Raw genomic sequence first — 121,896 nt, forward strand, 5'->3', positions numbered from 1 at the left:
TTCTTTAATATAAAACAGTTTATGGAAGGAACAAACCATGCAGCAAGCTGGTGCTGTTTATGCAGAACTGCAAACTAAACTGCTCACCGCCTAAGAGCTGACTGGTATGGCAAGCCAGGAGAGCCAATACACTCTGCAACAACCAGAAAGAAAGTCTGGAGTAAAGCTGCAAAACATAAAAAATATATGCAAGCAAAAATACACAGCACTTCACCACTTCTTAATTATTTTAGGGAAGAGTCAGCCCCCTGCCCCCACCTCCATAAGGAATTCCTGAGAAATTGGATCCCTTTTGCGCCTCATATAAACAGCGCCTGGACTATTTGTCTGCATGGCAGGCTTAATCCCTAGAGACGACTGCTGCCAGCCAAACCACTTACGTACATATGTTTTGCCTGTTGCATTCCAATCCTAAACAATTTTGCTGTGTTATATCTAAGCCCTTTGTATGCTGGAGTATCAAGAGATCATCCCACCACTCACTCTGAAAGGGGCTGGCTGAGCTTTTGTGAGCACTTGCTTTGAGCGCTCGAGAAAGGTTTATAGGTGCTCAAAAAGCACCCACCTCTGCCATCTCCCTCTTCCCGTAGCTCTTACCCTTTAAGGAAGGGGAAGATGGCAGTACAGTAAGTCCGCAATCAGCTTTACGAGTGGCAAAAAAATAAATAAAAGGGGGAGCAGAAAGGGAGCAAGGTTCTGGGGAAAATGTCTGGCAATCCCACCCACCATTGAACCCAATGTGTTTTGAGTATACGTAATTCTGCCAATCGGAAGGCCGGAGGTTCAAATCCCCGCAACGGGGTGAGCTCCTGTTGCTCGGTCCCAGCTCCTACCAAGCTAGCAGTTCGAAAGCACATCAAAGTCCAAGTAGATAAATAGGTACCACTCCAGCGGGAAGGTAAACGGCGTTTCCATGCGCTGCTCTGGTTTCACCAGAAGTGGCTGAGTCATGCTGGCCACATGACCTGGAAAAACTGTCTGCGGACAAAACGTCGGCTCCCTCAGCCAGTAAAGCGAGATGAGTGCAGCAACCTCAGAGCCGTTCACGAATGGACTTAACTGTCAGGGGTCCTTTACCTTTTTAATTGTGGCTTTACGTGTAATACCCGGAATGTAAAACCCATATAAATTGTGGGCATACTGGTGAAACTTGTTTCCTCAGCAACGATGGGATTGGGATTCTCAGTCTCATAGTCCCTAAAAGGAAACTGATACTATTTGTGTCATTTCCACCATACAGAGCATGGGCGTAGGCGGGGGGCCAGGAGGGGGCAATTGCCCCCCCTAGAAGCAAAAGGCTGAGGGGCGCAGGCGTGGCAGCCCCAGGCTCCCGCTCCCGGCGCGAAGCTCCAGAGGCGCGCGGGGAGCGTAAGCGGAGGAGGCAGCCACAGGCTCGCGCTCCCCGCGTGCCTCTGGAGCTTCGCGCCGGGAGTGGGAGCCTGGGGGCGCCTCCTTGGAAGAGCTGGGCGGCGCAGGCAACGTAGCCCCGCCCATATTCCCACTGTGGCCCCTCTCCTCCCGCCCCTTGCCCCCACCCCTTGCCCCCCCCAATTTTGATCCTGGGTATGCCCCTGATACAGAGGAAAGGCCTGGGGGGAGGGGTGTATCTGCAACATGGCAGCAAAGGGAGGAACTAGATCTCTGACCGGCGAGGATTTGCCACTCGTAAAGCAGCCTGTTTCTTTGGAGAAAAAGGGGTGAGGGTAGTGACATTGCTTGAAATATTAGTGCTTGCAAGGAAAGTGTTTACTGAGCTAGAGGTTGTACAGTTTTCCCAGGAAAGCCCAGTTCCTGAAAAAGGCTCCTGGTGACATACAGTACTTGGAAATTAAAGTGCATAATTCAAGCTTGGGCGTTTTGCTGCTCTGATAAATATGATGAAATCCCATAAGGAAATGAATTGTGTTTTCTAAGAAAACCTTGCAGTATTCATCTGAATCGTATGGATTTATTTTCCGTATCTTTGGCTGTTTCTTTGGCTGTTGTTTCTATAATTAATATTTTGTTATTCTTGTGTGCTTTTAATGTTTTGTGCATTTTTTCTTTATTGTCCCAGACTGGGACAAGGGTGGTTGTCGTGCAATCACAATCATACCCCATCTCTAGCCTGGTGTTTTATTGTAGACCAAGCAGCATGATAATTTAGGACAGCACAGAGCTGGCCCCGAAACATTGCATTTGCATCGACAAACATTGCATTAGCACCCAGTGGGAATGAAACCTGTTTGCATCTGTGCAGCCTGCCAACTTTCCATTCCTGTTTGATCCAGAGAGATCGTAAAGCTGGAAAAAGACAATACAGGTACCTTTCAAGAGCATTCAAAACAAACCACTTTTGTTGCATTGTCTCTTTTAGTGGAACTCTCCAATACCCTGCAAAACCTGGTTATTAAGGCCCTTGCAGGTGCCAAATTGTGGGGATAATGTGGAGGAGGAGGACTGTGTCCAATGGTTTGGCTCCTGACCACTATATACTGAACATGTCTCTTGTGCATGTAGAAGCTCAGCAAAGAAGATCTGTTGGAGGTGCTGGTGGGGTTAAACCTGCTCCTCCATCCATGCATTGATCATGCCCACATTTTGGTCATCTCCCCAAGAATTAGAGGCAAAATTATTATTGATTGATTGCATTGATATCCCACCTTTCCTCCAAGAAATGCAACATGGTTGTACATGGTTCTCTCTTTTCTCATTTACTCCCCACAACAACCCTGTGATGTAGGTGACTAGCCCAAGTTCGCCCAATGAGCTTTCTAGCTAAGTAGGGATTTGAACCTTGGTCTCCCTGATCCTAGTTCAATACTCTAACCACTATATCACACTGGCCCTCAACTAGATTACCTGCAACTAGATGGTTCTATATGACCATGAGCAGTGATCCCTCTTTCAAATGACCAGAACAGAAAACCTGTCATCTGCTCCCATCCTAGGCAAGTAAAGAAGGGTTTAGAATGGACTTTTTCTACAGCACACAGCCCAAATGCACAGGTACACTGAAGTAGTTGGGCAACATGACTTTTTGAGATGCTGGTGAAACATCATACAGACCAAAAGTTGTGCCCTGGGAAGGATTCCTTGAAAACGTGAAAGAGCAATCCCAACACACCATGCCCAGGTAGCATAAGCTGAGAGATGCATGTGCGACGATCTTCTGGAAAGCACCTCGGAGCATATATTAAGGGATGGAAAATGCCTTAGGCCAGCATGAGATCAAAACATAGATTGCCATGTTTGCAAGCATCCCTGCAAATTTAAGCATATTTGTATAAATGGTGGCAGTAAAAGCTCTGCTGGATGAAGTACAATGGCCTCCGGTCTACATTTTGGAAACTCTGCATCGTGTTTAAGTTTTTTCCTCCTCCAGCGATGGCATGACAGAGACAGCTCTGGACCTTGCACCTCCCTGGTGAGCCAGAATATGAAGCGCCTGCTTCCTCTTTTTCCTGCCCTGGTCCTAGTTGCCGAAACAGCCATAACACTGCAATGTGTCAGTACATTTATCATGCCTGTTTTAGATGTTCACAATAGAGTTTTCCTCAGGATGGTGGCATGGGGTGAAAGGGGCGTACTCCCCAGCCCCCACAGACCTGCTCCTGCTGCTGATCATCTCATGCAGTTGCCATTTTGACAATTTAAGAGAGTCAGTGTGATGTAACAGTGAGACTGTTGGGCTATGGCCTAGAAAACCAGGGCTTGAATCCCCACTCAGTCGTGAAGCTCACTGAGGATGACCTTGGGCCAGTCACTGTCTCTCAGCCAAACCTGCTTCACAGGGTTGTTGTGAAGATAAAATGGGGAGAGGGAGAAGCATGTATGCCACCTTGGGCTTGTTGGAGGAAAGGGGGGAATATGAATGTGAGAAAGACATACAAGATCAAGAAGATTACTTTCTCAGCTGGGTTAGGCACAGCTTGTTGGCCTGGAAACATCTAGTGTAAAAAGTCTCAACTCTTGTGTTTTCCTTGGAAATGACAGAGACCTGTTTATCAGACCCCATCAGCCCTTTCTTGGTTTGGGGCCAGGTCACTATGACTGAGTAATCAGGCAGAATCAATGGGAATTGTCCAGTACGTATTTTGCTTAACATCAGTCAGCCCATGGTTTGGCAAAGTTGGCAGGGGTGTCTTGTGTAAAGTTATTGGAAGCTCCATTTCAATGCTGCATGCAATGGTTCTCTAAGGGCCATGGCAGGGTGTGTTCATGTGACTGGACAAATTCATGGAGAATAAGGCTATCACTGACTACATATTAGCGATTTTATGCCTCCACTGTTGACGGGAGTATGCTTCTGAATACCACTTTCTGGGAATCACAAGAAGGGAGAGTGCTCTAGCATTCAGGTCCTACTTGTGGGCATCCCATGGGCATCTAGCTGGCCACAGTGAGAACAGGATGCTGGACCAGATGGGCCTTGGGTCTGATCCAGCAGACTCTTCTTATAAAGAAGGAGGGAGGTACCTGTTTATTTCTGGTGTCCTTCCAGGCCAATCAGTTGTTACACTCTACAATCCTACCAGCCTAATAGGCTGATTAACTTCTTCCTAGAGCCTGATTGGTCTTCTCCTGCAAGCCAATCATTTGTTGCATTCTAGGATCCTACTTGCCTATTGTTCTAGGATCCAAGCTTAGTACATAACACACCCTATACCCCAGAAGGAAGCAAACAACAACAAAACCTCATTTGTGCTTTGTTGACCATCCTACTTTTGCCTACCAGATTCCTGCTTCCTAGGGCACCCGCAGTGCTGTCAACTTTCCCCTTTTTTGCGGGAAATTCCCTTATTCAGTGCCCTTATTTTCATATCTGGGAGTTGACAGCCCCATAGGATTCCATATCTTCAAATCCGGGAGTTGACAGCTACCCACTCTGCTTTCCACCATCCTTTCAGTCATCTACCACTAGATTCAATCCATATCTGTTTTGGGTGAAAATCTCTCACATACACACACACCAAAAGCTGGCAAATTAGGCCATTTCCTGCAAAAGATCATGCCACAGCATGTTGCCACACTGTTCTAGATCTGTGCATTTTTATTTTTAGCTGGTAGGGAATAAAAGCAAACCATAACCTCCAAAAGCAAAACAAAAACGGTTCAAAGAAAGCAGTGGGCAGAGCTTGAGGGCTTTTCTATATTTGGTAATTTACGAAGGAATTGAATAGCAAAAGAGCTCTGTTTTGCAAGCTCCGATCGCCCTCTACTGAGCATTTGCTGAACTAAATAAAGCTTCGTGGATATTGTTAGCTACACACAGAGAGAGACACGGGAGTTATCAGCGATCTTAGTTGGAGGAACCCCAAGGTTTGCAAAAGTAAAAACAACTGTCTAGGAAAAAATTACAATGGGAACTCTGCAAAAGACTTATGAGGACTCTCTGTACCACAGAATGCAGGGGGAGGGAAGGAAGCTCAGAAAAGGAAAAACTCAGTGGGAGGGGAAATGACCTTGAGTATCCGGGAAGGCGGGAATGGCTGGCTGGTTGGAATTCTCAACTCCATGCTGCAACACTTTGTTGCAGGTTCCACTTGTGGCAATCTAACAGTCCTTTCACCTTGGAGCTATAACGCTCTGTGAGGACCCAGGAGCCAGCTTGCAATCTCAATTCAGAGACTGATAAGGTTACATACATTTTAAACCCATTTGAAGCACCTGGCTCCCTCAAAAAATAAACAAAATAAAATCATAGCAACCTCAGTTTACCTCTCACAGATTTACAATTCTCAGCATCTTAACAAACTATACTTCCTATGATTCTTTGGGAGAAGCTATGTGCTTTAAATGAGGGTATGGCCTGAATAATATATGAAAGTCTCTTTTATTTACAGGGCTAAAAAGAAAAGTGTAGTTAGTACTGTACAAATCTGCAGCTGGGACTGTGCTTTAGTCCTAGAATTAATTTTATTGTGTCTACTATGACTAGGGCCTTGCTGGATACAACTCTCAATCCCCCCTCCCCCGGGTGTTTTTAGTTGTGTGGCTCCCAAGCTCTGCTGGATGGTTCTGCTTTCTTGCCTCTGCCATAACCCATGAAAAAGACTGTCATAGTCAAGCCTCCTTGAAATAGTTCCTTTTATTCTCTGTTTTCCATTATCAGCCTTTCAGTCTTACTGTGTGTACCCCTTGTCAGGTAGCGGAGAGTGAAAGAAGATATGTTGCTCCATACAGTTCGTTTTCCCTGGGATTGTCATACCAATTCCAGATGCCTTAAATAATTAGAACTCTGTGTTCTGTTTTAAAAATAAAGAAAACTTGGCAAGTGACTAATCAGTTGTATTTTGCATGCATTTACATAGTAAAGGTAAAGGGACCCCTGACCGGTAGGTCCAGTTGCGGATGACTCTGGGGTTGCGGCGCTCAACCTGCTTTATTGGACAAGGAGCCGGCGTACAGCTTCCGGGTCATGTGACCAGCATGACTAAGCCGCTTCTGGCAAACCAGAGCAGCACACGGAAACGCCATTTACCTTCCTGCCGGAGCGGTACCTATTTATCTACTTGCACTTTGACGTGCTTTCGAACTGCTATGTGGGCAGGAGCAGGGACTGAGCAACGGGAGCTCACCCCGTCGCGGGGATTCAAACCGCCAACCTTCCGATTGGCAAGCCCGATCGGCAAGCCCGTTTAGACCACAGCACCACCCACGTCCCTTTACATAGTACAGTACCTTAATAAAGGTGCGCCTTGAAGGGGACAGTTTCTCTCAAGTATAAGATAACTGAACATTTAAATAGCTGAAAGCAACCACATTGCTTACGCTAGAGATGCCCGAGGGCAATACCCAGCCTCCCCTCTTGTTCCCTTGTCCTCATTCATCCTCTCCCCACTCCTGGCAATAGTGAAGGGAGCAATTTCTGCTTTCCGCCTGGCTAGAATCACTTCCAGGATGTTAGAAAACTGTGCTGGCAGAGCCAAAAGGGAGCGTGTGAGAACTGGCACTCTGTTTTTGTTGGCTATTATGTTGAAAAAAGCTCCAAACAAACAAACAAACAAACAAACAAGCCTTGGCCCACTACAGACTGTAAAAACAAAACAAAAAATCCTTTGTGTTTTTACAGTGAATTTACATCTAATTATTCCAATTTGTTTGCAATTCCTTTACTTATTTATTTCATAAACTTGATATGCCGCTCAATTGTAAAAAAAGAAGAAGAAGTCTGCACTTGCCCACAGGTTTCAGGATAGTCTTGTTGTACATAATAAGCAGCTGGTGACACAGTTCAATGTACAGTATGTCTTTACATTAACCAGTGTCACTGGCAGCACACTGCAGCTGAAAGGGGAATGCTTTTTTGCTCAAAAGCATATGAGCAAAGAGTGCAGTAGGGGTGTGTACTGATCCCCACTGCCCCGTTATTTCCCACTACAGTATGTGGAAATCCTGACAACGGTGATCCCAAAGTCAGCTTAGGACATCATCCCAGTGCTTAGATTCATCACTGTCTTCCTGCGCTGCTTTCATTGCCTGTCTCTGAGATTTCACCTTCCTGCACTAGCTTTGAAAACTTGCCACATGCTTTGCAGTGCTGTCCATATGCTAGGCATTTTTCTTTTCTCTTTACATGTTATTTCCCGCAATACAGACATTGTCTCCTGCATGCTCCTTCACTAGTTGGCACGTCCTATTTATAGTGATGTCTGGACTGTTGGACTGTTGGACCTGTGCCTGCTAATATTCTAATACTTGCTTTAGAATATTATAATATTCTAATTTAGAATAGAATTCTGCTGACCTGCCTATGTCCAGGCAGCGATGTAGTGTTAAATTGGTCTCTCGGAACACCTGCTCATGCAAATCCTGATCTCTTGTCCCCCAAACAATTGTGAATCTGATGAGTCACCCTAAAACTACAGGTTGATGCTAGAGTCCTTAATACAGCAACATAAGCACCTGTCTTCAGCACCCTGTTCCCTCATAAAGTACTTGACAGTGTCCCACTGTTTCATTTTGTTCAGTATTCATCCAGTGCCTTAAAATACCTCCTCCAGAGTACTGCCAGTGATTAGGCCAGAAGACATGTCCTTCTTGCCCCTTGTCTCCAGTAAGGCAATAGGACAGCTTTGCTTTGTGATTTTCCTCCTCTCTCTTCAAAGCAAGAACTAGATAAGAGTTTAAACTCTTCTCTCTACTGCATCCATGCCTGGGTTAGATTAGCAGCAGTGAAATTAGGTGGCGAAACTACGCTCATCAATGTGGTTATTGTGGATGCATCAGGAAAGAAAGGCCTGGAAGAGCTTTTTTGTTGTTGTGATTGTATGCTTTTAATAGAATATCTATCTACCTATGTTTGTTTTTTAATGAGTGGGTTTTTTTGGCAGTTAAAAAAACACCCTGTAAGTCACATTGAGACCCAAAGAGCGAAAAATGAGGGTGCACACACAAATATATATAAAACCACACTATGGTTTTATATTTGCTGTAAGCCACTCAGCCAGGCTGGGGAACCGCAGCCAGATGGGTGGGGTAGAAATAATAGAATTCTTATTCTTATTCTACTGCTACTATTTCTAATAAGAATAAGAATAAGAAAAATACAGCGTGAGAGCATTTTAGTACAGTATAGAGGGGCGCTGGAGACGTTCCCCCAAGGCGGGGCGAGGAACAACTTGACCCAGGAGCAGCCGCCGCTTGAGGCGCTGTTGCTCTTTCCGCTCGCGGCCGCGCTTCCCGCCTCCCTCATAGAGCAGCAGCCCAGCAGGTGGCGCCGCAGCCCCGCGAGCCCGGCAGGGGGCGTGGCTGCGCGCTGACATCGCCGGCGAGGGTGACGCAGCCCGGGGCGGGGGCGGAGCCTGGGGAGTCGTGTTTTGCATCAGGAGCCGGCGGAGGAGGCGGCGCCGCTGGCACTCTTGACCGGAGGGTCCCCTTCGGGTCCGCTGCCCTGTAGTGTTTCTCCCCACCCCCCGCCCCACCTTCGCGGCCGCCATGTACCGGGCCCTGTACGGCTTCCGCTCGGCCGAGCCCAGCTCCCTGGCCTTCGGCGCCGGAGAGACCTTCCTGCTGCTGGAGCGGAGCAACCAGCACTGGTGGCTGGTGACCCGGGCGGGCTCCGGGGAGACGGGCTACGTGCCGGCCTCTTACCTGCAGCGCCTACAGGTCAGGCGGGGGGCGGCGGTGGCAGGGGGGCGAGGGAGGCGGCGGGGACGGTTGCCTCGAGGGGGGCGCGGCGGGACTCCGACCCCTTCCTCCTCCTGCTCCCCGTCTGCCCTGTGTGGGGGGTGGGCCCTGGGCCCGTGCCCCCCTCTTCCAGGTGTGCAAAGCACACGCACGCAGCTGGTCCTGGGCGTTTTTCCAGTCGCAGCCCATAACTTCGAGGGAAGGAGGCCAGCCCGGATTTGCCTCGCGCGTTGCTCGTGTTTACGACTGCTTCGCTCTCCCGCGCGCACCTTTCTGTCGATGCGCAGGTCCATGGGGGAGGATGGTGCACCGGGCCAGGGCTTCCCAGACTCCCAGTGCCGCCTCTGCAGCCTGTGTGCAGCTCCGGGCACTGAAGAAGCACTTCGGGACTGTGGAAGGAAGGGGCGGAAGCGCCCCCCACCTTTGCTGCCTTTAGAGAGCTGCTGGGCACCCGGTGAGAATGGTGCGAGCACCTTCCCCTGGAAAGTTAGGCGGCGCTGGCCTCTCGGGTTCGTGGGGCTCGGCGACGCAGTGCCGCTTTGAGTTGTGTCAAGTGGCGCAGGGCCTGCTCCTACGGTAGGAGATGGGCTGCTTGGCATGTCTCACATGGTGTGTTGACAGGGTAGGGGTCAAATGACAAGACTCGTGAGACTTGAAGGTGACTGGGCTAGAGAGAGTGTCTCCTTGCTAAAGGAAGCCTTACTTTGCAGTGCTTCCTAGTAGTGACTGTGTCACTTAGCACCTCTCCATTTTAGGTCTTCTTCAAAGCTCATTTGTGGATGTTTGTCCTTGGTTTGTCCCTCAGTGGCCTGGTATTGCTCTTGCGATGCACTTTAATTGACCGTGATTTCTTATAGTTGGGCCGGGCAAATGGTTAAAAATAAAAAAGAATATTTTGCAAAGAGCGCTTTGCAATCTTACATCAGTATCTGCTCTAGTGTGCCCAAAAGGGGGGGGGCATTTCGCGTTATTTCCAAATATCACTATGGGAGATGGAAACAGATGGGGATAGGTACATAGGGAGAATGAAAATATGCAGTCTTGCTCCAGTAGTAAGGAAGAGAAACTGGTGCAGCATGAAAGATGGGACAGGCATCCCCAAACTTCGGCCCTACAGATGTTTTGGACTACAATTCCCATCTTCCCCAACCACTGGGTATCATGGGAGTTGTAGGCCAAAACATGTCGAGGGCCGCAGTTTGGGGATGCCTGGGATAGTATATCACATGTGGTGCACCCTAAGATGCTTAGCCTACACCTGCGTCTCATTGCCCAAGGGATGTGATACATGCATTTGGTCCTTGCTTTCACACCAGGAACTCAAGCTCTAATGTGGGCACGTTCAAGGGTGAGTTGAATACAACCCAAGGTATTCATGGTATGCTGTATTCAGAAACAGATCATTGGTGGTGGTGGGGAGCTAACGCACACTCCTTCCAGTTACAGGTAGGTAGCCGTGTTGGTCTGAGTCGAAGCAAAATAAAAAAATTTCCTTCAGTAGCACCTTAAAGACCAACTAAGTTTTTATTTTGGTATGAGCTTTCGTGTGCATGCACACTTCTTCAGATACACCTTCCCTTTATCTCAAGTGTTTGCAAATCCAATGACCCATCTTTCACACCTGATCTCCATGTGCAGAATATATAGTTCATTGGAGCTCGAGTGTATTGACGTGGATGAAATGTGAAGGCATTTGTAATGCTGAAAAGGAAAAGGAAAAGCTATGTGGCAGTTACTCCAAAGGGAGTCCGTGTTGGATGATAGCCATTACAAAGGATTCAGAGCTCGACTAATGCATGTATTTCTTGATGTTTTTGTATACATTGTGTTGTTTTATTTGTGTGTGTGGCTTTCTGTGTCTACTGAGAATACTGTGACTCCCTGAATGCAGAGGAGAGCAGCAGTGGTTGCAAACCTCCCTCTAATGTGGATTATAATAGAGAGAGGCTAATAACAGGCCTGTCCAACTACTGATGAAGGGGCCAGACGGCTAAGCCTGAGCAAATGTTGTAACAATAGTGGCAGTAATTATAGCCAAGTCAGACATGTTAGCAATTATGGAAAGTGAAAGAACAGATTGCTTCAGCCCAAATAGGAATCAGAGTGATGAGTGATAACACCCCCCTCTCTAGTGTGAGGGTGTATTTAGTGGAGAATTCCTAGGGATAGCATAAACATTGAAATGTGAATTTGCTTTGAAATAAACACAGCTTGGCTTAAAGCATTTTGTTCTAATGCTAGAAACTTGAACTTGTGCCTGAAGCAGCTGCATAAAGAAACCATGTTTTGTGCTTAATAGTTATAATTTACTTAAGAGTCAAACTAGAGGTGATGTTTATCACATAGTTTACTCTTGCATCGTTGATTCCCTTCCCCATATTTGGGGTGGGGGTAGCCTCTTTTGGAACCCAGGTGGCGCTGTGGGTTAAACCACAGAGTCTAGGGCTTGCTGATCAGAAGGTCGGCAGTTCGAATCCCTGCAACGGGGTGAGCTCCCGTTGCTCAGTCCCAGCTCCTGCCAACTTAGCAGTTCGAAAGCACATCAAAGTGCAAGTAGATAAATAGGTACCGCTCTGGCGGGAAGGTAAACGACGTTTCCGTGCACTGCTCTGGTTCTCCAGAAGCAGCTGTGCCATGCTGGCCACATGACCCGGAAGCTGTCTGTGGACAAACGCTGGCTCCCTCGGCCAATAACGCGAGATGAGCGGCGCAACCCCAGAGTCGGACATGACTGGACCTGATGGTCAGGGGCCCCTTTACCTTTAGCCTCTTTTGGAACAGGCATGGAAGAAGGGGATCATAAGTCTAAACCCAACCACTGTCCTAACCTCCCTCACACTTGCCGTTTGCAGTGGGAGAAACACTCCCCTCTATCAAGGATGGGAGCATGCAACATACTTCATTGTAATATTTTAATGCACATACGAAGCTTCCAAATTTTTGAAAATGCAAAAATCCCCCAGTTCCCTCCCCCCCAAAATCCCACAGCACGTGTACAAGGCCCTATAATGTTCAGAACACACTTGTGTTTTAATATAGGCAATTAGTGTGCAAATTTTAAAGAAATTGTGTTTTAAAACAGGTCCATGACTCATCAGAAGCACTGGCCTTTGTGCTGTTCAGGTTTCCCTACGTTTCAGTTGCTTATTTTCGAAAAGGCCTCTTTTGCTTCAGTATCTGCCTGTCTGCCAAGAGAAAAACGGAGCCAGTGTAAGGATGGTGAAGCCTTGCCTCTTCCTATTGGTGGCCTTGCCACATCCTGCCAACACACCCCTCTATGGGCTGGATAAAGTGGATATGTAGGGTTGGAGCTGATGCAAGTCAGCCCTATCTGCTGTCCCATGCTCCTTGTTTACATTGATGTGGACCTAGAACTTGTAAGTCATTAGAACTTGTAAGTCATATTAAGTCATGCCCCTTACTTCACGGGTAGCATTTTATATTATGTTGTGGGAAGAGCTCTGAAGTAAATGGGACAACCATGACCGGTTATGGGAAGTTGTGCTCCCATAATAAAATATTTTTCGGCAACTGCCTTATAATGGATATTGGTCTGGAGCCTGTCATTAATTTAATGTCCTGTCGGAATGTACCTGAAACATTTGTTTTTTCAACCTTGCCTGATGCATGATGATAGGAGTGTGTGCAAGAAAGTGTGCGTACATGTGTAGGGAGTGAATTAAATTCAAAACAGTAGACTCCACACCGACCTCTGCAAACAGCTCGATGCCAGAATTCCAGTTTTGTATCAAAAAACTGTGAAAGGATCAGACTGCATTGGGGGTGCGGTCTTCATGGATGATGTTGTGAGGGTGGGAGAGAACAGTATTGTTTTTTGTTTTTGTTTTTTTAATAACCAGATTCAGCCAAACAGGAGTAGGGCATTTTGAAATAGCTTTAGCAGTTTTAGAAATAACTGCACAAATAAAAGTTGTATGTGGTGCCTTCCATAGGGAGATGATGAGTTCCCTGGGGAGACGTAAACTCCTCTCTGCCCTTGCGTAGCATGAAGCCAAATGCCAGCCTATCCCCTGTCTATGCATGCAATAAGAAAGGGTGCTCCAAAACTTCATTTTCACATTTGAGGATCAGTGTCTCAAAATTGTATTTAGTAAGCATTTTCTTCTTCCACCACCTTAAAATGCATTTTTGAGTCCACCTTTTGCCATATTTTTGTCTGCATACAGAAGAAAAATAACTAATGGACTAACTCATCCCTTTTGGTTTAAGAATACCCCGTATTGGTTTTTTTAAGAGGATTTGCTTTTTAAGCAATCCAGAGAAGTGAACTCCCAACTGATGAGTTACGCTTTCGGTGATTAGTTTCTCTCCAGGTGAAATTGCCAGCATCTATAGCACATACCGGTACTATGCTTTTCATAACACACTATTTTATCTTTTGTTGTGCTCATGCACCAGAAACCTAACTCTTTGGGTTGTTCAGTAACTTGCTGTTAATTTAGTTGCGACTTGATTTCCATACCAGCCTAAAGACAAATTTCTCCCATGAGTTCATTCTGGCAGGTGCTTACAGTGGAGTTTAGCTAGCCTAATCATAGCATCCTTTATTGTAGAATAATTAGCCACTGATTTCAAGGATTTGCTAAGTTATCCATCTATTGATTTCCAATCAAAACAAGGTTTATTTATTTTTAATTGCTGTAGCATAGCTAGGCCTAGTGAGCCCAAGGCTTCAATTGCTAGGAGACAGTGCTCTGGTTGTTTACAGTGACCCAAGCAGGAGGTTTCCAGTGTCTCGATCACTGTAGAATGGTAACCTCTGTCACAAATATTTTTGAGCTGCTTTCTAATTTTCAGTGTACGTCTATTGCTTCCAGTTGGGTGGTGATGCAAGTGTTGATGCATCGAAGATGCCAATAATAATATTTGGAAATAACCAAATCTTTTATAGAAAACCCGTGTACAAAAGAGTAGCTTAAGTGTTCAAGAGCTGTCTGTTCTTGAGTCTCATTTAATAAGTGCATTGATGCTAATTAGCAAGATGCTTAAAGGTAATTCATGTTGCCACGCTCGCTGCAAGAACATTGCATCCAATGATAAGTGACAGTGTGTTGAGACGAGAGGGGGGGTGTGGTGCCAGTGAGGATCACTGTTGCAAAAAGTAACCCAGCAGCAAACTTCATTAATAATGCAGTCAGGTTCCAGGTAAACTCCACATGCTGCAAGAACTACAGTCAGCGGAAGAAAACCTCCCTCAGCTGATGGAACTTCCCAGTGGGAGTTATGAACTGATATCACAGCATGGCAATTGAAATAATGTAATTTAAAGTGGGATCTCTGGCTTAAATTAAGGCATTACACCTGTTAATGCCACCTGCACGTTTCCTTTGAGTTCCTCCTTCACATCTTGGCTTCAAGGGGCAAGATGCACAACCAGCTTTGTTTTAGAAAACGTTCTGCCAGGCCATGTGTGTTTTCTCCAGCTTAGTGGTGTGTTGAGCTATTTTTTGTTCTGTGGAACCACAGAATTTATAGTGCTTCAGTGCAAAACGGGGCACTGCTAGGGTTTTACTGTTGACCTGGTTGCAAAGAGCAGCTTGAGAATTTGAGGGTGAAACCTAGAACACCGAAGGGTGGTTGATTTCAGCTGCAAGTGCATACTTGGTGAGGTTTAGTACCCTGTGAACCTAATGATCCCTGTCCCTACAGGTTACCTGGAACAGATGTCCACATCCGTCTTTTCTCTTGCCTTATCCCAGGCATCCCCAATCTTCGGCCCTCCAGATGTTTTGGACTACAATTCCCATCTTCCCCGACCATTGGTCCTCTTAGCTAGGGATCATGGGAGCTGTAGGCCAAAACATCTGGAGGGCCGCAGTTTGGGGATGCCTGCCTTATCCTCTACCATCTTTCTCTTCAGTAAGAAATGCCAAATTAATTCATGCAAGAGCCCAATTAAGTTTTACTTTGGTAAATGGTTTTTCTCATGTTCAGGATCTGTCACAACATATTTGAGACGGAAGAAGCTAGCAGTCATCCTGGGCTTCCATTTTTGCCTTCTCCTTGAAATTGTGGCTTGAGTCACCTTGAGCTCGTTTCCTGACTGTGTGCCTATTATATTCATTGTAATTTTGAACACAGATGTGGAAAGGGACATAGTGGTAAATGAAAGGTCATTTTAAACCAGCCTTGCTTCTAGGAAATGTGTTTAAATTCATGATGCAGATTTTAAGTTCTTGGGCACAGAATTTGTGTTTGAATTTGCACCCATAGCATTTTTCCTTGCATAAGGGACGACGACAGCAGCTTCCAGGAAGTTGTGTCAACACCACAAAGATCTCGTAAACTACTTCTTACTCAGCTACAATGATACTGGGAGAGTTTAATGTAAACAAGCCTTTAGTGTCTAGAGTTTTGGATACAGGATTTCAGGTCGGCTACACTGTAGGGAACAATGACTCTGAACAGGTGCTACAGCTGAGAGGTATGAGAAGCACACCTGACAGCATCATCTGGTTAATTGCTTGGAGTTACTTGAGAGTCCCCAGTAAGTGCTGCCAATAGTTTAATGCAAAGCAGATGTTGTGGTAGGAAAACCAGCCTATGAACTTCACAGTGTCTGACTAAACAGGAGGATGCCAGTTGTTGGAAGATCTCAAGAGTGATACTTAAATAGGTTGCGAACAGCAAAAAAAGTGTGGTGGCTACAATAGAAGCTTTCATATGAGGCAGAACATAATTTATTGTAGATAGAAGAGTGAAGTTTTATATGAAGTAATAAAAAAAATCAATTTAAAAGCTTCCTCAGGAGAAAGGGATTTATTCTGTGTGTCAAGGAAGTGAATAGTTGCTGAATAGGAAAGAAAGCCCAATGTAACAAATGAGGGCCTTATGGTTAGGTTAAACAGCCCATACATTATCTTAATAGTAAAACATGTAATCACTTAATGGGAATCTGGATCTCTTCCAAGTTTCAGCTTTTAGACCATAAGGGTTTGGATTGCACCATAGCTGTATAGGATCTTTTTCATCAAAGATGAAAGTGAGAACAATTTTGCCTCTATCGCTGCTGTTGAAATCATTACCAAAATAATAACAATTTATTATCTGTTACTGTAGGACTGTTGTCTTCTGTCTCTGAGAGTAAGATGAGGAAAAGACTGGCTCAGCTGTCATCGTAGCCTGTTTATTCAGTTGCGGGAAATGGTCTGTGAAATATTAATCTGTTTTGAAACCCTCATATGTGCAAGCAGGCGCATGGGTAACCAGTTGCAGCACAGCTACATGGGTAGAGCTCATCATGAGCACGAGCAGCTCATCAGGCAGGTTGGATGGATTCCAGCCATGCCGGTGCAATTCCAGCAAAAAAAAAGGGGGGGGGGTTGCATTGACATGACTAATGCATACGAACCATGTAGAGAGCTTCTCTCACATATGATTCGCTATATGTAACTGCTCCCTTGTTGTGGCTTTATTTAAGAGCATTTGTAACCAGCTTAATATCACAAGAAATCAAAGTGGCATACAAAGCTCAGAATATAGAACAGTATAAAACCACGCATCCCACATCATTGCAATAATGGATAAAACACAAGTCACAATTGTCAGGTACAAGGGTCCAGCTTCAGCAAGCAAATGCAGTGGTCAGGGAAAGCGTGGGAAAAGAAATATGCCCTTTAAAGGTCTGTAGAACACAGCAGAAGTATGGCAGAAGGAATAGCATTTCAAAATGCAAGGGCACAATTGCCCATAGGACTTGTTGCTCCAAATAAGATCTCAGATGATCAAAGTGATCTATCTATGGGCAGGCAGTCTTTCAGGTACCATGGCCTGAAGTTGTTTAGGGCTGTATATGTCAACAGCAAGGCAGTCATGGAGCAATGGATGAATCGGATCTGCCTTTTGAGCACTGTGGATTTTCATTGTGGCAGGTTAATACAGACTTTTATTTCATGTCAAACTCTGAGCATTCCACGCAGCTGATTATAGAAAGGGTCTTTAAAGGATGAGTGGTGAGGATAGAGCAATGAGAACACAGCAGATGAGTCAGGGCAGGAGGTTAAGGGTAATGGCCAACAGAAGAAGCAGTGCAGGAGTGGGGAACCTCCAGTTCACAGGCCAGACTTAACCTGCCAGGAAACCTCACCCGCCTGCCCTACACCTGAAATCATGTGTGCGGCAGGTAACTGTGGGGCTGCTTAGTTGCTCCTTGGCTGGAGCAGGGTTCCTTTGTTGGAATGTGCCCTGCTCAGCAAGGAGAGGCAGTGAATATTCTGTTGCAACTGTGTCTGGGAGCTGTGCCCTCCCAGTTGTTCTTTGGCAGCAGGGCTTGTAGTTGTCACTCTTTAAATTCAGTGCTGAATGCATCTCTTCCACACCCCATTGCTTTTGGCAGGGATCGGGTCCACCTTAAGCCAGGTGATTGGCAGGTGGACAGACCCCACCCACTTGTCAGAGGTAGCCCACAGAGGATTGGCCTCCTGGACAAAAGTGGTTTCTCCTTCTAGGCATTGAGGAAGTGCACAAGTCCAAGAAAATACAAGCAATTCTGCTTAGGTGGCTTCCTGCCTTCAGTGAGTTCTCATTGGAACAGCCTGTGTTCACGTGCTCAGGCTGGTTTGCTGCTTGAACGCTGCTTCCGGTCTTTAGCGTTGTATCCTTCCTTGTTTGAATTGTGTCCTTCCCCCAACAGTATTGACCAAGTTCAAGGGTTAACCTTGCACTAAGCTTATCCATGATTAATGCTACCAGAGTCCCCTCTGTAAGCAGAGATCGAAACCAAGGTTTGCAAACCATGGTTAAAAGGGAACCTATTTAGCCTAAAGCATGGCACTGTAAGTCTTGGACTGTAATCCTGTACCTGTGTAACTCAGAGTACATTTGACCTTTATTGGACTGACCTCTGAGTGGAAGTGGACAGGATTGCACTGCACACTGAGAATGCAACTACAAAATGCTAGCCATGGGACTGTGTGCTCCCTGCCCCAATCCATTTCTCCTTGCTCCTGTGGCTAGATTTCTACAGTTGTATTCTCAGTGTGCTAAACGTGAATTTGCAATGAAATGGTGTGGAAGGTCTACTGTTGCTTTTGATTGGACACTTCTTCCAGGCTGGGAATAGGATTTTTAATTGCCTAGGTTCACTCTCTAGTGTGATTAATACTGGGTTATTTTAATCCATGTACAATGGATTTAATACTCCCTCTCTCAGTGGACTAGAGGATTTTTGTGACAAAGGAGGTACCACTGCAATGCCAATTTTAAAAAGGAGCTGTTCTCCTAGTTTATTAGTCTAATTTCGAGTCTTCTCTTTAGAGAAAACAAAGGCATTGCCCATGGATTATAGCAAGTTTTGTAGCTTCTTCCTTGCTCTGATCTCCCTGCCTTAATCAAAGCCTCTGAGGATCAAGCTCAGTTCTGACAGCTCTATTATGCTGGCAGTTAAAACCTTTGTTGCCTTACAGTGCTAAAGAGGGCAAAAATAACTACCTTAGTGGCTGTGGCTAAAATTGCAAAGGCAGGCATTTAACCGTCTTAGATCAGGTGAAGCTGAGTAAGACCAGGTGGTGTTCCTTCCTCCTCTGAGGCTACAAGAGCTATGTGCAGAATTGGCTTGATGTCCTGCTGCACAAACTTGCTCATACTTACTCGGGAGTAAATTCCACCATGTTCTGTGGGCTTGCTCCCAGGTCCATGTGCGTAGGATTGGAACTCCAATGTAGCAAATACTTAAAGATTTTCTTTGATAAGCTTCTTTATCAGTTTCTGCAGAGTTCTCTAAATGTCAGATTTAGTGATCATCACTGAATCTCAGTGCTATATTTTGTTTCTTATTATTGAGCCATAGGAACAGCACCACGGCTAAGGCATCTTGTTTGTCCAGCATTTACAAAGTCTGAAAATCCTATTTTTTTCTAAAACTGAAGGTGGTTTGTCCTTTCAGTACGTGTATAAGATTTGTCATGGGCATCTGCTTCTTAAGGGGTGTAGGTGGGCAGTGTGTGTGTGTGTGTGTGTGTGTGTGTGAGAGAGAGAGAGAGAGAGAGAGAGAGAGAGAGAACGAGAGCAGTGCTTTGTGTTTACATGTGGGAGGAGGGAAAGGGGTCGCTGCTGTATGCGTGAGAGAAGGTGTTGGGAGTGAGGTGCTGCATGTGTATGTCATTTGGTCAGGTCTATTTCCCGTTGAAAAATGTGTATGTGTCTTCTACATACCATATTCTCTCTTTCTCTTTCTCTCTTACTCTTACTCTTACTATATACTTTGTCTTGTGACTTCAGTTGTAGCCTCTGGGTTGACTCATTCCTTGAGCCATTGAGATTCCTGCCATAGATTTACTTGATCCGCAGTCTGTGATAATAATGGGCTACATTCCAAAGTTGTTATAAACTACTCGGTCTCTGCATTGGCCTCCCCCCCCCCTTTGGGCCGATGCACAATACTGCCTTGCAAAATTGTATGCCTAATATACTTCTGGACCAAATGAAAAACAATGGGCATAGCAAAGAGGCAAGGTGGGGGAATAATTAAAATGGCCTACATTTTACAGTGCTGATGTAAAGTGATTTCAACACATAAAGGTGCAGTATATAAGTGTTATAAAGCCACAGAGATGTTAAATATTGCCACTTTAGAGGTGGCTCATGTGATTCTGTGAATTGTTTTCAAAAGCAAGAAATTGTAGCATCAAAAAACCTCTAGTTTTAAGACTTCAGACGCTTACAGATTCACACATGTACAAAAAATCACGGAAATTTCAAGTTAAAGGAAGAACCTTAAGTTGTATGTCATGCAAGCAGCAAGTACTCCATATGTACACTCATTCCTGTTCTGTGCACACCTACAACTACTTTCCTTTGTCTTTCAGCCCCCATCCTCTTTTTCTGCTTAGGGGGAACTACTGGTACTTGCTCTCTCAGCTCTAATGTCCCAATCCAGATTAGCTCTGATGACTGCTCTTATTTGGCAAAATTTGAAAAGATGGAAGATTCAATCACAGATCTGTGGTCTCTCTTACTTTGGTATTTAAGATATAATACAGGCTTTATTCAATGGTGTTTCTGCACAGCTGTTCCATGCTTGGAAATATTTAATATTGACATTTGTTGTTGTTGTTGTTTAGTCATTTAGTCGTGTCTGACTCTTCGTGACCCCATGGACCAGAGCACGCCAGGCACTCCTGTCTTGCACAACCTCCCGCAGTTTGGTCAAACTCATGTTCGTAGCTTCGAGAACACTGTCCAACCATCTCATCCTCTGTCCCCTTCTCCTTGTGCCCTCCATCTTTCCCAGCATCAGGGTCTTTTCCAGGGAGTCTTCTCTTCTCATGAGGTGGCCAAAGTATTGGAGCCTCAGCTTCAGGATCTGTCCTTCCAGTGAGCATTGACATATTATATATAGCTAAAAAAATAGCTAGGTGTAGCCTTGGTCTCCTGTTACTAGGATGATAAAAGCAGCAGCTTAAACAGGAGGAAGCTCTTCTGAAAGTGACAGCCCTTTGTCATATTATGTTTTACAAAAGAATAGCTTATTCAGAAAGACTAAACAAATGGAGAAGCAATGCAGAAAATGCATAACCTGGGTTATTGGTAAGTTTTCAATTCCTTACAGTTAAAAGTAACAATATAAAATGTAGTAGCAAATGTTGAAAAGATGTCGACGGAAAGTCTAACAGTTGGGCTGGCAGGGTTGGGAAAGGAGATACGAACAGAGGAGCTAAAATATTCTAGGCCAGAATAGCTGAGGCTCCCTTTCTCCCTGTCTTCATACAAGAATAACCTGGCATGCAATGAATCGAGAGTAAATTCTCTGCCAACAAGCAGTCTGTGAAATTCACACCCACAGCATACTGCTGAGGATATATATAGGAATAACACTGCTGCTTTAATAAAATTGTGAAGATAAGCATTTGTTTTTGTGTTCCAGAGTGCCTGCCACAAGGTTTTCAAGCAAGCCAAAGTTCCTCTAAATATCTACCACACTTGCTCTTGAACTGCAGAATTGGGATATTTGGGGGTGCTTAAGAAGACCCTTGATGCATCAGATCAAAGACTTATCTGGTCCAGCATCCTGTTGTCAAAAATTGTCAGCCAGGTGCTGCTTTGGAGTTCATATGAAGGGTATTCGGCCCCCTAGCAACTGAGAGAGATACTGTATCTGAACCTGAATGTTTTATTGACTCATCTTGGCTGATACCTGTTGATAGTTCTGTTCTCCATGAATTTTTCTGAAGCACAGGATCTGATTGTTAGGCCAGTTCTTCACCTCCTCCACTCCATGGACCAGCTTTGACACAGCCACCCATCTGTCAATTCTCTGACATCAGGCATCCTGCTTTCCTTTGCCCACACAGTTTGAAATCAGAGCATGATACTTTGCAGGCACTGGTGATCAGCTGATTTTCAGCATCTTCAAAGCCCTGCGCCTTTGCAAGCAATGTCATGATCATTGACACTTAAGAGGCGGCACAGGGCTTTGCAACCCTCTGCAGCCAGATGACCTGCTGTGCCTTTGCATGTGGCATTTATTGCAGTGGTTGTACATGGCTGTTGCCCCACATTTCTGAGCAGTAGATGCATTTCCACTTGATGGTTCCCTGCCTCTGGAGTTGTTGCCAGAGTTTCTCTGCTGTTTCAGACAGGGTGCCTCCGTTCATCCAGAAACGCTTGATGCACAAACTGCTCCCACCAATGACTGCCACTGGGAGAGACCTACTACAACTGCAGTAGTGTCTTAATTGCAGGCAAGGGTGAGCACAACATCCCTATGACTTGCAGATCCTGTCTTCTTCCTACAGATCACAGGGCTAGCCCTACAATGGTTAGAAAGGTTGCCCTGAATTACCAATTATTTCATCCTCTGCCACCTTAGGAAACTACAGATACATAGTGTATCAACTGATTGTGGAATAGGGGTACCACAAGCAATACCTTGATGTAAAATTGCAGCGCAATACCACTTGGAGTCGTATTTAACAATTTCCCTATCGTGCAATTCTGTTCATAAACCAAATAAAGTAAAAGAAATGTGTGCATGCAAACGCAGGTGAATTGGTACCTTTGCCTGCTGAGTCAGACCGAGAGCCCATCTAGTCTAGCCTCCTGTGTCCAGCAGGGACTGGCTAGATTCTTCCAAAAAAAGCCCCAAGCAGCACTTGAAAAGTAACCGCCCTCCTCTGTTTGCCCTCCAGCTTATTGGGATTCAGAGCTATACTGTCTGAGCCTGGAACTTCCCTCTATGCTTTGGCAGCCCTAAGAATTCAAGGAAAACCTAATAATCTTGGTAGTTTATTGCCGTGGTGATGTTTTAGTCTGAACTTGTTGATATATTTGGCTATTATGCTGTTAATTGTTTTTAGTTTTTTCCGGGGGCATTGAAATGGTTTTTTTGGGGGGGGGAGTTTGTATTTTTGAAATGTTGTATTTTGAAATAAGGGTGCTGTGGTGGTTGTAATGGTCTGGCTAAAAGCAATAAAAAAGTATTAACCACAACAAACCAGAATGGAGGGGGCATTATTTCATTCTGCCTGTCAGAATAGCAAAGATACTTCAGTTGGAATTTTATTTGAAATTATATTGATCAGTTGCTATAGTTAGCTTCCACTAATTACTGTAGCTGTACAGTATTTTTTATTGGAAATCCCATTTTTGCAACACTCATAATAATTAAAGATTATTAGCTAATGATTTTTGGACCTTTTAAGTGTGAATATGGATAGACTGTGCTCATTTCTGGCAGTTTGAGCAGAAATAAATTGAATCCTTGGAATTGAATAAAATTGACCACTATGCATGGATTCCGAAGTGTGAGTGACGTTGGCAATCCATTGTTGGCAATCCAGTGACTGTGCAATCCATTGTTCACACATTCTATCAGGCGACGCCTCTGCACAAATAACTCTTCACTTATTTAGACAGCATAGCACTGGAGCATGCTAGGGATGTGTAAACCTCTTTACAGAATTTGCTGTGATGTCATCTAGTGTTGCCCTGATCACACAAGTTGACCTCTCCTTTAAGCAGTTGTTGTAGAAGATTCCTTTTGAAACAGGTTTCAACCCAGTCTAGATTTGTGGGGCTGGGTTAGAAGCACTCTAGATTCACTTGAAACATTTTATCTTTAAAGGTTATGCTCAGGAAAAGGTTATTTTAAGTCTGTAGCATAGGCCACCATACATGGTGCTGATTGGCTGGCATGCTATGATGTCACCAAGAACACCCACCCTCACATTCAGAACAGCTTTGCACTTTATAACTTCTATATAATGAGGGCATAAATGTGCATGCAGATGAAACAGGCAGATCATGGGGAGCATGTGGAGAAGAGTAAAAGTCAGCTTGATGGTGTGCAAGTCTCATTGAAATTGCAAAGGAAGGATGAAGCCAAGCTTATCTATGCCTAACGGTCATGCTGTGAATTCTTTTTATATTGGGCTCTGTCTTCAACCAGAGGAGTAAAGTCCACCTTGTGAGTTTTGGAATGCTACACGTTTCCAAGACACCTTTCCAAGTGTCTGCACATTTGAAAGATGTGTTCATGCTAGCAGTCTGGTTTACTGCTATAATTACCCCTGGAAGTGGCTCTGCCCTGCAGATTTACCCTTTTCCAGTAGTAGATGGGTGTTAAATTATCACAAAAAGCACCTAGCAGGAATTTCAACCATGCTGGGGATACATGTTAGAAAACAATTAAAGGGTTTCTGGATAGATAGAAAGTTCTGCATTTGCATTTTCTGGGCACATGTACTTGAAAAGTATGTGTTGCGTTTTTTTAAGATTGGAAGCTGAAAGTCTTCTCTTTATGCAAGGCAATATGAATAGGACTTCTATTGATATTGGGGAGGGGAATAAAGACAGATTCGGTGCACATGGCAGAGGCAGTACAGACCACTCAGAAATGTGCTTTTACTGCTGAAGTTAATGTTAGGTTAGTCTACTGATGTTTGAAGAGGTAAGTGTGAATGTGTCTAATTTTCAATTTGGGCTCTCCTAGAGGTCTTCAGAGTATTTGACGGATGCATCTTAGTATCTTATTTTAGAAAAATAAAAATTCAATAATGCTTCTTTTCCTCGTGAGATTGGGAATTAATGTCTGCGAAACCATGATATGCTCAATTGGAATGGAAAGCACTAAAGAGAAACACAGTTGCCATTGGTACAAATTGAAATGATTAGCATTTGCTGACATGTTGTATAACAGCAGAGGTAATTGAGCTGTACTAGAAGAAAAATGCCTGTGAGAAATAGGGTTGCCCTAAGGAGAGGCTGAGATGTAGGATACTCTGGCTCTGAGCACAGGACATGCTGCATAGTGCCCTAGTTGCAGCTATGGCTATTATCATGCCCCTTGAGGCATCCAGCCATTTTGCTTGCTTCCAAGTAGGCATTCATTCCGTTCAGCAGATGTAAGCGGAGAAGATCTCTCTCTTAATCCTTTACAGGAGCAATATTCAGGGTACTGCTTCCCACCTTAGCTTGAGGGATCCCTGGAAAGAGCAAGGCTCTTAAATGCTCTCTGTTAATAGGATTTTGCCAGTGGTCATCAGATCCACCCATCCTGCAGTAGGTGCCTCAAACAGGAAATAGTTCTCCCCTTTAAACAGTCTACTGACAGTGCCCATCTTACATCCTCTCTTGAAGCCAGTCACTCTTCAAGCATGTAATCTGTCACCCTTTCAAGTCTTGCATAGGTGCCATATACATTTGGCAGGAATTAAAAAAAAAACACATTCACCGTTCTATTTCGCTTCCTAGCATCTCTCATTAAACAATCCCTCATAGCAGGGCCTGGAAAAAACCTTTATCTGGAAAAACAAAACAAAACATTACTGGGTTGGACAGGGCATTACTGGGTTGGACATTACTGGGTTGGACCATGGATCAGACTCTCCATATCAAGCCACATCATCAGCATGTGTTTCCTTGGCTGCATGTTTTGTCTCAAGCTACAAAGGTACGGGGATATATGTGTGTGTTGGGGTATATACTGTGTGTGTTGAAGCATAAGTGTTGATGCATGGCTTGTGCTCAAACCCATGTCCAAATCATGGATGCTATGGAACGTATTGGAAGGATGCTTCATTATTGCATATACATAGTTAACCTCTATGCACAGTTAAAATGAAGGAATGGCCATGCCCACAGGATTAACGTCAAATAAATTTATGTTAAGGTTGTTCTTCTAGGGAAGGAGGAAAGGGGCCCTGTAAAGACTTGGTGGGATAGTTGGTGGGATAGTTGGAGTTGTATCTAGCTAAATCTTTGGATGCATGGAACAACATCCACAAGAAAAACAGAATTTTGCTTCTGCCCTTTGGAGCAGATTTGGGGGTGGAAAGTTCTGTTGCACTCATGGAAGGGATTCTTGTGCACTCATGGAAGGGATTCTGTGCACAGTGATCTATTTGGATCCAACCCAGATCCTCTGAACACAACCTCCATGTGTGTAGTAGAATGATGGGAGTAACAGCAGAGGCTTGGTTAGAAATCTAGGCCCTTAAAAAGCACTGATAAGTAAGTAGAGATCATTTTTGCAAGCATCTGTATTTGGCAGTGGCTATTCTGACCTTGCTGATAAAGAGATCCTTCCTTTATAGGGTGTGTCAGTGTCTCAGACCTGGGCAAACACTTAGGCCTCTGTTTCTGTTACAGAGATCAATCTTTTCTCTTCCTCTTTTGGTAGAGTTTCAGTGTAAATAAAAATAAACAGAATTTTAATAATGTCTTGGCACAGTTCCCAGTGAACAATTTAAGCTTCATTCTGTCTCTAGCTAAGATTATGTTTTCAGCAACTGAGCTGTCAGGAAGCTAGTAAAAGGATAAATCCTGAAGGAGTTTTGAAAATTAAATACAAAATAGCCCTGATACACAACCATAGTATCAGTCTTCCAAAAAACAAACAAACTCCTTTCGTTCTCTAAACTTAAACACTGACACGAGTGGTCAACAGTAACCCAAATTACATAGCCACCAAGTTGTGAAGGATCCACAGTGTGCAAAGTATTAAATAGGTAATTATATTATTCTGTGATTCCGGAGAGGCTTAAATTGCATCCTTTCTTCATTACTATAGCAATTACAGTTGTATAATTTGCTTTGCCACCAGATGCATTTTGAATAAATCGTTGCAAATGCCAAGCAACCATTGGGAGCCCCCTTGATCCTAACAAACGCATACCAAACCCAAGAGCTTTTCTTTCTGATATATATGATTAGGTTGTATGTTTGTGAAGCGTGTTAGTGCCAGCGAAGGCATCTTCAGAACTAGCTTGCTACATTGCTGTGGAAAGTGCAGCATCTTGCACAACACCATGTTAAACATATTTTAACTCCGCTCACGAACAAATGCAGTAAAGCAACAAAATAAATCTGCCTGATAGGTGACAAACTAGATTCCTTCTTAAAATGCTGATAATCTATAAAAACGAAACACTCTTCTAATCCATTGTTGCTGCTGAAATAAAACGGAGTGCTTCATTGTAAGTCAGAGAGGAGACTTAAACACTACCAAGAAAACACATGTGTTTTCCCCTGCTAGAGATGGTTGCCATCTGTCTGTTTTTGCTTTTGTTCTAGCTGTGGGTTGAATCAAGTCTGGAGTCATTTAAGCGTTTAAGAGTTGAAGTTAGTATGATGCAGGCATCATTTTCAGTGGTAAATGCACTCGGCTCACTCCCCCCCCCCTTTTAAAAAATGCATTCCAAAGGTGACCCTGGAATGACCGAACATGCCAGGAACAGTTTGGTATCTTCAATGTGTGTGAACTGTTACGTTATCTTCGCTTATAACGGATCTGTTAGCTTTCCTTTTGATTCTCATGGTATGGTGCAATGTGTTTCCATTTCTATATGTGCTAACACATATATTTAGAAAATGATAGTTTAAACTCAACAAGAGTCTTGCTGGATCAGGCCAAAGGGGCCATTTATCCAGTCTCCTGTTCTTACAGCGGCCAGTCAAATGTAAGCAGGACTTCTCCTGCAACGGCCCACACTGCGCTTGTGATTCTCAGCAAGTGGTGTTCAGAAGCATACTGCCTCCCACAGTGGAGTTGGTACACAGCCTTTATGATTAGTAGCCGTTGATAGGCTTATCCAACATGAATCTGCCTTAAGCCCTTTAAAGGCCAGTCAGTTTTGTAGAAGGCAGCAGCACCACTGGGAATTGCTATTGCACCCAGGTAGTTTCCTTTCAGTGCTAGGAAAGGAAACCACTTAAGTTTACATAATAATAATAATTATTATTAATAATAATAATAATAATAATAATAATAATAATATTTATGGCCCACACATCTGGCTGGGTTTCCCCAGCCACTCTGGGCGACTTACGGCACATATAAAAACATAGTAAAACATCAAACATTAAAAACTTCCTGATGCAGGGCTTCCTTCAGATGTTTTCTAGACATTCTGTAGTTCTTTATCTCCTTGACATCCTAAGGGAGGGCATTCCACAGGGAGGGTGCCACTACTGAGAAGGCTCTCTGCCTGGTTCCCTGTAACTTTGCTTCTTGCAGTGAGGGCAACAAGACACATGTGGACAGAAATGCCCATGCTGTTATGCCATTGTGGTGTTTCCTTATGAGTCAAACTACTCCAGTTTCTTCTTCTGTAGCCTAGCTAATGTTCTTGCCTTTCCCCCGACTCCCATTTATGGCTTGCACAGTAATATCATGAGTACATGAGTACATAGAGGCTGAGTACTCTGATGTTTTATTGGAGGTTAATTTTAAAAGATTGAGCTTTTGCAAGCAAACACCATGTACACACCTGATGTCTATGTTACCTGGGCGCATAACCTTACATGTTCTCGTTTACTAAGTAGTTTCGTTTCTGAATTGTAAGTGATGGTGACCTTACAAGCACATAATGCATTAGTTGCATTTTTCTAAGTGATCCCCAGTTGAAATCACACATGAAGAAACATGGATTGACTCCCCTCCATGGAAAGAATTAAGTGTTCTGCCATCAGAAATGGTGGACTCTTATGATTATGTCAAAACAAAATTAAAAAATGCTTCCAGTAGCACCTTAGAGACCAACTACGTTTGTCATAGGTATGAACTTTCGTGTGCATGCACACTTCTTCAGATCTTCAGATCTTATTTGTGTACTTACTGGAGAGTTGCACAGTTATATCTCTGACATTATGCCATTCTTAAATAACATACTGTATACTCTGTGGATATATTCATTTTGACAAAACCATTTATCCTATCAGATGTATGTGAAGGCCGATCACACATGAAATAGCTGTATTCTAGACATTTTTCTAGTACTTCACACCAATTTCCTCCTGTTCTCCCCTTGTGTTAGCAGAGATCCATTTAATGAGCAGTATTCGAGAAGGTTATAGCCTTTCCTCCTGCATTATAGAAACCTAGGTGGTGTTCCTTATAAAATATAATGCTAGACATAATAAAGGATGAATGCTTTTGGAGGTAACAGCTATGTGAGTAGTAGAAATGTATTACGGTACTTACAGTAATGACATAAATATTCATTCTTTCCTTAGCCTGTTGTTCACTGCTGTATTTATTCGCCCAGATTTTAGTGTGATGTTAAAATGCTGCTAACCCTTTTCTTTGTTCTTTGGATATTTAATACATTTATTTATTGGTTGAAGCATAATTGGATCGGTTCTTTTTAAAGCAATGTACAAGAGCTTGCCCTAAAGTGAAGAGAATGCAGACTACACAACATAAAGTCTATTTAAAGGCTGAAAGGCAGAACTTTAAATTGCAGCTGAGAAATTTTGAAGGAAGCTGTTTACATCTCACCACTATGCTAATCTATTGGGAAATATGATAGACAGCCTTGCTTTTTCTACCCAAGTTAACAGGCTCCCACTTGGTATCGGCTGTGGAATTGTTGCAAACACTTTAACTGCTTGTAACTCTTAATGCATATTGTGTTTTTTGAGAGTAGACAACAAATGGCAAGTGAATAGCACATATTAGAAAATGGCGCTTGCAAAATGTGTTCTGAATTAACAGTGAGCCATAGGAACTTGCTGACACTTATCTGACTCATAAAAAAAATTACTTACTTGGAAATGTTTCTCTCTGGTGGCTTAGCTATCTGGGCAGCCCAGATATCTATATTTGAATTTCATATTGTACCTCACCTTTTTGAAGGCTTAGTTTAGGCTACAGTAAATTTAAACTGCTTGAATATGAAAACTCATTATACCATCCAAATAAAATGTACCTTAGTTGTCTGGGCAGCCCAGGACCTCCATACTCACTGCCCAGGCTTGCGCCCCATGGAAACCACTTCGGTGCTGCCAATGCAGCGGTTTGACTTCACTCCCAGAGGCGCACTCCATTGTCTCTTGAGACTGACAGGGACTCAAGGCGGCTTACAGATAAAATAAGAACAGCTAAAAACATAGCAGGAAATAAGCATGCAACAGTTATAGTAGGCCACCAGCCTGATTTTCCCCTGGCTATTTTTAGGGCAATAAATGTGCAGTTGATAACTCCATTTTGTGTAGCATTCTAGGTCTTTCTCCGATGAAATATTTCATTGCGGTGAAATTTAGGGTTTCTCTTGGGTAGTGTGTATGTTGCAGTTATGAGTATTGTGTGGAACATGTAAAAGCACCCTATTGCATGGACCCTGTGATAAGCAACACAGCTTTACTTCCCTAATTACCTAAAACACTTTGGAAACTTTTTAATTTTATCGCTTTTTCCTTGAAGGTTTAACAACTTTTGCTATACAGTAAGTGCACAGCTTATGCAGGGGTTGTAACGTTCCAGGGATCTCACCTAAAGCAAAAATTGCATATAGTCTGTACTCATTGGGTTAAATGGTGGGTGGGATTGCCAAAGCCATTTCCCCCAGAAGCCTACTTCCTTTCTGCCCCCCTAAAAAGAATGGCAACGCACATAAAGCTGAATGAACACAAGTTAAATGCGTGTAAGTTGCAGGCTTATTGTATGGCTCATCTGTACCTAACTTAAAAACAAAATATAAACAGGAACAGACACACCCACCCACAGCCCTTAACTGTAGAGATGCTTCACTCTTTTGTGAAACCTGTGTATGGAACGTGTTGTCTTTCATTTGGAGACTACCCTCACTTGTCACGAGGGTAACTGAGCATTGTCCATTTTGCTTCTGCTAGTAATAGTTATTATTTGTTAAAGAGGGCAGGTGAAATTTGGCCACAACCCATTTCATGGTTGCTATGAGACTTGTAAAAACATTTGCATTCTACCTGTTGCTTTTTGCATAGCATGCATTTCGCTGGTAAATCAGGGGGCTACTTGGGCTCTACATGTGCGAGGGCACTTGAAAAGCAATTATGTCCATAGCTCCTTTTACCTCACCATATCATAGCAAGACTAGACCTTTAATGGGAATGCCAGCCACGTCAGCCAGAAACATTCTTGGAGCAATCAGAAATCAATTGGATTCTGTAAGCCTGCACAAGTAGAACATCTTAATGGCTCCTACGCCACTGCAAAGGGGATTAGCTACTTCCAATCTAAACTACACCAGGAAGCAGTCTATCCATGCCCATGGGGTTATTAAAGCACACTAATTTCAGACCATCACCCTCCAGCCCTGTTGAAAATACTAGATCCAGAGCCTGTCCTGCAAAATGTTGGACCAGTGATGTTTTGAGACAGCATTGTGGTTGTTATAGTAGCAATGAAGCTCTGAGCTGGTCCTCCCAAGGCAGGCCCAACATGGATGTTAAAATCCACAGGGCAGCTGTGTGTCAGTTATCCCAACACTGCAGCTCAAACTAGGAGATTGATGGGCAATGGGATGGTTTTTATAACAACAGAGTTTATGTGTATTACCTATATATTGTGACAAATGTTTATACGTGTAGATTAAAATGGTGGGTGGGGGATGATGCGTGTGAGTCTACCAGTGTTTTTGTAAAAGACAACATGAGGGGATTCTAGCCTCTCCATACAAACAGAATCCTATGCATGGGAAAGTATAATATTCCACGCTGAGTGATAATGGTGAGTTTCCTCCACGTAGATGAATGCGGTGCTATATTGATACCTGAAATCTTTTACCATGTACAAGCCCCGCTCCAAAAAACCCACAAACCCCATATGAAAGTGACTTTTCTGTACATTCCTTGTGATGGAGCTTCACGTGATAATAAGCTATAGTAGGAGTTATTTTGAATGCACACGACATTAGAATTTATATGGGTGTTTTTGTTGTGAGGTGATGGTCCAAAGAGAACCCCGTTTTAGGAAAACAGCCGTGTGAATGACCTTGTTTAATATGAGCATGTCCCGTACGAGGCAAAGCCTCGTCCTTTAGATCAGAATAAAACGTGTTCAGGGAACATCTCAAGGTCTCTTTAAAGTTTGTGCTGATGCCTTTAAATTTCACAATGACAGCTTTGTAGGAAGAAGTGGAGGCTTCTCTGTCAAGCCCCTGGGTTCTCTTCCGATTGCTGTTAAAAAGATCCTTGGGATTTGTGTCTCTGGTTTACTGTTCTCTTTGTACAATTTCTCTCACATCTGTCCAGGAAGAAAAATGTAACTAGTGGCATTTTCTTTCCAAGTCCGTCCCTTGAGCATAAGAGGAGTAGCATTCCCTCATTAGCGGCTTTATTAAAGTACACATGGCTTTCCTTACGTAGCTTATACCTGGAAGCTATGTTTTGTTTTTGCATGGGTTTTAAGTCCACAGCTTCCCCACTGGCTTCATTGATCCCGTTCCTTCCCCCTTTGCAGCTGGGCAGCTGGGCTGTTGGCTGTAGAGCTGTGTGACTGCTGGCAGCTTCCCTTTTAATAACTACTTGCTGATGCTGGCTATTGATCAAGCAGCAAGCTGAGCTTCAGCTCAGGGGAGTAAGGTCAGTTTATTCTTCCTCACTTTTCCTTTCCTGACAAGTCAGTGCAGAACTCCCTTTTGAGCTGTGAAACTTCAGAATTCATGGCTGGTACTGTGCCTGTGGCAAACAGGCACTACCCACCTGGCATATGCCAGTCGGGAGGAATGTAACCCGCCTGTGCAAAGGAAGGGAGGGAATTTATCCCTTATGTACTAAATATCTACCCCGTAAACTAATTCTGCAGGTAACGGGGGTGTTTTCGGTGGAGGGAGAAGAAAAGATGAAGACGTGGTTATGTTCCCTTGGTACAGAATGGCGTTTGCTAAGATGCCAGGGTTCTTTTGGTTATCAGCACCTCCACAGCTAGAGGATAGCCAGGGCAAAGGAGCATTTATTCGTTTATTGCGTGAACTCCACACCTTTCACCAAATAGGCTTCACTGCAGCATACAATATAAAACACTAAACTAGATGGGGGAAGAGGGTGGCCTTCATTGAATGTCTAAAAAATAGCAAAGAAAGCACCAGAATAATATTTCTGGGGTAGGTGTTGCATAGTTTGGGCACCATCAGACTAAAGGCTGTGTTACTCTAGTTTAGCCGATAGGTTACTAGTGCATGGATAATTAGCCAGACTGTGGACACAGTCTATGCATCACTTTAAAGTGAGCTGGTGCATACAACAACCTGAAAGGCAAATCGCAAAAAAACTTCTCGGAAAATTGGCAAAAATATAAATTATATATTCAAAAATATACTAAAGGTGCACTGGATTTGGTAATAATCGACTAAAAAATAAAGAAGGGGGAAAGAAAAAAGTAAATGTATACATAAGGTTTTGATGCAGGAAGACAAAGGGACGTATTAGATGTGTATAATAGAGAAATATACTGGGTGTAGTACGTTTGCATATGTTTAAAAAATATATTAGTGATTGGCAGGAAGGAGAACACGAAAGAAAAAGGGAAAACACATACAAACCCTTTGTTGTTCCTATAATATTTTTAGTTTTAATGATTTCTACTGAATGCTCTCCTTAAGCTCCAGAGTTGCTATATATAATAGATATATATAATGTACAATAGGAAAAAAGGAATGATGGTGACGGGAGGGAGGGAGAGGAGACGGTAGGGAAAATAGTAGGAAAGGAAAAGGGAAGGGGGGGAACAGGGAGGATGGGAGGGGGGAGGGGGTTCTTATTTATATAGATATAGGAAATGAGTATGACTTGCAAAATTGGAAATATTTGAGTTGTACCATTACTATATGTGCTTTTGTTTTATGTAAAGTTTTAAATTGATTAATAAACTTGTTTTTAAAACTCAAAAAAAAAAAAGTGAGCTGGTGCATACTGCTCGAAAGTCCCTGCAAGCAGCTCCTCTGCTCCTTGTTATTACATGTGAACCAGGCCGTTATCAAGAGCTCTGGAAAATAGTTTTAATGGACAAGCCTATGAAAGAAAGTCAATGTGTCTTGACAGTTTCATTGAGAACTGGTACCTACTTGTATAGTATGCCAACCAGCATTCATCCTGTGGACATATTGCTAGAATGTATGAGTAGTTCTAGTTGAATATTTTACCATATAATTTCATGGCTATTCTGCTATAATTCTAACAATTTTTCTACCTCTATGACCTTTATTGCTTCTATTGCCGTACTTGTACCCTCAGTGCTTTCTATGTTTATAAGATTCAAAATTTATTTTTCTCTTCATTTTTATTACTCTTGTGAAAATCCATAAAAATGTAATGAAGAAATGAATCCTGAAACAGGGATGGCTTAAAGCCCTCAGTATGCACTGCCAGGAGTCTGCTTATACTAAGGTTACCAGATTTCTTTCAGTGAATTTGGGGACACTTTTCAACTTCAATGGATTTTGTATGGGGACTGATTTGTAAATCCGGAGACTGTCCCCGGGAAATGGGGACGTCTGGTAACCTTGGCTTATACAAAAGGTGCACAACTTGTTTTTGCCTGGGAGAAATCTATAAGGGTTGTATCCAATGCTACTCAGAGTAGACCCATTGAAATTAAAATATGTGACTAACATAGGTCCCTTTATTTCAATGGACAGGATTTGCCTAACATGTCCTGTCAGCGGAAGCCCTGCGCAAGGGCTTCTTCTTGTGCAATGGGGCTGCCCCTCCTCCTCCTGTGTACCCTTGCCCTTGAAATTGGATAAGCCCCCCAGAACAGCATCCAGGTGGAGGAGAGTGGGGATTGTTTCATCTGTGAGACGCTTGCACTGGTGGGAGGTTTGTAATAGTATGACATTGAATTCCACCCATTGGGTCTAGCATTAGGTTTGGAGACAGCCCTAATATAGGGTTTCTGTCTGTCTATGTGTCTCTGTGGTTTGTTTTTCACACCTAACCCCTAATTCAAACCTCTCTTCCATTTAGATTCAAGAAACACACTCACAGTTCAAGACTTGTTGCTTTTACTTTGCTCCATGTAGACATGAGTTTCCCACTGAGCTTTTTGTAAGTGCGAGATGCTAGTTTTTAAAAATAATGTGAAATGGAAGGGGTAAGTAATAGCATTTCTGCCCTTGAATTGCTATAGACCTTTACTCATTTCTTGGAGTCTCTGCTTAATGAACCAGTCCAAATGTGATATGTACAATCTGTTAGAAAGTTGGATTCTCAACTAAAATCTGATTTTGTAGTCCTTTAAACTTAACGTTGGCAGAACAATTCTCCCTGTCTTCATCCAGGAAAAAATCGCTCACTAAAACCAGAATTTCCACTGTTAGCAAATGTTTATTATAACACAAGGCTTTCTGAAACAGTTTCCTAAGTTTATTTTCTTTATTCCCCATGCAAGTCAGCAGCAATGTAAAATGTTTCTCTGGCCCCATTGAAGTGCTGTAAATCCACAAACTCAGTAAGCTGGCACTCGTGTGTGTCTACCACATCAAGGCACTAAGAAGCAATCAAAAGCAATTTCAGAGGTATTTGACCCAACTTACTGGAAAAGTGGTCCGTTCAGCTGTCATATGTTGGCTAACACCATGTAGTTTGTGTCCCCAACTTGTATGGCAGTGATTAGGGCAGTTTCAACGCTGTTTCACCTATATTTTTATTGCAATGGATGTATTTTTCAGATAAGAGGGGGGAAACATGGATGTATTGATCCTGACAATGTTGAGCTCCTGCCTCCTTCATTTTAGCCCTCTGCTATTAGTGTTTGAACTAATATGCTTGATAGCCAGATTTATTTGGGAAGGAGAGGAGCAGCTGCTGCTAAAGGAGAAGGAAGGTCTTATTTCTTCCCAGTAGTGCTGTTCTTCTAGGCTCCTCAAGTGGGGGGGGAAACCTTGCACATTGTGTTATCCAAGGCTATCCAAAATTGATTGTACAATTAATATGTATATTCTGGTCCAAGTCAGGGGTAGACAGGCTGTGGCCCTCCAGATCAGCCTCAATGAACTTGCCAAATGGCCAGAGATTTGGGAATTTGTAGTCCAACAACACCTGGAAGATCACAGCCTTTCTATCCCAGGGTAAGAGTAATTCAATCCAGTATAATGGCTTGCCCTATACAGTGGTGCCTCGCTAGACGAATTTAATTCGTTCCACGGGTCTTTTCTTATAACGAAAAATTCATCTAGCGAATCCCATAGGAATGCATTGAATTTTTTTTAAATTTTTTCTTGCCCATAGGATCGCATTAATTGAATTTCAATGCATTCCTATGGGAAACCGCGATTCGCTAGACGAATTTTTCATAAAACAAATTCGTCTAGCGAGGCAACCTCCGCTCAAAAAATCCTTTTGTTAAGCAGGGCATTCGTTAAATGAGGCACCACTGTAATTACTCTGAGGAAAAAACTGTCATTTGGAACCATCAGGCAACCCCTAAGGGAGCAGAATGTTCTGACCGCTTATGGTCTCTGAGTTTGTATTGTATTCTTGGGTGCACCTTCTCTATTGAAATGGTATTTTAGAAACAATGTGGCTATTTATTTAGGCAAGTTTTTTAAAAAAAATTTACACTGAATTCTTCCATGGAATCCATATTCGCAGTACATAATCACATGGACATAAGTTAGGGGGAAACACATGTAAACACAATGCATTACTGAGATCATTGCTAGCGTAAAAAGTGCAACTATAATCACAGATATCTTTTCTGTTTCTCCATGTGCACACCAACCTTTTTTCCATTCAGCTGTGGACACTTGACTATATGATTTCACAGAGGAACACAACAACTGGCCTTTTGTCTCCACATGTGCAATAAGCCTGGCCCTTGAGGACATAACACTTTAACCACGATTAAGTGTTGTGTCTGAATACTTAAAGCTATTCTTTGCTTTTTCACTACCTTTATACCCTGCCTTTCCTCTGAGTAGCTCAAGGTGGCTCTCTCTCCCCCCTCATTTTTATTTTCACAACAATCCTGTGAGGTAGCTGAGTCTGAGAGACAAAGACTGATCCAATTGTACCCAGTTGAGATTCATAGTCCAGTTTGGATTTGAACCTTGGTCTCCCAGGCCCCAATCCAACACTTCAGGCACCACACCGCCACACTCACTTTTCAGTGCTTAAGAATTGGTCACAAGCAGGTTGTAAGCAATGTTTAGCACTAACCATGGTTAAGCATTTAATTTGCACTGAGCAAAGTGTGATTCAGGCAATTTCTTCACCTCACAAACTGGTTCTGATACTGCCTCCACACTGGCATATTTGGGGTGGAAAGTACTGAAGAAAAGCGCAGCTAGCAGCAGTAGCAAGCATGATTTCTGTTGCTGCCAGAACCATACAATCTTGCGGCAACAGCAACAAAAAGGTGAGTGTGTGGTTTCACATGCTCCTCTGTTTTCCTGCATTCAGCTGAAGAGTCTCTAAAGACCTACTGGCGTGGCTCTGATTTTAACTGGGTTAAGTCTGCCAGCCATGGTTATGCAAAATATGGTTAAGCATTATGTCTGCAGGAAGCCACTGTAGCAGAAAACACCTGAACAACATCTTTGTTTCCCCTCTGTCTGCTTCCGTGGGAGGGTATTCAAACTATTGTTGACACTTGCTTGAATGTGGTACATTAACTTCTGTAAGTAATTCAAATTCCTAACCTTGAATGTAGAAAGCATCTTGCTTCTAATTTAGCATGTGACCTCTGGAATGAAACCATTTCGGGCCTGTGTTGCTGTCCCCTAAATTGGGAGAGACACGGAAGGAGTAGAATATTATTGTGCTTAATCTAACCTTGCCAAAGGAGAGGAAAAACTTGGTTTGAAAGGCACATTTTTTCAGGGGCTTGTCATATCTGTAATAGGCCCATTGCCTTAAATATGTAAATTGCACGCACAGCGCATGCCTGCAGTCCATCTTTGGTTCTGTCAGCAAACCCTATAAGATCCCATTTGTCTAGAAAAATGCTTCTCTGAAAGGTATGATTATTCTAGACTGCTGAACAAGTTTTCCTATGTGACTGGCATTTAAACAACCATGGTGTTTTGTAGAGTGACACTTAGAGAAGTACTCTGCAGGAGTGATATAAGTGTGTTGGAGGGAGGCAGAAAATGGAAAAGAGAAAAGTGGTTGGGGGATGGGGTGTAGAAAGAAATATTCTGTACTACCATTGCGTTCCCCCCCTCCCCTTCTGATCAGTACAAAAGCCTGAATCTTCTACAGTCAGAAGATTCCGAGCAATGACTGCAAAGAGATGGGTTTTTATGGAGAAAGGGGTGAAGGCAGTTCTTTTGGGAAATGCTGATTAGTAGCTTGCATGAATATTCTGTAAGTGAGTTTAATTAAGAATGCTTCTGAAAAGTGAAGATAATCTGTCCTGTTAGTTGTTGGGAAAGGAGCAATTTCTTATTATGTTGGTCTCAAATGCAGGCTCAAGCATGTTGCATGGAGCTTTCAAGCAGGAAATGTCTTATTTATATTATTTGTTGTCTTAATCCAGCAGAGAAGTAAGAAGGCCTCTGAGATTCAATGATTAAATTGCCTGTTTACTCATGTTAATAACAGAGATTGGAAATATCTGTGTCTTGATTCAGTTCTATAGCTTTGCCTCTTGCTAGTAGACTATAAAGAAGGTATCCTCTGCACAATAAATGCTTGATGATTCAGGCCTCTTCCAGAGTCAATCTAACATGTTTGAGGAACATGGACCTCTCATAGTGCCATGAAAACACACCATGGTAAGGAAAAGCCTCCACATTTATTTGGCTCACATAATAGTTATATCTGCTTTGACTCCTTTACGTGAAACCTGCTCTCTGTTTCTCACAACTTTAAACATGCATGCTTACAAAATTCATTCTTTGTACAAAGACATCTGCATTTCCCAGCAGTGGTTTCTTTGCTGGTAGTGATTGCTCAGGGATTAGGAATGCTAAAACATTGAGGTATCTGTCGGCATTATAAAAGGGTAAAAAGCCTACTAGACCCACAGAGGTGAGTCTAGCATCCTCATTGTATAGCTTCCGTCATATGGTACAGATGCAACTCTTTGCCGTGGTCTTTGACACCTAAGATACATGTTTTAAGGTCCTAACCTTTTCTTCTGATTTTAAATGGTCTTAACTGATTTTAATAATGGTATGTTTATATCATTGTAACCTGCCCTAGAACATTATGGTGAAGGTTGGGTAACAAATTCAGTTAATACTATATGAAGGTTATTGTTATCATCACCATCTTCTTTCATGAATTTGTTGAATAATGCTCCTTTTAAACTCACATCTACTGTAAGTCAGACTGGTTTTGTCTAAGGGGCGTGTCATAAAGTCCTAATAGCATGGTTTCCTTTTCAAAACAGCTGTCGATTGAGGCAGAGAAGGAGCAGAAGGGAAGGAAGGGTGTGCTTACCCCTTTCCCCACCATCTTATTTTCCTATTAACCTCCCCATCTTCTAAACTCTGTACAGTATAATAATCACCATCATCATCATGAGTACATTTTATTTATATGCCAATCTTCTGCTGTTGTACCCCAGAGTGTAGTCAGGGCCAGCCCAAGGCCCTTTTGCACCTGAGGCAAACCACAAAATGCTTCCCACCCCAACCAGGGAGGAAGGTGTGAGTGAAGGTCTACATCAGGAACAAGGGCAGGAGGAGACCAGCAGCCCCTCTCATTCACCAAGAAGCCCCTGTAGAACTGGCATGGGGAACCTGCCGAGGAGGCAGCAGATCCAACCTCCAGGGAATGCGCCACAGCTGTCACTGCCAGTGTGGCAGCAGCAGTGGGAAATGCATTCCTTGGAAGCTGGATCTGCTGCCCCTGTGGTTCCTGCTGCCTGGTGCAGTTGCCTTACCTTGCCTCATGGGTGGGTTCGCCCTGCCTATAGCGCAGGGATAACAAACCAGTACATTACAACTGTAAATTACAAATCAAACCGGTCGTTAAAATGTACAGAAACTGCACTAAGAAAAACCAGCAGTGAAGCTATAAGTTGTTGCATATTAAAAACGAGTAGCAGAGAACCCAGAGAAGCTACACATTAAAAACCAGTTGAAACAATTAGCTCCAATTTCTGAAGGAAAGGACAAGTTATGGCTGATTTTGATGGGGAGATCATTCCACCACAGAAAAGGCGCAGAGTTTCAAATGGTTGTGTAACATGGTACTAGAACTCTGGCGGGGATAAAAGTGTGCAGGGGTGGGGAAAGGGGGAGACAGTTAGGGCCGGAGGGACTTGCATTGATAAGCACAGTGAGCAATCTTTGTAAACTGCTTTGGGCGGGTGTGTGTGTGTGTGTGTGTACATCTCCTTGTTCTCTTGGGTTTCCCAGTAGCTTTTGATCACCTGGGGTGCCAGATTTTATTTAATAAATTGGGGTTGGGGAAAACTGGTTGGAATTCATGTGACAGCACAGAGCTGGTTTAGGTGATACTTGTTTCAGATCTTGGGATCCAACACTAATCATTCCACGGGGTATTGCAATCTTTATTTGATTTGATATCTGTATGAAGCTTCCCTGCTGAGAAATTATGGAATGTGGCTTCATACACTGATGAGATCCAGCTCCCCTGTGTTATCTTGGCAGCTCTGTCTGCCCTTCACCAGAATATGGTCATGTGAATGGCAGTCAAGAATAAGACAAGATGGAGTTGTTCAGGGTGGGTTGATGTAAAACAAGGTGATTTAGGCTACAGTCCTAACCTCCAGCTGGCACCAGTAGAATCATACAGTTGGAAGGGACCCAAGGGGTCATCTAGTCCAACCCCCCGCAATGCAGGAATCTTGGCTAAAGCATCCATGACAGATGGCCATCTAACCTCTTCTTAAAAACCTCCAAAGAAAGAGAGTCCACCACCTCTTGTGGGAGTCTCTTCCACTGCCAAACAGCTCTTACTGTCAGAAAGTTTTTCCGACTACAGTATTTGGTCGGAATCTCCTTTCTTGTAACTTGAAGCCACTGGTTCAAGTCCTACCCCGCAGATCAGGAGAAAACAAGCATGCTCCCTCTTCCACGTGATAGCCCTTAAGATATTTGAAGATGGCTATCATATCTCCTTTCAGTCTCCTCTTTTCCAAGCTAAACATACCCAGCTTCTTCAACTGTTTCTCATAAGGCTGGGTTTCCAAACCCTTGATCAGCTTGGTTGCCCTCCTCTGCACACGTTCCAGCTTGTCAACATCCATCTTAAATTGCGGTGCAGTAAGACTTGATGAAATGGCGCAGCCTTTTGGCCAAGGCAGAAGGTGAAGGTTGACAGGGAAATGCCCCTTTACTGTGCCAGTTCCCAGGCTGGTGCAGTGAAGAGGCCTGGATAAGTTGTCACCACCATGGGCCAGCTCCCGAACTAGCATTTCAGGATATTTGGTTGGCTGCTGCCAGCAGAGATGCTATCAACAGTACCTCTGCCCTACATTTTGGGTAGGGTTAATTGGGATGCTACTTGCTGGTGGGGCTCCCTCACTGATGAAGGCTGGGATGGACAGAGGAACACATCCCACTTGTATCAGGGGCTTGGATGGTTCTGTAAAAGCAATGATTTAACTGTGGTTAAACCACTGAGTCTAGGGCTTGCTGATCAGAAGGTTGGCGGTTCGAATCCCTGTGACGGGGTGAGCTCCCATTGCTTGGTCCCAGCTCCTGCCAACCTAGCAGTTCGAAAGCACGTCAAAATGCAAGTAGATAAATAGGAACCGCTACAGCGGGAAGGTAAACGGCGTTTCCATGTGCTGCTCTGGTTTGCCAGAAGCGGCTTTGTCATGCTGGCCACATGACCTGGAAGCTATACGCCGGCTCCCTCTGCCAATAATGCGAGATGAGCGCACAACCCCAGAGTCTGTCACGACTGGACCTAATGGTCAGGGGTCCCTTTACCTTTACCTTTAAAGAGATCTGACTAAATCAAGTTTCCACTTTGTCATTCATAGATCCCCTGAACAAGGACTGAGAGATTGGGGGGGATGAGGGGGCTCGTTTAATCTCACTGTAAACAAGTGGTACAGTGACAATAAAGTATTTCTATTTCTATGAAAAGGAGTGCCTGCTACTTGGCTGCTATACCAATGGAACATCATGGTTTACAACTTTTTAAAGGGTTAAAGCTACCTGGGAGCATGCTCTAAAGCCTCTGGTCATGCAGATCATGCTTACTTAAGAAACAAGGGGTTAGGGCTGGAATTGTGAAATAATGAATTTCTGTCTGGCTCTTCTGTACACACTAAAAAGCAATAAGCAAGGTCATTTGCCTAAAGGTAACTTTAATTCAGGACAGAGTTCAGTGTGCTGGGTTGTAGGTTTGTTTCCAGAAGCAACCTACTGCTGACTATTTGATAAAACTCTATTTCTCCACAAGATGGAAAGTAAATTTCTGTGAAGCTAGTTATAAATATTCATAATTTGCTGTAATACATTGTCTGCAATCCATTTTAATACAGAATTAAGCATGCTTAAATGCATTGAAAACAATTGGCTTAAGCATACTTTATGTTCTATTTATAATGCTTGACCTGACAACTCTTCTCCATATGCCCCCCATTAGAGAAGAGTAGGCTTAAACTCAGGGTGTTTGACGGAGGACCATGAACGGAGTTTCATGAGCAGCACAGAATTTAATACATTAGTATTAAATTCAGATTTTATGTTTAACTGGATTCTTTTTTAAGTGACCATTGATCTAATGTGGGAGGGGAGACTGACCTTTAAAAATATGGTTGTATATGATGGTGGCTTTGCATCAATGGAAGCACTATTGCTAGTGATCATTCCTCCTACTGATCACAGCCCTTTGTGCCATAACCTGTACTGTTTGAGGGGTCCCCACTTCTTAGAAGAAGCCAGCAGTGGAACGTATGCCCATGCTGCCCAGGGTGGGTTCATGGGGCACGGAAGGCAACTTCCGTGCGTCACAGTTCAGGGTTAGAGGGTCAGGGAAGCTGCTGCCCACTCTCCTTCTACTCTCCACCGCCAGGGCAGGCACCAGGCAGAAGCAACACAGCCAAGGCGCAGCTCCTTCTGACGCGGAGCCAGGCTCCGATGAAAAAGCCTGCTGTGGGGGCACCTGTTGATGCCCCCTCTCAACAATGTGTCCGGGGCCACAGCACTCCCCACGCTATGGCTCAGGGAGAAGCAGGTGTCCTGTCTTGTGCAAGGAGAAGCAATTCTGCTAGCACTAAAGGTAAAGGTAAAGGGATCCCTTAGGTCCAGTTGTGACCGACTCTGGGGTTGTGGCACTCATCTTGCATTATTGGCCGAGGGAGCCAGCGTACAGCTTCCGGGTCATGTGGCCGGCATGACAAAGCTGCTTCTGGTGAACCAGAGCAACACACGGAAACGCCATTTACCTTCCCGCCTGAGCGGTACCTATTTATCTATTTGCACTTTGGCATGCTTTCAAACTGCTAGGTTGGCAGGAGCTGGGACCGAGCAATGGGAGCTCACCCCATTGCGGGGATTCGAACCGCCGACCTACTGATCGGCAAGCCCTAGGCTCTGTGGTTTAACCCACAGCGCCACCTGCGTCCAGTTTGTCAATTTTTATCCGCCCTGGATGTGATGCTGGTGGCATAATCTGCAGCGCTTCTCTGGAGAGAGAGGTTTTTGTTTGGAGTGGGCTGTCAGTCCCCTGATGCAGTTTTTCTACTCGGAAGAACAGGTGGTGCCTAGGGCTAGGAGCTTCTTTTAACAAGGGATCAGCTGTTCTCCTGCTCCAAAATTGGGAATTTTGGCATCTTTTATCATGCATTTGTAGTCTTGAGGATCATCTACATCAGGCATCCCCAAACTTCGGCCCTCCAGATGTTTTGGACTACAATTCCCACCTTCCCCAACCACTGGTCCTGTTAGCTAGGGATCATGGGAGTTGTAGGCCAAAACATCTGGAGGGCCGCAGTTTGGGGATGCCTGATCTAGATTATGCCATTCTACTTGCAGCTTTAATTTAGTGCAAAATGTTGCATGTTGCCTCCTTGTAGAAGTGTGAATGTGAGGATGTACTCAGCCAGTATTGTGATCACTGTAGTGGTTCTGTTGGTTTTCTCAGCCCCTTCACAACCTGTTAACAACATATACCACTCACCTGGGTCACTTTGTCAAGAACCTCCAATGTAATAGAAGCGATAACAGCTGTGGGGTGGAATATGACATGTGTGCAGCAGCCCCAAGACTTTAAAACATGTCACTCCCAAGTTATACTTTAAAATGATGACATTTTTAGAAAGCATTTCTTTAGGTGCTGGTGGTTTTGAGGGCTAGCTTGGTGCCACTCATGGCGTAGTATGTGCCGGTATGACGTGCAAGAATCCTGCCTAAGGCAAATAAAGTTTCCAAACACTCCTTGACTGAGCAGAGAAGATGGTTGGCATTTAGATGGCATTCCCAGCTCTTGCCAACCTAGCAGTTCAAAAGAACATCAAAGTGCAAGTAGATAAATAGCTCCAGCGGGAAGGTAAACAGCGTTTCTGTGTGCTTCTCTGGTTTACCAGAAGCGGCTTAGTCATGCTGGCCACATGACCTGGAAGCTGTACGCCGGCTCCCTCGGCCAATAACGCGAGATGAGCGCCACAACCGCAGAGTCGGTCACGACTGGACCTAATGGTCAGGGGTCCCTTCACCTTTAACCCATCTAAGCAAATTGGGTTTTGCCCACTAAAGGCAACAGGGGTCAGCAAACATTTTCAGCAGGGGGGCATTCCATTGTCCCTCAGACCTTGTGGGGGGCCAGACTATATTTTGAAGAAGAAAAAATAATGAATGAATTCCTATGCCCCACAAATAACCCCAAAACACCAGGCAGGCCCCACAAATAACCCAGAGATGCATTTTAAATAAAAGGACACATTCTACTCATGTAAAAACACGCTGATTTCCGGACCGTCCGCAGGCTGGATGTAGAAGGCGTTTGGGCCAGATCAAGCCCCCGGGCCTTAGTTTGCCTGCCCATGGGCTAATACATAAAGGCTAATACATCAAATGTCAAGTACTCTTTCCTTAAACGTGGTAGGGCCACAAAGCTGATCCTGTGCTCTGCTTCATAAAATGTAACATTAGGCTTACAATCCTGGTATATGGAATTTTCTAAAGATTGCTCTGACTTGAGGAGTTGCCGCAACATCTGTATTTGGGTAGCTGTAGCTAGAACACTGCTGCACTAGCATGGGGAGGGGGGAGGAAAGTGGAGAAAAAGTGCTGGGCAGGAGCCTTGGAGCCAGCCAGCCACTGTCTCTAGAGCTTGATCCATGTCTACCAAATACTGGAATAATTGAGTGATGGCAAATGTAATGGTGGGCTTTGATGCCAGTTTTAGCAAGGAGTGGACTACATAGCTCTGCCCCTCCCTACTTTCACAGAATGCCCCTAAAACTGCAGACTTGCAGTGGGGGTTGGGATTGGGCTTCCCAACCCACTACCAGGCTACAGCCTGATCTAAGTTGGGTTGCAACAGCAGCATCCAGCACCGTACAGATATATGTAAAATAAAAATAGGAACGGGTCCTCAATTGCACGTTTGGGTTAAAGGTGAGTCCTGAGTTAGCAAACATTGAAGACTATGGATCTTTTGAGCCCCTGGTTGCTCTTCCCTTCAGATCAGGGCCTTTTTGTAGTGCATAAACACTTACTGATTGGTCAGACAAAGTTAAAAGAATAGCTATGTTCTTGACCAGCAAGAATTCCTTCTCCTTGACTTCACCTTCACATAATGCTTTCCCCATTTTCTACCTTTCAATTTTATAACTTTTATTTTGTTACAACTCCTTCAACTTCCCATATATATATATAACTAGTCCAAGAAAGGTCGCACTCAGTAAGTCAGATCATGCAGAGCCAATATGTGAGTGTCAATGATGACTTGTGCCTGCAGTGAAGCTAATGGAAGAATGTAGCCAGCAGTCATCAACATTCATTTGTTTTCATAAGCGTATTAAATGTCTGGGGTAGATAACATTTTGGTGAATGTGAGATTCATGATTTGCCTTAAAAAGATTTGATAAAAACAAAGCTGGTTGATGAAGGGCATTCCCATTTTCTTGGAGAACAATAGCAATAGGGATAACCTTACCACAAGGTTGCTGTCTAAAGGGGCTATAGTGCAACAGAAGTAGGATGAAAATAAACCTGAATAGGGGTATTCATGGTACAGGATTTCAGAAGTAACAGGATATGCACTTATTGGAAATGAAGCAATAGGACCACCCTACAACTTTTGCCTGTGCAAGCAATATTTAAAGTGGGATCTTGTATGACTGCCCTGATAACATCATGAGCACAAATCATCATGAACGTGCAATAAAAAAGGCTGTCAGGAGGAACCTCAAGTGGTGTGAATCATGAGATAGCTGTTCTCAGGTGTTTGGTTGCCTGACGTATTTCAAGTCAATGCCTGCGCCTAGATTTTTTCAAGATGGGTGTCGGGGGTATGTGGGAATCCAGCCCCTTCATTCTATTCTAAAGGCAAGCAAAGATAGTGGAAAGAAACACACTTCAAATTGTCACAACTTGCAGTGGAGGGTGGAAGAGTCACTGTGGCAATTTGAATGTGAAATTGATCTGAAGAGCTGCTTTGCGCCTCTGAAGTCTTGCCATTGATCTTCATGTAATGAATTGCTGGGGCTCCAGGGCCCAGGATGGGTGAGTGGAGTTGTGATGTATCCTCCGCTGCCTCCAAACAAATGTTTTTCTACTCCGCCAATAAATCTTGCACAGACAGAATCCATTTTGTATATTACTTTTTTAAAACACACGCATACACATACACACCTTGGGGTTTGTTTTTTGTTTGTTTTTAAAGAAACTTTTCTCAAATACCCATGAGAAACAAAATGAGGGAATTGATTTCTGTTATAAACGTACGTCGTGGTTGAGTACCAAAACAATGAGAGAGTTTCAAAGGATGTGCATAAAACAGAATTAAGATGGCTACGCTTGTCAGTTTCACGTTGTCATTATAAGTGTTGATGGGGAGATGAAAGTGAAGGTGTTTAACACAATGCCTGTTACATTCCATAGGTGCTGGAGCAGGATGTGGTTCTGCAGTCTATTGACAGAGCTATTGAGGCCATTCATAATGCGGCAATGAAGAATGGGGGGAAATACAACTTGGAGCAGAGGGATGTCCTCCAGTAAGTACACCAAGCAGGAATATTCAAGACAGTATAGAAATAATGTTAGGGAAGGCACATCTGAAGGCAAATGATTGTAAGGCATGCGGTTAGCATTCAGGGCCAAGCCAGGTGTTTAAAAGACACATGGAGTGGTGCCTCTATCACTTTTTTGTTCTCTAGTCTCATCAGGAATTGTGGGAGCTAACACCTGAATGCTTCACATCTCTGCATAATCACAAAACCTGCTCTCTAAAATAATAATAATAATAATAATAATAATAATAATAATAATAATAATAATGTTTGTACTCCTCCCATCTGATTGGGTTGCCCCAGCCACTCTGGGCAGCTTCCAGCATATAGAGGATATGATAAAGCATCAAACATTAAAAAGAACCTGGTGCCTCCAGAGAATGGAGAGGGAGGAGGGAGCAACGAGTCCTGGAAGCCTAGAGCTTCCTTAGCTAGCAACTCCTCGCAGCCACTTTGAGCCCTGAGAAGTGCAGAGGGCAGAGCAAGGCAGACACATTCAGAAGAATTGGACTAAGCACAACCCAATAGTGGACAAAGAAACATGGGTTTTCTGGAGAGGGTCCAGGACAAAAGTAGAAAGTGCACACGTGAACCTCGGAATTTTGCTAGCAATTCTAGATCAGCCCTGAGAAACTATCCATTTACTACAGATTTTCTCATGCTAGTCCCACATAGGAAAGGCTGCTGGATATCTGGGCTTGGCATGTGCAGATACAATCTTTCTTTTGTAATATATTCTTATTTGTTTTTCAATTGGTGGAGTATTATCTGGCACTTAGAACGGTGGCTAAAAACTACCACCCATTCCCTTTCCCAGCCCTGCCCACCCAATAAAGGAAAGGGGGGGGGACATAAGAAAGCAGTAGGCTACTAGAATAAGCAGCCCAATGTGGTAAGCAATAAGGAACACAAAAGGCTTGAATATGCAAGAAGTAGTGGAGAGGTTAGGGAGAATGGGATGTAGGAGGGATGTGCAGCAGCAGATGAACCCAGGTAATATGAGAGTCACAAAGAAAACCATGCCATATAAATGGGAAGGTGTCAGCATGCTTGTCAGTGATTAAGTGATGCTAATCCGGACATCCTGGGGGAAACATGAGGATTTCCAGTTGTAATAAGATGATCCTTTTGGCAACCAAAGCATCTCTATGAATCCAGAGCACCTGATTTTTTTCAGAAGTGCCCATAGAATTGGTATGTATTCCAGATCAAAGTATTAAAATTTAAGGAAAAAGATAAAGCCACAGTAGTTTTATCACAAATCATGTGCAGGTGCCAAGATACCAAAGAGTTGTGTAATCTTGAAATCAATGAAGCTTTATTTCCAAGGTGGTAACTAAAGCTTAAAATGCTGCATTCACACTGTTTGCAATCGAGTTTCATTGGAGGGGAAGTAAAGAGTTTCTTCCTCTAAACTGAACTTCGTGGTTTTCTAGGCTAAAAATGTCTGGTGCCTGAAAATCAAAACAGGTTTGTTTCCCCACATTGGTACTTTAGTTTCATGAGAGATACACACTTTCCTCGCACACATCTTTTTGTCATCAAATATGTCATGAAACATGAACCAAAGGGCAAGAAATAGTAAACCTTGCACACCATGAGTAGGGGATGGGAAAATTCATTGGGAGGAATTCGACTTTGCACAGTGGAAGCTTTTCAGCTTGTCAGATGGAATGATCCCCTCCCCGCTTGCATGCTGCTCTGAGAGTTCTCCCAAGCACCTCCAGACCCAGTTTCTAGGGGAGCAGGGAAGGAGGGGCGGAGTCCTGTTGTGAAAGTGGAAGACCTTGCAAAAGCACTCATTAGATGAATCCTGCCCATAGCTTTCGATAGCTCAGTGGAATTGGATTCATTCTGCCCTTGAAGTAAGTTCTTCAAGGTCAGTCCGTGTTCACAGTTCAGTAATATGACTTCAGCTTTGGAACTCTGGACCATTCCTGTGAGATCTACTTCCTCAATATGGCTGTTGTTTTATATTGACAGGAAGCTGATACATCATCGGAAGGAAACTGTTTCCCGCAAAAGTCACTCACCATCCACTCAAGGAATGACTCCATCTTCCAGTGATCATCACCTGGACCTAGCCAGGCAACCCAATGGCGTCTGCAAGACTGGATATGAGCGACACCATAGCTTGCCTAACACAGATCCCCAAGAGGAGGAAATCGGTGTTTACCAGGTGAGATCTGTGGCATTTTTAATCCTTTATCTTACAAGATATCTGCTCCATGTGCTAATCCTGTTGAATTTTTTTCTTGGGTGGGAAAGAGGGAATTTCCACCTCTTACACCATTTATAGCTGGCTGTGAGTGTTGATCCTAGAGAATAAGTAAAGAGCTTTTTTTTTATTGGAACTGCCAGCTATTTAGATGCTCAACCCCCATGCATTATTTTATTGAGCATAGGTGAAAATATGTTACATGCCACCTGCTGCTTCTTGTCAGTGTTCTATTTTGAGAATGAAGGAGGTGGTTGCAGGTGATATTAACTGAACGGCAGCCTGAGATCAGTTCTTAAGTTGTGTTCATTACAGTTGACAACCACTATAGAGTAGGTGAACTTATGATAGACCTGGCTACTGTATGTGATGCTTTCATTTGTAAAACTTTTGGGAATTCCCAGGAAGAAGCCAATAGGAGAGAGATTTGTGAGAGCAGATTAGGGCATTCAGCAGTCTCGTAACTCACTTTTAAAGAGATGCTGATTTTTCAGATAAGTAGGGAAAATGTATTTGGGACGATGTTTCTTGTTGTCTTGCCCGTTCTTCGACAGATAAGTTCTTTTAACTACAGGGACTGCTTGTTCCCCAGTTTACTGCATTGTGCAATATGCCTTAATTTTTCTGTGCTAATGATAAACTAAGGAAGGAAGCACAGGAAATATGATTTGTAAGCAGAGATTTGTTTATTTAAGGCATTTATATCCTGTTTCTCTAAAAGACTGTTGGAGCAGCTTACAAAAATTAGTACTAGGCTGGTCCATGGCACACTAGGAAAAAAAGATTGGGAGGGACGATGGAAGGAAAACTTAGTTTTGTAGACATTTAAACATATTCTGAGACTTCTCTGATGCCCGTGTATGTCTTTCAATTGGTAGGCTGAGTTCTGAAGGTGATAGTACAGTTTGCTGGAATTATTGGCTCAGTAAAGTATGGGTTCCTTTCCCTCCCAAAGGAATAGGGAGACTCTTCCTTCAGAAACAACAAGTTATTTGTCTTTGTGATTGTTAGGACATTAATATTGACGGGAACTATAAAAAAGGTCATCTGAATGGAATGGAGCATGTCACTTGCCGTAACAACTTGTTTCTCGATCTATTTATATCTACTGTACACTCAAGGCAAATAAACTCTTTAGATCTCCTTTGGAAGACGCCAGAGAATGCTTCTCTATAGACAGAAAAATGAATGATGGAAATCCACTCCCCATCTGTATTCTCCATCATGACCCTCTAGAGCCAGTGAAGCTCTAGCAAAACATGAAGTGCCTTGACTAATGGGAAGGGAGCTTCCCAAACCCAATCTGGCTATAAATCCTCCACAATCTCTTTTGAGTGTGCTCCTGATGGAATGCGCTTTGCACTGTGATAAACAGATGATGAACTTAGAATCGCTGGAGAGAAAATGCTTTTTGAACATCCAAATTGAAGAATACCAACCTGTCAGCTCTCCTGATTGTTAAGATTGACTTCTGTTTGGCACCGTCATCACCATTGTTTCCCAAGTAGAGTTGTTAGCAAAGGTAAACAGGGAATTGCTGCCATATTTAGGATGGGGCAATGGGGTTTGGAGGACACGTGTTGTGGGGCACACATCCTGCAGAGCCAATGCCCCTCCCCAGATTCTTTTAAAGATTCTTTAAAAAACAAACAAACCCAGAAACCTTGGACTTGGAGGAAGCACGTTCTGTTAGACAGCCTGCTCTCAGCCCCCCATACTAGGCATTTCCTGAATTTTGGGACATGTGCTCCTTTTTGCACAAGAATCTCTAGCTAGCAAGGGTATGCTAAACCTGAAGTGATCAGAATTTATTTAAGGGTGTGACTTGTGATATGGTGAACCAGATTGCAAGGAGAGAAGGAAGATGGAAGTAGATTCGCCATCAAACCTCCCCCCCAAAAAATTTCTTTCCAATATTCCCTTGTTATTGTTGGTGCTTCTCTTAGAAAGCATCAGCAGCGTGAAATTGACCTGATTCTTTGAAATTTCATATGCTCTAACTTCTGGTCGACGTCCAGAAAAGCAGCAAGCAGCAAACATGTTCGAAACTGGGCTATTCTTGTCATTCTACAAAGCAAGGGTAGATGCAGAGGAAACTCGAGCAGCTTCAACATGGAGAGGAGAATTGTACATCATTATGGAAATATGTCGTTTCCAAGCTTGTGTTGCCTGGTAGTGCTAAATAGGAATGGGGCATTTACATGGGAGAATTCTTCAACCACTGAGTGGTATTGACAATGTCCCTCTCCTGGCCATTTAAAAAAACTGTTCTACCCACCATCATGGGCTCTGAGACTGGAAGAAATCTGACGGTTGGGAGAAAAACATTCTTGTGCGTATTGACAGGGGAGGATTAGCAGGAGCTGTTGAGCTTTCTTGCCCGCAGGCACACTAAGCAGCAGGAATGTATTTGAGAAATATATATATACATTTGCCTGTGCAAAGAATACTTACAGCTACACCTGAGGATGAGCTTCCAGCCTTTATAACAATAATGAAGGTGTTGCTTTATAATCTTATGAAGTTTCAGACGGAAGTTTTAAAAATAACCCATGTTTATGCAAAACAACAAACTATATTTGTCTTATCTGTGTTGCATCCTGGTTTGGGTTTTTTTTTAAAGATTTCGTGAACACCACCCAGGATTTTCATTATTTTGTAAAAAAGAAGAAGATCAACAAATAGGGGTCAATTTGAGAAGTTTGATGGAAACCATTGAAGAACCAAGATCCTTTTCTTAGCTGACTTCAATGGAACATTTAAAATACAGTGGTGCCTCGCTTAACGAATGCCCTGCTTAACGAAATTTCCGCTTAACAAAAGGATTTTTCGAGCGGAGGTTGCCTCGCTAGACGAATGCGTTTTACGAAAAATTCGCCTAGCAAATCGCGGTTTCCCATAGGAATGCATTGAAATTCAATTAATGCGTTCCTATGGGCAAAAAAAGTAATAAAAAAAATTCAGCGCATTCCTATGGGATTTGCTAGACGAATTTTTCGCTATAAGAAAAGACCCGTGGAACGAATTAATTTCGTCTAGCGAGGCACCACTGTACCTGGCTTATTTAGTTATGTTTATTTGTTGGTTTCTACGTGGTGTGAAGCACTTTTATTTGCAGTTTTGCACACTGCCCTAGAATTCTTTATTGGAGCACTGCTAAGAAGTAACTTAAATAAATAATATAAAATCAACTTCTGCTGCTTCCTCATCATACCAAGGAGTTTTCAGAGCCTGTAAAGTTTACAGAATGCCAAGGATTCACAATATAAGTTGACTTGGTACATGTGCATTTACATAATCTTTTAGGGGAAAGGAAGAGGTGTTTTGCCAGTATTTTGAAATACAGCAGTGCCTCGCTAGACGAATTTAATTCGTTCCACGGGTCTTTTCTTATAACGAAAAAATTCGTCTAGCGAATCCCATAGGAATGCATTGAATTTTTTTTTTAAAAAAATTGCCCATAGGAACGCATTAATTGATTTTCAATGCATTCCTATGGGAAACCACGATTCACTAGACGAAAACGAATTCGTCTAGCGAGGCAACCTCCGCTAGAAAAAACCTTTTGTTAAGCGAAACTTTCGTTAAGCAGGGCATTCGTTAAGCGAGGCACCACTGTACATCCTTTATGTCCTTAACTCACACTTGTGTGATATTTATTGGGATGGAATACTAATAATTTCTAAATGAACAAATGAGTTGTTGTCTTTAGTTAGAATCATGTGTAAGTATTGCCATTTTTCAAATGGGTAAAAAGGACTGAGCTTGAGCTTCATCATGGTTTTAAGTATTGTGTTTATTAACTGTAACTGTTAATTCTGGGCTTGGAGTAAAGAATGACTGTGGAAGGCAAACACATAGGCCTCACTATGGTAATGTAGTGAATGGGATGGAGCTGTTTAAATAGTATCTTTCATTTTTAAAAATTTCATTTCATTTTATCTATTTATTTATTTATTTATTTATTTATTATTCTGGATTACGATTGTCAGAATGATAAAAGGCCAGAAACAAAGTATGGCGTAAGTTAACACATTTTATGGTTTTAGTTTCTAACTCCATATACCCTAACTTTAACTTTTTAATATTTAAGTGTAAAATGTTCTGCAAAACGTAACCATAGGCTATGCTTGTCTTGTTCAAAAGCTGTATTTCATTTTAGTTTCCCTTTATTTCCTGCCCACTGCTGTTTAATCAATAATGTTTATATATCATTCCCAGTATACCGTTGACATGAAGCTGCCACTTGCAAATCACTATTCTGCAAAATATGCTGCTTACACTAGAATATGCAAACGGCTGGCTATTTGGGATGCATGGAGTTCCACAAAAAAGCTGGCCTAAGCACATGAAAAGTTTTAAACATTTTTCTTCAAATGAGTATCTTTTGAACATCCTTTAAAGCAGTGCTCCCCAACCTTTTTATCGCCGCGGACCAGTCAACGTTTGATCATTTTACTGCGGCCCGCTGAGGGGGGGGGAATTGATTGTTTCGCGGCCCACTGAGGGGGGGACGTTGATTTTTTATATTTTATTTAGATTGTTTTGATTTAATAATTTTAATTTAATTGTATTTAATGTTCCTTGGGCGGCCCGGTACCAATTGATCCACGGACCGGTACCGGTCCGTGGCCCAGGGGTTGAAGACCACTGCTTTAAAGCAGCAGTCTTCCCCAACCTGATACCCTCCAGGTGTTGGTAGAACCCCCTCAGTTTCCAGCCAGCATGGCCACTGGCCAGAGATGATGTGACTTTTAGTCCCGAACATCTGGTGTGGCTTCTAAAAAAAAGCTTCTTTTTACTTTATTTATAAAGCACATTATAAAATGATGAATTCAGCAGCAGACCATAAAATGATAAATTCAACAAGAGATTAAAACAATAATTTCTAAAACAGTATTGGTTTTAGATATGACATGCAATTCAACATAGCAATAGGACCTTGAGCAAAAAAGGAAAAAAAAGAAAAAAGCCCTCAGCTTCCACCAAAGGGCTGAGTGAACAGATGTGTCTTAAGTAGATGCCCCAAGCCCAGAAGTGTTGAAGCCATTGGTGTCTCCAAGAGCAGAGAATTGCACAATCTACCATACATCACCACACAGCAAGCTGTACCTAATGGTGGGACAACTAGGAAGGCCCACCAACAATCTCTATGTTTGTACTTTTTAAAGACATGAAAACCGAGACCAACACTTGCAAACCAAAGGAAGCATGCCTAACTCATTGTGCAGTGGATTGGGGCCATCCCTATCCTCCAAGCTAGGTTCGTGGTCCAAACTGGGGGCCCTGCACTGGCAACGTGTGGGAAAGAAAGAAGTGAGTTGCCAAAGGAGGAACAGATGGATTGGGAGATGGGATTAAAAGATGGACGAGCTGTGGTGGACTCTTTCTTGGGGAGCTAACCAATAAAACAAACAGAGAGAAGGAAGGACAGAGCCTCTGGCTCCAGGATATTTGAAACCTTCGAATTTCTGTCCCCCACCCCCCTTATATACTTTTTATACTGCTATTTCACGGGGTTTAGGTTGTGTTGTTGTTTTAATGATACATTATCTGTTTTAGACTGTACACTACTTAGATATTTTTGAAATAATAATCAGTATATAAAGGCATTTGCATAAGTATAAGGAAAGGACCGTCCAGATTTTTTTCTGGGAGGGGGAGAGAAGAGAGGGGGCAAACACAGATGAGGAAGAAGAGTGCAAGAGAAGTGTGCTGGCCCAAAGGGTGAGATTTTTGGTCTCCACCATCCAGACTCCTGCAAATAAGCGTTGGTGTCAAGAGAGTTGCCTCCAGCTGCCACCTGAGTGGCAGGAGCTCCGGGAGCAGAATGAGGCCAAATAGAGGAAATCAGGTGCAGGCCCCTGTGGAGGTGTAACCCCTCAGAGCTTTAAGTTTAGGAAAGTGGACTGTGTTAAGGAGCCCAGGATGACGGGTGTGCCATTGGATGGGAAACTGTTCTCTAGTTGGCTAGCCACCTTTGTTATAACACTAATGGGAAGCAGTGTTAGAAGCAGAGATATGAAAGCTAGGAGCTAAATGGCACCTTAAGCCTAGGTTACAGGCACAGCAACGGAATGTCTAGGCGCGCTTTTTTATAAGAAGACTACAAAGCTGAAAATGAATGAACTGCAGCCAAAATAATATGTTCATTTTTCACATGGTCTAGCCCAGGCATCCCCAAACTACTAAAGTTTGGGGATGCCTGGTCTAGTCCTACCCCTGCCCACCCTCCTAATCTTCTTAAGAGGGTCTCTTCTCTAGTCTTCAGAGAGTAGCTGAAAGTGGGGAGGCAGAAAAAGGTCCTCCTTTCCTTCCACTCTGCAGTTTTAATCTGAAATCTTAGGCGCAGTACTGCTCCCAGAGCTCAGAAACTGCTCGCGCTAATGAAATCCCCTGTTGTAAAATGGGCCTAGAACAGGCATCCCCAAACTTCGGCCCTCCAGATGTTTTGGACTACAATTCCCATCTTCCCCAACCACTGGTCCTGTTAGCTAGGGATCATGGGAGTTGTAGGCCAAAACATCTGGAGGGCCGCAGTTTGGGGATGCCTGGCCTAGAACAATGGGAGTTTCTAACACGGATGGGAAGTGCTTCTCCTGTTTCCCGAAAGAAGAAAATTGAGCCTTAAAACCTGGAGCTACTTCTGTCTAATCCAGATGTCACAGAGGGACTATCTAATCTAGCCTCTGCCCCACTCACCTCCCTGCATTCCTGATCAAGCTACGCAATTAATATTCCAACCTTATCTGCTTGCAGAAGAATTGTGTGACTTTGGAAGTGTGCTAGCTGTAGGGAGCTCTAAGCACTGTGCACAAGTCAAAGCTTTCCTTGTCAGGAGCCTCTGCAGGGAATGAATGGCATTGTAAATGGCCTTGTCTAGCCTGAGACTTTTTTCCGGTTACAGTAAGAAATGCTCTGAATGCATTAATGTGAAGAAAACCTACATGCTTCTAGTCTTTGTCTTTATCCCTTAGAGAGCATAATTTGTTGCACGGATCGCTCCGAATGCATCTAATATGCACATGGCTTGCTGCCTCTGTGGAGGGGCTGAGAGGAACGCAAAGTGTACGTGTTTGACAGGTCTGTGTAACACAAGCGCAGCGCACTGCTGAACGTAGCAATTAAACATGCTGCTTGTCTTGTCCATGGGAGGGAGGAAAGCGACACGTTCAGATGGTTCCGCTTTGCTCTTGGAGGAAACTGATTATTATTAACATCACTATCCTCCAGCGACATCTTTAAGGAATGAGAAGAGCAATATTGGGACAAATTTGTGCACATAGAGAAAAAAATGATTTTTTTGATGCGTCTGTCTTCACTACTTCCTTTGATTGTTCTAAAATCTTTTCTTCTAGATCCCACCACAGCCACGCCGTGCTGCTCCTGTTACTCCGCCACCGCCAGAGAAATACAAAAACACACAGATGGCTGCCTCTGCTAAAAGTAAGAAAAAAAGCTTTTTGCGGCTGTATGACACTGAGGATCAGATGCATTGCTCAACTAACTTATTTGGTTGTCAATGATTAGGAATGTGGAAAACTTACTTATAATATGTCAGGCTGTTGGTCCATCAAGCTATGTCTACATCACGGTGGGGATCCTCTGAGTTACAGGCCTGGTTAGGCCCACCAGGCCTCCCCGTTTGAACTGTCAGGTCATTTTGGCCAAGCCACGCCCACCTGCCCTATAAACATCTGGTGTGGGGTGGGTAACGTACCACTGAGCTACTTCCGGCTGTGTGTGTTCCACAAGATGGAAAGGAGTATATTATAGATAGGAGTTTATTCCAAATGTTTTGGTTTTGTATTTTTTGCCATGGAACTTTGAAGGAGGCTTGCAGTCCTAGAACGATTTTTCCAATTGTTCTAATACCTTCTAGCAGAAAGCTTTCCAAACTTTTCATGTTGGTGACACACTTTTTAGACATGCATCATTTCGCGACACAGTAATTCGGTTTTACTAGCAAACCGGAGATTAAACTAAGCCTGTTCCAGCCCTGTAAGCAGTGTGGAGAGCGTTTGCATGACACACCTACACACTGCAGCCGACACACTAACATGTCACGACACACAGTTTGGACAGCTCTGATCTAGCGTGATTTCAGCTAGTTGAGAACTTCAGACTGTTCCCATATGATTCCCCTCCCCCCAAAAAAACACCCACCAGTCCTATGACTTATAGTTATTATCATGGGAAGATTTGCATGAATAATCACACAATATAAACATGCATATTTTAGAAAGCTTGGAAATGGATTGGTGTATCGTTGTGTCCTTTGTGGCTGGATTTAGGTATTCCAAAAACTGCTGGAATCTCTCCATCTTTTGTCAGTTAGAGAGATACATGTGCATATGGCTCCCACCTTAAGAATTTTGGTTCTGGTAGTAACTTGAAGGGAGAACTTGAGAGATTGATGATAAATAGCTTCATGGGAACCACCAATCCTCCTCCTTCCTTTCTAGTCAGTTTCAGATGAGCTGAACTTTGGAAGTGGCAGTGGTTGGTCTTTCCCAAATGACCTGGCTGTATTTGAATGACAGACATGCCTCTGTGCAGTTAGTTGGTTTGGCTAAGGTGCATAAGCACTTCTTGTTCTTCTTTGGAGTACTGCAACCAAGTGTACTGAGAATCCCAGCTTCCCCCTGACCAGGATGTGATAATTCCATAGATCACCAGGGGGAGCCCACTAATAATGCAATGATGAAGGCCTCAATTAAGACTGAGCTTTCTGGGAACAATCCATCCTGCTCTTTGTTTGGAGCTGAACATTATAGAAGCGGTGCTCTCGGGAACCATATTCTTTCAGCTTTTACCAGGAGGGTGTGTCAGTTATGTAACTGCTGGCCGTCAATGATGTATGTTCATTAAATCCGAAATGCCCAGTGTTGTTGAGAACAAAGCAGATAATTCTCCGGTGCTATGCTTTTTTTAAAAAAATAGATTATCCAAAAGGTCAACCTTATTCAACGGGAACTATTTTCTTCAGGAATGCCCAGTGCAGACATAAAATATAGCTTTAACCCTGGTTAAGGTTCCTAAGCTAAGTGTTGCCCCTTTAAGTCACCAGTGAGACCCACTTGTCACCTTGTAATCAGAAATGTTTGAGTGTCGGAAGCTGAGCCTAAGTCATAGACCAGGGTTGCTCATTGTGACTACTTTTAACCATAGTTATAACAGCTGTACACATAGCCTCTGTCCCTGCTTCATTCTTCCTTTCATGCACATAGTAAAACAAACCAGGAAATTGCAGTTAATCAAAGCTTCCCATTATGTCTGAAATGGGCAACTGTGGTTAATGCCTTCCAAACAAGTCGGGGAGCTAGAGGTGAATTTTAAACCATAGATCCATATCTGGCTTGCTTCTAAGCCATTAGTTTGGGCATCTTACCATTGGCTTTCTGCCTGCTTCCCCTGCTTATGCAAAGGGAGAAGTGAAGAAGGAGCAAAAGGGCCTTTTTAGGTGCATGTATAGATTCAAGCTGAAATTTTCAATAACAGTAACCCCAACACATCTAGAATCAAGGGCACTAGGAAGAAACTGTGTCCAATTTTTTCCCCTTCTGTTTCCTCTTCAGAGATAGATGGCTGAAAATCCAAAAAAGTTGGAAGGAACCATGAACCTTACTAAACTAGGCACATAGTGGGGCAAATACAACAAAAGCAACTCGTGTTGCTTATAAAACCAAACAGGAGGCTTGAGGTGTGATGGTCAAAGTATTGGATTGCGTGTAGGTACTAATAATTTACTTAGTACCAGATTGAGCACATAAAATGAGTTTCATTATTTAAAATTTAATCATGCTGGATTATTAGGTGCAAAGGAATTATGCTAGATCAGCCCTAGTCACCCAGGGGAAATTTATACTCTACTGAAGCAACCAGGCAAATGATAGCATTGAAAACTTGGTGTAAGGAAAACAAACGTTGGTTAAGTATTATGACTTAGGCCAAAAAGAATAAAGTACAGTACTTAAACTTGTGCGTTACTTGAGTCCTACTCTGTATAGAAAAGAGATCAGTAGGTATAGAGGTTACCAATGTTTCTTTTAAAAAATAATAAAGTAAAGGAAATATTCTGGAGCCGGATCCTGCTAGGCGTGTGTGCTGAGTACAAGGCAATGAGAGCGTGTTAAGTGATTCATTAGCAATTTAAAAATTATTCTTGGGAATTGAGAATAAATCTGTCCCCCTTTGGTTTTTAAGAGTGGTGGGTAACATAAGGGTGGCACAATTAATCAAGAATTAGAATCAGCGTTGTTGCCATTTGAAAGTACTGCTTCTTTACTTTTACAGATAAGGTTCTCAAGTTGTTCATCTATGTCACTATTTACTATGTATACTCTTCCTTGTCTTAGCAATGAAAGACTGACTGTGGGGTCTATAGTAGCCTATTTTGGAAAGATAAGGAATAAAACTTAGTGAAGGAATGCAGGCAGAATCTTAAGCAAGCCATTCCAGCAGTTGAACTGCTCGTACATATATGCTTGATTTGCCTTGAGTATTCAGGTTTGTGCAGGTATGAGTTTACTGCCACAAAACTAGCATGGTACTTAGAAAGCCTTAACCAGCAAGATTGCTAAAGAAAATAAATTACGCAAATCTAATAAGTAAAATAAATAAATATATACGTATTTATTAGGTACAAGCCATTCCTATTAACTGTAAAAGTTGTAACTGGTTATTTTCACTTCTTAACAACGCCAGCCATACAAGAGCTAATTGTAATATAATTTCTATTTCAGTGTATCTGAGGAAGTGTGCATGCACACGAAAGCTCATACCAAAATAAAAAACTTACCATAGTTGGTCTTTAAGGTGCTGCTGGAAGGAATTTTTTTATTTCGTTTCGACTATGTCAGACCAACACGGTTACCTACCTGTAACTGTAATATAATGCAAGGGTTTTTTTGTTACTGAAAACCAAAGGGCATCCAGAAATTCCATGCAGGAGGAAGATCTCTGACCAATTTTAGGATAAACCTTGTGAACCAACATCCCATTGTGTTGGTTAACAAGCTAAAGGTCAGGCACGCACAACTTTTTGGCCTGGAGGGCCTGACCTTTATCTCCACCCCACAGGCTAGGTTTGTCAGGTGGATGGGACCACATACTGGTCAGTCATATGACAACATAATGATGCCAGGTGATTGACACACAGTGCTCTTCACAGTGCTTTCCAAGCATCCAACATCCAACTGATTGTTGGGCACTTCTGAAATGCTGCGTGAAGCACTTTGTAAGCCGTGCACTTGGCGACTGTCAGTCAGCCAGAAGGGCCTGCAAAGCCCATCATTCAACATCTTATGACCTCACTTAACGTCCTGTGACTTCAGGCGTATGTTAAGTGGGCATTGCTTACCTGAAATAACCTTGTGGGTCAAATGGACAGCCCTGGCAGGCTAAGTTTTGCCCATGAGCCACAAGTGTTATAGAGGGGTGGCGGTCAGTACCTTTTACCTAATGATCTCTGTTGTTGACTTCGGTACATAGTACATTCTCAACTGGTGCTTGAAAGTAGCTGCAGAAAGGAAAAGGGGGATGCTTCAGCAATGGGCAGTTTTCCTCTTGTAATTTGAAATATGTAAGAAACATTATTCAAAAGTAATAGCTGTATGCTTAAAAATGAAGGAGAAAAAAAAGTGCATCTATTCCTGTGGGGAAAATCTCTTCCACCCACAGATTAATGCTTTTTAATAAAAACACTGGGATCTTTGAAGAAAATTCATGTCTGCAGAGCAGCTTTTTCTCCCTTGCTGTAAAGAGGTTAGTGATCAGGAATACTCAAGAGAGAGTTAATACAATTTTGCTTTGAGATAAGTGAACCAGGAAGGCTAGTTAAACTACTTTGGAAGCATGCACAATGAGCTTCTTAATGGACTCTGCTGCTGCAGTTTGTTTTCCCCCCTCCTTTCCTTTGATGCTGTTGCTAAGACATTTTAATCGTTGCCTTTCAGACGCAGTTGAAATCACCTCTGGGTCAGTTTCTTGTGCCTCCTCTGTAAGCACAACTTCGCTGGATACCTTGTACACTGGCTCAACAGAGTCTGCTCTCCCGACTGCTACTCCCAGCCCCAGCAACACCCCTCCCCCTGTCCCCAGCAGAAGTGCCCACACGATGGCATCGCACAGCTTGGATATTAGCCCTCCAGGGCAAAGAAAGCATGGGAGTGCAAGCAAATCACCCCAGACCAAGAGGGCTGCCCCACAAGTGCCCATGCAAGCAGGGGCTTTGGGTGCAAATGATGAGAAGAGCGTACAAGCCAAGGAGACTGTGCCAGTTGCTCCTGCGGAGGCAGAGGATTTTGGCTCCCTTTGCCCGGAAGATAAAAAGTCAGCTGATCTAGAGGATGCAGATCATGAATCACCAAGCCTAGTAGTATCTGTGCCAAAGACAATAGGTGCCGAATTGATTGAACTCGTCCGCAGGAACACGAATCTCAGCTATGAGCTCTCCCGGGTTGCCATTGGTGTAGTAATTGGCCATATTCAAACTTCTGTTCCTGCCACTAATAGCATCATGGAGCAGATTCTCATCTCACTGGTGGAAAGCAAGGTAGGAAAAATACATAGGTTGAAAAGCATTTTCTGTGGCTTACTGGCTGATAAACTTTGTTTTTAGAAGGCATTGGGTTTTTTTTTTGGTGGGCAGGCAGTAACAAGAGTTGGGAGCTCAAGTATTTAGGTGACTGAGGCAGCGTGGATCATATTCTGTCCAGCATATGAGGGTTGTGTGGTTCTTTTCGCACCCCCTGAGGATATGTCAGATGGTTGAACTTCAGACTAGCAGGATGTCCTTGATTTTTTTGTTCTAGAATCCCAAGATCCACCAATCAGAGCCAGGTGCAAAATGCATTGAATAAGAATTAAATAATTTTGAGCCCAGAAATTTGATTCCAGAACCCAAGCTGAATTGAGGTCACAGTCCTTTCAGACAAGAATCCGCTCCTAACTACCCTTGCCCCCTGGTGCATCAGAAGTATAATTTGTGGCCGGGAATTGTTAAACAATTGGGAGTCAGTAATCCTTGCCAATCTGCTTCAAATTACCCAGATCTACCAGTATATCCTACTTTCTGCCCATCCCTACTCTATGGTGTATTTGTCACCTCTGAAAGTAGCAGAATTCATGTTCGGTTACTGGGCTTTATTTATGAAGAGATGGTAGAATTACTGAACACTTTACATGCCAGAAGAGCAACAGAATAAAAAGGAAATGGGATCATGCAGTCTTGTTGACATCCTTATTGGTAAATAATACACTGGCAACGTAGGGTTAGGCATACAGAGAAATAACTGCATAGTTATTTCTGGCCTGCATAGTTTGGAACCCTAAATCGGAGATGATTTAGGCAGCAACTTAATGACCCTGGTTGGTATAGACTGAGTTAGTGTTATAAAAATAACAGTTGTCTATAAAGGGAAAAAATAATACAGAATCTACAAAGAGGTGGGTTCATTGAGAACTCCTGTTCAGCTTATTTTATCCAAAACCACATTTTGTTTTTGGTAAATTAAGAGTTCTAGAGATAATGCTGCCACACTGCTTTGTGTTCATATGGCCCCAAAATCAGATCCTTTGGTCTCTGTCAACCTGGGGTACAATGTTTTCTTTTTCTTTTATTTATATATACTGTAAACTAGTTTTATTTCTATCCTGCTACATCTTCTATTTACCAGTGTATGGTCTGAGGTCACTGCCTTGCTGAAGCTAAGCAGCTCTGGATCTGGTCAGTGGCTGGATGGGAGTCCGCCTGGGAACCATGTGTAAAAATCAGTGTGAAATAATCAAGTAACATCCTAGCAACATTATCACAGGACAGAAACAGCATCAAGAGCATTGCCATAAAAAGTGTGTTTGGAGAGGGCTCTTGATTTCCTGGCTCAGTGCACTCAATGACATGGAAAGCCAGATCTCCCACAGCTATGAATTACATGATGTGAGCACTGATTATGAGAAGGTCTGATCCGTGTCTTCTACACCTCACAGGTAGATAGATGCTTAACACAGATTCTGATGGGTGCAGCATGTAGGGCCAAGGTATATGCTTTGTTCGCAGTTTCCAGTTCCCTCTTTAACTCACCAAGTGTCATCTTCAAGCCACTTGAACTATGCTGGAACTGCTCGTTCCCCCAACATTAAATTGCACACTCTTGCCACTGACTCCATAGGCTGTCTGGCTAACTGGCTTTAAGTGGAAAAAAATATTAAATCCAGTTCCTTTCTGTTGTGTGGTAGTGGAGAAGGAAACTTCCTACTGACCTCTAATAGGAAAGCTTTATTGATGCTGGCAAGATTACAAAAGGGTTTAGCGAGGCATACAGATATGGAAAACTGTTTTGCTCAAAATTCAGATCAAATCATAATCCAGTTAGCTGTCCATGGTGAACAATCACTTGATGCAGAAGCGGAACTTCACATTTCTGGGATCATGTGACCCACTGGGTAATCAAGATAATTGCTTTTTAACTTGATAAAGTTGGCATATCAATATTCAGCCTCGATTCAGCAAAAACCTATAAGCAATTTCATGCTGCAGCCTTTTCTCCCTGCAACTTGTCTACAATTTGGCTTGGACTTTCTGTTCCTGTTCTATGGCTACAATACTTTGAGCTGACCGTATCCTGATAAAACGCTATCAAAACCAATTTTTTTCACTATCAAAACCAATTTTTAATTGAAGACTGGAAATGTGTGGAGTCTGTGCAACAAACTTTTGTGTAAGGATAATTTTAAAGGGTTGTATCTAGTGCTACGGCTACTCAGAGTTGCCCAATTGAAATTAATGGGCATGACTAGCTTAGGTCTCTTAATTTTAATGGGTCTACTCTAAGTAGGACTAGCACTGGATACAACCCAAAATGTGCAACCTCTCTTGTCACTTTTTCCCTACTCAGAAAAACAAGACCGTGATTTTCCCCCCATTTGGAAGCGTATGGCAAAAAATCATTAATATTATTAATTGCATTTCTGTACTGTTTTGTATATTAAAGACAAAATTCAAACACCACTTTAAATAATCAAATAAAACAATCCAGAATAAAACATTACTGAAGAAAGTCAAATATAAAGTATACAGTCAAAGCAACAGGGCAGCCAAGAGTGTCTATGAACCCAGGCAGTGAAGAAACTACCAAAATCTTAAAAAAACAGAGCTAAACCACAATCCTAGAAGTATTGTTCTGAGTTTGAGGGGCGGCATACAACAGTATTACTTCATGATTCATCTCAAGGTCAACCTATATCAACCTAATTGCATAGTGTTTGGGCGAACTAATTCAGCACTTATTATAAAATAAAATCTACAAGCATGAAATTGTTGACAAGGGAAGCCATGTGTATGAAGGTAATGCATAAAAATTATTCAGAGCCAGCAACAAATTAAAAAAAAAACACCAAATTAAATTTGCGATGATAAACTGTTGGAGCAAACAAAGCCTTAGAGCCCACATATTTTCACAATTGCTCTGAAGTTCTTTCCCCACCTTTTAACAGTCCACTTTATTTCCCATCCACAGGGTTTCCACTGTGAACCAAGCCGTTAATGGACATGAACGAGATTAATCTATTAGCAAAGCTCTCTAATCTGACTAACTTCTTGACATATCATGCTCCTCCTTAATGCACTTTCATCACTAGCTCCATTTATTTCACTTGCACTGCTAGGGTCAGATCTGCTCTTATTAAGTAACTAGCAGCTATTACTGCTGTATAGCCACCCATACAGTTGTTTCCAGGAACCAGACTATGCCTTACAAAAGCAACAGCCAACTTAAATGATTTATACTACAGTATTTGTAAGATGTGCCTTAAATTTATCTGTGTTTGTCATTCTGCATTTGGAGGGCAAAATTATACGCTGGAAACATCCAATCGCAATCTTTTCCGCTGAAGAGAACATGATTATTTTGGGAAAGTTCCCTCTGCCGCTATCTCGCCTCCACTGCTAACAGATGGAATGACAATTCTGCTGTGCAAACATGGCTGCACTTCTGCAAAAGCTGCTCTGCTCCTTTTCCCCTAAGTCCTGGCTAGCCGTTCTAGAGAGCCAATGGCACTCTCAATGTAGGCAATATTTTTAGGGTTTTTGTTTTTTTGAGTGGGTGTGCACAATCATCTCCCCCGAGCCCTAAATAAATAAATAAAAAGGTATCATTGTACATTACTCTGTTGACGACTGTGTGATAAATCCCCTATACTAACCTATGCTTAATGCAAGAGAGGGGGCCGGCATCTCAACAGCACACCCTAGGAGACTCCAGCCCAGATTAACAGTGCCGAGTGAGACAGACACTTAATTCAATTTATCGAGCCTCTCTCTAGGGTAGACCCTTTGGAAACTTAGTGTTTCATTTAGGAGCAAGCTCAGCTCCCTGGCTGAGTGTGTAGTAATTACAAGGTGTTTCCTTCCTCCTTCTTCTGGAGTTATAATCCTTTTACAGAGAAGGCTGTTTTACAGTGCAGTGGAGGCAAGTGCTTATAGATGTTCAGCAGTTTCGGACAGCAAGAGGAGTTTTTGGCTTCTCCTATTGCAATAATTATGCTTCCCCCACATTGCCTGTCAGGTATTCCCATCGTCATCTGTAGGCCAGTAACTCAAGCACTCTTTCCACAGAGTTATTGGGCAGCAAGATATGCTTTGGTGACTGCAGTCAAGGGACTTAAGGCACAGCCAGGTTTCCTGATCACACAAGGATCCCAGTGTTTGTCTTGCAAAACTGGAAGCACTGAACAGCACCAAGCACCAAGCTGGGTTTCTTTTGTTTATATATAAACTTACAATTATTTCTATCCTTGCATGTGAATCCCCACACCATCACCTCTGCTCCAAATGTAGTAACTTTCCCTGTACAACAAGTGATGACTGTCCAATTCCAGTACTTGTTTCAGCTCTGGGTCTGGCTCTCCCATATTTATAGGAGGAGGCAATATCATGAAGCATTTTCAATTGAAGACCCCATAGCAATGCAATGGGCCCCAGTCAAGAAAAAGCAAATCCTGTAGCTGCTTATAGATCAAACCAAACCCCTACAAGAGGATGCTTGGAGCTATTTAGTCTAGGGAGAATTAAAAAAAAAAAATAGTAAGAGGGGACGCTATGGAAGTTCACAAAATTACACATGGTGCAGAGAAAACACACAGGGTGATTTTCTTTCTCTCCTATTGTCATAATAGTAGAACCCAAAAAGCCATCCAATGAAGCTAAACAGTGGGAGATTCAGAACAAACAAATGGAAATACACACTTCATCTTTACGCAGTGCAGATACCGTAGTTAAAGTATGGAATTTGAAGTCAAAAGACGGCCAACATTAAAAAAGGATTAGTCAAATTCCTGTTAAGGCCTATAAAGACCATTATGTGTAGGCTTCCTACACAGACATTTGGTTGGCCACTGCAGAAGCAGAATGCTAAACTTGATAGGCCTCTGGTCTGATCCAGAATGGCTGCTCTTTTGATCTTATGGATGAATGCAGGTTTGCCACACTTGGATATTAAATAAAATGTGCAGAGGGCATGTGTGCAGGGGCACTGAAGTTACAACAGGAGCAGCTACACCGTGTGTGAGTGGGCCTTCAGCAGCCTGTCATTATGAGGATGTATGTTCTCTTACATTGCCCAAATGGGCAATATGTTAAAAGGCAATTTAGAGAAATAAGTGGAAACCCAAAGCTCAAGGGAAAGCTAGCTACTGCTGCATTTTAAAAAGAAGTCTCTCCTACATCAAAGGAGGCCTGAATTACACCTTTGGCTAGATTCTCTCCATTCCTGCCTTATTTAGGTATATGAGAGTACCTGAGAGGTACAAGTTCCCTCTTTTTGAAATTGCTTTCACTATAGAATAAGTGCAAGGACACCCTGGCAGACTATGTGCAACATCAGAGGTATGAGTATATTTATTTTCCCTTGATCCTTGTATTGCATGAACACGGCAGCGAGGCATACCTGAATGAAAAATACCACAAGCAATTCATCCTTCAAAAGAGCACATTGGGAATAAGTCTGTGGTAATGGATTCTAAAATTGATTTAGTAAAGCAGTGATTTGACTTTTAATTTAAGGTAGGAGGACAGAAGAAAGGATACAACTAATTAAAGAATGTAATATGGAGCCTGAAAAAAGGTTGCGAGATTTAGTATAGAGCAGCAGGAAGCTTTAATCAATGATGATCTCTTATTCCATTTTGGGGTGGGGGTGGGGATTCTTAGAAAATCTTTCAGCTCTCTCCTCCAATTCTCTTTTTTTTTTTTTTTTTTTTTTTTTTTTAAATTATATTTTTTATTAAACATTTTATCAACACACATACAGAACACAAATACAAAAAGTAAACATCAAAATACAGAAATACAAAAATACAAAAATACAACAAAAAAAATATATCATCTCTAATCCATTTTAATATTCATTGTCCTCTGGCTTCCCCAATTCCCTACTATCTGATTTTCTTTTTTATAAACTTCTGTAGCAGTTTCTAAATCATCCTTCTTACCCATCATATAGTCTCTTTAACACTTCAAAAATTTCATCTTTATATCATCTATCATATTTTCTCCCTTTCAATCTTCTATTATTTCCCTATTGCCTTAACTTCTTTATTTTCCTGGATGTTCAAAATCTAGTTTTCAAATTCATACCCTATGTATATTTTAAATTTCTTCCAATCTTTTAAAACTTTGTCATTTGTTTGGTCCCGGAGTCTTCCTGTCAATTCTGCCAATTCCATATAATCCATCATTTTCATTTGCCATTCCTGCCTCGAAGGCAGTTCCTCTTTTTTCCAATATTGTGCTATTAAGATCCTAGCGGCTGTGGTGGCATACATAAACAAATTAACATCGTCCTTGGGGATTTCTTCCCCAATTATTCCAAGCAAAAAGGCTTCCGGTTTTTTCAAAAATGTGTTTTTAAACATCTTTTTCAACTCATTATAAATCATTTCCCAGAAGCCTTTTATCTTAGGGCATGTCCACCACATATGGTAGAATGAGCCAACATCCTGCTTACATTTCCAACATTTATTGTCGCTTTTGTGATACATTTTAGCCAGCTTGACCGGCGTCAAATACCATCTATACATCATTTTCATCAAATTTTCCTTCAACACAGTACAAGCCGTAAATTTCATACCCTTCTTCCACAATTTTTCCCACTCCGACATCATCACATTATGACCCAAGTCCTTGGCCCATTCAATCATCACTGATTTTGTTTGCTCATCTTTCAAATGCCATTCTAGCAACAAATTATACATTCTAGACAAATTCTTGTAGTCTGTCTCTAATAACTCCGTTTCTAATTTCGACTTTTCTGTCTGGAATCCTATTTTTTTATCTAGCTTGAATGCTTCATTTATCTGCACATACTGAAACCAGTCACTCAACCTATCTTTCAGTTGTTCATATGGCCTTAACTTAAAGTGGTTTCCCACCTCCATCAGGATATCTTTGTATTTCAACCTATTCTCATCCATATTTGTCCTTTTAGGTTTCTTTGCCTCAAGTGGTGAGATCCACCTAGGAGTTTTTCTTTCCAATAGATCTTTGTATCTAATCCAAACATTAAACAATGATTTCCTAATTATATGGCTTTTAAAACCTTTGTGTAATTTTACTTTATCATACCATAAATATGCATGCCAACCAAACGCATTATCATGGCCCTCTAAATCCAACAAGTCATCATTGTCTAACAAAAACCATTCCTTCAACCAACAAAAAGCTGCGGCTTCAAAATAAATCTTTAAGTCTGGCAAGGAGAATCCTCCTCTTTCTTTTACATCAGTCAAAAGTTTGTATTTAATCCTGGGTTTCTTCCCCTGCCAGACAAATTTAGACAGTGTCTTCTGCCACTCTTGAAAACATTTCATTTTGTCAACTATCGGTAGGGCCTGAAATAAAAACAACATTCTCGGCAATACATTCATTTTAACAGTTGCAATTCTTCCCATTAAGGACAATTTCAACCTTGACCATACTTCCAAATCTCTTTGGATTTCTTTCCAAAGTTTCTCATAATTGTCTTTATACAAGTTCAAATTTTTTGACGTCATATTAACTCCTAGGTATTTCACCTTTTTTACACACTTCAGTCCTGTGCAATCCTCTATATTCTGTCTCTCTTGCAATGTCAAGTTCTTTTCTAGTACTTTAGTTTTCCCTTTATTTAACTTAAAGCCTGCCACACTGCCAAACTCTTGAATTATCTGCAGTACTCTCACTGCACTCTGTTCAGGGTTCTGCAAGGTCAGTACTAAATCGTCTGCAAAGGCTTTTAACTTATATTGTTTTGTACCCACTGTAATTCCTTTAACACCATCATCGTTCCTTATCATGTTCAACAAAACCTCCAGAACGGAAATGAATAGCAGGGGGGAGAGTGGGCACCCTTGTCTTGTTCCTTTCTCAATTCTTATCTCTTCTGAGACCACATTATTTACAATAATCTTAGCTCTTTGCTCAGAGTAGATACCATTAATCCCATTAACAAAGTTTTGGCCAACCTCCATTTTTACAAAATTTCTTTTCATAAAATTCCAAGAGATATTATCAAAAGCTTTTTCGGCATCTACAAAAATTAACATTGCTTTGGTGTTTATTTTCACTTCCAATCTCTCAAGAATATCTATTATAATTCTCACATTGTCTTTCATATGTCTACCAGGCAGGAATCCTGCCTGGTCTTTATGAATTAAGTCTTTCAACACCCTTTTCAATCTTGATGCCAAAATACTAGCAAATATCTTATAATCCACATTTAGTAAGGAGATTGGTCTGTAATTTTTAACCTGAGTCTTATCCACATCCGGTTTTGGTATCAGAGAGATAAAAGCTTCTTTCCAAGTCTCTGGTGCTTTGCCCCCCCCTAAAATCTCATTTGCTACCTCCATTAATGGTTGTATCAACCAGTTTTTTAATGTTTTGTAGTACTTGGAGGTAAGTCCATCAGGTCCTGGGGCTTTGTCGTTTTTCAATTCTTGTATTGCTGTTTCAACCTCCTGTCTTGTAATCAATCCATTCAGTAGGCTCTTTTGTTGTGTTGGAATTTTTTGCAGTCCATTTTCTTTTATAAACTTCTCAATTCCATCTAAATCTTCTTTTTCCCTTTTATATAACTGTTTGTAATATTTTGTAAAGCATTTCCGTATCTCTGCAGGGTTCTCAATAGATTTTCCTTCATCCATAATCTTTATAATTGTATTCTCTTTTTGTCTTTTCTTCAATTGCCAAGCCAACAATTTTCCACATTTATTGGCCGATTCGAAAGATCTTTGCTTCATTCTTCTAATTTTCCATTCAATTTCTTCATTTATTATTTGGGAGTACTGCACCTGCAAAGCTTTTATCTCTTTTTGAACTTCCTGACTTTTTGGATTATCTCTCAATTTTTTTTCTTTTTCTTTCAATTTGTCTAAAATCTTTTCCTTCTTTTCATTCCTCCTCTTCTTCCAAATTGTATTCTGTTGAATCAAGAATCCTCTCATTACTGCTTTGCCGGCATCCCAAACCATTGTAATATTTTGTCCTTTGTTCAGATTTAATTCAAAATAATCTTTCAACATCTTCTGGGCCTTATTATTTATCTGCTCATTTCTCAGTAAAGAGTCATTCATCCTCCATCTAAAAGAACCCTGCAGGTACTGTTTTAACTCCATTAAAACTGCGTTGTGGTCTGAATAAGTTCTGGGGCATATCTCGCTTTTTGTCACTTTTGGACATAAGTCCTTTGTAATCCAAATATAGTCCAATCTACTTCCTGACTTTTGCGAGTCCGAAAAAAAAGTGAACTCTTTTTCTAATGGATTTTTTAGCCTCCAAACATCTACTAAATCAAAATTCTCCACCAAATCAAAGAATGTTTTTGGAAGCTTGCCATCATTAGATATTTTTTGTCTTTGAGTTCTATCCATCATAGTCGATACAGCCCCATTAAAATCTCCCATCATTATGATCTTATAATCCAAATATTCCAACAGCGCAGTATGAATGTTCTTGAAAAAGTCTGATTTAGCTTCATTTGGTGCATAAATTCCAAGTATTAAACATTTTTCGCCTTGCAGAGATATTTCCACTGCGATATATCTCCCTGTTTCATCCTTAAACAATAGTCTAGGGTTATATTTTTCCTTTACATAGATGACTACCCCTCTTTTCTTAACTTTATCAGAAGATATAAATTCTTGGCCCAATAACTTATTTTGTAAAATTCTTCTATGAGTCCTAATTACATGGGTCTCTTGTAAACAGATAATGTCCAAATTCTGTTTTTTAACTACATGATAAATCTTCCTTCTTTTAACGCATGAATTTAGTCCATTCACGTTCCACGAAAGTACTCTTAACGCCATCTTGTTTTACTTTAAAGTTTAATCTTCGTCTCCTGGTCCAGCGCCAATCCCTGCTCCTGCTCCTGCCAGCAATTCTAAATCGAATGCTCCTGGTCCAGCTCCTGCTCCCAAACCTTGGCCTCCTCCAGTTGGTGATTTAAAATCCTCTGCGTGGCTTTCCAAAAATCTTCTTTTATCCTCAACCGATCGGATCTTGTATTCTTTTTGTTTGTATTTAAATGCCAGGCCTTCTGGAAATTTCCATTTAAAGAGAATATTTTTCCTCGTCAAAATCGTTGTCAGGTCTAAATATTTATTTCTTTTAGCCAAAAAGAATTTAGGAGTTTCTTTAAACAAAATTACCGTATGCTGGAGAACTTCCAATTTTTTCTGGTAGTGGTGACCTAGTATCTTATCTCTTTGCTCCTTTGTTTGAAAAACCACTATACAGTCATTCAAGAAATTGGAATCCTTTTTCTTTTTTGGGCCTACTCTGTAAGCCCTCAAAATAGTGGCTTTTATCTCTTCTTTGTCCAGGCCCCACCAATCAGAAAATTCTTGTGCGATTAAATCTCCCAAATCTCCTTTTCCCTTCTCCAGCTCCGGCAAATTCCTGAATCTTAATTGATTCTCCTTATCCCGTAGTTCAATAAAAGCAAGCCTAATTTGTGTTTCTTCCTGCAACTTTTCTAAGTCTGTTAGCTTAGTTGTTTCAATGTCTGTTACTCTCACATTTAAACCAGAGACCTGTGTTTTAACTTCCTGAAGATCTTTTTTCATCACACCAAATTCTTCTTTAAATTCCTGGAGACACTTTGTGGTGGCTTTTACCTCTTTAGTTAAACTTTGTAGACTCTGCTTATTTTCTTTCATAAATTCCAAAATTTGCTCTTGAAAAGCTTGATCTTTAGAATCCCTTCTCAATTGCATTTTTTTGTCGGTGCCCGACATTTTTTATTTATATATTCCACCTTTATGATTGCCAAATAATTTGTAATCCACCAGGCAGCTAATGTGCCTTTCCAAGCCAGAAAACTGTAATCCACAATGCAATTATTATGTCTCTAATTCCAAAGAGATGCCTTCTTTGCAGAGTCCCCAATTTTATAATCCACTTAGCAGCTAGCGTGCTAGACCAGTGGGATTCCTGCCCTTAAAATTATTTTGTAATCCACACAGCAGCCAACGTGCTGGAAATCACATAAGTTCTTCCACAACCAAACCAAAAGTCATTTGTAATCCACACAGCAGCTGATGTGCTGGAACACACTTTCTCTTTCTCCAAAACCCAAAATATTTTGTAATCCACACAGCAGCCAACGTGCTGGAATTTACTTTCGTTTCCTCTTAGTTCGAAACACCCCTGTATTACCAACAGAGGCTGCAATGCTGGAAAACACTCACTTTCCCCCAGCTGGCTCCCAAGGTCATCAAACCTTCTTGTAACCCAAACAACTGGGTAGGTGCTGGAAATCAGGCTCCTTTCTCACAGGCGGCAAGTACTTTCTTTCTGTCCATAGGGGTATAGTCAAAATCCAACAAAGTCTATTGCAGTCTTCTTAATATAACTTAGTTCCAACAATGTGGCAAGTCCTTAACTCCCAAATAACACTGTCTCCAATTTTACAAATAGTTAAAAAGAGGCAGACTTCAACAGCTCTTTTTCAGTTCTTTTGAGGCATTGTTACACTAACAAAGCCTCTATTCTCTGGCTGAGCTGACAGGTCCTCCGTTTCCAGCAAATGACTCCCTTTAGATCTTTATTGCTTAATTGCTTAATTGCTCTCTAAGTACACCTAAATCGTCTCCCCCCCCCCTCTCTATGGGGGAGGTTTGACAGCTCTCCAGAAAGAGTCTTAGAAAGAAAAAAAGTCTTTGCGGCTTCAGTAACTTTTGCTGCTGCCGTTTCAATCAGTAGAAAGGGGCTGGCTTCCTTCTTTTAAACCCCTTATCCGTGGCCAATTTATTCCAAATTAAATCAGATTAATATCCTAAGTACTCACGGTCCATTCTTTAGCCTTTTGTTAGGAAGAATCGCCCGCTGTTGCCATTCAGTCCTGCGGCTTCACGCTGTCAAGGAGAGTGCTGTGTCCACCATAGCGCTGCAGCTCCGACCCCCTCGCTCTCGGGGGCTCAAAATTAAGCCTTTCCGGGGAAGGGGGAGCCCGCAAAACTGCGCTGCCGGACCGTCCATGTTCTCAAGAAGCCCCTCTTGAGATTTCTGAGGGCGCCCGCTTCGCCGGAGCAGGGCGCCCAGTCCTTGACGCGTCGGTTTCAGCTCAGCTGAACTGAAACCCGACTGAATGGCTGCGCGGCACGACAGGAAGCTCCTCTCTCCTCCAATTCTCACGTTCCCCAGAGAGAACATAGTTAAAGTTGTTTGAGAAAGAAGCACTTAACTTCATGCCGAAGCTAGGACTGCTGTCCATACACACTTCATGAGTTTGTAAAAAACATCCTTACACTCTCAGAAACTATACTTATACTCAAAAAGCTTGCTTATACTCAAAAATTGGCCAAGCACTATTTTAGCTTGAGGCACCCTGATGGGCTGCACAGAGGTTCCTTGATGGAATGACCCTCAAGACAGGGAATTGCCCCCACCCCCAGTAGCACAGGGACCATGCTGCTATGAGGCAACCCCTTGGGGCTAGGAACAACATCTCAGTGTTGCAAACCTGTGAGGCCACTGCCTCATCACTATGCCAGTGTTCGAAACTCCCATTGTTCTAGGCACATTTTGTGACAGGGAATTCCATTAGCGCAAGCAGTTGCTGAGCTCAGGGCGCAGTACTACTGCACCTAAGATTTCAGATTAAAACTGCAGAGTGGAAGGAAATGAGGGCTTTTTTCTGCCTGCCCACTTCCTGCTACTCTCTGAAGACTGTAGAAGAGACCCTCTTAAGAATATTAGGGCAGGGGAAGGACTACACCATGTGAAAAATGAACATGATATTTTGGCTGCAGTTCATTCATTTTTCAGCTTTGTATTCTTGTTATAAAAAAGTGTGCCTAGACATTCTGTTGTTGTGCCCATAACCTAGGTTTAAGGTGCCATTTAGCTCCTAGCGTTCATATCTCAGTTTCTAACACGGAACTACACTGCTCCCACACTGCTGTCGACTAGTCTAGAGGTCATCTTATATGGCACATTAGTTAAGCCCTATCATGCTGATTACATGACAAAGTTAGTTATTGCACTAAGCAAATAGCTAACTTGGATCTTGAAATCATTATAGTTCTGTGATAAGTTACATCAACCCAACTTTCAATCCATATACACCCAGCGCACACATAGTGGCACTTCGGAAGGAAGGGCTGAATATAAATTAAATAAATGCATGAGTAATATATTGGAACTACAATTATGGCTGCTCAGCGTGGATAGAGGGGGGAAAGTTTTGAATGTGCAGCTGCCCAAATACACTGACCTTTGACTTCTTTATCATCATGGAGTGTCTGGTCATGATCCCTCAAAATGACAGTGTAAAACTAGGGTCTGACCTGTCTTCCAGCAACACAGCTTATTTGCACACCTTTGCTCGCAAACACCTTTTGTTTACACTCTAGCAATGAAACACTTTAGTTCTGCACTCTTCGGACTACCAACTCTTAAATAGTCGGCCAACTACAAATTTAGTTTATTTCTTACCCAACTTGGCAATATGGAGAGCATGGGTGAAATACTTTAACTAACTTCTGGATTAAACTTTTGCTGTTTGGGGACTTGTGTTAGGAATTTGTCTGATCACATCCTCAGCAAGGACTGAGCTAACTGTTCTGCATGTACCTTAGCATCATACTATGCTTTTCCTCTGGTTTGGGTCATATTATGGTCTGAATTGATCAGTTTGTGCAAAATCCTGCCCCAGACCATAGGGCTGGATAAAGACCCCCATCACTATAAATCTACATGAAGATAAAAGCATAAAGTTTTATCTTGGTCCTGAACAAATGTTGCATGAACTATCTATAAGATAGATAGTTATTTATTGTGGCATCACTTGTTTGGGGACACTCCTCCAGGAGAAGCCTGGTTTTTGTTTCACCAAGCTTTTATGGTTTTCAGGGCCTAGTATCTTTTGTCCTTATTCTACTCTCCCACCCTCATCCCAAATATAAGGCCTCGGGGTCAATTTCTGACATCTCAAGGAACTGCTGGGCATTCCTCACATTTGAAACTGCTGAACTACAACCAGCCACTGTAGTAGGGTCAGCATGCAGCTAAGTGAACTAATGGTCTGACAGTATAAGGCGGCTTCCAATTTCCTTCCTTGCAAATTGCTGAGATACTGAGAGATGACATTTCAAGGTGCTGGTGGCAAATTCTAGGGCATGTTTTGCATGGAAATCAGGCCTCTAGAGAAATCATCTTGCTCAGTTCCAACCATGTGTTATCCTTTCTACATGAATTACTTTTCAGAGTTCCCCGCACCCCCGGTCCACACTGCAAGTTAGCCGGCTAAGGAACTCTTGGCTGCATCTAAGCAACTGTATGGTTTTTGTTGTTGTGGGTGGTGGGGAGGCACCCCAAAAAAATTAGCATGATCCTTTACCTATTCCCAATATAGCACCAGTAGCGCTCCATCTAAGGAAGGGAGAGAAAGGGTTGGAGAAATCTGATAGAGTTAACGGTGCTTCTGTTCACAGATTTTAAATTAATGAGGTTGGGTGAACAGTGTGATGGGAGATTGAGATTCTTTAACTCTAAAATGAAGCAAGGCTCTTTTAGTTGGGTTCCTAGGGCTATGATTTTCATCACATTTTGGAAGCACATAGGGTCACTTTCATGCCTTGTGAGAAAATAAAAGTTGCACAAATAGGGAGAAATAGATTTATTATCTTCAAGAGAATCACAATTGCTTCATACACCCCCTCTGCCAATGTGAATTCACTTGTTTAATCAGGTTAATGGCATAGTTGGCAGGTGCAAAAACCCAACAGTTGTAAGATTCCCAAACTGCCTCCTTCCTTACAGATATGATTGTGCCCAATGAGCTGTATTGTGTTGACACTTCTGCTCCCCAGGTTGTACACATCTTTGAGGAATACCGTTTTCTGTGTACCACCTGAATTAACTAATTGTTCAAGCTGTTTGCCATCCGTTTCCCAGGACACTGAGCAGAACAGACATTTCAGTTTTCAGAGTACTAATTCATGCTTATGACTGAGGGCATTCTCATAAGTCAGGCATCCCCAAACTTCGGCCCTCCAGATGTTTTGGACTACAATTCCCATCATCCCTGACCACTGGTCCTGTTAGCTAGGGATCATGGGAGTTGTAGGCCAAAACACCTGGAGGGCCGCAGTTTGGGGTGTCTGTCATAAGTGATACTAAACCCGTTCAACCTCTTGTGGCCAGTTCAAATAAAACCTTTATTATTATGGCCAAGGACCATTAAGAAACCAGGGTAAGAAACAAATAGAAGACATTATCCGGATGTGGAATAAAATAAAGTAAAATAAGTCACTTCTGGCATTTATGGATGCCTGTGCATGATTTGAAAATGGCAGTTCATTGAAGGCCTTCACTTGGAAGGTGCACTTACCTCATAGCTGCCAAGTTCTCCTTTTTTTAAGGGAAATTCCCTTATGCTGAATAGGCTTCCTCGCGAGAAAAGGGAAAACTTGGCAGCTATGACTTACCTTAGCCCAGGCATCCCCAAACTGCGGCCCTCCAGATGTTTTGGCCTACAACTCCCATGATCCCTAGCTAACAGGACCAGTGATCAGGGGAGATGGGAATTGTAGTCCAAAACATCTGGAGGGCCGCAGTTTAGGGATGCCTGCCTTAGCCATTTAAATCTCAGCTGAAAATTAAATGATGGTTGAAAACAAGTGCTTTTCCATTAAGTGCTCACTGTTAAAGCGATGTGTATTATTTTTGTTGCAGGATCTTTGTTCAGGACTGCCTTCTGGTCAGATCTGCCATGACGAACAGAGGCTAAAGGTTATATTTACAGATCTGACCCGCCATAAAGACGATGCTCAGCAACGCAGCTGGGCCCTCTATGAAGATGAAAATGTCATTTGCTGTTACTTGGAGGAACTGCTTCGTATTCTGGTAATTTCCTGCTCTGGCTTTTGCATGGTTACTTTCTCAGAATTCTGTTCAGCAGAAATATAAAAATTTATTTATTTATTTTTTATTGAATTTATACCCCCACATATCCTCCCAGAGGAGCCCCGGGTAGCAATCAAGACAGTGTAACTTAGAGCTTTCCAAACTTTTCATGTTGGTGACACACTTTTTGACATGCATCATTTTGCGACACAGTAATTCAGTTTTACCCATTAAACCAGACGTCGGCAACGTTTTCTGCCCATGGGCCCATGGGCCGGAGGAAGCAATTTCCGGTGCTGACTGCCTATTTCCAAAATGTCCGCAGCGCCAGAAATCGCTTCTGCGGCTGCGTGGACGCGATTTCCTGCACCGCTCAGTGAGTCCCCGCGCTGCCCTGCGCCGGTTTACCGCAGCACGCGGGGGACTTGCCGAGCAGGCAGCTCGGTTCATGAGCGGCCTGTCAGCCAGATAAACAGCCTCCATGGACCGTATCCGGCCCATGGGCCAGAGGTTGCCGATGCCTGCTTTAAACTAACCCCTTTCCAGCTCCGGGAGGAGCGCGGGGAAGCGTTTGCTCAACACAACCACACACTGCAGCCAACACACTAACGTTACGACACAGTTTGGAAAGCTCTGGTGTAACTTTTTAGCTGGGGTGGGAATGAAAAAAAAGAATGATACAGATGCATTTCTGTTATGTATGTGGCATGATAACCTTGTCTTGATCCATATCTCTCTTGAGAGGCCAGCATGTGTACAAGCATGAATGTGAACTGAAATGTGAAATTGCCTAATGTTGCTTGTTTTTAGAGTGAACTTCAATAGCGTTTCTAAAGTAAGGAGTCTGCAGGTGGGATTTACATTAAAAGGCTGACTCTTTCAGAAGAAGCATCTATTAGCAAGCGGGAAAGTCCAAAACAACTTATACCTCTCATATTTGGTGCATTTTAGTGAATGTTCATTGTTTAAGGATGTGATTGGCTCAAGGGGGTCCTTTTCCTCTTCCAAGCGTGAAATTAAAGTGGAAATTCGGGGGTTGGGGGGGAACCCTTATAAGCTATTTTGTCTTCCAGAATGAGAGATTACTTTATAGGTAGTGGCATGCTCTTGTTGGGCCTTTCAGCAGTTTACATTTGTTGTTGTTTAGTCGTTTAGTCGTGTCCGACTCTTCGTGACCCCATGGACCATAGCACGCCAGACACTCCTGTCTTGCACTGCCTCCCGCAGTTTGGTCAAACTCATATTCGTAGCTTCGAGAACACTGTCCAACCATCTTGTCCTCTGTCGTCCCCTTCTCCTAGTGCCCTCAATCTTTCCCAACATCAGGGTCTCTGGAATTATATATGTGGTTTTTTGGACCATACATCTATAGACTGTTTTTGTTTCAGGACAGAGACTTGTTTTGGTACTGAATGTAACTTTAGTTTGCGTTATATTAGTTTATGTTTGGGGAATGGAAAGATTTGGGACAGATCTGCAGGTTTATCTTGCATGGCTTTTGTCAGAAACAATGCATTCTTGGTTCACTGGGAAACTGATTTTTCCATCCACATTTCCAGACCGACGCGGATCCAGAAGTCTGCAAGAAGATGTGCAAGAAGAATGACTTCGAATCGGTTATGTCCCTTGTTACATATTATCAGATGGTATGAGGCTGCAGTCAATATTTTTTTGTTTCCAGAGAATGGTAGAGGGTGTTTTATCCCATGTTGATGGCCTTTCAGCTGATTCCCTGGTGGCCCGCTGGAATGCAGAGTTAACCAGGGTTATCGACTGTCTGGCTCCAAAGCGCCGTCTCCGATTGCATGGAGCCCAGACAGCTCCATGGTTCTCGCTGGAGCTGAGGGCGATGAAACAGTTGTTGAGATGGCTAAAGTGCCAGTGGCGGAAAACTCACTCTGAATCTGGCCGGACATGGGTTAGAGCTCAAGAGTGGCTGAGGAAATCCAGCCAGATGGGCGGGGTATAAATTATTGTTGTTATTATTATTATCATCATCACCGCAGCTGCATGTAGGGGGCACACTGTTTTTATGTAATCCTTGTTCACACATCAGAACTGATGGAGAGTTTTTGGGGACAGGAGTACAGTAAGTGAAAATGTGAACACAAGTTTATGACAGTGTTGTCAAGAACCATAACCTCTTCCTGGCATTCTCGGTTCCAGGAATATTTCTAATTGGTTTGTCTAGCCTGTGAATAGTGAACCTTTAGCCATCCAGATGCTGTTGGAGTCCAACTCCCATCTGGCCAGTGGTTAGAGATAATGCATGGGCTTGCTGGTTAAATCAGGCAACTATGAAGGCCATAGTTTTCCACACTACGATCAAGTAGCCAAACAGTAAGAGCAGAGGAAGAATATGAGCATGCCGAGTGTGAGCTTAACACTGTAAACCTCAAGAGCGTAAGCTGTAAAGGAACCCATAACAAAGGACTCCTTATTTCCAAAGTTTTATTTGTGGCATCAGGAAAAGTGTGCCTCGGGCTGGCTGGAATATCATCAACTCTATGAGACATTTAAACAGGATAAGAAGAATGGATTTGCTATTGAGCCCTCTAAATTTGAGAAGGAAATAGTGAATAATAACACGAAGATAATATTGAAAACAAGCCTTATATCTGGGTCATGGACATTTGTTTAAGTGATAGAAATAAGGAAGAGCTAGCAGCTTGGAAGATAAATCTAGCTGCCCCTTATAAAGAACACACAAAAGCACTCCACTCGGGAACAGAGGTAGCAGCTTTGCTGTCATCGAGAGGAAGGATTTCAGAGAATGCCTTGGGAACATTGGCAGGCTGTTCCTGCTCTTCTCTTAATTGATGCACATCTGTGCATTCATAAACAGCTTTGGGAAGGAAATTAGGTTATGAAGATACTTCTCTGGGACAAAGGAAGGAAATCAAGTATGCAGAGGAACATGTAGGTGTTTCTCTTTAGTGCCTACAAGAATGCTTCTTTGCTCCATCCCTTTCCGAGGGCTCGCTGTTACAGCCATCTGCCCCAGATAATCCACTCTCCTATGCTTGTCATAATTAATTCATTTTATTTTAAACATGTTTTTATTTTTAAAAAATCCAGTGCATGGAAAGTAGGGGGAGGTCTGTAGTTTACTGCTGGAGCATCTTCTTTGCATGCAGAAGGTTCCTGGTTCAATGCCCAGCATCTCTAGGTAGGGCTGGGAGATGGAGATATTCCTGTCTAAAACCCCAGACAGCCGCTACCAGTCATAGTAGTTGCGGCTGAACTTGATCAACCAATGGTATGACTTGGTACGAGTTATGTTCCTGTGTGAGAGTTCATGTGAGAGTTGCCATTGTGACTGATAGTCCACTTGTATGGATCAGAAATTAGTTTTACAAGTGTAATGTTGCCTTTCTGTGATGAAATATATGAAAGGATCTTCACACACAAAAAGAAATTATAGAGGAGTTAGAGTGGAAAATGGATCTGTTCCCAGTTAGTATCAATTAGGAGACTCTCTCTTGAGGAGTAAGCTTACTTTCCTCTAATCCCAAACAATGCTTGGAGTGCACTCTATCACAAAACTTGTGTGATGCTACAAAATGACTAATTGGAAATTGGTAATAAATGGGTCTGCCTCAAGTAGGAAGAGGTTTTCTGGCACTTCTTGTAGTGTGCAGAGCTGGTTTCAGCAAGCCAGGAAGTCTAGGTTAACTGTCATTTCTCTGTACATCCAGTCCAGGAAACTGTGGTTAATAACTCCCAAACAATCTGTAGCTTCATTTCTGGCTTGTTTAGAAGTCACTGACCATGGTTTCCTGCTTTATTGATCTTATTCATAAAGAACTAGGCAAGAAACACAAATGGTGAAATCCGGTTCACCCCCATTTTGCATACCCTGAAAGGCCCGCTTCCATGTAAGCTCACTAACTTGAAACAGTGAAGATAAATGTACTGTACTCGCTTTGCTGAGCTCAGTTCTTAAACTAAATATTTACCTCGGTGAGTACTGATAACAAATAGGAAGCATTTGTCAGGCATTTCGTCATTTACAATTTGTCATTTAAAACTTTTTAGGAGCACAGGGTGCCATTACGGCTACTGCTTCTGAAGTGTTTTGGAGCAATGTGCAACTTGGATGCTGCTATAATCTCTGCTCTGGTGAATTCGGTCCTGCCAATGGAGCTAGCTCGAGACATGCAGACTCATACCCAAGGTAAGCCAAGCTTATAAAATGCCTCTTGCTACATCTCTGCTGCTTGTCATGGGGATCGTGAGGTGGTATTATTATTATTATTATTATTATTATTATTATTATTATTATTAATAATAATAATAATAATAATCCCTACCCACCCATCTGATCTGACTGGGTTGCCCCAGCCACTCTGGGCAGCTTGTGAGGTTATGAAGACTGGGCATCCAAAATAATTGTTACTGGTATTTGGGCAGCAATCTAATCCACCATTGCAAGAGTCTCTGAGATGGGTGTTAGTAGGAAATTAAGACTGAGGGGCACAGTGGAGTTTTGCCACCAAGTTGAAGCAGATAAGGGCTGAGGCTGGACTATAAACAGGAAGTGAAGAGAGTGAGGGAAAGTAGATCTGAAAGTACATTCTCTTACCCGTATCCTTGATCAATTGCCTGGCATTTCTTCTATGCTTCTACATCCTTGGGAATCCTGTTGCAAGCTGAGGAAGCAGCTCACGATAGCCAAAGAGAGTGTGCTTGAGTTTTCGTTTGGGTTTTGCAAGCATCTCCCGGATAGCTGAGTGAGTACGGTAGTTAGGTGCTGGTCTATGTGTTTTGAGTTTACTGGCCTCCTTCTAAAATCTAAAGGATCATTCAAGTAGCTTCTGTTTCCATTTCCCCGGCTAAACTCTTCAAATCTTGCTCATTCTGAATTGTCTTGAATTTGGGCCCCTGGGATTGTAGTTGAATGTTCCGTTTTGAGTATTTGGCTTCACTAGGATTTCATTTAAGTGACTGCATGCCTCCCAGGTAAATCTTCAAGTGGCTCAGAAGATGGCTTGGGTGAGTTTGGAGACCATTGATAAAGGTTGGGGGGGTGATACCTTGACCGTTCTATGAGGGAAAGTGTGTGTAAATCTTGGGGAAGGGTGGCCTTGTCTGTTTCTGATTTAGAAATGAGGGAAGAGCAATAGCATGGATATGGCTGTGGTACTGGGGGGGGGGTTGAACTTGCCTGGTTCCGTCAGTTTAAAAAGGGGTGGTAGATCTTGATCTCATGGGTGACCTCGTGTGAAGCCATGCCTTTGAAAGCAAAGTTTTGCAGAAGAAAAAGATTGGAAGTGCTTTCATTAGACAGAGAACATTTTTTATTAACTAGGTTTAGCAGAGCCATCTACTTCTGCTCTTCGATATGTATAAAATATGCAGCAGGCTGAATAAATTAATTCTGCAGTTTGTTTACTGCTGCCAAGTGCCGATTTGAATCTCTTGGCTTTCTATCTGTTCCATGGCTTTGATGGGCAATGCATGCATATCTCGAAGAAGCCCATGGTATCTTTCTAGTGGGCTGTATCTTGTTTCCTTTTACCTTTTTATATTCAGCTGCTGAACATGGAATAGTTAAAAAAAAAGAGTTGCTGTCTTTGACTTAGCAGTGTTGTCACCTGTTGCCATCTAGTAGACTGGCGAAAGAGTGGGAGTTTTATTGGGATTTAATGGGCTATTTGATTTTTTAAAAAAATCAGTTAAGTATCCCTTAAAAATTATCTGGCTTAGTATCACACACGCGCACACACACACACACACACACACACACACACACACACACACGTGCTGCAACAGACTGCCACCATGGGAACTAGTTTAATTAGAACTCTGAAACTAATGCAAGCACACATGATATAGTCTATACCCTTAATCTTTTAAAACTGAATCCATAATCCACTATCAAACATGGCATTAACAGCCTGCTTTTCTATACAAATGAATAACCCTTTTAAGGAAGGCATTATAAATGATGATTATATGACTACCCATATTTGCATCCCATCCTTTGACTGAGCTCAGGGTGTTGAGCTACCTGTACAGGTGAACTACCTCACTTTATCCTCGTAGCATACTAGTGAGAGGTTAGACAGAGGGTGTTAGCTGTGTAAGCTTAACTCTGATCTTCCCCAGTCCAAGTTCAGCGCTAACCTTTGCACCCCACTGCCTCCTGCAATACAATCCTATTCAGGTCTGCTTAGTAGTAAGCTCCTCTGAGTTCAATGAGACTTCCTCTCATCCAGGTGAGCCTAGGATTGCAGCCTTACCAGCTCTGGGTGGGATTCAGCTGCACAGCATACATCTGCACAAGCATTTCAGCTTGCCATACAGAACAACCCCCCTTCCTCTGTGTATATACAGTGGAACCTCAGTTGTCCAACGTAATCCATTCCAGAAGACCGTTTGACTTCCAAAACGTTTGACAACTGAGGTGCAATGGGCGGTCGGAAGATTGCATTGAGAAATGCGTCTCAGAAGCCATTTGACTTCCAAGGCACGTTTGAAAACGGAAGCACTTACTTCCGGGTTTTCGGCGTTTGGAAACCAAAACGTTTTGCTTCCGAGACAATCGAAAACCAGACATCCCAAGGCTCCTGATAAAGGATTTGGAAGCTTGGTGGCTTTAATCTAGAGTTACAGGTTAGAGCAGGCATCCCCAAACTGCGGCCCTCCAGATGTTTTGGCCTACAACTCCCATGATCCCTAGCTAACAGGATCAGTGGTCGGGGAAGATGGGAATTGTAGTCCAAAACATCTGGAGGGCCGAAGTTTGGGGGTGCCTGGGTTAGAGGGAACGACGGACATTTACCAAAAGGGTGCAACGTAGCTGTGGTAAAGAGAAACTGTGTTCTGTCTGTCTGGGGTGCAAACAGATCTGTTTGATAAGTCCAAACAGAGGCTCACTACTCGGTTTCTTTGAAGAACAAAACTTTGAAGAGAATACGTTGGCCATCCTTAAGAAAACCCGCAGTTCTGTTTTGTTTCATTTGTCGCGTTCAACAACCATTTGAGGGGTACACTCGGGTGCTAAGCATAGGGTTGATATGTACCAGTAAGACGGCCTTTCCTCAGTGCAAGCAGTAAACAAGAGAGAGGGGATTAATTAAAGCCAGCAGAAGCACAAGGTAGGCTAGAGAACATGAATGCCCTGCGCTTGATCGGATGCAACTCTAAGCCTCACTGAGCTGCAAGGGGATGAGAGGGAATGCCAGGCTGCTGTTATCTGCATACAGATAGCTAAGATTGTTCTGCCCTGAAGGTATAAAAAATCCGACAGTCACACTTAACACAAACAAAATGGGAAAACTACAGAGCAGAACTAGCATGGGGAGCAGGCGGGCGATGTGTGTTCTTGAGTGGGTGGGTGGTGATCTGGGAGATGGCAACTGGCTTCTCACACAATGACCCATCTATGCTTCCGTGATACATTCATTCATTCCCTGTGTTGCTGCAATGCAAATATGATGTGTGCGTGCACTTTATACTTGTTATGCTTATAGATGTCTGAGCTTTCTCTTTATCACAGCAGTTTATTGATTGTCCACAGTGTCTGAAGTTGTTAGCATTTTTATCTTGGCATGCAAAAGTCTCTGTAAGGCTGTTTATTTCTCCTGGTTACGATGGCAGTACTTGAAGTTGTAGTTTTCATTGTTCACTCTAGCGGGAAGCTTGCCTGGATTTCAAGATTAGTCCTAGCTTGCTGGCATCTAAAAATAAACTTTCAGCTCCATACATCACTAATTTATAAGTTCGTCTACAGGCAGATGTTTTTATTCTATACTCAGTATTTCTCACAAATGGATTCCTTTCTTCATCTACTGCTTGGATAATTCAGAGTTGATTCGGGTGCCCTTTTAGAACTCTTAACTCAGGCATCCCCAAACTGCGGCCCTCCAGACGTTTTGGCCTACAACTCCTATGATTCCTAGCTAAGAGGACCAGTGGTCAGGGATGATGGGAATTGTAATATAATAATAATAATTTATTATTTATACCCTGCCCATCTGGCTGGGTTTCCTCAGCCACTCTGGGCAGCTTCCAACAGAAAAATAAAATACAATAATGGATTAAACATTAAAAGCCTCCCTAAACAGGGCTGCCTTCAGATGTCTTCTAAAAGTCTGGTAGTTGTTTTTCTCTTTGACATTTGATGGGAGGGCGTTCCACAGGGTGGGTGCCACTACCGAGAAGGCCCTCTGCCTTGTTCCCTGCAACTTGGCTTCTCGCAACGAGGGAACCGCCAGAAGGCCCTTGGTGCTGGACCTCAGTGTCCAGGCAGAACGATGGGGGTGAAAACTCTCCTTCAGATATACTGGACCGAGGCCGTTTAGGGCTTTAAAGGTCAGCACCAACACTTTGAACTGTGCTCGGAAACGTACTTGGAGCCAATGTAGATCTTTCAAGACCGGTGTTATGTGGTCTCGGCGGCCGCTCCCAGTCACCACTCTGGAGGGCCGAAGTTTGGGGATGCCTGCTCTAACTTGTCTGTGCTGGGGGTGCTGAAAAAGAAGGTCTTTTTTGTCTCCTGTTTCTTCCTCCCTCCTACAAGTCCATCCTGCCAGAGCTGTGTGGTAGCACCTGCACAACCTGGTCAGCCAATTTAGCTGTCGCCAAATGTGCAGACCATGTTCTCCTGGTAGCTGCCCTGGGCTGTTCCTACTATCCCTACAGATAGTACCTTCCAATCTTCTAGAATCAGCCTCTGGCTTTGTGGCCAGTAGTTGCTTCCTGGTTACGTAGTATTAACTAGCTTTTGTGCAATTGCGCCCTAACAGCTTTGTTTTTCAATTCTGCGCGCTTCAAATACAATGCAAATAAGCTGCTAGGGGAAGAGACCACAAGGCTAGATTATAAATATTACATATGCTTTGGTTTGACTGAAGCATCTGCTTCTGGAAAGGTATTCTGCCCCATGCCCTCCTGTCACATTTATTTTCAGCTTGAGCATCTTCTATCCCCACCCAGCACAACTGAGGAGCGTTCATCTTGTGCACACACTATTGCTCATGTGTTAGCAATGGCAGACCTTGACAGGTATGTGATTTTGACAGCCAAATCTGTCCAGCGCTTTCCCTTCGTGTCAGTTACCAGTTCATTTGAAATAACACTTCACAATGAAACAGGACAGATCACCGAGACAATGGAAAAGTGTCAAGGGGCAGCGAATTCTTTGCCACCAGTCCATGTCAGCCATTTCTTTCTTTCCAGGGGCCGTTTTTTTGCAACTGTGCTTAGATGATTTCTTTTTCCTTTTTTACTGTTGCTGTCACAAAACTGTAAACAGATTCTCTCATGAAAAATGACCTTGAGTGTTGGAGTGATAGAGGCTTACTTTGTTGCTTGGAACTTGGGAGTCGAGGCTGATCTGCCTCCTGATGGACTGCAGAGCATCTAATCCCTTTTGCGGATGGCAAAGAGCAGAGCAATCCATGCCAACTTTCAGGCGGCTGGGGATTGTTGTCAAGCCAGAAGCAAGCGTTCCATTGGATCCTGCCTGGTGCTTAAAGAGGAATACTGGAGGCTAAAGCTCTCTGCGTGGATTCTGGATGCTTTTGATGAAATAATGCTATCCCTTGTGCTGATGCAAGCACCTTGGCCGCTGTCCAACTTTTTCTGCTAGATGCTTCTTGCCCCTGGACAGCCACTTTCCTGTGGTGCTTCTAGTCTGCAAATCTTTTCCACATGGTATTTTGGGGGGGGGGGAGCTTATTATAAGACACAGCAAGGCAGTATTGACTAGAACAATTCTGTTTATAATCCACTCCTGTAATCAACTGTCCCTTGTCACTGCTACATAGACACACAGCATTGCTGTCAGTTCTACATTTTTCTTTAGCTCCCTCCTTTTTTATGAGCTTCACTGTTTGAGCCCTTCCAAAGTCCTAATCTTCCTTTGTTGCATTTGTGGTCCAGAGGATTGGCTTTGTGGTTAAGTTCAGAAAACATTCAAGTTGACTTAAAACTCTGGGTAATGCAGTTTTCATTTCCTCTGCCCTTCATAAACTGGTCTCAGCTTTGGGTGTAGTGTCGTTCATCAGAGGTTCCCCCCCTGGTGAATTGCAGTACTGTGTCTTCAAAGTGAATTGGGTTGAATTGTGGTTTTTTAGTCTTCCTAGAACTACAGTGGTGCCTCGCTTAACGAATGCCCTGCTTAACAAAATTTCCGCTTAACGAAAGGATTTTTCGAGCGGAGGTTGCCTTGCTAGACGAATTCGTTTTATGAAAAATTCGTCTAGCGAATCAGGTTTCCCATAGGAATGCATTGAAATTCAATTAATGCGTTCCTATGGGCAAAAAAAATATATCAATGCATTCCTATGGGATTCGCTAGATGAATTTTTCGTTATAAGAAAAGACCCGTGGAACGAATTAAATTCGTCTAGCGAGGCACCACTGTACTGGTAACCCTTTTCCCTCCTCCTTTAATATGCCCAGGATAGAAAAGTGACTGGTCACATTTGCTAAGGACGCACCATTTTACCATGGCTTAAGAGAAATGAGCTAGGCGCTCAGAACAAATCTTAAGGTTTTGTATCAATGAATTTAGCATGCACTGAATAATTGAATTAGCTTACATATTGCATTCGGCTTCTAGCATTCCAGATATATTTCTTACATATCTTTAATTGCCTTAGCTCTTTTCATTCCTCTACGAGTAACTGCTACCAGATGCAATACCAGAGAAAATGGTAGCAGGGCCCAGCGGCAGCTTGTACATTGCCACTTGCCACTTCTTCCCAGTGCAAAACCAATGCACCTGCTGCAGTGATGGTTTGATATCGTTAGAAGGCCCATCAGCCTCAAATAGTTCCTTGCCTAGAATCCCCATACACTGGCGGGTGTGCTAATTGAATAGCAGAGACCCTATACAGCAGAACATGTTTCATTGTTCTGCGCTTTCCTTGTTGTAGTTTTAGGGCGCTTTTAAGTTGTTGACATATTGTCAGATCATGTATCGCCAAGTTACAGGGAACCAGGCAGAGGGCCTTCTCGGTAGTGGCACCCACCCTGTGGAATGCCCTCCCACTAGAGGTCAAAGAGAACAACAATTACCAGACCTTTAGAAGGCATCTCAAGGCAGCCCTGTTTAGGGAAGCTTTTAATGTGTGATGGATTTCTGTATTTTAATGTTTGATGGATTTCTGTATTTTAGAATTTCTGTTTTGTTGGAAGCCGCCCAGAGTGGCTGGGGGAGCCTGGCCGGATGGGCGGGGTATAAATAATAAATTATTACTATTATTATTATTATTATTATTCCCCCAGTTTCTTCATCCTTTCTCTTGGCTAACTGGGGCTTCTGCTCTTTGACTCCTTTCCCAGGCAGCCAAAGGCCTTCTCCCAGGCAGCTGCACCCATAAACAAAGCTGATGGCATCTGGACAGGAGAGTTTTCCCTAGGATGACACATTTGCTGATAAAAGAACAGAGCGAGGTGCATATGGAACATTGGCACTCTCTAACCTGTTCTGGAGCTTCGGAAAACCTGTGCCCAACCCTGCCACAAATTCTTATGTTCATCTGCCTGACTGGCGGTCACATCCAACGGAGGGGGGTAGTTGTGCCAGATGAAAGTTGGGGAAACAAAACATGTTGAGAGAGAAATTGACAAATCCACACTTCCGAAGTCCAAGTACTTTCCTGCTAATCGTCACATAGAGTACATAGCCCAAGTATTGGCCTATAAAGAAACGAGCCAACTTTTACTGGCTTATTCATCGCTGCACATAATAACTAGGCTGGGTAAACCTCTCCATGCTTTAATGATCTCTTGTAAACAGTGCAGTGCATATTTCATTGTGGCCATATGCCCTATCGTGTGGCGTTTCTTATTTAAACCCCTGCTGGAACATGCCAACTAATTAAGATTCAGGAAAGGCAGTGGCTGTGATTCTGTGGAGCGCTCATGTATAGATGCTGCCAGTGAAAATTGTGCGATACTAGCAGGCTGCAGGACAGGTTGATGCATGAGGTAGAAATGTGCACTGGAAAGGAAGCGAAAACGCACACCTGGAATAGTCTGAATCTCAGGTGACTTGGAGCCAAACTATTGCTGATTTATAGGAAAGAAATGTGTTCTACAGGAACAGCTGTAAAAAAAAAAAAACACCAAACCAAACTACAATATATGTGAGATCTTGAATTACTATTTGTGGTAGGGGAAGCTGTTTAACCCAGTTTTTTATATTTTTTAAATTGTCCTGCTTTTCTTTCACTTAGGAGTGCAACACAATTAACAGCAAAGCAAACAAACAAATCCATATACAAAGGGCAGAATTTATTGTGTGAGCAAATTTCCAATCGTCCCCAGAACTTCCCCTTTCTCTCTTCCCCCTTGCAGTCCCTCCCCCACTATCCCTAAATCTGTTCCAGAGGGTCCCCTAACCTTTTGGAGAAGACTCTGATGTCCATTAAAGGCACTGGGAAGTGGGGTGGGGAGAAGAATGGTGAAATTCCTCTGGGCAAGCAGAAGTCTGTTCTTCTCCAGCACAATAAAAAAAATTCCTTCAGTAGCACCTTAAAGACCAACTAAGTTTTTATTTTGGTATGAGCTTTCGTGTGCATGCACACTTCTTCAGATACCTTCTCCAGCACAGCATTTGATACTGTGCTGCACCCCCTGTTTTATTAAAAGCAATCAAATCAGAATTGAATACTACAATAATGCAATTAGCAGTCAGAGAAATAGGAGAAGAGGTCCTGTCCTGATGTGCATCAGTAACTAGTTAAGACCAGGAATTTTTATTAAATCCATTTTTCTTTAAATGTGTGCTCTAATGCCTTAACCAACCTTGTTTTTTCCTTTGAAAAGCAAGTTTTTCCTCCACAGTGAACTTCATTTGTGTAAAATTTATTTCCGGTTTGGTCTAGTCAATTTCACCAATCTGACATGTATTGAGCAAGAGGTGATTGGAATTAGGAGATATGAAAGCAGGGAATGAATAGACTCTTTCCTCTACTGCCGATTATGTTTGTGCTATTAGAGCCAATGGATGGAGTCACCCTTTGCAGTAAAGAGTAAGTCACTACCATTTTGCTCAGCAGCAGGGGTGGCTAACCTGTGACTCTCAGGTGTTGATGGGCTACAACTCACATTGTCCTTGACCATTGGGGCTGGTGGGACTTTGAGTCCAACAACATCTGAAGGGCGACAGATTTCCCATCCTTGCCCTGCAGAAATCAAACTCTGTTGCCTTAACCAGACAGAATGGATATCTGAAAGTTCAGTTAGAATTAACATAGAACAAGGATTGTAGAAAAGGGAAAAATCCAGCAGACCCGGAGCTTGGCCCTTTGCCTTTTGCAGTGACATGCTGGTCTTTGGACCAGAGATGAGGAACCTATGGACCTCCAGATCTTCTTCAACTCCAAGTTCCATCAGCCATGGTCAGGGGTCAGGGATGGTGAGAATTACAGTCTAGCAACATCTGGCAGTGGGCAAATTCCCTATATTTAAACTTAACAGTTCTGTATGCAGCTGTTGCATACTCCACTTCAGGACTCAAGACTGTTGATGGTATCAAATATCAAGAGAAATGTACCATATTGGCCTGAGTATGCCACACTTCCCCCCCCTCCCCAAATTCCGACCGTGAAAAGTTAAAGCGCAGCTTAAATTTGTGACCTTACAAAAATTGGCTGTTACGATATCGCTGCTGAAACAGACATATGGTAAAATGGAACGGGTGTGAGTGCCTGCAGAATTTTAAGGGAGCGGCTTATATTTGAGTATTGTCTTCTTCTTTTTTCCTCCCCCCCCCCTTGAATTTTAAAGGTGCGGCTTATATGCAGTTGCGGCTTATGTTCGGGCCAATACGGTATCTGTTTAAGAGCTGACACCGTACCAGAAATGTAACACATATTTTCTGATCTGCTGCATTCATTGTATAATCTATTTTTCTGCCTTGACTTTTTTCAATGTGGCAGAAATTTTGCCTTAGGGAAAAAAAGAGAACAAGCCTTCAAGCAAGCCAGCTGCCTTCCTTCAATGGCTGTTCTAGATGCGTGCCATGTCTAGATCACATGAGCTTGTGCCCTGGCGCTGGTGTAACTAAACTCGTGGCTTTCTTTTCCAGACCATCAGAAGATGTGCTACTCTGCTTTGGTGCTGGCTATGATATTCTGTATGGGAGAACCGCTGCCATATCATCACTATGGTGAGAAAAAGCTCCACCACAGGGGGTGGATGGCAAGCTGCCACTGAGCAGAGGATTTCTGCAGTTTTTTAAACCTATAATTAAAGAGAGACAGCTTGATCCGAGATTGCTCTCCACAGTCTGGGAAACAGCTCACCAAAACGCTTACAGGGAATATGAGAACTGGATGGAGCCCAGATGAGTGAAAACTTGCTTGGTCTTCCCTTCAGAAATGTGTGTTGAATTCAGCTTCCCCAAGATCAGTTAGGACATTTGTTAGAGGGCAGCCATATCTTTCTTATTAGCTGATAAATTGTCCTAAGCCTTCAACTCCATCCTTCCACAGTCTGTGTCTGTCTGTCTATTTCATTCATACCCCACCTTTCCTCCAAGGAGCTCAAAGTAGCATACAGTACATCATTCTCCTCATTTTATCCTCACAACAACCCTGTGATAGGTTATGATGAGAGCAGGAGAGACTGGCCCAAGGTCACCTAGTGCGTTTCATGGCTGAGTGGAAATTTGAACGCTGGTCTCCCAGATCCTAGCCAGGCACTCTAACCACTACACCAGACTGGCTCTCAGTAAACCACCCTTTCAGTGCAAACAGCAGCTTGGGAGGAGCAACTTTTCAAGGGGAAATATACAAGAGGAAAGGGGTTTAATCTCCCTCTCCCAGCACCATAGCTACCAAACCTAGTCCCTCTCCCCAGCAGCTGTGTTTAACTGGCAGACAGGTGAGGCAAGGGCATAACAGGGATCCATACTTGGATTACCCCTCTTTTATCATCTAGTTTGGGTCCTCAGTTAATGGAACTGTTTGGCCTTGGTGACTGCTGTGCACCTACTTCATACGAATACAATACAATATGATCCATTTAATGCAACGTCAGATACAGACTTCCTGCCTTTATCAAATGGACATGACTAACATACTGTAGTTTCATTTATTTCAGTGGATCTACTCTGAATAGGGCTTAAATACAACCCAAAATGAATAACCCCAATGTATCATTTGCTACTCAGCTTTTGTGAAATGTAGTGGCTGGACTTGCAGTTTTGCTCCGTATGCCAGAAATCATGTCCCCTGTGGAGTCTTTTAAAAAGAAGAAGAACAAAAACATTTCTAAACATATTTTATTTTGCACAGAGCACCTCAATTCCCAGTTTGTCCAGTTTCTGTTGGATGTGATTGAAGATGGGTTGCCATCAGACACCACAGACCAGCTGCCTGACCTGTTCATTAATGTTCTTCTGGCTTTTAACCTTCACATTCCAGGTGAGTAATAAAAGTTTTCCCAGCTGAGATGATGCCAAGGTTTTGCAGTGAGCTGTGGAAGATCTTTCACTGTACTTTGTTTAAGTTGCAAGAAGCCTCTGTCTGGGTTTTTGGAATGGGTAAGACACAGATTTAAATAAGACATTTGGCCATGCTCTACAGGTGGAAAGGGAGCATTTACATTTCTGAAGATATGAGCTCAGATATTATCAAGGGAGATTTAAACTGCTTTTGGACTTGCCAGCAAGCTCTCATTTCTGCACCTCTTCCTCGAGGGGAAACACTTTTCTGCCAACTTGGTAAACATGGTTGGCAGTTTTCCCTTTGGAACTTTACACTGACCTAGCAGAGCTCTCCTTTTGCACGGTGATTAGTATATCCAATTGGCTCAGCAACATGCACACATCATATACCAGCCTCTTGGCACAATTCAGGATTAAATCCACAGGCACCTCCTTTCTAGCCAGTTCCATGGCCAACTCTTCTAGGGCACTGTCATTTGAGGTATCTAGAAATTTTGCCTCTTTGTCCGGGTCATAACACACACTTGCCCAGTCTGTGTGAGGCAGATTGAAGTCATGCATTACGATCATGCTTTCTATGTTGGATGCTTCCCTGATTTAATTCTCCATCTGAAGATCACTTTAAGCGTTTGGGTTGGAAGGGGTGGGGGAGTGGTATGTCTTCAGTGCTGAATTAGTTTGAGGCTGGCATTGCCCCCTAGAATTATTCTGTGGGTGAGGTTGCTCCATTGGAGAGTCCTGGTTTGTTTGGCACTGTGCCCTCTTTGATGCCCACAGTATGCCCTTCCCTGTAACCCCCCCCCCCCATTTCTCTTTCCACTAGGTTTCCTTTTTGCCCACTACATCTATGGCCCCCTTTTAAAAATGAGCACGCCTATTCTACTGTCTTGACTTGGAGGCTTCTGTTGGTAGCATATAAACACCTAGAGGTGTTTCCCCCTACTGTACACCCTTTAGCTTCCTTGACTGGCTGTATGCTCATTGTTTAATATTAACCTGTCAATATTAACCTGTGGACAATCAAAAACAGTTTCATCCTCCTCCCCCCTGCTTTCCCCAATACGTAAAGTGTGCATTTGAGAACTGCACTTTCATAGTTGTGCTCCAAGAAATGTGGAGACTCAACGCTGGGGTGCTGGGAGGAAATTCCGGTCTGAGACTTCGTTGTAACAAGTACTGGGTCCTTAGCAATGCATTTAACTGGGCATCTTCCTCCTTTCAGTGATTGGCAGATGTTCTGCTTATCCCTTGCTGTGCCTTGTGAATTTCATTAGCTGTAGAAGCATTGTAGGTTATTCCTTATAGTGGTATTCTGCTGGGCAGCACTTTCTCCTGGAACACTTGATCTCCCCTTGTTCCTGCCAGTCTGAGCCTTTTGGGAAGCAGCTTAACTTTGCCTTGCTGTTGGTGATTGCAGGCACTTTTTCATGTAATTTTTTGAGTGGGCAGTCATAAGCAGGTCAAAACACACTGTGGTATCAGGCTGCATCTTGTTAATCCTGAATATCTTGGCAAATTATTACGCTGCCATGTTCTCATGGCCTTCCCTTAATTGCTTTCTGCTTTTGCATGGGATGCCTTTTCCACCTTGGCTTCATGAAGTGGAGTGGATTAAGCAGCTATAACTGCATCCAGTAATTTGCCACGTAGCATTTAAGGGATAACATCATTAAGATATGGGTTATAGTAAAGTATGTGTGTGTTTGTAAATAAATAAATCTGTTGCATTATTAATCACCTAATAGAAACGGATTTAAGTCTATTTTTTCTGCCCTTTTATTCATTACTATTTTATTCCTTCAGTGCTGGCTAGTTTGAGTAATTACACTGTTTCACCTGACAGGCAGAGCATTTCTATGAATTATTTTGTGCCCACCTGGGGTACAGTGGGAAATTGGAACTTAGTCAAGAACTTACAAACTAATGCTCAGCCTCTTTTTGGACTGCATTTCTTTTTGTGTGGAAAAAAGTCCATGTCTTTCAAACCATCAGAGTGTGTAATGCAGAAAAGGCCACAAATTCTGCTTCTCTGAAACCTGTTCAATGTGTGTGTGTTGTCTTTGGCATGATGCTTTCTGAAATGTTACAGACATTTCCCGACATGTAGAGGTGCTACCGTTTTCTTCCCTGACACACCTCTACCTTTCTGTTGTCTTGCTCTGATTTGCCCTAAGAGTGCCAACTAGTATTAGACACAGCATTCAGTAAGTGCAGGTGGAGGGAGCAGTAATGGAGGCAAAGACGTAACCATGACAAGTTGAGGTCATTTGCAAATTGCAAGGGATGGCAAGACAGAATCCGTTGCCTTCTTCCATCCTTATGGGTTTCCCTCCCCACTTCATATACATTGTATGGTTCTGAAACAAAAACAAATAAGCCCAAATTCTTATTATAACCATGTATCTCTTCCATCCTAGGCCTTCCAAAGCAACTTGCAGTTGAAAAAGCATAAATAATGTTTTTTTAAAAAAATCATGTAAAAGCGCCAGCACAATCTTAAGGAATAAAGCACAAAAACATAAAATAAAACAGAACAGAAAGAAATCCTTAAAAATATTCCTCCCTACGCACGAATAGTAATGAGATTGTTGTCCATGAAACAAGGGATGGGAGGTAGCTAGCACAAAGTCAGGTGACTCAGACAGACCAGTGGTAGCCCTGATCAGGCAGAGGCTATGGCATCTCAATGTTGTTGTTGTTTTAAAAAATCATTTGCATTCTTCATTACAAGTTGTTCAGGATGGGAGTATGAAACATACAAAATTAAAATTAAACCTGAAATATTAGCTTTTTCTCAGGGAGTAAGGGACCTGTTGACTACTTACTCCTGTCTCTTCCTCCTGCACTTCCTATGATAGCCATGCCCATGCTGTGTGATAGAATGGCATCAATTATGGAATGTGCAGAAATAGCGGAGGGCCTCCACTGCGTGGCATTGTCTGAGCCTCTTTCTGGCTTCTTCCCATCCCCTGTGGTGGTGTAGCGTAAGTAAGCTCAATTTTCTATATGGTTGTCTGAATAATCTTGGCTTCTTAGTTGAGCAGGTGTAGTTCGCTGACTGCAGAGCAGGGAGCTTCACATTACTGTACATAGCAAGACATATTTCTGCAGCTGAATTTTGCAGCATAAACCCTGATGACTATTTCAGGAGCAAGCTGTGAGCCCCTGTTTGGAAACAGTGCACCTGACGCAGTGACTAGATGCAAACGCACACAGTAGAAATGAGGAAGTGTGCATTGTATAAATTAAACATTTGTTCTAGAATCTTCGACCAGATTTTGAATGTGGGCTTCCATGGTTTTAATGCTTGATAATGGCTAGTAGCAAATTCAGTAGTTTCATGTATGAAAATAAAAAAGCTATTTTTTTTAAAAAGAAAGTAGTGGTATTGGGGGGTTTTCAGGCATATAAAGTAATAAAGAAAACTAGTAAATGGAGGATACAGGTGACAGCCCAAAGATTGCGGGGGACGGACGGACATGTGTATAAAATGAAAACGGCATTTTTAACGAACAAGTACATTACAACAGCGGTTACATCATAACAAGGCTTCACACAGCAAGAGTTTCTCCAGATGACATATTTCTTGAGCAGTCATCTTGACTAGCTTACAGAAAGTTTATACAGAGGTTATACAGTGTCAGCTGTTTACTGAACATTGGTCCTGATTGGTTTGCGGGGAAGTTATATGACAGTGAACAGTCATCCTGATTTGCTTGCACTATGTCTTTGTTACTTCATTTCATTTCGTTTGTTTATTTATTAAATATACTGCCCTTCATCCAAAGATCTCAGGGCAGTTCACAAGATAAAAATACAGGATCAAAACGCAAATAAATACAGTGGTACCTCAGTTTAAGAACAGTCCAGTTTTAGAACGATTTGGTTTATAAACTCCGCAAGCGTCTTGGTTTGAGAACTTTTCCTCAGTCTAAGAATGGAATCCAAACGGTGGAAGGGACCAGCGGTGGGAGGCCTTATTGGGAGAGCGGGCCTCGGTTTAAGAACGGTTTTGGTTTAAGAACATACTTCCAGAGTGGATTAAGTTCATAAACCAAGGTACCACTGTAGTTAGAACAAAACCAAAACCATAAGCCACCCCCTAACACGTTTAAAAGGCCGTAGAATATTAATCAGCTAGCATTATGAGAGAGCAAGAACACCCTTTCCCTATCTACTTTCTCCACACCAAGCATAATTGTATACACCTCTGTCATGTCTCCTCTTGCTTGCCTTTTCTCTAAACTAAAATGTCCCTTGCCTCCATTCCTTTGATAATTTTGGCAACCCTCTTTATTGCGATCTTGCTTCAGCTCTGCAGTAACCGTACATGGCATTCCCGGTGCAGTCCCATCTTAGGCAACAGCATTATGAAATTGATATGTTCGTGTTTGTGAGGCCTGATGGAAGTGGGATGTGCATCTGGGTCGAGTGATCACTGTGGGGTAAACAACACTAGTCCTCTTTAGTCATTCTATTGGGCTGCAAGCCTCAAACACAAGCAGGGACAAACATAATGAGCGTCCATGTCACTATTCCCATTGTGGAGGATGACTATGAAGCAGGAAGCCTCCTCTACTAATAAAAGATTCCCACACATTGTATGCTCCTGAATAAGTGGTGTTCTGATTGGCATAGAGACCCTCCACTGATAGAGAGAGATCCCCACTTTGCAGCGTTGGGGGGCTGGGCAGTGGAGATGTGTCTTCTTCCCAGATCTTCTTTTCCATCCCTGATAGGTATTGTAACTAAGCCAGTTATAGGCAGCTGGTCACTTCTAATAAAACCTGTTTCATTTCTTAGTGCCTGAGCATAATGTGATCATGGTTACCGTGAGCAAGCACCCCAATGTCAAAACCTTCACAGAAAAGCTTCTTCTTCTCTTGAACCGTGCAGGTGAGTGTGTCTGCAGGTTTCTATTACTGTACAGTTTTGAGATACAGCAGCACTAATGGCCAAGTAGATCTGAAGAGTGGCACCTGCTGACATTGCAGAGGAGGAATAATTGGCAAACAGTTTCTAAGCTCCCGTGAAGTTTTCTGCCTTTTAAAGTTTCGAGGCCAGGGGAGTCGGTTCTGCCTCTGTGGTATAAGGAGATTGACCTGCTGGAATGCAGGTAATTGCTCAGTGAGTGGCAGAACGGCATGCAGTGACCTTATCTGGCCAAGGAGCTGCATTCCGGGTGTGTAGAACTAGACAAAGTGCCGTATGGAGTGCAGCTCCCCTGACATCTTAACCGTGGTGTCCTTAGAACTGAATTTTTGGGAACTGAATTTTTAATAGCTGTTTGCAATCACTTTGGAGTGTCTTGGTTGCGAAGCAGAATAAAAGTATAATAAATATTTAGTGCAAAGCTCTGTGCAGCTGTTTCTCAGGGGTTTTTTGATCTGTATAACCAGAGAAGATGGTATTGAATAAAGGATCTGGTAGCTGATGTGAAATCCTAATAACCCTCCCCACTTCTTAAAAGCATGCTTTCTAGCCTTGGTAGTCACTGTAACAAACCCAAGGGACCCCCCACCTTTGTTCTGTATTTTGCTTCTGCTTTTCCTTCCCTCCTTCAAAAGAATTTATGGTTCGACAGAGTGGTCTTGTCATCAGCTTTGGATCTACACTGATTCTCTTTGTGCCCAACTTTCAGTGATATTTTGAAACCAGGGTGTGTGAGTGGTTGTGTATGTCTCAACAACTGGATCTTCTTCCCCATTGGCACCCTCTGTGAACCAAAAACCTCCAGAGTATAGCTTCTTAGGGGAGCCTGTTGTGTTTTCTTCCTCCCCCACCCCACCAGCTTTTCAAGTTGTCCACCTATAGAATACTTTGCCAGTGTTGAGCTTTGTGTTGAGTCTGTTGTAGAGCTTATTGTAAAGCACTTCATTAAAGCAGGAGGGTTTTTCCCCTACACTCTCTAATTCCCTAAGTATTCTACCTATGCCTTCCTGACAAAGGATTGTGTGGGCTAATGTCTTTAGGAGCATGGGGTCCCTGCTTGCTTGTGTGTGTGTGTTCAGGCTCCCTTTACTTTGTTGATTTGCTCTTAAATGACTTCCCTTGTTTCATGCTTCTACTTTATTCCTGGTTTAAGCCCTTTTCCAGACTGAAAATGATGTTCTTAGCACACTGCAGGCTGTTTTTAGCTTTTCAATCTCTCCTTGCCTTCTCCTCCTTTCAGATCCCTAGTTGTTGCTAGAAAGCCTACACTTGACACCCCACTTTGAGTTTATTTCTCAAATGCCAAGACTTAAGCAAGGTTCTCCTTGAACGCCTCCCTACAGCTACCATCTCTGTCCCTTGTGCAGGAGTATATGCCCTGCACTTACACTTTTTCATGTACAGAGCGGCAGTGAAGTGGTCCATGGAAGAAGTGGGTATCTTAGGGGGTAAGCTAAATGTTACAGTTGTGTGACCCATGTGTCAGAATACAGTTTATGCCAATTTTCTTTAAAGAGAGATGCTGATAGATAATACAAGGCAAGGGTAATGCACTTGTGGAAAGCTTTCTCTCTCCTCCTAGGGCAGTGCTGCAATGGGGAGGAAAACCTCTCTGCTCTTCAAGAGACTCTTTCTCTGCTGCTCAGAAACTAGCTAAGCCTCTCCATCCACGCACATTGTGTATAAATTGCTTCCTTCGGCTAAAGGGCGCTCGTGTCTATGCATGTCACAACAAGCTTCTTTCTTTCTTTCTGACCTGTGATCAGACGACCCCGTGCGCATCTTCAAGCACCAGCCGCAGCCGCCTCACTCCGTGCTGAAATTTCTACAGGACATCTTTGCCAGCAAGGACACGGCAAACATCTTCTACCACACAGACATGATGGTGATGATCGACATAATTGTGAGGCAGATTGCAGATCTCTCCCCCGGAGAAAAGGTACTTACGGAAAGGAAAAGAAAGCCCGTGTCTCCTCTTTGGAAGTTTGAAAAAAGAGAGGCAGAACTGAACATGAGTGAAGAGGTGGACGCTCCCTGGTGTGTGTTTGAATAGATAGGCAGTTCTTCCAGCTTGCAGGCATTTGCCACACGCTTAAAAGCATATCTCCACATCCAGCAGGGTTAGAAAGATGTTTGTTTTTTTAATTTTAAGAAAAAGTAAAGCTCTTAAGAAGCCGAAAGGGACAGCCAGTGCTACAGCTTCTACCTTTTGTGGGTGGGGTTTGTATACAGGCCCTGAGTCTACACTTGCAGTATAATGAAGGTCCATCTCCTGGTAGTGATAGAATGCTAGAAGCACATTATGCCAATGCTCTAGAACAGCAGCCTTCAACCTTTTCAGACCCAGGGCCCATCTTCAACCCAAACATGCATTTGGGGACTAAGTTTTCAGCCATATATTTGTGTGATGAAAGCACTTCTGTTGGGATTCACCATAGATCAGGCCACAACCCAATATAGTTGTACCTTGGAAGTTGAACGGAATCCGTTCTGGAAGTCCATTCAACTTCCAAAATGTTCGGAAACCAAAGCGCGGCTTCTGATTGGGTGCAGGAAGCTCCTGCAGCTGATTGGAAGCCGCGGAAGCCCCGTCGGACATTCGGGTTCCAAAGAACATTCACAAACTGGAACACTCACTTCCAGATTTGTGGCATTCAGGAGCCAAAACGTTCAACTTGCAAGGTGTTTGGGATCCAAGGTACGGCTGTATTGGGTGCTGAACCACCTGTTGAAGACTAATGGTCTAGAGCAGTGTTTCTCAACCAGTGTGCCTCCAGATGTTTTGGGACTACAACTCCCATCATCCCTAGCTAGCAAGACCAGTGGTCAGGAATGATGGGAGTTGTAGTCCCAAAACATCTGGAGGCACACTGGTTGAGAAACACTGGTCTAGAGCAGGCATGTCAAACCTGCGGCCCTCCAGATGTTTTGGCCTACAACTCCCATGATCCCTAGCTAGCAGGACCAGTGGTTGGGGAAGATGGGAATTGTAGTCCAAAACATCTGGAGGGCCGCAGGTTTGACATGCCTGGTCTAGAGTCTGCATTTGCCTCCCAGGACCAATTCAATGTGCTCCTGTTTTGCAATGAAGTTCTAATGGGTTTGGGACACTAATATTTCGGCATCTTGCTTCTGAAATCACTTTAATATCATCCTGATAGCATTTGTGCTCCAAAAGCTCGAATGGGCACAAAGGTTGTGTTTTGTTCTAGTCTTTCCATTGCCAAACTACTTTTTCTAGGGATTCACTAAAAGCCTGAATTATGCATGCATAAGATATATTTTTATATTTCATAGTTGCAAAGAACATCTGCTCTTAAAGCTGTTGTGCATCTCAAACTTTTTCTGTTAGGCTAGACTACAAGACCAATAAATATGCATGGCTGACAGCTTCTTTTCAGAGGAGGGCTTCTCAGTTTAATGGGCCTTTGGCCAGTCAAAGTTGGGGATTTTAGCTGTCTCTCTTTTTGGATTCACACAGTGAGCTTGAAACCTGGAGGAATGTTTCTCTAAAGTATTATCTACCATCTCCTTTCTCCCGTGTGTAAAGCAATGAGGCTGTAGATTCTAGAGTCTGCATTCTTTCTGGCCAGGGTTAGCTGAGTAATTGTTCTCATCCCTGAAGCTGCTTGAAATGGAAGAGGGATATTGTTTATTGAGCCACTTGAGTCCGAGTCCAGTTGACTAGTATTTGAAAAACATTCAGCTAATTTGATTGGTTGGTTAAATAGATTTCCAGAACTCCTCTGAAAGTGAGGGCCCCTACGGACCAATGGGGAAAACAAAGATTGTGGAGGAATCTTTCACCTACGAGCCCATTCTATTTGCAATTGCTTGTGCTGCAGTCTTGCGCTTGACGATCAGATTGTTTTCCAATGCCTGTGTTTCCTCTTTTGTTTATCTTGCTGCTAAAGCCCTTTTCGATGTCTTCTGTTCCCACAGCTGCGGATGGAATACTTGTCTCTGATGCATTCTATCATCCGGTCGACGCCATACCTGCAGCACAAGCACCGTTACACTGACTTGCAGAGGACCTTGCAGCGCATCATGGTGGAAGAGGAAGAGAGTCAGCAGTGCCAGATGGACAAAATGATAATCCAAGAGATCTATAAGGAGTTTCCAGAAATATCTCCTGGAGACAGCTAACTGGTGCGGGGAAAGGCCAGCTTGGGATAAGAATGCCTCTTGTGGTTGTATCCTTTCCATCCCTTTTTCCAGTACCACTCATACCTTATTATCCCTTCAGGTGAGCCCTAAGGTTTAAGTGGAGTGCCATAAGGCCCTACAGGTGGAATGTTCAGCGTTTATGCAAGTCAGTGAGCAGTTAGCTAAAGCTGATTGTTGTCTGCCCACTTCTAAGGGGTGGGGCAAAACAGCTGTGTCTTCACAGATGGAGTGCTTTGACAAGTCTAGGAGAATATACCTCCCTAGTGACCTTTGCACAGGAGAGAGGGCAGAGGCCTGTGACCTTGAGGGTCTTTGAGCAAGAGGTCTCTGCTGTCAGCATCCATTTCCACCTGCATTTCTTGTCCTGCCGCTACCCAGTGGAGTAGGCCAGTGTTTGCGGCCAGCTTTTGTAACATCTTGTCTGCTGTGTCTAGTGCTCAAGTGCTGCAATCCTAGCTAAGGGAGCTGCTGCTTGCTACTCTCTTTAGTCCTGTGTCCAGCGAGCCTTTCGGTCCTTTTTAAACCCCGCTGCTTGATCTCTGGGTTAGATACTGGCTTATCTGGGGTCTAATGCAAGTAAGCACCTGCTTCTCTTCTTGTTCTATGCCGTGGTGTTTGTGCTTGAATTCCTCACCCACGGCACCAACATGGATATCGATGGTCCAGGCAGCAGGGGTTCCTTCGACAGATCTTCTGCCTGGACTCACTGCTAAGGTGTGTCCTTTTTAAGAGTTGCTGCTTGTCTCCTGCGATGTGCTGGCCTTGTTGCCTCTGGCACTGCACACACAAGGACCATGTATCTGTAGATGGCAATGCACGCTCTTCTCCCTCCAGCCTGGGGGTGTTCCTTGCCTTGAGCTTAATAGCAATTGGCTCTGCCTAGCTTTACCTTTTATGTCCCGGAGGCTGCTTAAGCCTGGTATCTGATAGCTCTGCTCCTTAATATGCACAAATCGGGAGAGCTCCCTTTTCTTTATCTAATTCCTCCAGGTCTCCTGCAAAATGGATTTGCCTGCTTTTTCCTATTTAGATCTTTCCGACAGGCTCACATACTAATACGGGTCTGTAATATCTTAATAAACATGCACGCTGCCAAAGCTCTTTGCAGAGTGGGTTAACAAGAGCTTTGCAACCTTCAGTGTTAGAAGTAGCTTGAATTAAAACTGGAACTATTTGGATAACCTCTAAACCTAATGTGAACCAAATAAATAAAGGAATTGCCTTGGGCCAGGGCATCTGCTTTGGTATGATGTCAGTGCTGGGAGCCTCTAGAATTGGCCATCAGGTTTGAGCTGGTGAGCAGTGTTAGTTTGGGGGTCACTGTCTGAGACAAGTGAACAGCCCTGTTTTTAAGTGAAATGTTTAAAATGAAAACCATTGTGAACATTGAAAGGGATTTGTATTTTCATAGAATCAAATAAACATAGTCAATGGATAAATATTTGTGTGTGTGTGTGTTTCAATTTGATGGTATTTGCATATTCTGTATCAGTTGCAGGATTTTGGAAGTATGTTTTTGCGAAGGGCAAGACAACACTGCAGAATTGCTAGCTAAAGCAGTCCGCACATGTCGCTAACGCTTTGTTTTATTATAGCCTTGGGCCTGGTGACTTCAAAACCTGGTTGCCCCCTGTTGTCCCTTGCCTGCTCCACTTCACTCCCAGAACCAGCTCAACAATGCAGATAAAGTGGATATCTGGGGTGTCCCAATGCAACAGGCACCCAGCCATACAAATAGGAGCACGTGAATTTAGACCATTGCACTGCTTCTGGTGTGGCAAACTCCCAGTGTAAATGGAGAGAGTACCCTAGCATTCTCTGCAATTTGAGCAGGGACACCTCTGCCCTGTCTAGGACAACCATATAATGCTTGCAATTCTCCCTCTCCCTGTCCCCACCTCAAATATGGGAGGATGAACAAAATGAGAACCACCACTCCAACAGGATTTGATTCTATTTGTTTTATTTTAAATGATTAAAAAGAAAAAAACACCTTGCAACTTTCCTCCCCCGCTTTGACATACAATTTTTGCCAGGGGAGGCAGGTAGGAAGCACCAAGACTGTAATAGCAGAGAAAATGGTGAAGAGGGGTTTCCTCTTTGTTCGTTTGTTTGTTTGTTTCATCCCAGCAGTGAATGGATAGGTTGGCTGGCATTGAGGAAACTGCCAAGAGCTTCTGCAGCCCTGTGTGTTCATTTGATTATCTTAAAATGATTCAATTACAGTTGCTTCCTAGCTTTTGGAGTTTGGGCGATTTCAGCTAGTCACTGAGAACAAATAAGCTCAAGGTGTCTTTACTATTGGCGGGGGTTGTTTAAAGCAGTGTTTCCCAAACCTGGGCCTCCAGCTGTTTTTGAACTACAACTCCCATCATCCCTAACTAGCAAGACCAGTGGCCAGGGATGATGGGAATTGTAGTCCAAAAACAGCTGGAGAACCAAGGTTGGGAAACACTGGTTTAAAGCACCATCTTTTGCTTGAGAAGTACATTAAGTGAGGTTAATTCTCCAGTCAGGATATCATGTCCAGTGCCAGATTTATGTATAAACTAAACAAGTTATAGCTTAGGGCCCCACTCTCTTGGGGCCCCCCCAAAAAATTAAAGGAAAAAAAACCTGGATGTGCATTTCCAAAATATAAGATAAAAAACAAAGGAAATAAAACCTACATATATTTAGAGCTTAATAATTATTTCACTATTAATATACTTCTTAATTGTATTTCAGTTCAACAATTAACTTGATAAAATACATATTTTGTTATGTGCAAATGGCTTTAGATACCTATTAGGTCCATAAATTACCATATAGCATATATTCAACACACAAAAACAGAGACAATTTGTTGTTGACAAAGGACAGCTGGACATATAAAGGGCCCCATTACCTTCAGTAGCTGCTTCTTCTTCTTCTTCTTCTTCTTCTTCTTCTGCTTCTGCTTCTGCTTCTGCTTCTGCTTCTTCTTGTCTGATTGTTCGTGACCCCAGGGACCAGAGCACGCCAGGCACTCTTGTCTTCCACTTCCTCCCGCAGTTTGGTCAGACTCATGTTGGTGGCTTTGAGAACACTGTCCAGCCATCTCGTCCTCTGTTGTCCCCTTCTCCTAGGGCCTCATCAAACCTAAATCCGGCCCTGATCATGTCCTAGTGTGGTCAGACATGGGCGTAGGCAGGGGGGGCAGGAGGGGGCAGCTGCCCCCCCCTAGAAGCAAAAAAATTAAGATTAAGATTAAGATATCTTTATTGTCATTGTCCCCTTGCGGGAACAACGAAATTACTCGGTTGCTACATCCACTCCGATAAAGCATTCCGCATAATCCAAAATTATAAAAACCTAATTAAAAACAGTAATATAATACAAAATAACAAGTAAAATAAGATGACTTCAAAGTCCAGGCTTTCCATTTAAGGCCAAAATCGCTCTAGAGAAGAAACTGTTCCTGAGACGGCTCGTTCTTGCCTGCATAGATCTATATCTCCGTCCCGATGGCAGGAGCTGAAAGAAATGGTGACCAGGGTGCGTTGGATCTCTTGATATATCTAGTGCTTTTTTATGGCACCTGGTGGTGTAAATTTGTTCTAAGGTGGTGAGTGAGCAGCCAATAATGCTCTCTGCTGTTTTAATAATTCTACACAGCCCTGCTCTGTCCTGGGAAGTACAGCTTCCGTACCACACACATAAACCGTACGTGAGCACGCTCTGTATGGCACAGTGATAGAAGGCAAGCAGCAGCTTTTGTGGAAGATGGTTTTTCCTTAAAATTCTCAAAAAATACAGTCTCTGCTGCGCCTTCTTCACAAGCCCCCTTGTATTAACACTCCAGGACAGATCCTCCTGTAACTCAATGCCTAGAAATCTAAACGTTGTTACCCTCTCCACACAAATTCCGTCAATCAAAAGTGGCTGGACCTCGTTCTTCTGTCTCCTAAAGTCCACCACCAGCTCCTTTGTTTTCTTTGTGTTTATGAGCAAGTTGTTGACTCTGCACCACTCTGTCAGTCGCTCCACCTCATCTCTATACTCAGTTTCACCCTCCTTATCAGAGATGAGCCCGATCACGGTTGTGTCATCTGCAAATTTGATGACCCTATTTCTAGGGTGGGCAGCGACACAATCATACGTATAAAGAGTATAAAGGAGCGGACTAAGCACGCATCCTTGTGGTGTTCCTGTGTTAGTCCTAAGCATGTTAGACATATAAGGGCCCAACCGGACCCTTAATGTATTTTACAGACCATAACCAGCACTTTTCCCCTCCAAAGTGGAAAGGGCTTTGCTTTAGCAAGAGCAGCTAAGTCTCCGCTTGCTGGGGGGGGGGGACACACAGCAGTAACAAAAACACATCAAATAAATAAAGCAAAGTGGCTACCAGTAGTTAAGCAGTTAAGACAATGGAGCATATATCCCCAGGCAAGATTCGATAGCTGACCATTTCACCCTATTGTTCTTAAGTGGGAGTGGTTAATGAGCATTCAGGAGCATTAAGAGTTCTATTGGCGATTTAATGAGGGTGCAGACTCAGAGGATTCAATTTGACTAAGGTGGCTCTGCAAGGCTAAAAAGAAGTGAATCAGAAAGGGGGGGCTGGAGCTTTGACAGACACAGTGATGTTTATAAAAAGCATTGGTGTTCCAGTCTGCCCCTCCTCCTGCATCTGTATACTGTAAATCAGGGGTGGCCACCTCCCAAGAGACTCAGAGTTTAAAACTGGGGGTGATCTACCCCCTTTTGGGGGGGTCAGGACAAAGCTGTTGAGTTTTTTTTTAAGGAAGGGAAGCCCTGTTTTTTTGGGTTTAGGTCAAACTTGTTGAGCTTCTTTTAGGAGGGAGGGAGGCCCATTTTTGTTTAGGGCTTCAGGTCATAGTTCAACTTTTTTGAGGGAGGAGGAAAATTTTGGGTGAGCTTTTTTTAGGGGGGCCAGTGACCTACCAGTGATCTACCACAGACATCCAGTGATCTACTGGTAGATCACAATCTACCTGTTGGACGTGCCTGCTGTAAATCAAGCAGAGAGAAAGCTGCTTACAAGGCTCCTGTACATGCAGAGTTCCAGCATCACAGCGTCACCCAGAGGCACCCACAAATATGAGTTATCCCTCTCTCTATTTCTTCCTTCCTTCCCTCCCTCTTCCATCCTTAATAAAATACGGGGGGGCAGATAAGCCCCACATACATGGGGGGATGACTCAAATACGGTATTTACCAGTAATTGGGGGGGGGCACCTAGGCCTCTAGGAGTTGGCTGCTATGCCTAGGAGTAGGACAATTCAAGAAAGCAGAACGATGCATATGGTATGGTAATATATCAATAGAATCGTAGAATTGTAGTCGGAAGGGACCACAAGGGTCATCAAGTCCAACCCGCTGCAATGCAGGATTTTTTTTCCTAAGGTGGGGCTTGAACCATGGTTGAAATATTATGCTGATATGCAGCAACGCCTCGGAGCCATCGTGGCTGCGGCCATGCCTTGCCTCGCCCTCGCCCGCCCTGCCACCCCCTCTCGCCTGCCCGACCCTCCCGTCCTCTTGCTGCAGAGTTCCAGCATCACAGCGTCATCCAGAGACACCCACAAATATGAGTTATCTCTCTATTTCTTCCTTCCTTCCCTCCCTCTTCCATCCTTAATAAAATACGGGGGGAGGCAGTTAAGCCCCACATAGAAAGCCCATCAACATGGGGGGATGACTCTATCAAATACGGTATTTACCAGTAATTGGGGGGGGGGAGGCACCTAGGCCTCTAGGAGTTGGCTGCTATGCCTAGGAGTAGGACAATTCAAGAAAGCAGAACGATGCATATGGTATGGTAATATATCAATAGAATCGTAGAATTGTAGTCGGAAGGGACCACAAGGGTCATCTAGTCCAACCCGCTGCAATGCAGGATTTTTTTTCCTAAGGTGGGGCTTGAACCATGGTTGAAATATTATGCTGATATGCAGCAACGCCTCGGAGCCGTCGTGGCTGCGGCCGTGTCTTGCCTCGCCCTCGCCCGCCCTGCCACCCCCTCTTGCCTGCCCGACCCTCCCGTCCTCTCCAGCCAAGCAGGGTAGCCGCCAACGCTACCAGCCCCAGAAGCACAAGGTGGCTGCTGCTGCCACCGCCACGATGTCATCAGGCCCGCTGGCCCTTTAGCCCCGCCCACTTTGTGGCCCCTCCCCTTCCGTGCCTTGGCCCCGCCCCTGAACAACCATGGCTTGCCCCCCCCCCTAGTTTTGATCCTGGCTACGCCCCTGTGGTCAGATCATTGCTTCTCCCATCTTTGGTTCTGCAGATCATGAAGTCTTCTTTCTTCCTTGTATCTTCATAGATTAAAACCATAACTGACCACTCGGTGAGCACTCCTCCTGTGTGACATTAGAGCACTTAAGTCAGGGCTGGCAAACCTGTGGCCCTCCGTATGGTGTTGGACTGCAACTTTCATGATCATTATCTATGATGGCTGGGGGCTGCCACCCAACGCCCTCAAATTTTTTATTGGGGGGACCGAAGGGACCTCGGTCACTAGGAGTTGGCTGCTATGCTCCTGACTTCCTACCTGGTTCAGTATTTTGTGGAACTTTTTAGAACATCAAGAGGACATTAACTGAATACTTCATTCCTTGTTGTGCAGGCCAAATTTGTTGGGCTTATGAACAACCTGTGCATGATAATACATCAAAATTAAGGTAGAGCTAGATCTGTCACCCATGAATTGTATTTTGTCTGCATTTAAAATTGCAGACCATCACATTTTTTGCTTGCAGGGCTGAATTCTTTTTTTAAAAGACAAGCAATGCATGATGCCAGCAGCTACTTCTGACTGCTCCCTACACAATATCTCTCTCTCTTTCTCAGATTGAAAATAGGTGTAGTGCAGTTATGCTTGTCTGCCAATCTCTGCTCTTCTGTGGCAGTGAAATAACTTCAATAAATTGAGAAGGAACTAATATCTCCAAGGTGCTTGATAAGGCCTTTCCAGGATATTGTACAAGGAAGATGAATACCTTTTGCAAAGCCTTCCTCATATTGTGATAAGGCCCATTATGTAATAACGGTGTCCTATAAACTGAAGGAGACATCTTGTCAAAGAGTCTGATTGGAACGGAGCAGGCCTGGCATTTAATGAGAGGCCTTTGACCCCTATGTCTGCCTAAACGCCTTTCCTAAAAGAGGATAAGGGGAGGGGGATGCTATAAGCAGCCCCCTAGTAAGGCTATCTTTGTTCACTTTTGCATGTATGCCTTGTGCTATACCCACTGTTGGCCCTAGAAATTTCAAAAATTGTGTGTATTTTTGCTTTCATTTTTTGAGCCTACAATAAGAGTCCCTTAATCAGTTTATACATTTCTTGGAAGGTTTGGAAAAGGCGAAATGGGCACGGTTGTCCCTGGTGTCTGTAGGAGGGGTATGCCACTCTGAGGACAGTTTTGACAGCATGGGAGTGAATTGTTGGATAGTCTGCTGGGGGGGGGATCAAAACCACATTTATGTATATCTGATCGTACAAGGATATTCCTACACAGTGCAGAAGAGAGGGTGTACATAAAACATTTTTAATTCATTTTTCCTAGCTGATCCTGCGGCTTTTTTTTCTACTGATACTATAGAAATGCATCTCCTCCGATCTGAAATTTTACAGATGAGCAAGATGTGTCTTTTGTTCACGAATTTCATGGAGGAATTCAAAAATGTGATTTCTCCCAGGCCCCTTAGTCCTTGTTCCATTGATAATGTTTGGCTTTCCCTTCCCCCTCTCCCAGTTGGTATAATCTGCATTCATTTTTTTTTTACTTTGCATTTTCTGAAAGAGGCAACTCAGGAGTTGAATCAATTCTTACTTACTAGGAAAAATGGAAGTGGGTGCAGGATTGGCAACTAAAATTCTAGGTTGGAACTTACCAGTAATTGTTCTTATTCTTTGAATGTATGTCCATGCACGTCTGTGTGCATGCAGTTTTTTAAAAAAAAATGTATTGTACACTGATTTAAAAAACTGACTATTAAGCTTGAATACTTGAAATAAATTATAAATGTCATATTCTCTGTAAGAAACATCTCAAAAAAGAAACCTTTCAGTGTTTAGTTGTTGCTGGAAGATTTACTAACATTGTTGAAAATGTATTTTTAACCACCTGTTGTTAAATAACGAAGCTGCTCTGGTAAGAGGGGGCAGTCCGTGTTTTGATTTGTTTGAAAGACACCTGTCAGAGCAGAATTGCAGACTTGGAAAGTTTGTAAAGCAAATTTTTATTTTTTAAAAAAATTATATGTTTTAAAATGAGGCTTTAGTGCGAACATAGTGTAGATGCCATTCATGGGCTGCTGCCAGGCCGAGACTATCTTCGGGTGGGATTCAGTCACATACTGGTAAATTCAAGTTGCGCAATTATAGTGGGCTGGGACGTCTGGCCCAACAAATGAATCAGAACGAGAGCTCATTAAATAGCCAGTGTTGTCTAAATTTCCTGCAAGAACATGTAATCTTCTTGCAAATATATCACAACAAACGCTCAGCGAACAGGTCATCTAGAAGTGTCCATTGTCTCTCAAAGCCGAATCCTTTACTGAACACAGAAGCTGAATGCTGCTCTTTCTGCAGAAAGAGAATCTGCCCAGTGCAGGAAACATTGTGGCTTAAATCCAACCAAGAGTTAGGCATGCATTGAGTTTAGTGAGTGTTCGGTTTAGGCCTAAAAATATGGCCACAGCAGGTATCCTATTATTTTACCCTGATCTTAAAAATGGGGACCAGAAACTAGTAAGCCACCACAGCATCCAGGCCCTGCTTCAGAAGATGCTCTCCTCAACCATCCCTTGGCCACCTGCATGCACTCACACTGCAGTGCAGCTAGGGCTCAATCTTGGGGGCTGAAGTCCAGGGGTCTACAACTTGGAGGGGCCCAAAACGACCACCCAAGGAGCAGCAGCAGATAGCAAACTGGCCAATATCAGCCCCTGGGACTGTCATGGGCATGTTGGAGCTATTGGGGTTGATGCTGGTCCCCACAGCATCCTTTCAGAACCATTTGGGGAGACATGTACAGGGTTGCAGAGCCTATTTTTTTTATCGTTTGTACTTTTAGAATATATTAACCTTGTCTACAGCAACATGGGGGACAACAAAAGCAACCATCTTATCTCTGTCGCCAGAATGGTGCTATGATTTAAGTGAGGCTTAATGCTCAGAAGGTTTTTTCTTACTAGGGTTGGCAAACTGCTTTTTGCTCTAACACATCAGGAAAGTAGAAGCAGTTGTATGGGGTTTCAGTGTGGGGAGGGTGGTATGCACAGCATCACATAAATGTGCAGCTGGGTTCTCTCCAGAAAAACTGTAACAGAGGCACATTCACTGGTCCCAACACAAGAAAGTGTAATGTTGTGACAGCAATCTGCTCCAGTTACAACTTTTCCATCTATCCCTTCTTAAGTCACTAATTCGGTCACTGCATTCAGTAGATTGCAGCTCCTCTAAATACATCATGGTAAGAGGGAGGAAAAATGGAACCCAAGGTACTGATGAGCAAGGGTTAAAAATACTGATTAACCAAAAACAAAACCCTTCCTCCTCTCCCTCCACTCATTGTCACATCCCTGATGGTTTGTTTCCATAAAGATAGTCGTCTTCTTTTTCTTTTTAGCTTCCTTATCCCGCCATCTTTTTAAAATGTGGTTGCCCAAAAGGAAAGCCTTGTTGTGGGTCTTTGGAGTTGAAACTGTGTGTGTTGTGGTCTTGTGTAAGGCTAAAACAAAGGCAGCTTTGGGAGTTAAATAACGAAGCTGATGACAGGTTTGCAAATGGAACAAAGCCTAGGTTAGCGGACAGCCTCTTGCCTCCATTTCTACAGGTGATTGACTCTGAACTGCCAGCTGGGATAATGGGCATAGGACTGATTGCTCTTTCCATTCCAGGTTTCTTTCATACATTCAATAACCTGCTTTTCCCTAATAACAGGCAGGCTGTGTCCCACAAATGCTAGGTGATGGGTGAACCACAGATGAAATAACCATTACATCTAGGTTATGTGCCAGTTCATTGAAAGAGCTAGAAAAGCAACCTTTTGCAAAAGGTCAATTTTATATGGTTTCCCATTATCTGAATAGTGCAATCCGCAGGAAGTTTTTAAGCCAGCAGATATGCACTTAGAACGGGTTCTGTCTCTCTTTGAAGTCAGCTGGACTCAACTTCCTCGAGTGTAGCTACCTCTGTTTTAAGTGCTCAGGTGCACTAAACATGCCCAAAGAACAGCATGGATTACTTACAGGTCTACAGACCTTGATAATGATGGGCAACCTTGGCCTTCTTAATGTAGTGCCTGGTGACTTCATCGCCAGCTATCATAACCCTCAAACCTAACTATCTTTTCTGTAATGGGCCAACTCCTACCAATGTGAACCATTCTACACCATGCTGCTGGTTCAGACTAGAGCATCTGCGTCAATGCTTGGACCATCCATAGCTGCTGGGGCCTCTGTCTGGGGAGAGATGCTCAGCTGTTGAACAGCCCTGCACTAAATCAAATCAGACTGTAGCCCAGAACAGGATGGCTACTTGAAACCTCTTGAGTTTTACCAGGGCAACAACCTAGGAGTACAGTATCCCTTTCTGATGGTGTTGCATGCTAACAGAGACTGTACAGTTAAGCTTGCCATGATGTGTTTTGGGACTCTAACTGATGCTAACAAGTCAACTGCTCTAAGTCCCTTTAGCAGGCTTGGAGGACCTGTGACCCTCTAGGTGTAGCCAGACACCAACTTCAGCCCTAGCAGTTGGCCATGCTGACTGGGACTGATGGGAGATGGAGTCTGGCGACACCTGGGGGAGCCGCAGGTTCCTTATATCCCTGCCCTGGAGCTGTAATGCTGTTGAGCAAGTCACATCTAGTGTGTCTGCTTCCTGCCAAAGGGCATGAATTTGTGCCTTGTATTTGGTGGGGTAGCCTAGGAATGTGAGTTTTCTGCTGTGCTACAGAAGAGACAACCTTGACTTCAGCTCTTTTGCACAGCTTGACTTAAGTTTAGCTGGGCCACCAATGACTGAACTGTCAGTGTTTCCTTGGCTACTCTTATCTGTTCTTTTTTATATATATAATCGACCCTTCTCTATGCTGCTCGCCTCTTATCCTTTCAGACTTCTAATATTTCCCCCTCTGCTCTCAACAGGTAGGCAGGCTCTAGCCATGTAGCAGCCCACTGTTTTCTTTTGTGCAGAACTCCCCCAATTGTACTTGCTTCTTATACCTAGTGCTGAACATTAATGAGGCTGTAAACCCGTTATTCCTAAGCCTATTAGAGGCTTCAGTGGATTATAGTATGATATTAGCTTTATCTCTTATCAGCTGATGGCAAAAGTCACAAGAGTGATGTAGTCATCAGCCCTCGCTACTCAAAGAGCAGCTTCTTTTCCCCCTCTCACCCCAATTTTTTTTTATGAAGGCGGGGAGGGCATTTTGACAATGCCCCATTTCCCTCCCTCAGATGCAAAGATTATTTTTTGCTTGCAGTGCACGGGAACAGACATAAAGCCATGCATACATGCAAATAAGCCCACACACGAAAAGGCAAGTGTCTGCGGCTAGGAGCTACATAACCAAACATTGCGTTAGCAATTTTTAAGGCAAATCTTTGCTTATATGCATCTTTGCTTATATGAGGGGCTCCTTTGGACCTGTGACTGGATTTTAAAGATCTGTCCCTGCCGTGTGTGTGTGTGTGTGTGTGTGTGTGTGTGTGTGTGTGTGAAGCATGTGTTTGCTCAGTTACAAAGACAAGTAGGATGAGTGCTTTTGCATTCAGCTCCTGCTTGTAGCCTTATCAGCTACTAAGGGTCCTTTAAGTTGCCCCAGGCAGGACAAAGATAGTCAAAACGACACCGGGGTTGAGTTCCAGAGAAAGAATTTAATTTCTTATTAATAAGAGACTCAACGTGGTCAGTTCCACAACAAGAGTAAAGAAACACATATTGCAAAGCTCTCTTATACCCTTCTTTTGGGCTCTTTCCCCCTCCCTGTAAATGTGCGCACGCAAGGGGGTCACCCACGCAAGGGGGTCACTAGTACACGTCCTGTGCGTAAACACATGCTGGCTTAGGCAGGGGTAACATAAACAGGGCTATAGGGGACAATGGTGATTTATGCATCTTCCCCCCTCCTTCACATCGTCTATGCATATTGTCAATTACTGTCGAATTCATATCTCTGGGTGTAGACTCTAACACATGTTGGCTCAACAAAGCCTTTAGCCTTCAGTTTACGCGTCAAACTAGCAACTTCCAGCAGCCTTGAGTAAGAGGCTACGCAGCTGATAAGTCCTTCTGTGTTCCAGACAGGGCCAGCTCATCCTGCCTTGATAGCTTAGCTGGGCATCCTGTTTTGTTTACATTACCCTTTGGCACACAGAGAGAGGCAAAGGGAAAAAAGCATTTTAAGCAAGTCATCCCAGGGATATGGGGGGGGGGGGGACTAAGCCATACACTCACAATTATACAATGCAGGCAATGCAAACTATAGGATCAGATCTCAATAACACAATTGGCAAATCTCTCCTCCACATGCTTGCACATTTTCCTGTGGGGTATGGTTGGTTACTGAGACCAGAATGTTGGGATGCAGGGGCCTTTGGCTTAATAGTGCAGGGCTCTTCCTATGACTGCACTTGGAATTGGGGATATCCAACAGAGGGCACTTCTTCGCATGAAAGGAAAGGGTCATTACAGACCCTCCAAGTGTCCTTTTTATCCAGGGACAGTCCCAGATTTACGGAAGCCGTCCCAGTTTCTGATTTGATCCAGGGACATCCCACTTTCCCTTAGGACATCTCTATTTCCATTGGAGAAATGTTGGTATGGAGTCATTGTGACCCCTGAGCCAAGGAGAAAAATAACTATACAACCTTTAGAAGACATCTGAAGGCAGCCCTGTGTAGGGAAGGGGTTTTTTAATGTTTACTGTTTTATTATGTTTTTTTATATGTTGGCTAGGTCAACCCAGTCAGATGGGTGGGTTGTTATTTTATTATTATTATTATTATTATTATTATTATTATTATTATTATTATTATCACCATCTATTTTCATGAGAGATATGTTGGAGGGTTTGCACAATGGGACTAGGCTTCATCCCCTGCCGATCCCTTGCCTGTCTGTAAAACAGTTGGAAGACCAGCAAGTCCTGTGCAAAACCCACAGCTGTTGTCTTCTAACTACCACCACTACACCACCCAAGGTAAAAGCATACCTGTCTCTTCCCAGAACACTTCTTGCCCTTCATAGCTTAGCACTAAAATATGGGATGCTGGTGGTTGCCAAGCCCAGAACTTGGGTGAGAGTGGCTAGAGAGGAACCTTTACAGGATACTAGCAGGACGTATGAACATCAAAATGCCAGCTCATCCATATTCTCTCTCTCTCTCTCTCTCTCTCTCTCTCTCTCTCTCTCTCTCTACCCAACATTTAATCTGGATTTCGCCTAACTGCAGAAAAACTTATAAGTGAAAACATGGTCTGTAGCTGCATTCATTACTATTATGGAAGCCTTTAGCATTTGGGAAGGAGGGGTTTGTTAAGTTGGTGGTGGTGGTTCGGTGGGTGGTCTCTGTCGTCTCTCACACACACCCTACTTCCTTTTGCTCCTGACCTGAGCACCACCTCACCATTTTGTTCTGGCAGACTCCAACACCAAGCAAAAGGCACCTATTTCCACCCATTTCTGCATCCTAACAGCACACTTGAATTTCAATGGCCTGGTCAGGGGAGTCTCTGAAGACCTGGTGCAGGCAACCACATACAGTGGGAAAGTGCACAATCAGGACATATGGGCATCTCTAACTGTTCTGTGCAGCCTGGGGCAACATCATTATTTATTTATTTATTTATTTATACCCCGCCCATCTGGCTGGGTTTTCCCCGCCACTCTGGGCGGCTTCCAACAAATACCAAAATACACATAAAATATCACAGATTAAAAACTTCCCTAAACAGGGCTGCCTTTAGGTGTTTTCTAAATGTCAGGTAGTTGTTTATCTCCTTGACCTCCGATGGGAGGGCGTTCCACAGGGCCTTCTCTGCCCCTTCAAGATGGGGGGGTTGCCCCGTCCCAGCAGACATTAGGGGAGGCGCTGTACAGTGGTGCCTCGCTTAACGAATGCCCTGCTTAACGAAATTTTCGCTTAACGAAAGGATTTTTTGAGCGGAGGTTGCCTCGCTAGACGAATTCGTTTTATGAAAAATTCATCTAGCGAATCACAGTTTCCCATAGGAATGCATTGAAATTCAATTAATGCGTTCCTATGGGCAAAAAAAATTCAATGCATTCCTATGGGATTCGCTAGACGTATTTTTCGTTATAAGAAAAGACCCGTGGAATGAATTAAATTCGTCTAGCGAGACACCACTGTAGAAGCATCAGCCCCATGGAGTTGATGTGTGCCATCATCCACGCCTCTCTCATCCAGGCAAGCAAGAGGCATGATCACATTCCACCCAGGCCAAAACCACTTGAGAAGGGGACACGGCTGGAAAGAGAGGTCTGTCTGGAGGTGGGCCAAAGGCTCTGTACATCGGCTATGTAGGAACTGTTGTAAACTTGCCCCCCAGGAGGCCTTGTGGCTGGCAGCGTGTGCTTCTTACCTCACTGAGCTCTTCTCCTCGCCCCCGCCCCCCTCAGATCAGTATGCAAGAAGAAACGCAACATTGCAGCTACAGGCAGAGTAGAAAGCTCGTCTCACTTCAGGCCGAGGGAGCTGATGTTTGTCCACAGCTTTCCGGGTCATGTGGCCAGCATGAATAAATGGAAACGCTGTTTACCTTCCCGCCGCAGCAGTACCTATTTATCTACTTGGACTGGTGTGCTTTTAAACTGCTATGTTGGTAGGAACTGGGACAGAGCAACAGGAGCTCACCCCGTTATGGGGATTTCAATCACTGACCTTTGGATCGGCAAGCCCAAGAGGCTCTACTTCTTCCCTGGCCAACAGATGGCAAGGGAGAGGGACACCTGACCCCATGTTTCAGGTCTCCTTTAAGTGTACCTGAGGCATAGAAACTTGGGTGGGAATTCCAAGTTTGCAAATGAATGAATCACTAGTGCAGGGACTGGGAAACTCTGGCTTCCCAGGTGCCACAACTACCATCATCACTGACCATAGGTCCTGTTGGCTGGGGCTGATGGGCCTATTGGAGGCTAACAACATCTGGAGGGCCACCTGTTCCTTATTCCCCTGCACTAGGGTAAACAAGTCAATATGAACATATCAGTAGAGATAAATAACGTTTTAATTATGGATATATGTGGAGTACCCATTAGGATAATCAACAAACAGCATGTGGTGTGAACTAATAAAATACACTTTACAGTGGTACCTCTACTTACGAATTTAATGCGTTCCGAACACACATTCGTAAGTAGAAAAAAATTGTAAGTCGAATCCCATAGGAATGCATTGGGAGAAAAAAAATTCGTAAGTCGAAGCAACCCTATCTAAAAATTCGTAAGTAGAAAAAAATCCTATCTAAACCGCATCCAAGATGGCGGACGGAGCTCAATTCGTAAGTAGAAACATTCGTAAGTAGAGTTATTCGTAAGTAGAGGTACCACTGTATAGTCAAAACAAAGGAATTGCTGAGATTCAGTTCACAATTTATGGACAAGGGCTCAGATTCTAAAGACCGTATAGAAGAAGTCCACTCATATGTGTATGGAAGAATCCCGGGCCTCAGCAGGTCTCTCCACTGCAGGAGGCAAGCACCAATCTGCATGTTTGTCTTCAGCAGTCTGCAAGAACCTGCCAAAAGAATCACTAGACCCTGAGAATCACTTGACAGAATCCATTCTCCGAAGTTAACAAAACACATTTGAGGTAAGCCCATCAAAATGTTAGAAAAGGCAAGCTCTGTGCAGATTACTGTACTCTGCTACAGCCTTTCCCTGCCCCCATTTGGTGGTTTTAGACTCTTTCGCACTTGACTGTTTGGCCGGTGGTCAAGGATGATACTAGCTGTAATCCAAAACATCTGGATGGTGCCTGACTGTGAAAGGCTGTTCTGCTACACGAACTTGCAGAGTGCCTTTAAATGTAATGTTAATTCTAAGAACATGTAAAATACATTGACACTGCCACATCATCTGGGCAGCTTACCAAAAAAACAGAAAAACAAAAACAAACCTCAACAAAATGTAAACGATCAAAGCAATTAAAACAAATCAGTGCAACTATCCACACAAACAGCATAAAATAATTAAAAACAGCACTAGAACACAGCTTGAAGAAAAAGCTTGTTCCATAGAAATAAAATGCATAGCTGCCAAGTTTTCCCTTTTCTCGCGAGGAAGCCTATTCAGCATAAGGGAAAATCCCTTTAAAAAGGGGATAACTTGGCAGCTATGAAAATGTCTGGGAGAATAAAAAGGACTTTTAACTGATGCTGAAAAGATTTTCATTAAGGTAGGTGCTAGGCAAGCTTCCCTGGGGAGGGCATTCTTTAATCAGGGCACCGCCCCTCCCCCAAAGGCCCTGTCCCTATTGGCTACTCACCCCATTCAGGGGAGAAACTGGAGAAGGCTGTCTGATTAAGATGCATCAGGGCTTCTGCAGGCCACCTATTCATTGAGCATTCATCCTGATTTGCTGGCACAAAGTTTGGATGGAGGTTATACAATCTCTGCTCTTGATTGAGTTTTTGCTCTGATATGTATGCAGGGAGGTTCTAAGCCAATGAGAATTCATCTTGATTCATTTGTGAAGAGGTTATACAACATCCCATCCATTGAACGTTATCCTATTCTCTTTTTTTAGTGCATTTTCCCTTCACTTTCTTAACCCCAGATAAGTTTGTGGGTTTTTTTAAAGAAGATTTGTTGCAACAGAGCACCGACAGAGTGAATTCAATTTCACAAACCTACATTTCCAGTATGTGATTGAATTCCTCCCTGGAAAATAGTGACAGTTTGGAGGCAGCCCAAAAGTATGGCCAAGTATATAGGGCAGGTTGCGATCCTTCAGGAATTCTGGCCCATCTGAAAACGGAAAAAGACTTTTCGAAATATAGATGTGCTGGTGGCTGAGCAGCCTGACAGAGCATTTGAGATTTCATTATCTCTGCTTCCTTGAGAAACTTGCACTCCAGTTGACAGGGCAGATGCAGGTGATTGATGGAACATATAAAATAATGTGAGAGGAGCCTTGCTGGCCTATCTAGTCTAGAATCCTCTTCCAGACAGGGAGCAACCACATGCATAGGGGACGTGCACAAGCAGAGCATGAGGGCACCTCCCACAGTTGTTCCCAGCAGCTGGCACCCAGAGATGGACTCTGGCCATGGGAGGAAGGAAAGACCCCTGCAAACAGGCTCACTAAACAAGAACATAAGAAAAAAAATTGCTGGATCAGGCCAAAGCCCCTTGCAGTCCAACATCCTCTTCTCACAGTGGCCAACTAGATGCATGTGGCAAGCATACAAGCTGCATAAAGAAGTCCTTCTTCACTGGACATCTACAAGTTCAATTGTTATGCAAACAAGAGAAAACTGTTTCCCTGTCCACTTTCTTCATGCTCTGCATACTGTACCTTTATTCACTTTAATTTTATTTATTAAATTTGCATGCCGCCCTTCATCCGAAGATCCCAGGGCAGTTCACAGCATAAAAATACAAAATACATAGTAAAAACAAGAACAAAAACAAAGCAGCCTCATAATGCCCCATCCCATAAACACATTAAAAAGGTGGATAAGAGAAGAGAAATGTTTTTGCCTGGCTCCTGAAGATGTATAGTGAAGGTGCCAGGTGAGCCTCCCTGGGAAGAGCATCCCACAAACGGAGCCACTGCAGAAAAGGCCTGTTCTCATGTTGCCACCATCCAGACCTCTTACTCACCTTTTCTCCAAACTAGCAAGTCACAAACGTAGCAGCCTTTCCTCATAGGGGAGTCTCTGTGTTTCCTTGACCATGTTGGTTGCTCTTTTCTGAACGTTTTCCAACAAATGGGCTTTACACACTGGGGGCTTTGAGATGACCTGTTTACATCCCAATTTGTTTGCTGAGTGGCTAGATTACACTGGCTATTTAGACAATGTTACATAAAGCAAATGCTATCTCATGTTTTCCAGTGCGTTTTCCCGTTGCTTTCCTTGTTGCAAGAAGAAGAGAAGAAGTCAAGTCTTTGGGGGAAGAAGGTTTATTGTACACCATCTCCAACCCAAATTTAACTGTGCAACCTGAGCAGCAGTTTGGAAGTTTCCACAGATCCTACCACTGGCTTTATAATGCCACCGTAATTAATTCATGCTTCCTGCGTAATAGGCATTTCATTGTAGTCCGTGGTCTGTGTGGTTATCTTCCCACTGAACCAATGTATTAAAGAAGGCTGCTAATAAATCACATCGAGCTAGAAAACAGCAGCAAAAGATTATTCGGAAACCAATTGCAGAGGAACATCCTTTTCCCCTTGAGAACCCTGTCTTAACTGTTTTAGGATCTGATGATAAAAAGCATCCTATCTGAGAAGCTGAGGGTGCTTTTAAAACAAATGTCTGCTAAAGGAATCTTTAACTTCTTTTTTTGTCATTGATACTGGTAGGTGACCCAGGGGTACTGTCGACGTGGGAGAACAATGAGTGGTCAGAGGGAGAAGAGGAGAAGACTGGGAACAGGCGGTGTCGGAAGCTGAAGAGGCAACAGGGCTTAGTGGGGAAGGAGAGTCTGTGACAAAGAGAAGTCCAGAAGGGAAGGGGGAGAGACCAAGAGGCAGAGATGAGTCTGGCTGGTGAAGAAGCAAGAATGTCTCCCCCTCCTGCTGCTACGTTCCCCTCCCCCTGGTTTCCCTGGACCAGGAGAGACATGGAACAGGAGGAGCAAAGACAGGCATGCCGGCGTAGTCTCAGATTGCTTGGGGAAAACCCTGGAGAGGAGGGGACTTAGGCAACTGTTGGGAGGTGGATACCTGCTGAAGAGAAAGTGACAGGAGCTGGAGACCTTCAGGCAGTTGTCACCACTTCCATATATAAAATATGAAAATTGGCCCCACCTTCAGTTCTTATCAGCTGTCCAGGGCACAGGACGTTTGCTGTCCTGTATCCTTGTGGAAGATCTTCCCCCCAGACAATTTCCCCATCTTTCTCATTCCTCTCCCACTTGTCTGCCCCTTCCATTTGTGTTTCCAGTGAAGCTGGTCTCCTTCCCACCATCCAGTTTGTCCCCTTTTGCAAGTAACTGGCAGTTAATGAGGAACATTGCACGGTGAGGAAAATCAAGTCTGTTTAGCGTCTGCATTTCATTGGCCAATGATGATATAACCGTGGCTGAGGTAGGGTGACTTTTTCACATTGCCTTTTTCGATTCTGCCATTATCAGGGCTCATTCAGATGGCACCAGAGCTTATTCCAATCACGTTCTCAGAGAGCAGCCATTGCCGCCAGTTCGCTTCCGCTCCTCTTGTCTGAAGGAATTAAAGCAGCCCACTTCGCTCAAGAAGTTCCATCCGCCCTCTGCTCCCCAGAATGACCCGCCGCTTGCACAGGTGCTAAAGTTTCCACGGCATTAATTGGCTGGGCTGTGGCAGCCAGATCGCTATCTGAGTTGTATAATTGGATTTTTGCAAGTTGGCAAGATCACCCCATTATTCAAACATGGAACTCTAAATGCAAAGTAATGGCTACACAACTTAGATTAAAAGAGGCTGGGGACCTATTAAATATTATCTCACTAGAGCAAATAATTAGATTCCCCCCCTTCCTGCCACACTCAGGGCCTTTGCCCAATAGGTACTGCTAAAAACCGTCAGATTTCCTGAAGTTGGGAGGCTGGTTTGTTTTCTCTTAGCCACCTGACCATAAAGTAGAGTATTAACAGAACTAAAATGCAAGAGATAAAAAAACAAAAACCCCAAACATTTGCATCATTGAGGGTGCACAATGAGAGCATGCATCAAGCTCCAGAATCTGAGCCTTGCAGAGTCTACAAGGTAGACAATGAGCGGCTGACGGCCCCTCGTGCTGGGTATTGGTGGGCGTGAATTGGGTGGTTTCCTTACACTATAATAATGGGGACAATGAACCTCTGATTGGAATTCTCTTCCCAGCCCGGCTTCTATTAAATCATTGCAGCAGCCTCCTATTAGCCAGCTGAGCACTGGCTCATGCCATCCACATGCCATAGCCAGGGGTGGCCAGGGCTGTACCACTGGAAGCCATCATTGGAACTGGCAAGGGATGGTTAACCCCATGATGCACAGGGCATTTCCGATTTCATCAACCACTTTAGCCACTGCAGGGAGAGAAATGCTTTGAAATACTAAGAGTGTCTGAGTTATAAACAAAGCTAGGTGATGGCGGGTGGGGAATAAATTATTTGTACTTTGCCTATCCTAACAACT

At 43.2% G+C, this 121,896-nt stretch overlaps 1 protein-coding gene across 4 annotated transcripts; it reads left to right on the forward strand.

Annotated features, from left to right (window-relative positions):
• The first annotated feature begins 8,765 nt into the window (after positions 1-8,765).
• NCKIPSD (NCK interacting protein with SH3 domain) lies at positions 8,766-102,990 on the forward strand. Of its 4 annotated transcripts, XM_088662321.1 has the most exons (14): positions 8,771-9,090; positions 46,308-46,420; positions 48,419-48,614; positions 52,646-52,675; positions 56,012-56,099; positions 60,611-61,209; positions 76,870-77,040; positions 78,600-78,686; positions 81,079-81,217; positions 91,091-91,171; positions 92,301-92,429; positions 97,256-97,348; positions 99,151-99,323; positions 101,327-102,990. In XM_088662321.1, the coding sequence occupies exons 1-14, from the start codon at positions 8,920-8,922 to the stop codon at positions 101,528-101,530; spliced, it is 2,274 nt and encodes a 757-aa protein (XP_088518447.1). In that variant the 5' UTR covers positions 8,771-8,919; the 3' UTR covers positions 101,531-102,990. The 4 variants fall into 4 exon arrangements, with proteins under 4 accessions (XP_034962308.2, XP_088518449.1, XP_088518447.1 ...); XM_035106417.3 differs by lacking the exon at positions 52,646-52,675 and having other exon boundaries at positions 8,766-9,090; XM_088662322.1 differs by lacking the exon at positions 46,308-46,420 and having other exon boundaries at positions 9,001-9,090.
• The last annotated feature ends 18,906 nt before the right edge of the window (positions 102,991-121,896 follow it).

The sequence above is a fragment of the Zootoca vivipara genome, chromosome 2 (genome assembly GCF_965207765.1).
Source record: "Zootoca vivipara chromosome 2, rZooViv2.hap1.1, whole genome shotgun sequence".
NCBI classification, from domain to species: Eukaryota; Metazoa; Chordata; class Lepidosauria; order Squamata; family Lacertidae; genus Zootoca; species Zootoca vivipara.

What these genes read in the sequence shown, in the direction of transcription:
- NCKIPSD (XM_088662321.1), top strand. Translation starts at nt 8,920, where the DNA reads ATGTACCGGGCCCTGTACGGCTTCCGCTCGGCCGAGCCCAGCTCCCTG. An exon ending in GAGCAGAGGGATGTCCTCCA is followed by an intron (nt 46,421 to 48,418) that starts GTAAGTACACCA and finishes TTATATTGACAG; the next exon opens with GAAGCTGATACATCATCGGA. An exon ending in GCTGCCATATCATCACTATG is followed by an intron (nt 91,172 to 92,300) that starts GTGAGAAAAAGC and finishes TATTTTGCACAG; the next exon opens with AGCACCTCAATTCCCAGTTT.